At 40.6% G+C, this 144,179-nt stretch overlaps 3 protein-coding genes across 5 annotated transcripts; 1 reads left to right on the top strand and 2 right to left on the bottom strand.

Moving 5' to 3' along the window:
• Nucleotides 1-63,501: 63,501 nt before the first annotated feature.
• Nucleotides 63,502-104,904, bottom strand: SH3YL1 (SH3 and SYLF domain containing 1). The gene is made up of 10 exons (XM_080914992.1): nucleotides 104,407-104,904; nucleotides 97,559-97,669; nucleotides 95,453-95,566; nucleotides 93,443-93,507; nucleotides 82,737-82,849; nucleotides 82,004-82,132; nucleotides 80,447-80,609; nucleotides 79,561-79,639; nucleotides 64,712-64,768; nucleotides 63,502-63,827 (listed from the first exon to the last, which is right to left on the bottom strand). Coding segments are annotated over exons 1-10 (1,023 nt in total). The 5' UTR covers nucleotides 104,408-104,904; the 3' UTR covers nucleotides 63,502-63,636.
• A 121-nt stretch (nucleotides 104,905-105,025) lies between these two features.
• On the top strand, nucleotides 105,026-121,003 carry ACP1 (acid phosphatase 1). Of its 2 annotated transcripts, none has more exons than XM_080917609.1 (6): nucleotides 105,026-105,096; nucleotides 111,324-111,397; nucleotides 111,635-111,748; nucleotides 118,642-118,703; nucleotides 119,822-119,927; nucleotides 120,063-121,003. In XM_080917609.1, the coding sequence occupies exons 1-6, from the start codon at nucleotides 105,054-105,056 to the stop codon at nucleotides 120,138-120,140; spliced, it is 477 nt and encodes a 158-aa protein (XP_080773735.1). In that variant the 5' UTR covers nucleotides 105,026-105,053; the 3' UTR covers nucleotides 120,141-121,003. The 2 variants fall into 2 exon arrangements, with proteins under 2 accessions (XP_080773735.1, XP_080773734.1); XM_080917608.1 differs by lacking the exon at nucleotides 111,635-111,748 and adding an exon at nucleotides 111,483-111,596.
• Nucleotides 121,004-125,816: 4,813 nt separating this feature from the next.
• Nucleotides 125,817-131,175, bottom strand: ALKAL2 (ALK and LTK ligand 2; the record flags this gene model as incomplete). 2 transcript variants are annotated; one of them, XM_080916010.1, is made up of 4 exons in its annotated part: nucleotides 125,817-125,881; nucleotides 128,684-128,764; nucleotides 128,846-128,899; nucleotides 130,920-131,175. In XM_080916010.1, the coding sequence occupies 4 exons, from the start codon at nucleotides 131,173-131,175 to the stop codon at nucleotides 125,817-125,819; spliced, it is 456 nt and encodes a 151-aa protein (XP_080772136.1). The 2 variants fall into 2 exon arrangements, with proteins under 2 accessions (XP_080772136.1, XP_080772137.1); XM_080916011.1 differs by lacking the exon at nucleotides 128,846-128,899.
• Between the last annotated feature and the right edge of the window lie 13,004 nt (nucleotides 131,176-144,179).

Genomic DNA, 144,179 nt, shown 5'->3' with positions numbered 1-144,179 from the left:
TCCATCCAAAGTTTCTGGGCTATTCAGCCACTAGTTCATGGACCTTCAGCTAGTTTCAGGCATAGGCTCCATCTCTTGGCATGGGTCTTAAGCTGGACCAGTCATTGGTTGGCTACCCCCACAAATTTTACTCCAGCAAATTTTATAGGCATGGCAAATTGTAGGTGAAGGGTTTTGGTTGCTGGGTTGGTGTGCCAACGCTTCTACTGGGAGCCTTACAGGTTCAGTCCCCATATCCACACTGGGAAGAATCTTGATTTAACATCACCTTCATAGATTGCTGGGAGTTTCCACTAGGATTCTAGCTCACCTCAGAGATGTCCTCCAATTCCAGCTGTCTCTCCCAGTACTCTCCCTCTATCCTCCCCAACCTGATTCCATCTGTTCCCATTCCCATCCCCCATCTAGAACACATCCTTCCCCAACCATCCACAATATCAATTCTATTTCCCTTTTTTTAAAAATTAGGTATTTTCTTCACTTACATTTTAAATGTTATTCATTTTCCCGGTTTCCCCTCTGGAATCTTCCTATCCAATTCCCCCTTCCCCTGCCTTTATGAGAGTGTCCCCCCACCCACCCACTCCCTGCCATTTCCTTTTCACAGTGAGATTCATGTACCAACTGCTCCCCCATAAGCCCTCCTTGTTACTTAATATATTAGTCACAAACTTGTGGAACGAATCTCCCCCCTCTCCCCTCCCCTCTTTCCTTCACACACTCTGCTTACCACAACATCCTGGGCCTCTTGGATCTCCCCACACTTGTTTTCCACCCACACCCACTCCTGTTCCCCTTCCCATCCTCTTTCCTACCCAGTTTCCTTCCTCTATCCACTTCTGATGACAATTTTATTTTCTCTTTTGAGTGAGATTAAAGCATCCTCTCATGGGTGCTCCTTGTTATCTCACTTCCGTGGGTCTTCGGATTAAAGCATGGATATCCTGTACTTTTTGGCTAATATCAACTTATAAGTGAGTACATGCCATGCGTGTCCTTTGGGATCTGGGTTACCTCACTAAGGATGATCTTTTCTAGTTCCATCCATTTACCTGGAAATTTCATAATGTTATTGTCTTGAGGTAGATTAATTTTCAATTTTCTGAGAAACCACCATATTGATTTCCAAAGTGACTTTACAAGTTTGCATTCCCATCAGCAATAGAGGAGTGTTCCCCTTGATCCATATCCTTACCAGCATGAGATGTCGTATGTGTTTTTTAATCTTAGCCCTTCTGAATCTCAGAGTCATTTTGATTTTCATTTCCTAGATGGCTAAGGATGTTGAACATTTCTTTACCAATTGAGATTTCTCTGTTGATAATTCTGTTTAGATCTGTATCCCATTTTAAAAATTGAATTATTAGGTTTATGTCTAGTTTCTTGGATTCTTTACATATTTTGAATATTGGTGAAGTCGTTTTCCTATTCTGCAGGCTATCATTTTGTCCTTTTAATGCTGTTCTTTGTTTTACAGAAAAAAATTCAGTTTCGTGATGTCTCATTTATTAATCGTCAATCTTAGTGCCTCTGCTATTGGTGTTCTCTTCAGGAAGTTGTCTCCTGTCCAACATGTTCAAGGTTATTCCCCATTTTCTCTTCTATCAGACTTAGTGTATCTGGTTTTATGCTGAGGTCTTTGATCCACTTGGGCTTGAGATTTGTACAAGACAATAGATTTAAAAATATTTGTATTCATGCATGCTATCAAACCTCTAAAAAAATTAAGTACTGACAAAAATATCCATATAATGTTATGCCAAAATGCCTTTAAAAATCTGTATATGCATCCTTCTTTTTTTAAGATAAAGCAGTAAGAAAAAAATTGCATTCTTCTGAAGGCTGACATTCATTTGAACCAGAACCATTTGTTGAAGACACTTTCTTTTTTTATTGTATAACTTTGACCTCTGTGTCAAAATCAAGGGTCAAAAATCATGGTGTGTGAATTTACTTCTGGGACTTTGATTTGATTCCATCAATCAACCTGTTTATTTTTTATGCCAATATCACATGGTTTTAATTACTACAGCTATGTAGTACAGCTTGAAATCAGGGCTGTTGACACCTTCAGAAGTCCTTTTCTTGAACAGGATGGTTTTACCTTCCTGTTTTTGTTTTTTGTTTGTTTGTTTTTATATATGAATTTGAGTATAGTCCTTTTAAGGTCTGTAAAGAATTGTGTTGGAATTCTGATGTAATTTTTTTGAATCTGTTGATTGTTTTCTGTAAGATGGCTACCTTTACTATGCTAATTCTACCAATCTATGAGTGATCTCTCAAACAAAACAAGCCCAGGGCCAGATAGTTTTAGTATAGAATTCTACTAGACTTTTAAAGAAGAGGTAATATCAATACTTCTCAAATTGTTCCTCAAACTAGAAGAAGGCACACTGCCATATTTATTTTATGAGACCACAGTCACCTGGATACCCAAACCACACAAAGAATAAACAAAGAGAATTACAGACCAATTTATCTCATGAACACTGATGCAAAAATACTCAATAAAATACTTGCAAACTGAATTAAAAAATCCATCAAAAAGATCACCTACCATCACCAGGTAGGTTTCATCTCAAAGATGCAGGTATGGTTTAACACACTAAACTTTGTCAATGTAATACACCATATAAACAGACTGGAAGGAAAAAGCCCACAGGATCATCTCATTAGATAGTGGAAGATCTATGGGAGATCCATGGGAAAGATGGAGATCTTTCCATTTTGTGATATTTTCTCAAATTTTGTTCTTTAAACACTTGTCACACAGGTCTTTCACTTGCTTGGTTAGAGTTACACCGAGACATTTTATATTGTTTTTGACCATTGTGAAGGGTGTAGTTTTTCCCTAATTTCTTTTTCTGCTCATCAGTTGTATATAGAATTTGTATGCACATTTTGCTTTGAGCTAATTTTTTAAAAGATTTATTTATTATATATAAGCACACTGTAGCTGTCTTCAGACACACCAGAAGAGGGCATCAGATCTCATTACAGATGATGTGAGCCACCATGTAGTTGCTGGGATTTGAACTCAGGACCTCTGGAAGAGCAGTCAGTGCTCTTAAGCACTGAACCATCTCTCCAGCCCTTGAGTTAATTTTTTATCCTGCTATGCTGTTGAAGGTGTCTATCAGCTGCAGGAGTTCCACAGTAGATTTTTAGGGATTGTTTAAGTATACTATTATATCATCCATAAATAGAGATACTTTGACTTCTTCCTTTCCAAGTTGTATCCACTTTGTCTCATTTAGTTATCTTATTGCTTTAGCGAAAACTTCAAGAACTATATTGAATAAGGAGAAAGTGGATTGTATTGAGTAGATAAGAAAAAAGAGAGTAGACAGCCATGTCTTGTCCCTAGTCTTAGCTAAATTTCCTTACATTTCTCTGCATTTAATCTGATGTTGGCTACCAGTATATTGCCTTTATTATATTTCAGTATGCGCCTTATATTCCTGATCTGTTCTAAACGTTTATCATGAAGGATAGTTGGATTTTGTGAAAGGCTGCTTCAGCTTCTAAAATTGTTTTCATCCAGTTTCAAACCAGGGATGTGTTGCATGTGAGGCAAATATGACCTCTACAATTCAGAAACCATGCTCGGTTTCAGCATCTGATGAGATGATCATGCGCATTTATTGTTTTTTCTTTTAATTTGTTTATATGGTATATTACATTGACTTTTTTGTATATTAAACTAGCATACTTGTATCCCTGGGATGAAGCCTACTTGGTAATGGCAGTGTGCCTTCTGTTTGTATTTTGTGGAATAATCTGAGGAGTATTAGCTCTTCTTTGAAAGTCTAGTAGATTCTGTACTAAAATCATCTGGTCCTGAACTTTTTTCTTTTTTGGCTGAGGGACTTTTAATGACTGCTTCTAGTTCATTAGGGGTTATAGACCTATTTCAATTGTTTGTCTGATCTTGATTTAACCTCAGTAAGTGGTTTCTATCAAGAAGTTTTCCATTTCTTTTAGATTTTCCAAGTTTTTGGAGTACAAGTTTTTGAAGTATGAGCTTTGATTCTTTAGTTTCCTTGGTGTTTGTTGTTACGCCCCCCACTTTATTTCTGATTTTGTTCATTTGGATGTTCTCTGTGTTTTTTTAGTTCTCTTTTTGAATAAGGGTTTTTCTATCTTGTTGATTGTCTCAAGAATCAGTTCTTTGCCTTAGGGATTCACTGTATTGTTTCTTTGTTTCTATTTTGTTGATTTCAGCTCAGTATTTCCTGCCATATACTCCTCTCAATGTTTTCTTGTATAATTTTTTTTTGCTCTAGAGCTTTCAGCTGTGCTGCTAAGTCACTAGCATGAGACCTGTCTAATTTCTTCATAAAGGCACTTACTACTGTGAACTTTCCTCTTAGCACCACTTTCACTGCGTCCCATAGATTTGAGCATGTTGTGCATTCATTGTCATTAAATTCTAGGGAGTCTTCAATTGCTTTCTTTACTTCTTCCCTGACCCAGTGACAAGTCAGTGTAGAGTTGTTCGGTTTCCATGGGTTTGTAGGCTTTCTGTTGCTTTTGTTGTTGAAGTCTAGCTTTACCCCATGGTGGTCTATAAGATACAGGGGGTTATTTTAATTTTTTTCTATCTGTTGAAACTTGCTTTGTGACCAAGTATATTGCCAATTTTGGAGATAGTTATGTGAGGTGCTGAGAAAATGGGATATTCCTTTGTGTTTGGGTGAAATGGTCTCTGTAAGTATTTGTTAGATCCAATTGAATCAAAACATCTGTTAGTTTCATTATTTCTCGTTTAGTTTTTGTCTGAATGACCTGTTTATTGGTGAGAGTGAGGTGTTGAAGCCTCCATTTATTAATGTGTGGGGTTTAATGTGTGATTAAGTTTTAGTAATGTTACTTGAACAGTTTTCTTCATTTCCTCCACTGGTTTGTTTCTATTGTCCTAGACTTCCTTAAGGGATTTACTCATTTCCTCTTTAAGGGCCTCTATCTTCTTGTTAAGATTGGACTTAAGGTAACTTAGCTGTGTTGGAATATCTAGGGCTTGCTGTGGTAGACTAGTTGGCCTCTGGACATACCATATTACCCTGGCTGTTATTGACTGTGTTCCTGTACTGGGCTCTAGTCATTTGGGCTTGGAATTATTATAGACTTTGGTGCTGATTTGTGAGTGTATCATTTTTAGATATATATTTTTCCTCTTAGTTTTTGTTTCCTCTCTCATCTTGTGGCCTGAGTGGTCTAGGGGTAGGAGGGAGGCTTTAGGTCCAGTAGGGTATCTCTGCTAGGGTTTTTGTGGCCTCTGTGACCTATGAGATTTTGGATGCTAAACACTACCTCTTGGATTCCAAGTGCTTGTGTGGCCTTTGGTATTCTGGATACCTGCTTAGCCCCTGAGTTCTTAGTGTTGAGTATCAGAGTGCGGTCTTTGGTAAAGTAGAAGTCTTCCTCTGCCAAAGTTGTGGGCCAGAATATGGGTAGAAAATGTCTTTATATCTTTTTTGGTTTCTTTTTTGACCTACTCATTATTTAATAATGGGTGGTTTTATCCCCATGAGTTTATGTACTTAATAGAGACTTGTTTGTTGTTGCTGTTAAGCTTCTCTGCATCAAGGCCAGATGAGATGCAGAGTTATCTCGTTCTTTATGAATTTGTTAAGATTTGTTTTGTATCATCAGGATATAGCCTATTTTAGAGCAACCTCTGTATGCTACTGAATAGAATGTGTATATTCTTTGATGTTTGAGTTCAATAATCTATATCTGTCTACATATCTATATCTGCATCTGAATTTATATCTAACTGTAAAGTCCATTTGATGTATGATGTCATTTAATTCTGATCTTTCTCTGCTTATGGTTTTTTTTTTTTTTTTGTATTGGACAGAGTTCACTGGGACACCAAGTTTCCATTAAGAAATAAGGTGTTTTTTTTCTCTCTTACAGCTTCATTTTTTAAAAAAGAAGGATACATATACAGATTTTTAAAGGCATTTTGGCATAACACTATATGAATATGGATTTTCCTTTATATGTGGCTTATGTTTGTTTTCTTCTAGTTTTTAATACTCTTTCTTTGTTCTCTATACTTAGCGCTTTAACTATTATGTGTCTAGCCTATTTGGTGGTCTGTGTGCTTATTGTATGGCCATGAATATGTCTTTCCCTAGTTTGGGGACGCTTTCTTCTATAATCTTGTTGAAGACCTAACCTGTGCTGTTGACCTTGGACTCCTCTCCCTAGTTCTGCTACAGTTAGAAGATTTGGTCTTTAATGGTGTCCCACATTTTCCTTATGTTCCTTTCCCGGGCTTTAAATGCTTTTCACATTGTTTTCTTATTTCACCGGTATTTCACTTTACGGTCTTGATAGGTGTCCTCTGTACGATTTGCTCTACCTCTAGGCTTTCCCTCCAGTTTTCTAGTTGTGTGATTGGGTTTTTCAGTTCCATGCAGTCCTTTAATGAATTCCATTCTGAAATACTGAATTGCTGTGCTCATTTCCACCAGCCTTACGTTGTTTTCTTGGGCATCACTAAGGCATTCATTTTCTTTCAGTTCACTCTCTTTTGAATTCTTTTTGTGTCTTCTTCAAATTATTTGAGTTCCTTGGTGAAGGAGGTTTATGGTTGCTCTTTTAAATTCTGTGTGCTGTGCTTCTTCTACGTCAGAGGTTCTCAACCTGTGGGTCTTGATCATTTTCATAGGGGTCACCTAAGATTACTATGAAACAGATATTTACATTATAATTCATAACAGTAGCAAAATTTTAGTTATGAATTTAGTCATGAGGAGCTGTATTAAAGAGTCACAGCACTAGGAAGGTTGAGGACCACTGCTCTAGGTAATTCTCATTGATGAACATTTCTATAGTACTTATGGATTTGGGAATTACTAAGTATCCTACTATCTTTCCTGTAATTTCTAATGAGAAGGCTTATTTGTCCTGTCATTACTTATTAGCATTTGGAGAAATCTTAGGTAAAAAAATCATTGTATAATAATCAAAACAAAATAAAGTGTCAGAAGATTTTAGTCCTAGTCCTTTGAAAGTATCCATACATTTTAAGGAAGCTCTGGGCACAAACAAAGCAGTGTGACTCCTCCTTTCTTCCTGCTTTAGCAAAAGTGAACATTGACAGGTAGCTTCAAAGTAGGAGCAAGAGGAGATATAAGATTTGTGACACCACCATTTGTAAACAAGGTCCAAGACAAAGGTGACAGGATCTATTGACTATTGGATAAACACAGGATGTCACATGTATTGCAATCAAAGAACGAAGTTGGTCAGACCCAACACTCAATGCTCAGTTCTCCTCTATGCTCCAGGGTTGTAACAGGGTCAGTATGAGGTTTTCTTTACCAGTTCTTTTCGTCCCCCCCCCCTTTTTTATTGGACATTCTCTGTATTTACATTTCGAAGTTATTTCCTTTCTGCCAATCCCATCCCTCCTCCCACTCCCATTTCATCCATGAAGGTGCTCCTTCTCCCAACCTTCCTCTCCTCCATCAGCGCCTTGGCATTCTCCTACAATGGGAAAATGAGCCTTTGTTGGACCAAAGGCCTCTCTTCTCCCACTGATGCCAGAGAATGACATACTCTGTTGCGTATGCACCTGGAGACATTGGTCTCTCTATGCAAACTCATTGGTTGGTGTTTTAGTCCCTGGGAACTGTGGTGGGTTTGATTAGTTGATCATTTTGTTCTTCCCATGGAGTTGCAGACCCTTTCAGCTCCTTCAGTCCTTTCTCTAGTTCCTGCATTGGGGTCCCTATGTTGTGTCTGATGGTTAGCTGCAAGCATCCTCATCTGTATCAGTATGGTTTTGGCAGAGCCTCTGAGGAGGCATTCATAACAGATTGCTGCCAGTAAGCACTACCTGGCATCAGCAATAGTGCATGGGTTTAGTGGATGCATATGGGATGCATCCCCAGGTGAGGCAGTATCTGGATGATCTTTTCTCTAATCCCTGCTCCTCTATTTGTCCCTTTATTTCCTCCCATGAACGTTTTGTTCTCCCTTCTAAGAAGGACTGAGGCATCTACCTTCTGGCCTTCCTTCTCTTTGAGCTTCATAAGTTCCATGAATTGTTTCTTGGGTATTCCAAGCTTTTGGGCTAGTATCCACTTATCAGTGACTACATACCATGAGTGTTCTTTTGTGGTTGGGTTACTTCAAGTTTCATCCATTTGAGTAGAAATTTCATGAAGTCATTGTTTCTAATAGCTGAGTAGTACTCCATTGTGTAAATGTTCCATAATTTCTGTATCAATTTTAACTGTTATCAACTTATTTGGCCAAGACTCCTTTAATTATATATACACATGTGCGCGCACGTACGCGTGTGTGTGTTTCTTAGTATATTAGAAATAAACTTTATCTGCAACATAAAGGGCTTATTTGATTTCTTCCAAGGATTTTTACAATTAAGTATGCCTTTTTGTCTCTCCCGTTCTCTGAGTATCTAGACTATGCCATAGGCACAGCATCAACAAGACCAGTGTGGTATTTCTAGTCTGGGTCAGGACTTCCTCACACATTGCTTTCTGTACTTTACTTTGTTCCCAATTAATGTCCCAGCTCCAATGCAGGGGCATTTTGTGGAAAGCTAAAATTATAAGTTGTAAAATCCCCATCAGTCTTTTGTATGTGTGGAATAATATGTGTATTCCACATCCATAAATGAGCAAACAGACTGAGCAGCATGGGATCAGAGATAGCTACTTCCCTTGGTTAAAACAGATTTCTCTTTTCCAGGTTGTCTGGCCTTTCACTGCTTTCTCTCTACTTTTCTGGGACTCTGTGTGAGAAGGGAGTTTCATTTTTTCAAAGTCTTTGTTCATTGTAAGCAACAACAACAACAACAACAACCAACAGCTGAGCAGAACACCAAGTATCAATGTAGTCTGTTTATGAGAACTATTATCTGAATAGGTTCACTACTGGACAATGTCAGTAAGCAAACCCTGTTCTGCCCTATGACATGGAGGTAGCTTGCTGTCCTCGCCATTAGTTTACTAAGCAAAGCTATGACCTCACACCTGGATTTTACTGGAAAAAACAAAGCTTGAAGTGAAACAGAAGGGGCCAGACTTTGCACGTGTGTGTATAATTTATTACATATTTATATATTATATATTGGTCATATATGATATGATATATAAATAAAATACATTATTTTTATAGAAATAATGCATATGCAAATATTTATACTTTGGATAAACATAAACAAACACATATTAAACAACTCCTAGTTCTTTTGATGTGTCTCTATACTTGAATAGTCCCTTACTCTCTGTCTTAACATAGCTCAAGCTCTCGCAGGTTCTTCTTGGTATCAGTCTTCAACCTGGACATTTCTTCAAAGAGACCTGATAATGTTAGGTGTGACCATTTTTAAAAGGTAAGAAGCTAAATGTGAGCTGTGTCAAATGAAGCTCCAACGTTGTTGTTCCTAGAACATTATCGACAGAGCGACGGAAAAAATTGGTATACACATTGTTTATGGACAGAGCTAGGAAAATAATGTCTATATTTATTTCCATCTCTATCTCTATCTCCATCCCTATTTTTATCTCTATCTATCTCTGTATATAAATACACACACAGTCATCTTTTGCTACATAAATCACAAATTCATGCAAATAATGCTATATATCCTGATGTATAGAACCCTTGCCCAAATCCCAACCTTTTAAAAAGGAGTTTTCTTAGGAGCCAGATTCTACGTAAAAGCTACCCTAATTCTCCTGATCATCAATTTGTTCCAATTTCACCTTTTAAATTAATGATTTTAGTTTCATTTACATTTTTAACATTTTTTTGTTTGGAAGTCTTTGAGACTTTTAAAAATATTCCTCACGAAGGCACATGGGAGTTGAGCGGGTGAGGGACCAATGATGTATCTGTTCAGTGTTTGTTTTCTCTCTTTGTAAAAATAGACAGCAAAGAATAAGCTGTCATAATGCATAAGTAGTGAAAGCTGTGGTGTTGTCCTGGGAGCCTGCCTGCTCCTACAGGACTAGTGGAGAGAAGCTGGGTATTATCACTAATTAGGCTAGCACATACCAAAACTTATGTATATAAACATGAAACCATCCTAAAACTCATAGGAGTCTCAAAGGGGGGGGGGGCAGGAACAACAAAGTTTCAAGTTTCAGGATTTTTGATTTTAAGATTTACAACAAAGCCACACAACTATAACACACTGATATGAACAGAAAAGAACACAGGTCTAAGAAATAATTCCTCCTCTATAGGCCACATGATTTTTAAGAAATTAGGTTATTCAGTGAGAACATTTTTTTCAAGAAATAATGCTTGGAAAACACATACACATACACGAGAGATTTAAGTTGGACCCTTATCTAGTAGCATCTACAAAAATAACTCAAAAATAGAAGACTTAAATTTAAAATTTGAACTTAGTGAATTCCAGAAGTGAACACAGAGCAACATTTCATGACTCTGATCTCAGCAAAAGATTTTTTGATGCAACACCAAGGGCAAAGAAAACAAAGGGAAAAAGGCAACAAGGTGAATTTTAAGAAATTTCTTTTAAATTTAGTGGATCAAAAGCCGGTATCAATATACACAAATGACTATCAAGCACATAAAAAACACTTAGAACAGCTACTCATCAGGAAAATGCGATTCAAATTACAGTGTGAATTCATCTCAACCCACGTTGGTTAAAAGCATAAAATAACAAGTGTTGTCAAAGATGTGGAGACCCCTCCTATGGTGGGGAGGCAAAACTGTGCAACTCTCTTGGGAAACAGGATGGTTTTTTAAAAAACATTAAATTCATAATGATCATAGCATCCAGCCATTCCAGTTTTGGTTGTAAGTATCCAAGAGAATTGAAAGCAGGGCTTTGAAAAGATGTTTGTAGATCCATGTTCATCACAGCAATGGTTAAAATGTAGAGACAACTCAAATATTCTAGATAGAAGATAAATAAATGGACACAAAAATATGGTCTCTCCATATAATGGGATGTTACTCAATGAACCTTGAGTGCATTTTACTAACTGAAATAAACTAATCACAAGAGTACAAATATGTATTGAGATAATTAGGTTGTCCATTCATAAAGACAGATGTAGAATGGCTGCCAGGACAGCAGAGGCAGAAAGGGGAGTCACTAGCATTATGGGTAAAGTGTTTCAGTTTTATAAGATACAGAGTTTTACAGATCCATGGTGGCCAAGGCTGTTCAAGTGTGAGTGTACTTAATATCACTGAGGAATAAACACTTCAGAACTGTAAGTTTCATCATGTGTATTATAATAATAGCATAAAAATGGAAAGATCTAACTCACATGTGCACAGAGCCAGGGAATCTTGTTTTAGTGCAGACTTCTCAGCAATTCTGATGTGGTGGTGACCAAAGATCACTCTTAAGCAGCAAATACAGAGTGGTCAGGAAAATAGTAGCAATGGCTTTACTACTCAGTCACATGTTAGCCATGGCTTCCACTGAGTTGGCTGCTCATGTTCACTTCTTAGATGACAGAGTTGTTTGGAATGTTCATTCATTTTCCTTGTTTGATTATTATGAAATTTCAGGAGAATGGACTGTACTTTTTATAGGCATTTCTAGAAGTAGTTAAAAATGAGTCACTTAACTTTACAATCTCATGATAGACACGTTTGGTCCAAAATTAATCCCACAACTGAAGGATTATTGTGGTGATGGAGACCCTAAGATTCCAATAAATAATATAATTTACTCAAAGTTTCACAGTTACTTTTTAAAATAACTAGATTTAAATCCCTACTGTCCTCGGAAAAGATTGAAGAAGAAAGTATCTTTTAGATCTTCAGTCTTTGTCCAAATTATTGGCTATATCTAAGCAACAATTGTGGTCTTATAGAAAACCCTTGTGCACAGGATTATTTTGGCAAGCATTTAAGAGACGCCTGGTATAGTTTTCATTGCAAAATGAATCCTGGCACCACAAGTCACTGCAGGCCTGGGTAAATCTTCCTTCACTGAAGCCAATCAATCAGGGGAGCAGGATCCACATGCAGGAAACAGTCAAGGCAAGCCCCATTCCAGTTGTTGGGGGACCTGTATGGAAACCATGCTGCACATCTGCTACATATGTGAGGGGAGCCTAGGTCCAGCCCATGCATGGTCTTTGGTTAGTGTGGTTCAGTCTCTGTGAGCTGCCCAAGATACAGGTTAGTTGACTCTGATTGTCAAGGACAAACAACTCAGAAAGATAAGTTGGAATGCAGATGTCTCTTGCCACCTCAAATATCACTGAAATAGATTACTGTCTACTTTGTGTATGAGAAGATGAAGGCCCTCAAAATAATACCAGGATGTTACCCAGTATTGTTAGGTCTTGCTTAGGCAGCCATATTTAATTGAATCTGGGGTGTAGCTTCCCTAATGTACATAGGAGGCACGATCTTGCAGCAGACTCTCTGGTCCTCTAGTTCTTACAATGTTCTTACCTTCTATTTCCTGATGTTCCCTAAACCTTAGGTGTGGAGATTGTATTGTAGATATAACAAGCAGAGCTTGGTGCTCAACTGTCGGTTGTTATCTGATTTGGACCAGTTACAATTTTTTTGTAATGGTCTCTTCTGCAAAGGGAAGATTCTTGGATAAAGAATAAGAGCTGCACTTGTCTTCAGTTATACAAATAGGTATTTAGAATCCAGTTAAAATTTATATTTGTTTAGAAAAGTGGTAGCAGTAGGTTCTTTTCTAAGATCCATGACTTTAGTAGCCATGGTGGTTGGCCATGTTTCCAATATCAGGCATGGCTTTTCTCTTGTTGAGCAGGCCTTGAGTCCAATTAGATGACTATTGGTCACCACCAAGAGATGGGTGCCACTATTGCACCTTCAGGTGTATCTTGCTATGTTGATCATTGTGGTTCATAGGTATCACATCTGGGTAGTGCTATTGGCTTTATCCATCCTTGGAAGTCTGCACACCTTCCAAAATTCTGACTAGTTCACAGAGAGGAGGCTTTAGGGTTAAGTCCAACTGGATTTTGCCAAGACCTGTGTGTGAAGTCTATGTGGTATCTTCAGCAATCAAGACTTACGTTCATCTTCTGGGAGGCAACTAAGGGATACAGCAATAACCTTCAAAGTTTTGGGAGGCCCTTGGACTCAACTGCCCTGATCAACCACCTACAGGAGAAGTTTTCATAGCTGGAACTGGAGTCTTTGTTAGATAATGCATGGATCTTAAAAGGAACATTGCTAGTGGGAGTTTTGGTTCCTTTTTGTTTTAATCTGAGGTGAGAGTTAAGAGCTGCTTCATAGCAGGTGATTATGATTTGTCTCATGCACTACTTGGGGTGTGATATTTGCTATCTTCAGATAGTTTAACTGAAATGCTAGATATTCTGATGACAAATATTTGAATTGCCAATGCCCCTTATCAGTAGAAAGTATTGAGGTCTATGCCTCCTTTATGCTCTGACTTTTTCTCCTACCTAGTGCTGGGGGTGTAGGAAAGGATTAGGATGGAATGAGGGTTGGAAGGGAGGTAGAGGCATAAGAACCCAACAAAATCTGTCAAACATTCTTAAGAATAAATAATATGAAGGGGTTAAGTCTTATCACAATTTCTAGTTGTGTGTACATTTGTGTGTGAACCATGTTCTAATGTGTGTATGTATGTGTGTGCATAAATTAAGGTTTGCCACTTGGAATGCTAATGTTTGTTGGCATAATTTTTATCTATTTTGTTGGTTTTTTTCCTTCCTTCCTTCTTTCCTTTGTTTCTTTCTGTCTTTCTGTTTTGAGACAGAGTCTCCCAAGCTAGTCTCAAATTCATTATGTAGGCAAAGATAAATGAATGGTTCTCCTGCCTCCACAGAGATTATGTGATTCCAGGGATGGAAACCAGATCTTTATGTATTCTAGGTAAGCATCCTACCAATGTTGATAGATCCCAGCCTCCTTTTTTTTCTTTACCTCAGATTTGTATTTGATATGCTGAAGTAATAATATCACCAAAGTAATAGGATTTACAAAAGTATGAGAGTTCCTGGTTCTGTGTGCATCAGATAAGCCTTAGCCATTGAAATGAGCTATGCCTTTGTGTTGATGTTAATCTTTTATCTAGTTAAATACCTCTATAATAAACAAAAGCAGACAAGTGAACACTATCTTACATAAAATGTAAGATTATATCTCACTTAGCATTGAAAGTAAAGTGCCTCAAAAAGTTAAAGTATTAAATCCATGTTTGCCATATAGGTTGTTTTTGGCCACTGTGGGACATTTTAATAAAAACTGTTCATCTTGTTTAATCTGTGTTTTGGGCTCTTGCTATTTCTCATCAGTTACTAATGATTCAAATAAATAATGGGCAATGAAACAAAAGAGAGACAAATTCGTGAAAGAATGAATGAAAGGAAGGAGAAAGAACAAGGGGGGAAGAAGAGAGTAAGGGGGTAAGAAATACTTAATTTGATTAATCTAACATCTTATTTCTGGAAACATTTCTGTCATAGTTGTCTGATGTTTTCTGTTAGCACAGTTTGTAGTACAAGCTGGAAATCTGTGTATTTGCACAAGCCACATATCGTTTAATTTTCTTTGCAAAGCCTTTGCACGGTGCTGACATTTTTATGGTCTTATAAAGTTAGTGATCTCAGTCATCTGGCTCTAATTTCTAGAACACCCCTGAGCTTTGTGCTTAGTTGCACAATAGGTCATATGACATTTAAGTTTTGTTTTCTTTACTTTTGATGAGTGCTCACAGAAAGATTGTATAAACTTATTGCAGTGAGGGTTACTTATGAGCTGACAAAACCCAAAGTCAGCTGTGCTGAGATCAAACACTGACAAGAGTTCTTATAATTCTGGTCCATGTTTGTTTGAAAGCTGCTTGTACTCACAGATGAGTGACACACACTTTGAGGTAATGATCTACTCTGACTTCTGACCTCCCTAAATATCAAAACTTTCCATTTTAATTTATCTTGACTTTAGGATTAGTTAGGAATTGTTAGGAAAGACATATAATTTATAATTTTTATTATTCATTGAAAGCAAGTCTAATATGCTACAAAACCCATCACTACCTAGTACACTGGGCCCAATCACTTTGTATTTTTATGTTAAAAAACCCAGCAGGTTAAATTAATTAAAAAACAATTCATCTAATTATAAGTATATTTTAAAATTGTTAACTTCTATAGTTTATAGGGATAAAACATCTGAATATATAATTTTAAAGTATTTTCAACTCATGTGTAATCAATAGTATTTTGTTAATCATAGAATTATAATTTATATTTATGAGATAGATATTGCTCAAAGAGATGCCGCTGCTGTATAGTGAAGGAATAAAGCATTTTTATTGGCTCTGCACATCTCTCCTTGGGCCCAATTTTAGTACGGAGTCCCATGAGCCTCTGTTGCTCGGTCTGAGTCACCACACAGGTATCACTCCATTTGCACAACTCCCTTCCCTTGGCAGTTTTCGTCCGCCTGTTTTCTGCCTCTGTCCCAGGGTGTTTCTCTAACCCCAAATCCCACACAAACACAACTCTATAGCCCGATAACTTTTTCTACAGGTTTATGTATTTAATTCTTAATCCACAAACCCCTTATATAACAAGATTACATTAAATAGACAAAGATACAAACTGCCCTTCTATATGAGATATTAGACCTATAAAATCCTTAATGTTTATAACTATTTAATACTAATTAATCCCACCTGGATGTAGTTGGTCTTTATAGAGGTTCATCATGGACCTGTCTTCCATCCTCCTCCCTCCTCTGACCTCTCCTCTCTGACCCTCTTTCTCCATCTCCCTTCCCCTGCCCTGTCACTGGCTTTCCTTTATTTTACTAATTAAAATGAGAAGGTTCAGATGAAGTCAACTCATGAGTACATAATTGGGCAGCCCTTCTTGGGGAAGTAGATTAACATCAATATATGAACAGCTTCAGGACAATCTATAAAAAACATCATATCATTTCATCTTCAGCTTTTCTAAAAAATTGCAGCAAATATTTTAGGAATGGGATTATATATATATATATATATATATATATATATATATATATATATATATATATACATATATACACACATATTGTGTGTATGTATAAAAATATACAAAGTTTTTTTTAATCTTTATTTTATTTTTAACACAGGAGAGTTAAATTCTTTCCAGTTTGGAAATCTTAAGTGTTAATTCCTTTTTTAATGAAGACCACTACATATCTGTTCTGTGTTCAACATGGATGTTCTTTGGAGACTCCAATGCCATGTTCAACCCATAATATTAATTCCTCTGAGTGAAATATCATTATTTTATTTAAATTACTCTAATTTGGCCCAATAAATATTTTTCTTTTAAGCTCATGTTTTCATCTTGACAAGGTGAAAATAATTGGAGTTTGTTGTGGATTTGTTTTATTGCTTGTATTATGTTAATTGGGTTCCTGAAATTACACGGGAATTTTCGTGCCAATATGTAGGATGCTGAGGGTTCCTGTCCGCAGCTGGTTTTATTGGTAAATAAGCTTCCAGAGGCAGAGACAGAGGGAGGACTTTTGGGATTCGGACAAGAAACATGGGAAGAAGCCGCCATGCTGAGAAAGGTCCAGGCCTGAGAAGTGTAGGAGGGAACCAGAGACTGCCAACAGGTAAGAGTCAGGAACAGTGACCCTGGGGCGGCCAAGATGGAATACAAGATGCAAGATATCATTTTAGATAAAGGAGATACTTGTACTAAACAGGATAACATAGCTAAAGAATACCAGCATCAGTGGCAATTGATACTCCTCTTAACTAAATTCTTACTGAATGCTGTTAGTTTAAAGTGATGTCAGAATAAAAATGTCTTACCTCTTGTCCTTAGCCTGTTTTCAGGAGATCTAGTTGGAAGAAAAGAACCATGGCCACTCAATCTAGTCCAGAGTTTGCTTAATAATATAAATAAATAATGACCAAATGCAAACAACATTATGGAACAAGAATAGCAGAGCCCTATCTGCTAAAATTTTTACAACATTAAAAAAATTACATTTGAAGCTGGCTGCCTGTCTTGCACAAACCCTTCCTTTCCAGGCTTTCAATTTTTATTCCTGGGCCTTAACAAGAATAGGCTAGTGTTATTCTTAGTGCTTGGCTTTGTCTAGAAAAAAAATGAATAACTCTTTTGCCATACTGGTGAAACTATTTTCTTCCCATGACTTTGGATGGTTTTCAACATTTTTGGCAGTCTATATCACTACCCCACCTCATCAGAGCCCATGGCCAGTGCCAGGTATTGATAAGGACAATGATAAGTTAAAATCAACTATAGCAACTGGGGGTCTCTGCTGGGGAAACAGAAAGCTCTTGGTCTCAGACCATTTCTGTTTAATTTTCCATTTGGCAACAATTCTAGAGCTAAATCTTTCTGTCTCCTCAATGGAACAAATTATGCTTTTCAAAACCTCCTTGTATTTAGAGTCCTTAAATTTTCTGTCCTTCCAGATTTACTAAGGAGAGTGGACAGACCTCTTTGGTCTTTTTGTACCACCCATAACTCAGGTATTTCTTTTGCATGCTAGAAAAATGTTCACTTCTTTAATTATTTCCTCATGGTCTTTTCTTTCCTCAGAATGTTCTCATTCTTATCAGTGGTATCTTGGGCAACATTCAATCTATTAGCACCTTCCAAGGGCTTGCTTCTGTGTCGTCTTCTCAACAACCTCAAGTTTGTCTTATTAGAGAGAGATGTTTGTTGCAAACACCTGATATTCTGTGGCAACATGGTCTAGTCCTTACATAAATTGGACAAATAGTTTGGGTTGTAAATGACTCTCTCATTCACAATAGATCATTCCAAACCTGATCTTTATCTTTAGGTCTTGGCAAAGGTTCTAAAGTGCCTTGTGTTTTCTTTCTTTTAAACTCCTTTGTCACTTAGACATGCCTCATGCACGCATTCCTTTTAACTTATCCCCTTCCCCCTTCAGCTGCACCTGGCCCCAACTCTGATAGTGCTGACCAAGAGGCTCCCCACCATTCCATGCTTGACCACCCTCTTCAGTCTCTTCTATATCCACTCTCCTCTCTATCTCCTCAGCCACTTGATTCAACCCCCTCCCACACCCATATCCACTCTGGAAGTCCTTTCCAATCAACTGGTTCTGTTAATCATCAGCCTATCTAATAAATGGCTGGAACAAAGAACATTGTTCACCTTGCCTTCCTTCCTCAAACTAAAACCAAATTGAACCTCTTATGCAAAGTTCACACATTACAAAAAAATTCATTTCTAATTTTTCTCAATAACTTGAATGCATATATATACATGACCTGTTTTCAATCTGATTTACTTTATATGAATGGCCGTTAAGGCAATAAAATATTGTTCCGCTTAAGGCAAGAGAATATTGATCTTGCAACAAACCCAAAAGAAGCAAAGCACACAAATATAATTCTACCTCTAACAACAAAAATAGCAGGAAACAATAATCACTGTTCCTTAATATCTGTTAACATCCATGGACTCAATTCCCTAATAAAAAGACATAGAATATCAGACTGGATACATAAACAGGATTCAGCATTTTGCTGTATACAGGAAACTCATCTCAGCAACAAAGACAGACACTACCTCAGAGTAAAAGGTTGCGAAAAAACTTTTCAAGCAAATGGCCCTAAGAAACAAGCTGGAATAGCCATCCTAATATCAAATAACATAGATTTTCAACCAAATGTCATCAAAAAAGATAAGGAAAGACACTTTTTACTCATCAAAGGAAAATCTATCAAGAGGAACTCTCAATCCTAAACATTAATGCTCCAAATACAAAAGCTCCCACATTCATAAAAGAAACTCTACTGAAGCTCAAAGCATATGTTACACCACACACAATAATAGTGGGAGACTTCAACACCCCACTCTCATCAGTGGGCAGATCATGGAAACAGAAACTGAACAGAGACACAGTGAAACTAACAGAAGTTATGAAGCAAATAGGTTTAACAGACATATATAGAGTATTTCATCATAAAACAATATATATACATATATATATACATAAAACTATATATATATATATATATATATATATATATATATATATATATACACCTTCTTCTCAGCACTTCATGGCACCTTCTCCAAAATGACCACACAGTTGGCACAAAACAGCCCTCAATAGATATAAGATCGAAATAATCCCACACATTCTATCAGATCACCATGGATTAAGGCTGGTCTTCTATAACAAAGACAACAAAAAGCCCACATAGACATGGAAACTAAATAATGCTCTAATTAATGATAGCTTTGTCAAAAAAGAGAAAGAAATCAAAGACTTTTTAGAATTTAATGAAAATTAAGGCACAACATACCCAAATTTATGGGATACAATGAAAGCAGTGCTAAGAGGAAAACTCATAGCTCTGAGCACCTTCAAAAGGAAACTGGAGAAAGCATACTTTAAAAGCTTGACAGCACAGTTGAAAGCTCTAGAACAAAAAGAAACAGATATACCCAAGAGAAGTAGATGACAGGAAATAATTTAACTCAGAGCTGAAATCAACCAAATAGAAACAAAAAGAACTATACAAAGAATCAACAAAACCAAGAGCTGGTTCTTTGAGAAAATCAAAAAGATTGATAAACTTTTAGCCAGACTAACTAGAGGGCACAGAGAGAGTATCCAAATTAACAAAATCAGGAACAAAAAGGGAGACATAACAACAGAAACTGAGGAAATTCAAAAAAATCATCAGAATCTACTACAAAAGCCTATATGCAACAAAACTGAAAATCTAGGATAAAAAGGCAATTTTCTAAACAGATACCAGGTGCCAAAGTTAAATCAGGATCATCTAAACAAACCCATAACCCACAACCCATAAAGAAATAGGAGCAGTCAATCAAAAAAAAAAAAAAAAAAAAAAAAAAAAAAAAAAAAAAAAAGCCCTGGACCTGATAGGGTTAATGTAGAATTCTACCAGACCTTCATAGAAGACCTAATACCAACACTCTTCAAGCTATTCCACAAAATATAAACAGAAGGAACACTATCCAACATGTTCTGCTCATTCCTAAACCACACAAAGACCCTACAAAGGAAGAGAACTTTAGACCATTTTCATCATGAATATTGATGCAAAAATACTCAATAAAATTCTTGTAAACTGAATCCAAGAACACATCAAAGCGATCATTCACCATGATCAAGTAGGCTTCATCTCTGGGATGCAGGGATGGTTCAATATATGGAAATCCATCAATGTAATCCACCATATAAACAAACTCAAAAAAAAAAAAAAAAAAAAAAAAAAAACAAAGCAAAACAAAACAAAATCCCCAGAAACCACATGATCATCTCTCTAGATGTTGAGAAAGCATTTGATATAATTCAACACCCCTTCCTGTTAAAAGTCTTGGAACGATCAGGAATTCAAGGTTCATATTTAAACATAGTAAAGGCAAACCAATAGCTAACATCAAACTAAATGGTGGGAAACTTAAAGCAATCCCACTAAAATCAGGGTCTCAACAAGGCTGCCCACTCTCCTCCTACCTATTCAACATAGTACTGGAAGTACTAGCCAGATCAATCAGATGGCAAAAAGAGGTCAAAGGGATACAAATTGGACAGGAAGAAATCAAAATATCACTATTTGCAGATGACATGATAGCATACTTAAGTGACCCCAAAAATTCCACCAGAGAACTTTTACAGCTGATAAACAACTTCAGCAAAGTGTCTGGATATAAAATTAATCCTAACAAATCAGTAGCCTTCCTCTACTCAAAGGATAAACAGGCTGAGAAAGAAATTAGAGAATTTACACCCTTCACAATAGTCACAAAGAATATGAAATACCTTGGTGTGTCTCTAAACAAGCAAGTGAAAAATCTGTATGACAAGAACTTTAAGTATCTGAAGAAGGAAATCAAAGAAGACCTCAGAAAGTAGAAAGATCTCCCATGCTCATGGATTGGAAGGATCAACATTGTAAAAATGGCCATCTTGCTTAAGGCAATCTACAGATTCAGTGCAATCCCCATCAAAATTCCAAATCAATTCTTCATAGAGTTTGAAAAAGCAATTTGCAAATTCATTTGGAATAATAAAAAATCCAGGATAGCAAAAACCATTGTCAACAATAAAAAATTTTCAGGGGAATCACCTTCCCTGACCTCAAGTTGGATTACAAATCAATTGTGATAAAAGCTGCATGGTACTGGTACAGAAACAGGCAGGTAGATCAATGGAGTAGAATCGACGACCCAGAAATGAACCCACACACTTGATCTTTGACAAAGGAGCTAAAAACATTCAATGGAAAAAGGACAGCCTCTTCAATAAATGGTGCTGGCTCAACCTGCAGTCAGCATGCAGAAGAATGCAAATCGATCTTTTCTTATCTCCTTGTACAAAGCTCAAGTGCAAGTGGATCGAAGACCTCCACATAAAACCAGGTACACTGAGACTAATAGAACAGAAAGCGGGGAACGCCTACAAATCTCTCTGTGGTAGATAAGAATATTACTTTTGCTATAAATACTATGGTCTCTTATTTTGCCTGGATTTTGAGGTTCTATTTTCTTCTAAAATCTCCACTGTTGTGACAGATGCCATTCTTTTACAAGCACTGACAGCTCTTTTACTGTCTGTTGGTCTAGAAGATCAAGTCTTTCTCCCCATCTGATTTTGCTCTTCTGTTCTTCTCAAGGGAGAGACTTGTCAGAATTAGGAATAGGTTACATCTTTTCCTGAAGCACTGCAACTTATTTATTGATTTTTAGCTGCTGCCCCTCCCAATGCTCTCTCTTAAGTCTCTAGTACTCCTTCCTCAATAACTATTCGGGTTTCCCTTTTGTGTAGAACACATCAACCCCATGCAAGTCCTCTCATATCACACCCATTTCCATGGGACCATATCCCATCAATATCCCAATACCTAAGCCTCTTAAGGGACTTTATAAATCCTTCTTTCCAAATTTCTAAAAGCTTCTATTCTTAAGCCCACTGAATATGTCTTATTTCCTCCTTTCAAGGGCCAGTTTGTTCTTACCATGTTTAAAAACTATAGGTTCATCAATGAAACTGTACTCTTACATCCTGATGTTACCAGTTCTTAGATTGTCCCTCATGACTTTCAGCACTTTATAGTATAGACCTTAAAGACTAGGTGTTTCCATTCCCTTATCCTCTGAGTCTTGGGATATTTTCATCATGTGCATGAAAATTTCTGAAAAAAAAAGTTGTATCTAAAAAGGCAGATTGACTGATGATAATTACAGTGATGGGGAAAGTTAGAATGTTGCAAGTCAAGAGCCTAATTATAATTTATTTTGGGCTACCTTTAGCCTGGTAGTCATTCCTTGCCCATCACTGTGTTAGAGACAGCATCCTGTGACTAACAGATTTTTAGATTGCATTAACTTAGCTGACCATTATCTTCAAAAAACGCAAAAGCTAAGAATGTCATCAGATAGCATCTGAGGTTTATAACTAAGATTTCCCCACTTCTCTGTAAACCAACTGTCCTAATTTGCCTTTTTTGTATTAGAAAAATTTGGAATTGTCCTTTTCTCTCCCCTCTCCCTCTATCTCATGTGTGTGATTGTGATTATGTGTGTGTGTATGTGTGTGTGTGTGTGCGTGCATGCTCACACACTTGGGTGTGTACATTTGGAGAAAGGGAGAGAGGGGAAGAGAGAGGGGAAGAGAGAGGGGGAGATGGAGAGGGTGGTAGGGAGGAAGGGAAAGAGAGAGAGAGACAGAGAGATAGACAGAGAGAGAGAGAGAGAGAGAGAGAGAGAGAGAGAGAGAGAGAGAGAGAGAGAGAGAGAGGGGGGGGGGGGTTCAATTTTAATCAAACAGAGAAAGAATCATGTTTGGATGAGTTCTAGGAATGAAGCTTCTGAGACCAGAAACACCCAAGACTTGTTGGTCACACCCTCAAATACAGTGTGCCATGAGCAACAACTTGGCATATAAGTTCCATATCTTAATATTTTTTCTTTAAAATTGTGTTACTTGACCAGTTTGAATTCTGACAGTTTCCTTTGGCATGTTTCCTTGGACTTTCTAAGCTATTTAGACCATTTAAAAAAGACATCACAGAATTAGAATATGGAAATGAGGCCTGTGCAGGGATAGTTGGTGGCCCAAATTCATGTAAGGAGTGAGAACTGTTTGCTGATTCAAAGGTAACACCTGCACTGACAAGCCATCAGAAGGAACAATATTCTTCCATAAGCACTTTAATCACTCACACTTCACGCATAGTTGTATGCTTTTAGAATCTGGGAATGGTGCTGCATTCTTTACCACAGTCTTCTGTTTCAATTATCTCATGATCCTAGTTGTATCACTGAATGCTTACTACACTGAGAGGTATTGTGCACTTGCCATAAATTATTTGATATAAATAACTCTACTTCATGACTGTCTTGGAGTTATTATTACTATGTTAAAACACAACGACCAAGAAAATGTTGTGGGAGAAAGAATTTATTTAATTTACACTTCCACACCACAGTCCATCATTGAAGCAAGTCAGGGCAGGAGCTTGAACTTGGCAAGAACTTGGTGGCAGGAGCTGATACAGAGGCCCTGGAAGAGCGTTGCTTATTGGCTTGCTCATCATGGTTTGCTCAGATAACTTTCTTATAGAACCCAGAACCCAAACCAGGAAATAACAAGGATGTCTACTCTCTCCACTTCTGTTCAGTATAATACTTGAAGTTGTAGCTAAGACAACTTTCGGTTCATCAAATGGAGGAGATAAAGGTGATACAAATAGGAAAGAAAGAAATTGAAGTGCCCTTATTTGCATCTGATACAATTTTATACACTAAAGAGAGCTCTTAATTTAAAGAAAAAATACATTTTGTTGCCTGTGATAATCCCTATCAACAAGAGATATTTTCCTTTTATTCTTCATTGTTTCACTACAAAGTTGCTTTTACCGACTTTTAGTTAATGGCACTAATCACTTAAAATAAACACTAAAAATAAAGGTATTTTTGTTCAACAGTTGCTCAACTGTGCAACCATTGGATGAGAAATCTCTGGCCATGAGTTTTGCACAAAGAGACTGGAATCAGGTTAATCCACAGTTTTTTAAAATCCTAAGCTATCTAAATTTTTTTGAGTTTTGGGTTTTAGGGAAATATTCACTAAAATATGTGAGACCAACTCAAAAGAATGTTGGGAGTATGTGGTTCTATATTGGGATGCTGACCTTGCTAATCATTAGCATCTCTGAATGGTACAGCACTTTTCATGCTGGTGAGAGTAAAGTTTATTCCTGTATGAGTTCCTGATACCACAGAGCTCTTCACCTAATTAATAAATTTTGGTGTTGTGTAGCTTTTTAGTTAGCATTTACATTCTTATGTTCTTTTTACCCTAAATATGTAATGTCAAGATTTTCATGACATTTCAAAGAGGGTTATTCCTGAAGACTTGCCTGTTAGAACTCACTACTCAGCAAAACTGACTTGGAACTACATCTTCCCCCACTTCAATTATAAATGGATGTTTTTTTATATACAGTACATTCCGATCATAGTTTCTCCTCCTCATATCCTTCTGGGTCCTCCCTACCTTTTCATCCCATCCAACTTCAAATATTCTTTTTATCCTCTTTAGAAAACAGACAAGATACTTAAAAATGAAGAGAAAGCACAATCAACTCCCCCCCTGTCACTCGCGTGTCACACACACACACACATACGCCTTAGAGACACAGAATTTGAAACCACAATATAGAACCAAAAGACCAGTAAGACAAAAATGCCAAAACAAAGCAATATGAGACCAAAAAGTTTACAAAGATAAAACTGTGCTTTGTTTTTGTGTTGTCCATCTGGGCATGGGACCTGCTCTTAGGTGCAGTTTATATATCCAGTTGGAGTCCATCGGAGAAAACTAATTTTTCTTTGCAAGCAGTTGTCAATTAGAGATAGCTTATTGGTTAGGAATGAAAGCTTCTGTCCACTCCCCTGACCTGACCCCCCAGCACTTGGATTCCATTTGACTTGGACCTATGCAGGCCCTGTGCCAGTTGCCATGTTCTTTGTGGATTCATTTGTATGTCAAGGCCGTTGTGTCTAGAAGATACCTCTTCGTCATCCATCTCTCCTTAGACTCTTACTGCCTCCTCTTCTGCATAGTTTCCTAAGCCCTGAGGAGAAGGATTTAATGAAGATATACTTAAGACATATTTAAGTGTTCCAAGTCTCTCACTCTCTGCACTTTGTCCAGTTGTGGGTCTCTGTATTAACAATGCCTGTGGTGCTTTGAATAAAATGGCCCCCATAAGGCTGTGGGGAATACCATTATGAGAAGTGGTGGACTTGTTGGAGTAGGTATGGCTTTGTTGGGGAAAGAACATCACTGGGGGTGGTCTTTGAACTCTTAGTTCAATGCCTACTGTCTCAGTTCTTTTCTTGGTGCCTATGGATCAAGATGTAAAAGTTTCAGCTCCTTCTCCAGCACTGTGATGATTAGACTAAACCTCCAAACTGTAAACCAGGCCCAATGAAATATTTTCCTTTACAATAGTTGCCATGTTCGTGGTGTCTCTTCACAGCAATAGAACAGTGATAAGGCTAGTTCCCTTTTACAGCAAGAGGAGGCCTTTCTGACGTTTGAGTGTGCCACTGATCTGAGGGTGAACAGAATGCCAATAGGAGTCATTTTATTGCTATGTTCCTTTAGCAGAACAATAGAATTTTGTTTTCCTCTAAGACTATGGCCTACATAATCTTAGATTAGGCCTAAGTTCCATCTCACGGAATAAAGACTGTAGATTGCCGGGTATGTAGCTAGGTTGGTGGCTACCTCTAGTAACATGCAGAGTGTCTTCCAGCTGTGTAAACACTAGTCAGTAAGCATCAAGGCTCTCTACTTAGGCACCAGTGTTGGGAGCCATTTTGCCTTCTTCTGTAAACGTTTGCCTGCTAGGCAGGGTCAAAACAGGTCAGGGTTTGCTGGCCTGGCAGGATGTTATTCGAGCAGATAGATTTCCTGGCCTGCTGACATATGGAACGATAGGAGATACACCTGAGGCTCAGGGCTGAACATTCTACTAACCAGTTCAACTCCTCCATGTTTTATGTTATGTAGATGTTGTCTTCGGCAATAGATTAACTGTCAGTTTTCAAAGAGCAGTGAACACGGTAACTTGATTACTTCTTTTCTAATTTGTATCCCCTTGATCTCTTTTTGTGGTCTTATTGCTCTAATTAAAACTTCAACTACCATATTGAATAGATATGGGGAGTGTTGGGCAGCCTTGTCTTCATTTTAGTGGGCTTGCTTCAAGTTTCTCTCCATTTAATTGGATGTTGGTTATGTTTAGGTATGTGCCTTGGTTTCCTGATCTCTCCAAGACTTTTAACATGAAGGGGTGTTGAATTTTGTTGAAGGTTTTTCAGCATCTAATGAGATGATCATGTGATTTTTTTTCTTTGAGTTTGTTTATATAGGGGATTGATTACATTGGTTGATTTTTATATAGAAAACCATCCCTACATCTCTGGGATGAAGCCTACTTGATTTTGATGAATTATGGTTTTGATCTGTTCTTGGATTGGTTTGCAAGAATTTTATTGAGTATTTTTTTGTCAATATTCATAAGCAAAGTTGGTCTGAAGTTCTTTCTCTGGTATGTCTTTGTGTGGTTTGGGTAGCCAGAAATATAAAACTCATTCACTGTGTGGTATCAGGATAACTGAGGCCTCATAGAAAAAAATAGGTAGTCTTCCTTCTAATTTTATTTTGTAGACTAGTTTGAGGAGTATTGATATTAGGTCTTCTTTTAAGGACTGGTAGAACTCTGCACTAAAACCATCTGGCTTTTTGTGGGAGGGTGGTTGGTAAACTTTTAATGCTTCTATTTCCTTAGGGGTTATGGGACTGTTTAGATCCTTTACCTGATCTTGATTTAACTTTGGTAAGTGGTATCTGATATGGTATTCATTTCATTTAGATTTTTCAGTCTTGTAGAGTATAGGCTTTTGAAGTGAGATCTGATTTTTAATTACAATATATGAGTTTACAGTTATTTTTTGAGAAAATGAATAGAGTATTACATTGAAATCTCTGTGTTAATTCCAGGCCTCTGACCCTCAGTGAATGTTTTTGAATGATTGATAAGCGAATGAGTTCATGGATGAAAATAAGTGGCAATTTAGAAAGATGTGTGATCAGAGCTAAACTTGTTTTTGCACTAGGTGTTGAATTTAGGACCCTGTGTATGCAAGAGAACTGCTCAGCATTGAGCTGTATCTCCAGCCTTCTTTGCATTTTGTATTTTTGAGACAGTTCATCAAGTTTCTTGGTTGGCCTTGAATGTACTATTTGGCCTAGGCTAGTTTTGAACTTGTGATCTTTTTGCCTCAAGTTGCTAAGTATCTGAGATTGTAGGCCTTCTCTACTGGGCATGATGAAACTATACTTTTAAGATTGGTCCCGTTTATAGACAAGAAGCCAAAATGCATTTCCTGTTTTGACAAGATCTGGGAAGGCTGGTTCCAAGAGTAAAGAATACAAGGTTCCTGAGAAGGGACTTGGAGGCTCAGAGCCAGATTACAGCCAGATGGCTGGGGTTGGGCCACAGAATATTTATGAAAAGATTGCATTGACTGGAGAGGCATGGGAATTTTAAGGAACTGCAAGTGCATTCTAGATTTTTGAAAAATGCTGAAGATGGTTTAAATTATTCCAGTACAACAACAATGGTAAAATAAACTTCAGTGTGAAAGATAAAGAACAAGATAGCAAGAAAACAGTGTCAGGGATTTAGACAGTAGTTAGCAGGATCCTAGATTCGGGCCACGTGGAGACAGAGAGAGGGAAATTATCATGTACTACTTTAAGGATCTAAGTCTTGAAAGACAATGTCTTTATTTCTTACTGTGACATCATAATCTAGGAATCAAATTGCTGAGGCAGAAGATATTTTTGTACTCTTGGAGGATATAAATACTCTTGGAAGATATTAGAATCATAGATTACAGTACTATTTTTGGTGGATTGAGAAATCATTTTGAATTCACGGGATCCTTTATCTTCAGAAGGAAACTAGGGAGGACTTGTAGGGGGTCCTAGGGAGACATAGGTGCACTGTGGGTCTGGGAACGGGAGGGATCATCTGGACTGTGTCAGTTACTCTTCTTTAGCACCACAGTAATAAATCCTCCTGAATTCCTTGGCACAGCTGTTGGAGGGCTCTACAGAACAATCTGGATATTGAGCAAGATGATATGGAGTCCCCCCCCCCAGATCTGTCTACACACTATAAACTCCAATTCTGAAGTCTCGTTTTACTGTAACTGTTAGAACCAGGTTTCAGGTTATGGCTTATTTTGGGAGATCTTTTAAACACTAAAGTAACTTTGTCTGAGAAAGGACGCTTTTTTGAACTCTTAAAATGTTTCTAGTGACGACTTATTTGAGAACACTGGTCTATTTATCCCCAGTGTAATGAGTAGTGTGTCAGAATGTTGTTTGTCCACAACCTAAAGTATTTGCTTGAATCATCCAAGTCTCTACTTATGCTTGCTCTGTAAGAGCAACCTGAGTCAAGAGTTCGTAATCTTTTCCCAGCTGAGTTCACGCGGGCTTCTTGTCAGGGCCCAATTTCTGAACTTACCAAATAGCACTAATGGACAAAGACCAAGAACAAATGACCAGAGCTTGTGGGAGATGCTTCAGACTCTAGTCATAACAGGTGCTAGGAGCAAGCAGGCAGGATTCAGCTGGGCAGCGTGGGAGGCAGTGGTCAGACATAATGCTTTAGATACTACATATGGTGTAGTTACTGTTTTCTATTTCTGAATCTTAAAATTCATATGAACTAAAAATAAGTTATGAACCTTTCGAAAGAAGTAATATTAGCCTTATCTCTGGAAATGAATCAAATAATGGCACGTACTTGTATTAAAGAAGAATGTTGTAAGCTCCCTTGTAGCCCGCCCTCGGTTCATTGAAAAACTAAGACTAAGTTAAGCACCAGGACAATCTACTACCTACTCAGTTTGCTTGAGATCTAAAGTGTCTGGTTTTAAAAGAAAAAAAACATAGCTCACTTGCATAACTTTCTATTTCTAAACCCTTGAAATTATAAATATCATGAAATCAATTATGGACAGAAGAAATGGTAGAAAACATATAAAGACATGATAAATTGAGACAAAGAGAAATGTTAACAGAAAGATGTGTCAAAGAATCTCTGAAAGATACAAATCAAATGACATCTGAATTTAAAGAAGTGTGGTACAGGAGAGGAATGATTACACAGAGCAGTCACATCCTCTGATCAAGGATGTCCACCCCTACTGACGAGTCTCATCGTATTGTACATATGATTAAGGCAACATCCTTAAAAGAAGAAATCTAAAATCTAAATACCCAGTTACAATGGGTTGACATCTACAGTACACCCGCAGAATAAATACAATCAATACGGCGAACCAGTTGCTGTCATAAGTAACAACAGAAGTCTGTGACAGGATGCATCATGGCTCAGGAAATTGCATCCTTGGAGTCCCCAGGGATTGAATAACAAGTAGGCAGCCCCACAAACGCACAGGTAAGGTCCCCAAGCTCCCAAGTCTAATGAGCATCCTTCCCCACTCCAGGCAGGAATGCTTCAATTCAGAGGAAAGTACTATGCAACACTCCTCCTGTGCTGTGGGTACCCAGCAGATGCCTTAGGGAAAACGGAAGCTGTACACTGGAGATGCCTGCACTGGGCTCCTTGCTCACTCCATTATAGTTAATCCTCGCTCTGTGGTTCTGGGGACTCCAGACTGTACGAAGACTTTGCAGCAGCCGCACTGCCCGTGCGATCTCCCACGTGTGTTATGGTAAAGAATGGAGTTCATTTCTGCAGATGGGGGATGTGTTCTTGTCTCCTCTTAAGAGAGTTAATTCAGCTGAGCAAGCCAAAGACCTGGCTAAGGAACCAAACCTGAGGAAGGCAGGACCTCCCAGAGGAGGAAGGCAGGTTCACATTAAGATAGTGTAGCTTTCCCAGATTTCCCCTCTTTGGCACAGTCTCTAAGCAGTGCCCTGAGGGTTTTTGGCTTGATCTGCCCAGTTCCCTGGACTACTTTCTCCTCTCTCTGTCTCCTTTTTAAAAGATGGTGACCACAGTCTAAATATGCTTCCTTTAGAATTTATTCTTTCTCTATAGATGACCTCCCCAACATGTGGCTGAACTCCGTGCTCCCATATTCAAATGGTTCTCCATTTCCTCCTCCCACCAGCTGATAGGTTTAGAACTTGTCTGTCCTGGGATTCATTTTCTCCTTTAAAGTCTAAGAAAAGTCTCCAAGCTTGTGTTTAAATTTATTTGTTCTTAAATTTTTTTTTATTAATAAAACTAAAAACCCCCAGAGCGACTCCCGAATTGCCCGGTATCACCCGTACTCTGTGGTACTAGCTTACATACATCATTAGTGGCTGCTAGGGCTTGTTGGTCAGCTTCAGGTGTGTTACATGTAAGTTTGACCATTGGATCCCAATGCTGTTCCAGGCAGCAGACATTTTGGAAGCCCTGTTTTCCATTGTGAGATACCAGACTCCTTCATCCATGGGTAGACCTTTCAGCGACCGCTCAAGACCTCCACCTTATCCCTCTTACTGATGGCTCCTGTCAGTAAGAGACCTAGAAAGGCACCTGAGCTCCTAGACACCTGGGAGGAGAGTCTCGGTGAGGGATTTTCTGCATGGGGTTTGCCCATGGGCATGTTTGCAAGGGGGTGTATTGATGAAGGTAGTGGGTGTGGAACGCTATACAGAGGTGGAGAAGCTAAGCTGAGCAAGGGCAAGCAAGCAGGTGAGTGTGAGTGCCTCTCCTCCAGGTGAGTGTGAGTGCCTTCCCTCCAGGTGAGTGTGAGTGCCTCCCCTCCAGGTGTGTGTGAGTGCCTCCCCTCCAGGTGAGTGTGAGTGCCTCCCCTTCCAGGTGAGTGTGAGTTCCTCCCCTCCAGGTGAGTGTGAGTGCCTCCCCTCCAGGTGAGTGTGAGTTCCTCCCCTCCAGGTGAGTGTGAGTTCCTCCCCTCCAGGTGAGTGTGAGTGCCTTTCCTCCAGGTGAGTGTGAGTTCCTCCCCTCCAGGTGAGTGTGAGTGCCTCCCCTTCCAGGTGAGTGTGAGTGCCTTCCCTTCCAGGTGAGTGTGAGTGCCTCCCCTCCAGGTGTGTGTGAGTGCCTCCCCTCCATGTGTGTGTGAGTGCCTCCCCTCCAGGTGTGTGTGAGTGCCTCCCCTCCATGTGTGTGTGAGTGCCTCCCCTCCAGGTGTGTGTGAGTGCCTCCCCTCCAGGTGAGTGTGAGTTCCTCCCCTCCAGGTGAGTGTGAGTTCCTCCCCTCCAGGTGAGTGTGAGTTCCTCCCCTCCAGGTGAGTGTGAGTGCCTCCCCTTCCAGGTGAGTGTGAGTGCCTTCCCTTCCAGGTGAGTGTGAGTGCCTCCCCTCCAGGTGTGTGTGAGTGCTTCCCCTCCATGTGTGTGTGAGTGCCTCCCCTCCAGGTGTGTGTGAGTGCCTCCCCTCCATGTGTGTGTGAGTGCCTCCCCTCCAGGTGTGTGTGAGTGCCTCCCCTCCAGGTATGTGTGAGTGCCTCCCCTCCATGTGTCTGTGAGTGCCTCCCCTCCAGGTGTGTGTGAGTGCCTCCCCTCCAGGTGTGTGTGAGTGCCTCCCCTCCAGGTGTGTGTGAGTGCCTCCCCTTCCAGGTGAGTGTGAGTGCCTCCCCTCCAGGTGTGTGTGAGTGCCTCTCCTCCAGGTGAGTGTGAGTGCCTCCCCTCCAGGTGTGTGTGAGTGCCTCCCCTCCAGGTGTGTGTGAGTGCCTCCCCTCCAGGTGTATGTGAGTGCCTCCCCTCCAGGTGAGTGTGAGTGCCTCCCCTCCAGGTGTGTGTGAGTGCCTCCCCTTCTCTCTGCTCTTGACAGTGGATGTGATGTGACCAGCTATGCTAAGGTCTTGCTGCCTTGACTTCCCTGCTACAACAGACCTAAAGCTGGAATTACGGGATAAAAATAATTCCTTTTTTTCCCCTTTTTGTTGATTTTGTGATTTTATTGCAGTAACAGAAATGAATGACTATCTACAGTTTGACTCCTGAACCCTAATATGACTGCAGCCTTGTCAACAGATCTTTGGCTTGGTTGTTGTTAACGAGATGAAAGTATGCAGAAGAAGAACAGAAGTCGGATAAGATGTGACCTGTGGAAGCCAAGGCTCTACTGCTTCCAGAGCACGCACCTCGAGAGTGACAAGGACCATGGTACAGTGACAGCATTATGACTATCCCAGTTGTTTCTGGAACGGCTTCCTCATGCTACCAATAAATGCACACGCGTAAAGTAATACACAGAAAATACTTTTTAATTTTCTATTACATTTTATAGCATTTGTGTGCACTAGCACACATGGGTGTTTATGTGCCTATACCACAGAATATGTGTGGTTGTCAAGAACAGCCTTTTGGAATTGGTTCTCTCCTTCTAGCTGGCAGAGCCTGGAGATCAATATCAGGCTCTACTCACTGAGCAATCTTGCCAGTTCTGCATCGAGAATCGTATGACAAATTATGCGTGATATTACGTTTGTAAACGGTTAAATAATTATAGAAGTAGCACAAAAGTACTTATGCACTTTGTTTTTCATTTTATTATTTTATTATTTTTTTAATTCTAATAAATTTAATAAACTTATTTATTATTGTTTATTGTTGCTGTTGTTAATCATTATTATTATTTACATGGAACACCTGAGCTAACTCTAGGACCATGGGGCCACAATCATGTGAGACACAAGGACACTGCCATAATATTGTTTGACAACAGCGTGCGACTTCCGGGTGGCCAGAAATACTTCTGGTGGCTACAGCAATGCTGCGCTGTTCTAAATCTTAATATCCTAATTTTAGGAATTCCTGAGCATTTAGAATGTAGTAAACAATGAGGTTTTTCTTCCCTGGTAATATAAGGGCTTTGAAAACCTCCAAAGGTACCTGGTCCTTCCATTCTTGGCCCTCTGCCCAGGTCTAAATAGGTAGTAAGATTACGACATGACAAATGGCAATTTTTATGAAGTCACACTGGGGTGATGGCTCTCAGTGGTCCAGAGTGTTGCCATTTAGAACAGGAAAAACAAAATTACTGGTGAAGTGAGATTAGTAACTTTACCCTTTGGGTTCAGTGCAGGCAGATAAACTTAGGGTTGTCTGGACGGCTTCTTGGCCCTATTCTGCCATCATGTGGCCAGATGTGGAATGCTCTCTGAGGAACTACAATTTTTAACAAGAGTAGTATTACAGGACCAAAGACTACCCCTGCTCCAAGAAGATGTGGCTGTGTGCAGCCGGTACCAGACATCACTATCATCGTCGAGAAAGAATCACAGCTTCCAATAAGTATACCTGTAAGATGCATCTGAATATTTCAAAAATACTTGCTCAATCAGACAGATATAAAGTGGAAAGGGCATCTTTTTTGACCCACCCTGAGCACGTCCATAGAAAGAAGACGAAAACATGGGATCGCAGAGCTATGGCTTTATTTAGGGGTCTTCCCATGGGAACATTTGGGAAGACCTTCCCCGCTGCTGTGAAGAAGGCTGTGGCCTACACACCAGTCCCCTACTTGTCCCTCACATCACTCCATCCTGGACTTGACCTCTGTCATGTAGCCGACTTGGGAGACTCGGTGAGTGTCTCTCACCAGTACCAAGCCCTCCTGTGTCTGTTGACCAGACGCCATCACTTAAGGGGAACACTTCACCCTTCCTCCTACCATGCTTCTTGGAGTTTCTGTTGACTGTCCTCTTCCTGGAGAGTCAGTGAGGCATATGGGCACTGGTCCAGTTTACTTCGGTTTCACTGATTGGTATCCTAAGTTATTTACTTGTGTCTGGACTCTGACTGGCAGCTGTTCACTCGCTTTTGTATTTTGTGAGTTTGTGTGTGTGTGGGAGGGCCACTGTAGACATCGTTGATGACCGGGAGCCTCCACACCTTTCTCGTCCTGTGCTGCCCTCTACTTCAGCTCAGGAGGATTTGCACATGCCCCACCCTCCCTATTCCTTTCTCCTTCACTTTTCTCACCCCTTCTTGGGCCCACAACTGTGGTCATAAACCCCCATTCTAAAGACAAAATCTACAGTAGAAAGAAAAAGCAGTAAGCAATATGTTTTAAATAAAAATACTAACTGCATAATTTTCATATATATATATACATATTTTTCTTGGTATATATGTGAGTATTCTGATAAAATAAAATCCCTGTGGTATATAAATCTGCCACTGTCTGGAGTACTACTCAGCTATTAAAAACAATGATTTCATAAAATTTCTTAGAGAAATGAATGGAGCTAGAAAATATCATCCTCAGTGAGGTAACTCAATCACAAAAAAAAAAAAAAAAAAAAAAACCCAAAAAACTCTACCACACATGGTATGCACTCACTGATAACTGGATATTAGCCCAAAAGCTCGGATTACCTAAGCTACAATTCACAAACCACATGAAGCTCAAGAAGAAGGAAGACCAAAGTGCAGATGCTTCAGTCCTTCTTAGAAGGGGGAACAAAAATACTCACAGGAGGAAATACAAAGACAAAGTTTGAAGCAGAGACTGAAGGAAAGGCCATCCAGAGACTGCTCCACCTGGAGAACCAGCCCATATACAGCCACCAAACCCAGACAATACTGCCAATGCCAAGAAGTACATGCTGACAGGAGCCTGATACAGCAGTCTCCTGAGAGGCTCTGTCAGAGTCTGACAAATACAGAGGCAGATGCTCACAGACAACCACTGAACTGAGAACAGGGTCCCCAATGGAGGAGTTAGAGAAAGGACTGAAGGAGCTGAAGGGGTTTACAAGCCCATAAGGAAAACAATACCAGCCAACCAGAGCTCCCCGGGACTAAACCACTATCCAAAGAGTACACATGGACAGACCCATGGCTCCAGCTGCACATGTAGCAGAGGATGGCCTTGTTGGGCATCAATGAGAGGAGAAGCCCTTGGTCCTGCCAAGGCTCGATGCCCCAGTGTAGGAGAATGTCTGGGCAGGGAGGCAGGAAGGATTGAGTGGGTGGGTGGGGGGAGCACCCTCATAGAAGCAGGAGGAGGGGCATAGGATAAGGTGTTTATGGAGGGGAAAATAGGAAAGGGCATAACATTTGAAATGTAAGTAAAATATACCCAATAATAATTTTGCTGTTGCCCTCAGTATTTTGGCTTCTAAAAACCTTTAACAGAGAGGACTGGGGAACTGGAGAACATCCTTCATTAGAGAGAACATCTCTAATGAAATTTACTAGTCAGACTCTGTAGGTAGCAAAGAAAGCAAGTCCAATTTTGACTCATTCAAGGACACTAAACTGATTTTTCTTGTGCTATATGCATAGAAAGCTTTTGGAATTGACTGTGTTTCCTTTGCAGCCCTGGAAATTCTCATCTTACCAGCACATGCAAAAGGAATTACAAAATTATCACACATTTAAAATGGTGTTTAAAATAATTTAACATGCTGTCCCAATAAATATGGCCGATAATGTTGAACAGCACAGTAAACAGTTGGAAAGAATGACATGCAATAGAGCTAAACTTCCAAGCCAACACTTTCAATCTGCTGTTAGTGAGTACGTTCCATGTTTTATGACATAAAATTCACACACCATCTCTCTACTCCTTCCTTGCCTATGACACTGTCATAAGTTAGATATCCCAAGAGGAGTTTCCTAATGGTCTCAGTACCAGAAAAACCCCTAAAGAGTAATACCTCAACATCTCAGAATTAAAAAGTTTGCTGTTCAGAGACCAAACAATGGAATGTTTTCCATTTGTAACATTTTAGAAGATGCAATTGCACCATGCCTACCTAGGCCTCCCGGGGTACTTTTCTGATGCTAACAAGGAATATGACACATTATCATGAAATTCTGAGTGCACCACGCAAGAGAAACCCCCTCTATCACCCACTAACTAGGAAAATTCCCCAGAGGCTTGCCTACAGCTCAGCTATGGAGGCGTGACTTTAGCTTGTGTCAAGTTGACATAAAATTAGCCATCACAGATGCATGTAGAATAAAGCAAAAAGGCGATGTATGAAAGAATTAAAATATTTTAAACAGTGAAAGGAAGGGACCCCACTTACCACACTGTGTTCTGCACTAAATGTGAGGGGAGCTTCTGTGACTTTCTGGGTTTTATCAGATCCAAAAATGCCTACAGGAAGAACTAAATATAACATTCTTTTCTATCACACCAAGTTACAACTAATGATGTTAGAGACTATTAAATAAACTCACCACTAACAAGCCAATACCTTTCCAGAACTAAGAGAAAGTTTCAGCACAGAAATCTATTCAAAATAGGGAAAAGACCACAGCTATCCATACATAACAAATTTCCCCCAAATCATTTTGTAAACTCCGGGCTCAGTAACCTCAGAGGTATGCAGTATCGCTAATTCATTGATTTTCTGTCTCGTTTGCCTAAGACGCATCTTGAGATTCTGCCACCAGAGGGCGCCAGGAGACTGTTACAGAAATGCGAATAGAGAGGTCTGTGGGCCCTTGTGGATGGTTCCTATTTCTACAAATAACATAATAAAACACAACCTTACACTTTTTAGTGCGAAAGGTAACATAGAAACAACATAACAAGGTATAAAAATACGTTTGAAATAAGCAAAAGCTAGTTTTTCTCTCACCACTGCAGAAAACCTGGGGTTCTGGTGCCTTAAGGAGCTTAGATGGGACTGTCTTGGCCCAATCTTTAGTGTTTACTTAGCATGAACAAGTCCCCAATTCTATTCCAAGACCGTGAAATAATAATGATCATTATTGTGGTAATGATAACAGTATCATAATAGTTAAATGATTCCCAAAGTTTGGGTTACTATTTATTTAACCATAACAAAAAGAAACAAATTCTTCAAGTCAAAGTGAAAAGCCCAAAGTCTCCCTTAGGTATCTCTTTCCTTTTCCAATAGCCTGTCTAGTTTGAGGGACTTCCTGCAACCTAAAACACTGCAGCCCAACACTGTGCACCTAGGACTCTGCCTGCCATTCAAAAGCCTTGAGACAGGCATCCAAAACAAAGGGATTCATCAAAATCTTCCGACTGAATATTCAGTCCTCATGTCCTATGTTTGCTCTGTAACATGCTCCACCCATCAAATAAGTAAATAGGAGAACCGTAGCTGTGAGGTAGTAGACCATCCCAGGAAATGTGGTAAGGTTGAGCAAGTTGAAAGCCACGTAACCCAGAGGGGATGGTAGGAACTTCACCGGTTTCTGACACGGCCTCTTTCATGTGACCACATTCGTGACAAGTTTTTTTACATAAAAACTTGACCTGTGTTCATGTTTATAAGAACAGAGTTCTCCATGATCATTAGATATCTAGAGGTCCCTAGTGTTAATCAATAAGCTTCCCTTTCAGGACATTCCTTCCAGCAAAAGGTATTTAATCTCTGGTCAACCCCGAGGAGGTGGTATACACCCATTTTTCATGATGAACAATCAATAAACAGTTTGGAACCAAGGACTGTCTCTCTCATCGAGAATCGCCCTGGGGAGCTTGAGGAAGTTTTCGCCTACAGAGCTGTGCCATCTAAATCTCCTACAGAAGGTCTGTCTCTCTGTGCTCTGGACTCACAACCCCTGAGCTAAGCCGGAGTTTCCTATCCCCCACCCCATCCCCAAGGCTCTAGGCCCGTCACAGGCCCGAGGGCCCAACTCTGTTCCTAACTCCCTCAACCCAGTGGTGTCTGAATGTCCAGGAGTTTGGGAGCCCCTGGCCTGGGCTCGTCATCCCAGGTTTGTGGACTTCTGACCCTCTGTTTCTGACTCCTCAGCATGGTTTCCAGTGGTGACTGGACACCTGGGAGTCAGGGGACCCCAGCTTCAGCCTTCCACATCTTATACTGCCTTTTCCCACCCCCTGAGTGCTGTGTCCGCAGGCACTTCCCTTGAGCCCAGCACCCAACAGCAGCACAGGATAAATGCAGCCCGGCACACCTGCATATCACCTGCCCAGAGGTGTTCCCACACCCCAGAGGGAGATGGAACACAGAACCACACACAGCCAGAATTGCCTCTGAATAAATGAAATGGTCTAGAGCAAGGTATTATTTATTAGTGTCTGAGAAACTCTCAATGCAAGACTCTTACTATGATGTCATAGTAAGAGGAGCCTTACTGTGACATCACATCACTCTCATTAAACCATTCAACGAACACCAAGGATGACAAACATAGGTGGGAGCTACAACCAAATGAAAGGCCAAAGTTGAGAAACAAGTGAGCCTTATATCATTGTTCACTTAGTGGTGCTGTCTCAGGTCTCAGCCTTCCAAATACATCACTTTGATATGTTCTTAACTATTAGAATAGACCACTGGATACTTACACACTCAAATATCAGCTATTTTACGTGTTCAACACATTATTTTGGTGAAAATACAACACAGTTGGTTCAAAACTGGCCAGCAAACGGGGAAGAATCAAGAAGCGATAAGTTTTATAAGTACATAATAATCAAAAATTATTATGAGCATTTTACTAAAGTCTGATGTTTTCCAAGCACAGTCTCCTAAGAGAATCTGGAGATGGAACTTTGGGAGAGACTCAAGGCAGAAGCAATGGAAAGGGGGCAGAGCCAACGATGATCTATAAACAGCAGTAAAAGGAGGATCAAGCTAAATACAAAGCCACATGTCTGAAAGGTTAGACGTTGCAAGAAGGATAAACCTGAAATTTTATGAATGTGAGCAATCCAACCCTGTCTAGAAAGTAGCAACCCAGAAATCGACACCAATGTCCATGCTTAGAGCCTGAGATGGATTTATACCCACATGAAGACACAGGTAGGAAAGAGTTTACGTTTGTCAGATGTATCTGGGGACTAAATCAGTAATTTTATTACCTGCATATCCATGTGGACACACACACATGAACACACACATACATTTCACACATGCACATGTGTACACATGCACACAGCCACACATTCACACATGCACACATGGACACAACCACACATTCACACATGCACACATGGACACAGCCACACATTCACACATGCACACATTCACACATGCACACATGGACTCATGCACACATGGACACATGGACACATTCACACATGCACACATTCACACATGCACACATGGACTCATGCACACATTTGCACATGCACAATTTGCACATGTACACATGGACACATGCACCCATTCACACATGCACACATGAACTCATGCACACATTCACACATGCACACATTCACACATGCACACATTCACACATGCACACATTCACACATGCACACATTCACACATGCACACATTCACAAAGACACACATTCACACATGCACACATTCACACATACACACATTCACACATGCACACATTCACACATACACACATTCACACACGCACATTGTTATACACTTATTCATACCCATAAAAGAAGGACAAACAAGCAGCCCGCTGGCTGGAGGATTGTGGGTCACAGGATGACCATGTGCTTTGACACCTCTTCTCACCTAAGACGGATTCCATTCACATACTATTGAGCACACGCTGTTGTTGAATCTACTCAGTTACCTCAGGATAAGAGGATACTGTGGACACACATGCAAATGACTTTTTCTAATTTGTTCTATACAGCTTCCTGGGGATGAGAGAACAGTCATGTGACAGAAAAGATGTGCATGCTGTGCACTGACAGGGCAGGTGCTCCAGGGCAGCCCCCATGTGTTCTGATCCCTACAATAAATGCACGTGAAGAGTCAGACTACTGCGAACCAGAAAATGCACCCGAGGCATAGCTACTCCTAATACGCATTCACTGCACCTGAGAAAGCCTAACACCAAGTATCCTTTAAAAAAAATGGATGAAACACACCTGATTCAGCTTGATTGAAATTTCCATGAAGCACTTCCTCCCTCCCCCTTCCATGTCTTCTGTTCAGAAGGCAGTTACTCCTATAGAGAGATGGCATGGTCCTCTTGCAGTCCCATCTTGCTAACTCTGAGTTGGTTGTAGGTTGTAGAAGGATGTTCTCTTCTACCTCTCAAATATGTTGATTCCCCCTTCTCATGGCTGACTCTGAAGCACCAAGAGGCCAGGCTCTGGCCCAGATGTGATAGAGTAAAGCTGCCATTTTTGTGGGCCCCAGTGATTGCCCAGTATGGTGGTCATTCTAACTGTGATCTGACTTTCAGTTAGATCACTTCAAACTTATCATTCAAAGGGCTAGGAGCCGCTAGTATTTAATTAACAAACATATGTGTTTTGTTATATGTTATTAACATATTATTTATTAACAAAAAAATAGGTTTTGGAAATGTAAAGAGGAAGTGGAAGTAAAAGAAGAGAAAGAAGAGGAGGAGGAAGGGGAGGAGGAAGCTGTTGTTGAAACACCTGGCACCTGCTGAGAATGAATTTCACAGAATCCTTGTACATTGGGGTCGCTAATGCTGACTGAACATGAACGCTGTAGCTGATGCTTCCACAAGAGCGGATGGTAGCAATCCTGCCTGGAAACCTTGTGTCCGCAGTTGTGTCTGTCTGGTTTTAGAGAAAGTGTAAGTCATATGAGGAGAAGGTCCACGCCTTTCTGCACGGTCTTTCTGCATGGGGTGGGGGAGGGGAGACAGTTCCAAGAACAGACAAGAGAACACACCAGCCAGCCGCTGAAAGCTGTAGGAAAGCTGGTGCCAGGGATGAGGGTTGCTACTGTGAGATACCATGACCGTAGCTTTGTCAACACTTCACATTAAGCAGACTTCGGTCAATGCCTCACGGCTAATGCAGTTCCTAAATTCCTGTTTCTGAAGTTCTTTGAGAAAACAGGACAAGGAACTTGCACACAGGCATGACCACCCAGAAGTTCAGGCCTGCAAATCTCTGCACCACCACTCTCTTAAAACTGTGCTTAGATTTTATAGATCTCTGCTACACTTTGTTACGTGAGCACCATATACCGAAAGGTTTTAATTAAGGATTTTTAAAAGTTGAGTGAAGTGTTCGCTAGCCTGATTTGTAACATACACACATACGCAATTAAACTTGTCATGTAATTTATTTTCTCTAAAAACAAGCCTCTCACACAAACTGCACATGTAACTTCTATTTAGAATTTAAGGTCATTTGTAGCTTAATGTCATGTAAATAAAGTTCTCCAAAATGCTAAGGTCATTGTTTGGAGTTGTGCACTCTGACAAGCTAAATCTTGTCAGCTAGATATTGAACAAACAAAGTCGCTGGCCTGAGCATTTGGGGCCAGCTGGGGTACACCTCGCTGAGCCATAAGCTCCCAACAGCACAGCTGGGGACACAGACACCCCCTTTACCTAGGCCTTTAGGTCTGAGAAAAGTATAGATTTCTGTTATAAGGAAAGCTGCAGAAATCTCTGAAACAGGGAGGAAACCTTTACAGAAACTGTATTCTCAACAGTGGCTTGCTGGAAGTTTCAAATGAAGATGTATGCCAGGCTTGCTCTAGACATCAATCTCCAGGTTCTTTTGCCTCAGTTTCCTGGAACCAGAGATATTGATACCACACACCCAGTTGTAAAAGAAAGTATCCTGAGTGTGGTTTGCATATGATTTTCCAAAGAGCATGGGTGGGAGCTATTCTGGAGGAGATAAATGAACGTGAGAGTTACGGCAGTAGCCAATAGAAATGTGGCTTGAGGGGGTTGAAAGATTCCTCACTGGTTAAGAACAGATTCTGCTCTTGCAGAGGACCCACGTTCAGTTCCCAGCACCACTTTGGGTGATTCACAACCATCTGTAACTCCAGTTCCAGGAGATCTAATGCCCTCTTCTACATTGCTTGGGTAGTTATCGGCTCTCACAAGTATGCATGTGTGTATGCGTGCACACACACACACAATTAAAAAACTTAAAAATAAAAATTAAGTGTAAAAATGTTTCTTAATTAAAAATACATAAAATATTATGTGTTTTTGTCTTGTTTTATGACATAAAACTCACATAATCCAATTTAAGAGGATGGACTATGGCCATAAAATGGTTCCTCACCACCTTCTAAAGAGGGGGGCTGACCCCACTGAGTCTAAACGCACCAGCCAGTGAACTCCCATTCCTGAAAGGTTTTCTTTCTAAGAAAGGAAGCTGCACTCAGGTTTACCGATAGCAAATGTAACATGGTGAGAGTGGTTGCCTTTCAGAATGAGGTCGCAAACTGCCCATGCTTGTTCCTGCAAGCTTATTTCACAGAAGCAGATGTCTTGTTGCCCACAGAGGAGCCCTTAAGGTGCTGTTCTTCAGAGACTGTGTCCTGCCTCCAGCCAGGCTATGGTGCTTTGAAAGAATCTTCAGAAAACAGCCCTGGAAAGAATTCAATGGCAGCTTTGTCTTGAGGTCAAAGCTCACAGCTGAGCTCTACCTGGGTTCCCAAAGTCAGAGCCTTTGTTCCAACTGATTAAGCCTCAGGGTAATTCTCTGTGTTTCATTAGGGAAAAAACGCACACTTCTGCCCTGGGTTCTTATTTTTAAAGACTGTCTCCTTAGTGCCAAGGAGATGACCTGTGTTTTCAATAGATTTTTAATGACTCAGGAGGAATCATACATATCCACAAAAATGTATGGAGACAAAAAATGATGATTGAGGGTTATAAAGTCAAGGGAAGGGACAAATTTAAAGGGGAATGATTAAAACTGGTAAAATTGAGATCAATAAGTATATATAAACAAACAAGCAAAAAAATGTGTACAAAAACAAAGGAACTCAACTCCACAAGTTTCATTTGCTCAGTAAACACCAGGAAACATTACAGAGTTTTGTATGTATTACCAAAATTTTAAAAATTGCATAAAGTTTATTTTTAAAGAATATTTATTAGTGGTCTAGGGAGATATTTTGTTTTTATATTCTTGAGTACAGTACACATGTCAAACATTATTGGAATAATACTGTTTGTTGTTTGCAAACAAATTGAACCTGCATGTGACCTTCTAACCACTTGATGTTAAGATTTAAAGTATAGATGACGTTTCCGTCTTTCTAATGGGTAGAAAGGTTTTGTTGGTTGATTGCTTCTACTTTTTTTTTCTTTTGAGAAATGCTTGTCAGAACCAAGAAACGATGCCCCTTTAAAGGCATTAGAGTGGCCAGTTTCAAAGGGATAGAAAACAAGTATAAAAATGTAGGAAAACTTGAACCATCTCCACCATAGGTGGAAATTTCAATGGTACAGCTGCTACATAAAACTAGGAATCCAACCAATTAAGCTAACACTATCACAAGATCCTGTAATTCCAGATCTTAAGGAGGTATTTGCATATCATTCACAAAAGCCCCCAGATGTAAGCGATTCAAGTGTACAGACATGGGAGACGCCAAAAGACTAGACTATGGGGTAATCTTAGAAAGGGGGTGTTAGGAGAATAATCTGCAACTTGGGGGATGCCATGCCTCCTGTAGGACGGAAGTGAGGTGAGCTAGTCACAAATGACAGACACCACAAGGGACTCAATGTGAAGAATCCTAAGTAGTGAAAAGCATGAAAATGAGTAATGGAAAAGTTGAAAAGGACTGGAAATAAGGAGAAAAATAACAGTGTTGAATGAAGCTAACATTTTAGGGCTAAACGATGAAGATCTAGTCAAAATGGGGAGCTTTAGAAATCTGGGTATAATAATGAAATGTAGTTAAAATTGCTTCACTGTGGGCGGAAAGCAAGGCCTAAGAAGATACATGCCATGTTACGGGATTATAAATGCAGTTTAAAAAAAAAAAACACACAGAACCCTAAAACTGCTTACATAATGATACCACGTACCACGACTAGTAAAAGCTCGAGAGCGTCAACTTGTAAAAACTGTAGTGTAACTGATGGTCTGTCATCTCAGTTCTGGACAGTGAGTCCCATCATCCCATTCCTGTCCACCACAGGGAGAACAGCAGCAGGCTATTTCCGGAAAAGGGTTTAGGAGCTAGGTTTTGTCTAGCAGCAGACAACACACCCGTGGTTAGCGGGGAAGCCAGAGAACTGAGCTGAGGACCTAAGTTTGGCTGTAGCTGTAATGGTGTGGCGAGGAGGAAGAATACGGCCTTCTTTGACACCATAGCAACACTGCCCTAGAAGGAAGGAGAATTGACTCAGTGCCTGCTTTGTGGATTTTCCCATGTGTCTCTTTATTGAGTCTTCTGAGTTTCACCCTCTGCTATGGAACCTAGGCATTTGCTACATCAGAGATCTAATGTGACACCTTTGGGCTCCCCCTGGTCACAGCAGGACTTTTAGCTGTTTGCATACTTTCAGCTTCTCCACTGTTGTACCAAATAGCTGAAGTCATTGTATACAAGGATAGCAGGAGACTTTGGGTGGGGGGCACATTTTCTAACAGTCAGTCATTGTGACGTCGGCTGATTCGGTGGGTTCTTCGTGTGCTCTAGTGAAGTTTGGGGGTCTTTTCTTGGTTCCTGGGAAGGTAGTTATAAAAATTTTGATTTTCTGGGGAGTGAGCATGAACCCTGCTACTGAGATCTGCTTATGTGTTTCTTTTTGTTCCAGTGTGTCCTGTGTGTCCCCTTTGTGTGTCTTGTTCTCTGCTACTTTGAGAACTGTGCTGAGGCACCCATCCCCCTGGTGCTCTGTGCCTGGTGTCCTGATTCCACAGAGCCCTGTGAAGAATGTGGAGCCATGATGAGTGCACTGGTGCTCGAGACCCGAAGCCACTCCTTCAGCCTTTCTCACCCCTCCCCCCAGGCTCAGCACAACTATAAATAGAACGTGTAACCAAAGTTCTGTTATTCAGATTTATAATTCCTCTTGGGGACTGCCCCCCCCCCCCCAGAACATCTGACAACCAATGTTTTTTAGGGGATGCAGAAAAAGAGAAATGTTTATTTTATATTAAAAATTTAAAAAAACTTCCAATTTTACATGGTCTTGGCCCTTCTCCTGTCTGCACAGACATTTTTCCCATAACCAATAATATTCATGAGCTTCAGGGGAAGTTGATTTAAAAAAAATCTGGATGATACTTTATTTCCTTCTAGGTGATAGCTAGAAAACAGGAGAGAAATGGCTTCTGCCGACCCAGTGCATATCTGCATAGGCTGTACTGGTGTTGGGGAGAAGGAAGGACCTAGTGGATGGCACACGTCAGCATCTGTTCCTGTCATGTCAGATCATCAGCAGGTTACTAGTGGATGAGGGAAGAAACTCAGGAGGAGCTGGAAAGAGACAGCAAGTCCTCTGGAGAGGTACATGGTCAATGTGTGAACAGCATCCATAGCCTGTTTCCACTACATGTATGTCTGACACATGCAACTGCGCTGCATCTACAGATATTGTATAGAGCCTTAGAGATAATCTAATGTAAAGGTGTTATTATAGAATAACTCAGAATAATTTTATTTATTTTGCTATTCTCTGCCTTCTGAAAACATTTCTGTTTTCCCACTTATCCCTTTATTATGCATTCATATATATTCACGTATATGTATATGTATATGCACATATTTTATGTTTTACCTTATGTAATAAATAGTTAAAATATATTGAGATATTCATTTCACTTCAATTACATGCATTTTAGTGCATTGCTCTAGAGTTAGGCAAAAGTGCAGGATTTTAATCTTTCTGTTTCTAGTGTCAAATGATTGTATATGTATAAATGTAGTGTCAGTCTCCATTAACTAAATGTTTGTAAATGTATACATTACAGAGTCCTCTCAAGTACTATTAAAAATTAAAAACCCTTATCAACCTTACAAACACATGACCTAGAAGACCTTGGTTAGGTTGGTCAGTCAGTGCTGATTTCAAAGGTAGAAAGGACCAAATTTTTGATGCCCATATTTACATCTGTTGAGTAAAAGACATTTGATAGTTTAAGATTTTTTTTAAAGGTGTGCATATTTCTGCAGAGATACCATATTGAGACATATATAGTGTGCTCTCTGGTACCAAGGCTCTTGGGTACAACCTCCTGGCACTGTTTTTTTTTTTTTTTTTAATGTTGTTTTTCGGGCTCTCCGCTGTAATTATAACTTGCCTGGAGGCACTGAGGAGAGATCTCCGATACTCTGGGAAACATAACAAATAAAGCAGAGCAGATAAAAATGCTGCTTCTAAGTACCTTTACACTCTAAAAATACTTTTACTGACAAAATGGCGCCGGGAGATGAGATGATGGAATTCACGCTTCTTTCGATCTTGCCCTGACCTCAGCAAGTTTACACATTCCATCCGGCGACAGACATTTTGACTCATGTGGGTCGGGATCATCTTGAACCTGAGGAGAAGCAGGCATTGAAGTAGCTGGCAGAGAAGAGCTGCTGAAGATGCAAGTGGATGCTAGTACCAGGAAGGAAAAGCTAGACTTTAGCAAAGCGAGGGGGTCTCCTGCTCCCGTGACCCAGAGACGAAAAGATTCTGCTTTAGTTCAGCATCCCGCTCTACACCACGTGGTCCAGACTGCTCAGGACCCCCAACAGAGAACAGCACAACAGAGAAGGCAGTCCAAGGAGAGCCTTTAGGAACGCAGTTGAGAGCGCAGATGAGCAGCTAATAGACCTGGTTGCAAAGGTGGGGCTGGAGGAGAGCTGTAAGAAGGAAGCAGAGAGCTCTGTCAGCTCAGGTGAGGACTGGAAGGCAAGGACACTGAGGAAGGTGGTGACATTAAAAAAAGAACAGAAGGGCGAGGCTCGAAAGGAAGCTGGGGCCAAGGACAAGGAGCATCACACAAGGAAGATAGGAGGCAGGCAGGCTAGGGAAGAGAGTGGACTCACCGAGGAAGAGGAGTAGAGCAAAGATGGAGGGAACCACAGGTACTAAACGCCAGGAAGAAAGTGAGACAGAGAAGTGGAGAAGAAAAAAGCACAGGGAGCCCAGATCAAGATGCAACAAAGCCGGTGAGCAGAAACTCAGGGCTGGGAGGCTAACAGAAGGTTTGGGGGTGGGGGTGGGGCGGTAAGGAGTGAAGACTGCAGTGGGAGGAAGAAGAGCACTCAGCGAAGAGAAAGAGCAAGGACACAGGCACAAGCGGCCGCTCAAGGCACTCTGAAGAGCATCTTGGGCAGCAGCAATGATGAGAGTGGCACAGGGAAGGGAAGTGACTCCTAGGCAGGACAGAACACCAAAGTGGAGAGGAAGAGCCTCTCTTTCAAGAAGAGCTCCAAGAACGGCAAAGCACACTGTTCCCCTTTCCTCATCAGATGTAAAGTCCAGAACCCACAGGCCAGAGGCTGGCTCTGGTTGCGGTGGAGAGGACCACACAGCTGTGGTTAGGCTAAATCGTTATGTTCCAGCTTGTGGTGCCCACCAGAACTACAGGAAGCTGCTGGGCTCCTGTCACTCCCACAAGGAGCGCGGGAGTGTCCTCAGGGCTAAAGGGCAATCCTTCCTTGGAGAAGTGTCAGGCCCTGAAGGAACAGCAGGAAGAGGCCGCTGAAGTGACTTCCTTGGACAAAAAGAATTCTCCCCAGAAGAGCTTTCTCACCGACCCCTGGGCTCAGAAGAGGAGCGGCCATGCCAAGCACCTCCGGACTGACCCCATATGCGTGGTATCATCAGCAGTGATGGTGAGATTATCTGAACTCCATGCCCAGGATGGGCCTTACCATGTTACACAAAGGCCTGTAGCACTAAAACAGCTTTCAAAGACAGACTATAGCTGCAGGGATCTAATTGGGCACATGACTCAATTTCATGTTCTCTACAAACACACCTACCACCCCCACCACTCCCACAACCACCACCAACACCACAACCACCAACACCACCACCACCACCAATTACCCCCATCACAAACACTACCACCACCACCACCATCACCACCAACACCACCATCACCAACAACCCCCCAACACCACCAACACCACCACCAACAGCAACACCATTGCCAACAACAACAACAAAATAAAAGGAAGTAGCATTACATCAACGGACTCAATTCCCCCAATAAAAAGACATAGGCTAGCAGAATGAATGGGAAATCAGGATCCATCATTCTGCTGCATACAAGAAACACGCTACAGCAATAAAGATAGGCATTACCTCAGAGTAAAGGGCTGCAAAAAAGTTTTCCAAGCAAACAGACCCAAGAAGCAAGCTGGAGTAGCCATTCTTCATTTTATTTAATAAAATAGACTTTCAACCAAAAGCAACCAAAAGAGAGAATGAAGGATACTTCATCTGCATCAAAGGGAAAACGTCTGCCAAGATGATATCTCAACTTTGAACATCCATGCCCCAAACACAACAGCACCTACATTTGCAAAAGAAGCATTGCTAAAGCTTAGATCACATGTCAAACCCCACACATTAATAATGGGAGACTTCAACACCCACTCTCAGCAATTAACAGGCTACCAAGAAAAAAAAACCAAAACAGAAATAATGAGACTTACAGACATTATTAATCAAATGGACCTAACAGACATTTGTAGACCATTTCACCCAGACCCAAAAGAATATATCTTCTCCTCAGCACCTCATAAATCTGTCTCCAGAAATGACCATACAGTCGGTCACAGAGCAAGCCTTAACAGATATAAGAAAACTGAAATAATAACACCTTGAATCTTATCAAGCCACCACGGTCTAAAGCTGGACTTCAACAACAACAGAAACACCAGAAACACTACACACTCATGGGAACCAAACAACTCTCTAACAAAACTGCATGGCATTGGTATAGGAACAGATGCTTAATCAGTGGAATTGAATCAAAGACCCAGAAATAAACCCACACACTTATGGACACTTGATTTTTAACAAAGATGCCAAAACCATACAATGGATAAAAGAAAGCATCTTCAACAAATGGTGCTGGTCCAACTAGATGTCTGCATGTAGAAGGATGCAAATAGATCCATATCTATCACCCTGAGCAAAACTCAAGTCCAAGTAGATCAAAGACCTTAACATAAACCGGATACACTAAATCTAATAGAACAGAAAGTGGGGAATAGCTTTGAATTGGTACAGGAGACAACATCCTGAACAGAACACCAATGGCTAAGGTTCTAATATCAACAACTGACAAATGGGACCTCATGAAACTGAAAAGCTTCTGTAAGGCAAGAACACTGTAAATTGCAGATTGGGAAAGGATTGTCACCAACCCTACTTCTGACAGAGAGCTAATATTCAAAATATATAAAGAATTCAAGAAGCTAGACTCCAACAACCTAAATAACTCAATTAAAAATGGAGCACAGAACTAAATAGAGAATTCTCAACAGAGGAATCTTGAATGGCCAAGAAACACTTAAAGAAATGTTCAAAGTCCTTAGTCATCAGGGAAATGCAAATAAAAATGACTCTGAAATGAATGGCTAAGATCAAAAACTCAAGGGATAGCACATGATAGTGAGGATGTGGAACAAGAGGAACACTCCCCCATTGCTGGTAGTGGTGAGAGTGCAAACTTGTACAACCACTTCAGATATCAAGTTGGCGGTCTCTCAGAAAACTGGGAATAGTCTCACCTTAAGACCCAGCTATACCTCTCTTGGACATATACCCAAAAGATGTCCCACTATACCACAGGGACATTTGCTCAACTATGCTCATAGCAGCTGCATGCATAAGAGCCAGAAACTGGAAACAACCTAGATGTCCCTCAACTGAAGAACTGATATGGAAAATGTGGCTCATTTACACAATGGAATGCTATTCAGCTATTAAAAACAAAAACATAATTAACTTTGCAAGAAAATGAATGGAGCTTAGAATATCATCCTGAGTAAGGTAACCTAGACCCAAAAGGACAAGCATGGTACATCCTCACTTATAAATGGATATTAGCCATAAAATACAGGATACTCACTACACACACTACAGACCCAAAGAAGCTAAACAAGAAGGAAAGCCCAAGGGAGGATGCTTGAATCTCACTTAGAAGGGGGAATAAAATAGTCATGATAGAGAAATGGGGTGGGGTGGGGAATTGGGAAGAAGGAGGATGGGGATGGAGCTGGGGGATTCAGGATCAGGTGTGGGGAGATTTGAGATGATGACCAGATGGCCATGAGAATGAATGAGAATCTGCTGCTGACAGGGGTGGGGGGCTTAAGTACATGCCAGAGGTCTGGGATAGGGGGGCTCCCAAGAATCACTGGGGACCTTAGCTGAGACACACAGCAGTGGGGATATGAAACCTGAAGAAGTCACCCTCTGTAGTCAGGCAGAGATGCCAATCTACTCACAAAACTTTTTACCTCAAATTTATCCTGCCTACAGGAAGTGCAGGAATTGGGGATGGAACAGAACTGAGGGGATGACCAAACAATAACTGGACCAACTAGAGACCCATCCCATGGGCAAGCACCATGACACTATTAATGATACTCTGTTGTGCTTGTAGACAGGAGCCTGTCCTCTGAGAGGCTCCATCTAGCAGCTGACTCACACAGATGCAGAGACCCACAGCCAAACATCGGATGGAGGTTGGGAACTCTTATGGAGGAGTTGGGGGGGGCGATGAGGGCCCCAAAGAGAACAGGAACTATCCATGAAGACCAGCAGTCCACTAACCTGGACCCTTGGGAGTTCTCAGAGACTGAACCAGCAACCAAAGTGCATACATGGTCTGGACCTAAGGCCCGCTCCGCACATATGTAGCAGATATTCGACTTGATCTTCGTGTGGGTTCTGAACAACGGGAGCGGGAGATGTCTCTAAAGCTGTTGCCTTTCTGTGGATCCATTCCCCTAATTCGGTTGTCATGTCTGGCTTCAGTGGGAGAAAAGCACCTAACCCTACAGAGACTTGATGTGTCAGGGTGAGGATATTTCTCTTCTGTCAGAGGAGAAGGGGAGGGACTGTGGGGAGAACAGGGAGGAGGGACAGCAATGGAGATGTCAAGTGAATAAAATAATAATAATAATTTAAAAACCTACACTAAACCAAAGTAGACAACAAAAAAATAACAAAAATATTTCTACTTCTGTTTTTTTTTTTTTTTTTTTTTTTTTTTGCTTTTCTGTTGCTGTGACAGAAGACAAGAACAACTTGACTTGAGGAGAGAAGGTGTTAATTAACTCTTACAGGTTGTGGTCCATCACCAAGGAAAGCCAAAAAGGAGCCTGGAGGCAGGCACCAAAGCAGCAGCCACAGAGAAGTGTTGTATACTGACTTCTTTTCCATGGCTCACACAGTCTACTATCTTCCGTTTCTTTTCTAAGACAGGGTTTCTCTGTGTAGCTCTGGGGGCCCTGGAATGTGCTCTGTAGAGCAGGCTGGCCTTGAACTGAGAGACCCACCTACGTCTGCCTCCCAAGTGCTGAGATTAAAGTCATGTGTGTTTGTGCCTGGCTCAGTTTACGATCTTAAACAACTCAGCACTATCTGTCCAAGGATGACGCTGGCCCCTCACTTCAAGGACTCATTAAGAAAATGCTGCACAGACAGGCCAATCTGATAGAGGCAAATCCTCAGCTGAGGTTCCCCCGTGACTCCCCGGTGACTCCACTTTGTGTCAAGTTGACAAAGCTTAGTCACAATACGGTATCAGTATCAATAAAGTAAAATATGATGTTGAATTTTACATTAAAAAAACTTTTGCCATACAAAATAGTGACATGTCAGACATTTTAGAAAATACATTTTCACATATATTTTCTCTGCTGGTCTCTGCACACACAGTTTCACTCGGTTTCTATCAGGTCCTGTGGTGCACTGCGAGTTTTCTAAATGTCTGTCGTAAGTAGTTTTCTATGCTGCTGTCCCACTGTGACAGACATAGTTTCTGACATACTTCATGCTAACATGTTAATATGTGAATAAAACACATTCTACTTTGATGGGGGGCAGAAACCCTGTGTTGTTAAAAGAGGCCCATAGTTGCTAATTTTTTCCTTCCATCTTCTTATTCTTTTATTTTTTACTTATCATATGCTTTAAAATTAATTAAGCATATTAAAATCTATTCATTTTATCCAGAATGTGTGGAGCTTCTGCTGTGGCCACACATTCCTGATGTCCAGGGGTAAAAGAACATGTGTGTGCTTGTAATCCCCAGGAAGCAGTGTTTCTGGAATTGTGAAGTCCCTCAGTCCCTGTATTTCCGTATGCAAAGCTAACTTTGAACTTATCCTTTCCCAGATAACACATGTAATTTAGAGCATACATTAGGGAGAAAGGCATTATGCACCAGGGCAAATTTGCAATGCCAGTCAAGTAACTATGTCTGAGTTCCTCAAACAGGCACCCAGATAATTATATTTTTGTTATTTTGATGCATTAATTTGACTCTCAACTTCTTTGCAAGATGCAAGCTAGAGACTTGCTTCCTTTGGGTTGAGCAGTGTGGACTTACCTAGTGAGTTGTATGGGACCCCTAGGGGAGCAAATTACACTAGATACTGCTTTTAATTACTAGAATGTTACATTCTTGGGGAGATAGAAAGGATGAAAGAATGTCTTTCTGAAAGATTGGTGTTGACCGAGGCACATTGAATGCCCCAACCATGAGCAGACATAGACCTGGACGGATGTCAAGGAGTCCTGAGGACCAACAGAAACCGGATGAAGCCTGGTCATATTTCTTAGCAAGATCACCAAATGATGCAACTCACACCATCCTTTAAGCTCAGAAGAGGGACAAACATGTGGATAGCTTGTTTCACATTAACACTCCCTCAGATACAGTTCCACCAGTTGCTCAGTGATTCTCACTCCTGCACAAGAACATGACATCAGCCTTTGTAATTCTCTGCAGTTTTTACAGAGCCTTGATTGACATCTAGCACATAGTAGCTGGGCAACAGACACTTGTTGATTGGATGCATAGATAACAGAGTAGTCATTTAATCCAATAAATTCTTGAATCAAACTCTTAAACTCTAGTGGTTTTGCTAAATATATGGATATAGGATTGTAGCTTGGATATTTCTGAGACACTTTCCTTTGTTGGGTTGGCATTGGTTTAGTAAAAGGGCATTTTTGTGGTTATGACCTTTCAAGTTAGCATGCCAGTTAGCTCTGAGAATACAAGGAAGGACACAGCTTGCCTCTCTGGTAGCTCTTTGCTGCTGCTGCTGCTGCTGCTGCTGCTGATAGTAAAACACACAGACAGGACTAGGAACAGAAGATAGAGTATGCCTTAGATGTAGGTCTGCTGGAGCAGAGCAGCTCTAAAGGGAAAAGTTTATGGCCAGAGAGACATAAGAACTAAAGGTGTCCAGAGATCACTGAGATGTCAAAGTTTCAAACCAAGAGCCCTGTGTCCCCTACAGGATGTTCTCTGTCCCTTGCAGGATGTTCTGTGTCCCCTGCAGAATCCTCTGTGATTCCTGCAGGCTGCTGTGTGTTCCATGAGGAAGATGTCTAGGGTTTTAATTCTAGAAAGTTGTAAAGACACAAATAGTGTTGGTTTTGCTCCCAGTTGAAGCCTTAGCTTTGGTGAGTTGTTCACATGTCCACAGTCCAAGTCTGAAATGCTTTGCAACAGTGCAACAATAGCATGCCCATTAAATCATGAGTCCAGTGCTTGGTAAGAACACTATCCTGTTTTATACCTGTTTTCTAGTGAAAAAGGCCCAAATGCAAGAATGGTAGGTCCCTCCTGAAAGACACAGAACTAGCAGGCAGCCGAGCACCACCAGTGATATTTGAGTCCTCAGCACGCCAGCCCATTAATGCCATATACCCTGATACGAACGTTATGAAACAGTGTATAACTTATCTCAAAATCAGAGATGTGTTATAAAATTCTTAGTGAATAGTGACTAAGAACCATCTTGGGCCAAGTGGAACTCCTTGTGTGTTTGGACCCAGGTCACAGGCTTGCTCCATCCCTTCCTAGAGCTGTAATATTGTAGTCATGTTTCCTCACTACTCACATTTGCATATCTGTCTTATACCTGGTCAGCTGGAAAGAGTTAATGTGAGAATGGCTGGATGGAAAGTACTTAGAAAATATGGAATGCTGAAATGAATGGGTGATATGTTCTGATTTGAATAAAATAACATTTCATTTCTTACATATCAAAAATTCCCACCATTTAAAATTATAAAACAATTCTGTAAAATTTAAACTGTTTCGTTGTTGGCTTTCATTGAATTCTTTCTTTCTTAATATGATATGTGCAGCTTTGTAAATCATGCCAATTTACTCCGTAACGAGTACCCACACCTAAGGTCAGTCTGTTAGATATTGATCTAGGTCAGGAATTATCTGAATAAAGATAAATGTTTTTTTGTACATTAATCCATATTGTCCTAGTTTCTTTGCTGTTATAAAAGACTCTGAAGGAAGCGCCTTTGGGGGAAAGGGTTTGTTCTGGCTCACAGTTCCATCTGTACTGAGTCCATCATGGAGGGAGAGGCAGGGTAACAGGCAGAAAAGGCTGGAAGATGCTTCTTCTCCACCTCCACAAAGGCCGATAATTTTCCAAGAGAGAACACTGGGGACAAAGTGTTCAGATGCAAAAGCCTTTGCGGTAGGGCATTTCCTGTTCAAATTAGAATGCAGATAAAAATCTGGGATAGAGGCTGGCAGACATTCTGATGCACACGATGGCTTTGGCGACCCAGAGTGGAAGGGCACTTAAGGTGGGTTTCCTTTTGTTTACCGTGTGTATCAAAGGCTGGGAGGCCTTTCCAGGGAGAAACATTCAACACCAAAGCATACAAGTGTAAAGACTGCAAAGATCCCTCCAAGACCAGCCGTGCACACCTCCTTACAGCCTCCTTCCCTCTTTCCCCCTTCTGTCCTCTGCTGAGCTGTGAGTCTCAGTTTACATTGAAGACAGCCTGCTTTTGCTGCTGGGGTATGTGGAACATTGGTATAGAATAATGTAAGCATACAGATAAAAATATGTGAAAGAGCCAATCATCACAGTGGCCGTGCTCTAGCCAAAGATTACCCTGGTATTGCAATGAAACAGAAACCTTAAGGTGCGAAGTGTAACAAGTCAGGCTGGATTCCTCTCACTGGCTCTAGCTGAGTATCTTGAGAGGGTACTCAAGGAGAATCTCAAGGGGAACGAGTGGAAATCCTGAGGAAGGTACTGGCTAGGAAACTGAGGAAGATATACTTGGCTACCTTGCAAGGTATTATGGGTAGCTTGGGAGAGCACTGGTCAAGGACCTTTGGAAGGTAATGGTCAGAAATCTTAGACAAGTGTGGCCAGATGTCTTGGGAGAGTATTATCGGGTATTCTTAAGAGTACTGCTCAGTAGCTCAGATAGGATGTTAGGTAATTTTTGACTGCTTATCAATGGCAACTTGTTGAAGAAATTGACTCTGATAAGAAACTACGTTAGCATTCGGACTCTGTGGTACTTTGAATTAGAATGGTCCACACAGGGTCACATGTTTGAATGCTGGGTCTCCAGTTAGTGGAACAGTTCAAGAAAAATTAGAAAGGGGGCCCTTGTTGGAGCAGACATGATCTTGTGGGTGGAGGAGTGTCACTAGGCTTTGAGGTCCAGGCCCAGAGTTTCTCTTTTTCTGCCTGCCTGCAGTTGAGATGGAAAGCTCTCGGCTACTTCCCCAGCACCAGGCCTACCTGCCTGCCATCATGCTCCTGGATCTGTAAGCAAGCCCACAGTTAAGTGCTTTCTTTCATAAGCATTGTCTTGGTCAGGATCTCTCTTCACAGCAATAGAACGGTACTAAGCATCTATTTTTTTCTTACAATTATATATATGATGAGGGAGAACTTTTTTTTTTAATGAAAATATAACTAGATTATTTCCTTCCTCCAACTCCTCACATTCCACCCCTCATCACAACTCCTTCTCAAATTTCTGGCCTCCTATTATTTGCTATATAGGTGTATATAAATATCCAAATACAACCCAGTGAATCCATTCGGTTTTGCTTGCATGTTCATAGTTTCAGGGATGGACACGTTGTTTAGACAATTACAGATCACCTCTTTGGGAGTCTGCTCTTGCCCTTGGCATCTGAAGGGGGACATTCTTAAATCTGTGTAAGTAAGCCATTTTCAGTTAAACATTTCCAGTTCTGAACACTTAGAGAATTTTACATACAATGCTCACTGACTATTGTGATAGTTTGGTGGGCTAATTATGTTTCATTTGCCTCATTCTTTTTATACTGAACCAATGCCAACCCTCTCTCAGGAGGAGCTACTGTTCAATCTGCTCTTTATACGTCAGTGTGCACTAGTGAGGATCGCTTTCCTGTAACAAGAGGATATTTTCATTGTTTATTTTCTCATTCTGTCCTTAAATATCTTTTATGATTATCATGTTTACTTGTACAAAGTAACTTCCTCAGATCTAAGTTTGACATAAAATTAAGGCAGGCACCAAGTCGGAATACTAATTATTACAGTATTCACTTATAAATGTCACACTTAGAAACGATCCATTTTCTTTTTAGAGGCTTATAGAATTTTCACCATAATTTAATCCTTTTGCAAGTCATTTCAGTTCAAATTATTCCAATTCAACTCAACTAGGAGCAAGAAGAAAATTGAAAAAAAAATTAAATGTAGACAGAAGTAAGAAAGGGAGCTTGGAGGGAGGATAGAAGGGAGGAGTGGGAATTTGCTGTCAGGAATGCTTTACATAGATACTTTTCATCATTTCAGATTGATTTTCCACCAAGAGTGTGCCAGTGAAGGTGAATAATAACCCAGTGGTAAAAAGGCAATAGTATCAAAACTAGGCGGTACCTTCCTTAGACTTCTTAACGAAAAAGCCCGTGAGCAACAGAGTTCACCTTATCTTTCCCTCACAAGCCCAGCAATGTTCAATGTGGCATTTTACATGAGACCGCTGAATAAAAAAGAATGCTCCTGTGTTGTGGGACTCAGTTCAGTCCCACACAACCTGTCTGAGGGAGTGCAGCTTCAGGCCTGAGTACAGGAACTCAAGCTGGGATGCGTGGGAACAAACCCCAGTGGGGCGCTTGGAGTCCAAGCCTGTGAACTCTGGCAGGTTAAAGCTCAGCGCTCAGCGAGGCTGGTCCTGTTAACCCTGGCTGTCTCCCGATCAGTGCCAAGCCAACAAAAAGCACTTAGGCAGAGTTCCCCTAAGCCCCCATGAGAACAAAGGAACCCAGAAGATGGAGGAAAAGATTTCAACATGTGTGTTTTATTTTTTCGTGGGAAAACCAGCTCGGGATCCAACCACCCGCTTCCCATTGGTTTGCCTCTGAGATTGGCGAGAGAGCTTTTTGTCTAGGGCTTACACGTGCAGTTCTGTCTGGGTGTAGGGGAGGGACTTAGGGAGTGGTTGATCTGGCTAAAGTCTAGTCACCTCCTTCTGTGGAGGCAGGACTTGGGGCGTGGCTAGAGCTTTGTAAGGCTGCCACTGTGGTAGAATTAAGGCAGAGTGGTTTCCCAAATCAGGGAGTTCAGAAAGCACCATCCGTTTTGTGTTTGCTTTAGCAATCACTTTCTGGGCTTCAACTGAACTCAACCGGTTTGTTCTCCCAGCACCGCCTGTCTGCCCCATAGTGTGTCTTAGTTTCTTTTCTATCACTGTGATAAAATACCACAACGAAAAGCAATTTGGGGAGAAAGGGTTTATTTTAGTTTATAGCTTACATTATGAAGGGAAATCAGGACAGGAACTCTAGGCAGGAAACTGGAAGCAGGAACAGAAGCAGAGATCATGCAAGGAGCTACCTATTGGCTTGTTCTCGATTGCTGGCTCAGCCTAATCTTTATACTGAGACCACCTGCCCAGTGGTGGCACCGCATACAGTGGTAGGCCAGGCCCACCCACACCAATCATTAATCAAGAAAACATCCCAGAGTCTTGTATACAGGCCAATCTGGTTGGACTCTTTCCGAGTGACTCTAGCTTGTGTCAAATGATCAAGCAACGAATCAAAACGCAAACTAAAACTAAAATCATGAAACAAAACGAACCAGCACACAGTCTTCAATTTACCTTCCATCTTGTTCTATTTCCCCCACAAACAGTTCTGTTTCTGTGTGCCCCTTTGAGCAGTACAGATAAAAATATGACCTCTTCTGAAGTAGAAATTACAAGAAGTTTCCTACACTACTAGGCTTTAGGGTCTGAAGCCAGAACTTTTCCCTGAGAAACCCAAAGCTTTCAGAATTCTAATCTTGTAGTCCAAGCTTCATTTCGGTGACAGCTGTCCCCCCCGCCTGTCACTTTTACATGAGACCACCAGCATGTGTTTGTGTTCTGCACTGACAAGCAGCCATTTAGATAGGCCTCCACAGCAGGGCTGGCTCTGCACAGACCAAGAGGAATGCCTGAAGGACATATGGTTGGTGACACCCAGGTGACCTGGGTCTTGATCCTGGCCTCTGTTTCCACATGGGCCTCTGGGAGAAGCAGCAGCACGTTAGAGGTTGAGGTATCACTATTTCTAAGGAGCAACACTCTTCTAAACAGCAACAACTTAGGGCCTGCAGAGCTAGGAAAGAACTTATGTACCTCCTCGGTGTGGTAGAGCCGGAGCCTGCAGATGACAGAATTATATTCAGCTGGATGCTGCTTGTTACTCTCTGGTGATCTGGCCTTTGCCATCATATATGCCTCTAGTAACAAAGCAATGGGCACCAGACTGTCCACAACTCTTGGCTATCGATGTAGCTGGTGAGGTTGGTGTAACCATGGGCTTTTCCACCTACACCACAGTCCCTGGAATAAAGACTCTGAGATGTAATTATGTATGAGTAAATGTCTAGGCCATAAGCTTGGGCGTACTCTCTGACTAGCTCTTAATTAACCCATCTATTCTCTTCCGAGTGCCACATGCCTGGTTACCTCTGCTCAGTTTTGTGCATCTGTCTCCGCAGGGTTCAGGGCGAATCTCAGGGTCCTCTCTCTCTACTGTAACCCCCACCTCCTATTTCCTCCCTCGGCTCATTGGCCAATCATCTTTTTATTGACAGCTGATGCTTCCATACAGTACACAAGAAGAGTCTCCCTACAAATGTATACTTTAAAAGTGCAATTAAATGACACGATTTTATATTCTGATTTTTTTATTTTCAGTAATATAAAATATCTTTGAAAATTCTTAATAAATCCCCAAATTTAACAATTATGCTTTGATGTGGTTGTCACCAAGCCAATGACTGTACCAACCTCACTGAACTCATTTAATGACCAGGTTCCTAAGGCAGCTTCCAGAACTACTGATCTGAGCTTTGGAAAGTTTGTCTGGACTGCATTCATCTACTAATCCTTGGAAGAAACAGTTTTATTTCTAGACTGTCTAACATAAAGTCAACAGTTTTCAAATGTAATATAAGCTATTTTAAAATTTATTGTTGTATACAGTTGGATAATGAATACCTTTGGCACTAAGATGAATAGTCTATAGAATTCCTGAAGTTTTAGACCAATTAGAGTTTGTTCATGCTTTTCAAATACCAAGCATAAGAACCAAACAAGCTTTCATGAGATTACAGCAAAAGCTTTCAAAGTTACATAGCTATACTTACTGATTTTGCCAGCAGGATTTATTCTGAGAATTTATTCATTCCTTCCTATGAGTGTAAGCATGCAAGTTGGCCCCAGACTCTGTACCTGCCTCAGAGCCTCTGCCAGTGCCAACACTCCAATGCTGGTGCTTCCCCACTGGGGCTCTACTTGTGATGCCCATGGTGAGTCAAGGAGCTTCTGTGGCACCCAAGTGAAGGTATTGCTCATTTCTGTGTGAGTTCAGAACTCTGAGCCTTTATGGATATCCTTTTCCCCACGTAAGAAATTTCTTCTTCTAGTTTTGTTTCTGACCAGAGTTGTGCACCAATGTAGCTCTGCTCCCTCAAGATGAATCCTCTCTTGCTTTTAATCACAAACTACACAGCATCTGTTTTCAGATTTTAATACTAACTTCAGGTCTTTCTCTTTTATTACAAACCCACCTGGATGTGTCTGGCGGGATCCCTAAAATTAACATGGTGAAAAGGATAGCCACATCTTTTTATGTCTTTACCAAGTCTATCCGACTTCTCCATGGTTTATTCTATGGAGCACAAACCTTATTTGCTGGGAAGATTCTGCTTTCTCGACATCCATCTGCTTGTGCTCACAGCCAACTTATTGATAGCCTTTCTTTATCCTGAAACCGTTTTATTAACAGTATGAACCTCTAAGCCCTCTAACTCGGTCACATTCACAGCCTTTGTTTTTCAGTGCCCATATATGGTTTTTGCAAGGCCAGTTGCAGCCCTGAGAATACAGATACACTGAATGGAAACCTCCTCCAAGGCTCTCTGCAATCCTAGGTGCCACAAGTCACCTTCTGCCTTCATGACCTCTCTAGGTTCAATATTCATTGTTTCTTCTACTTATAAAATCTTTCCATAGATCCAGTGGATTCTTATTTTATGCAAAGATTCTTTCTAAATATCTATTTTAATTGAAAGGTAAAATTGATGTCTTTATCATGTATGAGAAAATTATCAATTGTCTTAGGGTTTTACTGCTGTAAACAGACACCATGACCAAAGCAACTCTTTTAAGGACAACATTTAATTGGGGCTATCTTACAGGTTGAGAGGTTCAGTCCATTATTATCAAGGCAGAAATTTGGCAGCATCCAGGCAGGCATGGTGCAGGAGGAGCTGAGAGTTCTATGTCTTTATCTGAAGGAGGTTAACAGAAGACTGACTTCCAGGCAGCTAGAACAAGGGTCTTAAAACCCACACTCACAGTGACACACCTGCCACTCCCTAGGCTGAGCATATTCTACTCCCTGACGCCCATAGGCTTGTTCAAACATATAAGTCTATAGGGGCCACACCTAAACTTAGCATAGTGCAAAATACATTTAATTCAACTTCAAGAGTCCCCATAGTCTATAGCAGCCTCAACAATATTAAAAGTCCAAAATTTAAGGTCTCGTCTGAGATTTATCAAATCATTTAATTATAATCCCGAAAGCAAGACAGGATATCAGCTGGACAAACTCCAAATTCTTCATCTCCCTGTCTGATGTCAAAGCAGTCTTCAGATCTCCAACTCCTTTTTCATCTTTGTTGACTGCAACAAACTTCTTTCTGCTGGGCTAGTTCCACGCCCTGTTAGCCGCTTTCCTCAGCAGGATAGCCCATGGCTCTGGCATCTCAAACATCTTGGGGTCTCCAAGGCAACTTCAATGTTACAGATTCTTGCTTCAATGTCTGGGAGCCACATGTGATCTTCTGGGCTCCTCCAAAGGGCTGGTGTCACATCTCCAGCTCTGCCCTCTGTAGCACTCTAAGCTCAGGGAGATTCACTTCACAGCAGCTGTTGTTCTTGGTGATCATCCATAGTACTGGCATCTCCAGTACACTGGGGTCTTTTGCTGCAACTAGGCTTCACCAATAGCAACTCACAGGGTCTCTTCATGGTACCAAACCTCAACTCTTGCATGACCCCTTCAGCCCTAAGTTGTCAATTGCAGCTGAGGCTGCACTTTCACCAATGGCCTTTCATGGCCTCTATTAGTGCCAAGCCTTAGTTGCTCTTCATGACCCCTTCATGCCTTCAAAACCAGTACCACCTGGATGTGTCTTACACATTACCAAGTCCAGCTACAGCACGAGGTAAAACCGTGACTGTCTTCGGAACACAGCTTCTTTGTGCTTTCAGAAAACACTTCCCAGAAGTTGTCACTTCAGTGATGTTGGTCTCTTCTTAATCACCACTAATTTCTTAGCTCCAGCTGACCAGCATCGATTATCCCAGTGGTCTCCTTTGCCTCTTGACTATAAAACCAGAGACACATAGCCAAAGCTGCTGAGTTCTGCAGCTTGCAGGAGCTGGAAGATGATGTCCTATGACATTAACACTAGTTTTCTATTTTCCACACCTTATAATAGTGCCACTCCCTGGGATGAGCACATAACGCCAACATTGTGGAGTAATTAAATCTACTTCGAGTATATCTTACTTCACCTCCCCATCATAAGGATGAAATATTTAAAATCTATGCCTTAGTAATTTGCAAGAACTGAACATGTCATCACCAAGTATAGTCATCACAAAATCTGAGGTTCTCTAAGGAGTTCTCTTAGTTTGTGTGTCTTTATACCATATGCCCTATGGAAGGGTCTCCTGGGCCATCTTTGATGGAGCCATATCCCACTCCCATGTGCTAGCAATAAAATAGTCTTCATTGTATTTATCAGTACCTAAACCTACTACAGTTTCTTACTTTTGTTTTAGTTTTTATTGTTCTCCCTCTCCGTTAGGTGAATCTCATTCAGATTTTTGTTCTAACCAACATATGGACCAACCCACAAGCTCTTCGGTCCGTATCTTCACTTGACTTGTTAGGGAGAGAACAAACACCCTGTAGCTCTCAGACACTTCCTTCGGACAACACAAGGCCAGTGGGATTGGAGATTTCAAGACCGGGCTCAGCATGGGAAACAGTGCTCTAACACCAGGCACCTCGAGGGACTAGGCAGGTATCTGAGAAGGTGTCGGGGAATGAACTCTAGGAGGACAGGTCTGGCAGAATTAGCATCAGAAGGTATCCTGAACATTGTGCTGCCTGTGTCAGTGAGCTACCTCAGCACCTAACAAACAAGGCCGCTTCCCTTTTACTGGGTCTTACCTACATGGACAGACCAAGTGGTCACTTGGAAAGGCAGGGTTCTCTGTCATGTGAGGAAATGTAACACGAGTTTCTAATGTTTAATGATTTATGTGCTCAGCACTGTTCTAAGCATTTCATGCAATCATCAGTGATGGGAAAACTGAGGCATAAGGGTTGGGTCGATTGTTCAAGACCAGTCATGGAGGCTGGTCTGAGACTTACAAATCAACCAAACTATGTACATTCTTGTACAGGGCAACATTCACCACGCTGTGTAAGATGAAGTGATCCCGCTTACTTCAGAGGAGAGGAGGTAACCCACTTTCTGCCGGCTCCATAATCTCATGGTGATATCCATTTCCAAATGACAAGTTAACAGGGGAGAAGTAAAAGAAATGTATTTGATCATTATTTTACGGGGCATCTTTTATGGGAGCCTCCAGACTGATTTATACTGAAGTTGCATGATGAACGGACAGATACGCTTAACTGCGACTGGCAGACGGCCACTACCTGATATCCCCTGCCTGTGCCTGGCTCTTAGGATTTATCAGAGAATTTCTTTATGGTTAGTTCCAAGAGGGAAAGGTGGGGGCCTGGGGAAGACTGCTATTTCTAGGCACGAAGATTTGCTTTGAGAAAAATAGGTTCTAGTTTCTGTGATAACTGCCGGGGGAAGGGAAACTCTAGGTCCTGTGGCTTGTCATGGGAGAATGGATAGAAAAGCACAGCAGGGTGGGAAGGTCTGACACAGGCCTCCCTGTCTTCTGTGTGAGCCTCCTATGCTTTCTGTTCACAGGCTCATTTAATCACCTAAACCTTGCTAAGTGACAAGAACAAGCCACACCCAGATGTTCAGAAGTCCATATAAAAGCGGTACTCCTCCCCAGAACATAGGGAGAAAGCAGTCAGATTCAACAGTCAGTGGGGGGAGTCTGATGAACACCAAAGAATCATGCCCATAAAAACTGTTGATGGGAACTACGGAACAGTTTATCTGATTAAGTTAACACAAACTGCTTAGCCACATGTTAATTTAACCATTTATTTATATGCAGAGAAAATATTTTACAACTGGATAGAAACATTTGCAGAGCAAGGGTGTGTTTAAACAGTTTGAAGTAAATAGTGAATCCTGTCTGTGTAGAAATATTTTTGTGCAATTATCGAATAACAAAATAGCACGGACTTTAATTCATAGCTACATAGTTGGCTGGGAAAATTCCGGTTTGACCTCGAAGTTTTCCTTCCCACCAATCAAAATTTGAGTCAGTCTTTGATATAACTAGGATTCTGTCTCCTGCTTGAAACTTCAAGTCCCCTGGCTGTTGCCCTTCAAAAGAGTATAATGCTGTCACTTCTATTGGCTGATTCAAACTGCCTAAAACAAGAAAATATAATTAAATTATAAATATTTTAGGAAGGAAGTTGGAGTATAAAAGATATAAATTGATCAGTTAGGGTTTCATTTCTTGGCTCCAATGAAGGGCGCCAGAACCTACACTGTACCATCTCTCAATGTTCACAAATATTAACCTTAGAATTCTCTCCCTTTGAAAGATGAGGCTCTCAGACAGATCCCTAAGATCCACATGGTAGAAGTTGTTTTGGGGCCTCCACATATGCTACATGTTGTGTACACTGTCTTACAATGGGACCAGAGCCATGGGGTCACAGTAGGAAACATGAAAACCGAGAAGAGCAGGGCCCAATTGAGCCAGGAAAAGTCAAAAGCACCAGGTTCATCAAGAAAGGCATTTGAAATATTTTTTTTATCTACATGATAATATCTACATTTTGATTACCTGGTTTCTTGACAGTATTATTTGTATTTATATAGAATGACTAATCCCTCAATAGTTTATAAATTCAGTAGCATATAATTTGATGACCTCAGTGGCAAATTTAGAAAATTAAATTAACAGCTGTTTAATCCTTGGCCTCAGTGTGTGTTCAACTCACTTTTTAAAAAGTGCCTAATTCTTTTAGGATAAATTTCTAAGAAATAGGTAAGTAAGACAAGTGGAGACATGATTTTACTAGAAATGGTGCCACATAGACTCTACTGGCCTTCCAAACTCTATCATAGATCAAAAGCATGTCATTTGTCACTAAATAATATTTACAATTAAACTTACTTCTTAAAAAAATCTCATAGAGTTATGAATACTTCCCCAGAGATTTTCATAACCCATTAAATTACTTGGAAATCATGTGATTGTAGGGTGGTTGTATGTAATTTTTAAGTAATAGCCTTTTACTTACCACTTTTTTCATGATAGCTGGAAAGCTCAGGATATAGCTTATATTCATTTCTATTTCCTGTCAAAATAAAAATAAAATGGGGAGATATTTAAAAGCTTCTTATAGTATATAAGACAGAGAAAACCATCAATCCTAACCTTGTTAAAGGTTTACACTACTGGGCCAGGCTGTAAACTGAGAGATGCTTAAATACTGTACAAAAGACCATGTAGAAAAAGGCATAAGGAGCTAACATGCCTGATACTAGTCCATGGTCTCTGCACATCTCTTCCAGAAGCAACCAAAGAATACCTTAGTGAGAAAGCTAGCCACCCCACACAGGGATCTCTGAATATTCAGACTTCACATAGATGAGCCCCTGTTTAAATAGTCATAAGGCGTATGATAGCAACATACTATGGATACCATTGTTTAAATTAAGCAATCGTATTTCTCCTTCTGAATTAGAGGCTACAAGCCACATTGAGCTGAATCCCACTGCCGCTGATGCACAGCGCCCACTCCCAGCCTTCAAGCCGCATTCTCATGTTCTCAACTGCGCTGGCTCTGAGGAACTCCTCTCTGCACCGGAGGTCTGCACATCGCCTCCTCTCCAAATTCCACAGAAAAGGTTATCAGCACATAAGGGAAGCACCTTAAAGGAGCCTACTTGAAGAAACTGGATAGAAATAACTTTGGGTAGATTGCCAGATATTAGACAGACAAAAGCAAACTAAGATTTCCTCAAATCTGAAATATAAAATATAAAAACAGACAAAACAAACAAACAAACAAAAAACCCAACCAGACAAAAGAAACTAACATTTTTACTGAAAGACATAAAATGACATCTCTACAAATAGAAAACACAGCAAGAGCAGAATATAGTATAATGAAAATTAATATACAAACAAAATAGATGGAAATTCAAATTTTATAGAGTGAATAAAGGTATTTAACAATGTTTTAACTTATATATTGGGAGAGGAAGAGAAAATTTTGATAAAATGATCTCAAAGTATTTGAAAAACATCCCTGAATCAGATGTGAACACTCTCACAAGAATCTCCAAGGTACTGAATGCAATATTTCAACAGAAGGTAGAAAGACCTTAGTCATGATTTTAAAAACTATATGAATTTATAAAAACAAGAAGACAGACTTATTTCATTTAACAATTAAAACTTTTGCTGGGCAGATAGTTAGTCTTACTTAGCGCTCAGAAGGGCAGAGGCAGGTGGACTTCTGTTCAAGGCCACAGTGGGCTGTACCACATTGATAATCAACCAAGAAAATACCTCTTACTCATGCCACAGGCCAATTAATATTCTCCTTTCTCAGATATGTTCAGGTTTGTTTCAAGTTGATCAAACCTGACGAGAACACAAACTCTTCCTTGCCTGCTAACAACCATTCCTAGGCCCATTCTGAGGCTTGCTCACAAAGCTCCTGCACACCCTGTTTTGATCGATTTCCCCAGTTCTAAGCTCTACCACACCATTTGTATATTTGCAGGCTTAGCTCTCCCAGTTCCTGCACCAGTCCAGCCTGGGGTAGGCTAGCATGGCACATCAAAAAACAAAAGAGGTCCATGGTACAAAAACTTCACATAACAACAGGTAAAAACAGTATGATCTGTGTCCATAAACTCACCAGTCCCATAGAAATGTTCTCTGAGTTACTGAGATGAAGTCTAGGACACAGAAATTTGAAAGAAGAATCATAAACTTCATCAAAGACTTCAGTAACTATAAAGAAAATATGAACAAATAGCTCAAAGAAGCTAAAAATATCACAACAAACACCTGAATATCCAAAGAAATAGAAATATGTGAATAGATGAAATGACAAAAACAATTCAAAATTTGAAAATTAAATTCAGTAATGTGATAGAAATCCTGAAGAGAACTCAAGCTGAAATAAAGATGGAACTGAAAAATCTCAACAACACAATTGGAAAGTAAAGGCTTACAAATAGAATGGATCAAGGAGAAGGCAGAATATAAACAGGAGAAGATAAAGTAAATGAACTGGACCACTCAGGCAAAGAATAAGAAATATAAAAAAAAATAGGAAAGGAACATGCAGAAACTTTGGGATACCACCACAAGACCAATTTTTAAAATTATAGGCCTAAAAGAAGAAGAATGCCAGGTCAGTGACATATACCAGATCCTCAACAGGATCATAGAAGCTGCAAATTAAGGGAAGACATACTCATATAGATAATAAGTAGCACAGGGAATACCAAGTAGGTGGGGCCAGAAAAGAAATGCCCTATAGCTTATTATAGCTGAACACTAAGTATACAGAACAAAAGAGGGCACTGAATGCAAGACACAAACCACAAGTTACATATACAGGAAAACCCATCAGAGTAACAGCTGATTTTTCAATGGAATCTTTAAAAGCCAGAAGTAACTGGAGCAATATACTTCACATTCTAACAGATCATGGATGCCAACCTAGACTACTATACCCAGCAAAACTATCTACCATAGTAAAAAGGAGAAGGAAAAGCATTATAAGACATGAACAAACTAAAAGAATTAGTATGCATAAAACTAGCCTGACAGAGAATACTGGAAGTAATAATTTGGACTGAAGAGAATTACTGAGTATAGCCAAGACACTACAGAAAGAAAACAAAGCTAAAATGACTGAAACAAAATATATGACTAAGAACACAAACAGGAAAAACCACCACCAACAAAATTACAGCAAGCAATGCGCTCCTTTCAACAGTAACTGTAAACACTAATGACTTCAATTTCCTAATTAAAAGACACAGGTTAGTGGAAGAGATTAAGAAAGGAAATCCATTTATCTATTGTGTACAAGAAACTCATCTTACCTTCAAAGATAGGCACTACCTTAAAGGGACAGGAGTGAAAAAATATGCCAGAGAAATGGGACTAGAAAGCAATTTGAGGGGTCACTACTTTAATACCTGACAAAATAGGTTTTAAACAAGTTAATCTGAAGAGAAAAAGAAGAACACTTCATTTTTATCATGGGCATAATTAACTCAGAAGATATTACTAGTAGGTGATTTTAGTACCTAACTTTCTAAAAAACAGGCCACCTGGACAAAGAATAAACAAAGAAACATCAGAACTAAATGACATCATATATCAAATGGACTTAATAGAGACCTACAGAATATTCGATCCAAACACCAAGGAATATACTTTCTACTTAGCAGCACATGAAAGCTTCCCTTTAGTAGATCACATACTGGGAAATAAAACAAATCCCCCCAAAAATCATAAAGTTGGAATAACTCCCTGTATCTGATCTAACCACAACAAAATAAATCTTTAAAAACAACAGCAAACAAACCTCTAGTACTTTCATACACTCATGGAAATTAAACTACACATTATTTTAATGACAAATGGGGTCAAAAAAATTTAAATCCTAGAACTAAATAAAAATGAACACAAAACACAACAAAGGCCCCTGGGACACACTAAAAGCAGTCCCAAGCCTATGAAATTCAACAATGATCAGCATAGCAAGATACAAGTCTTGGTGGAACCAAAAAAGCTGCTTACAGGGACTTAAGACCTACTCATTAAGAGGGAATTCATGACTAGGATTGCAAACCTGATGGCTTGACTACCTGTGGTTTGTGAGGTCACAGCTCTCAGAGGAGAACCTACTACTATTATTTTAATAAACTTCATTCTAAATACTTATTATTATAATCACAGGGAAGTGTAGCTCTTTCTGGTGTAGAAAAAATGACAGGGATCCGCAATATGTTAAAATTCAGAGAAAAAGTAACTATGAGATGCGTAGCATATATTGGTATAAATACAACATATCTCCTAAGGACATTGAGGAAGAGGGAGTGGAAAGATTATGAAAGCCAGTAATCAAGATATGTGGTGTAATATTGTGTCTTCTACATAGGCTGGGGAAGGCATACCTACAGAATCTCACTAATGTGTCTACTTAAAAAGACCAGAGAAATGATAACAAGACCAGAAAAATGGTAACACCAATAGAAATGCCAATGTAGAAAAGGGAAATCACACAGGAGTCCTCCTCTATCTGAAAACAATTAGTGGTTGCTGAGGGAGAATTTGTCTTCCACAGAGATGAGCAGCGTAAGTCAGAACAGCAGGCTGCATTTCCATATTTATTTGTGTATATAAAAATAATGATAAAAGATTAAGAGCCCATACATTTGAAAAGGAGTGGAGGGCAAGGAGGAAATGGAGCAGATGGGTAATATGATTATATTTTACTTAATTTGAAAGACAATAAAAAGAAAGGCAGTCCTAAGGGGGAATTTATAGCTCTATGTGCCTACATTAAAGTATCAGGAAAAATACAAATAGCCGACGTATTCCAACTCAAAATTTGGAAAAAGCAAGGATAAATTAACTCAAATCTAATAGATGACAAGAAATACTAAAAACTGGAGCATAAGCTGGGAAGTGGTGGCCTATTCCTTTAAACCTAGCACTTGGCAGGCAGAGGCAGGTTGATCTTTGAGTTGAAGGCTAGCTTAGTCTACAAAGTGAGGTCCTACATAGCCAAGGCTATACATAGAAACTATGTCTTGAAAATCCAAAGCCAAACAAAACCAACAAACCAAATAAATAAAAACCCCAAACCAGAATATAAATTAATCGAACAGAAACAAATAAAATAATACAAAGAATCAACAAATCTAACAGCTGGTTTTTGAGAAGACAAATACCATTGACAAACCCAAGTGACCAAAAGAAACAGATAACCCAAATCAGTAAATCAGAGATGAACAGGGAAACATGACAACAGATGTGAAAGAATTTCAGATTATATGGAAATACTTTAAAAATCCATAGTCTATTATGTTAGAAAAATCTAAAAATGGGCAGATCTAAATTAAACCAAGAAGAGACCAACAGCCTAAACAAACACATAATCAAAAAGGAGATTAAAATAGAAATAAAAAAACCTGGATTAAACTAAAAAAACCAGGCCAGATGGATTCACCACAGAAGTCTACCAGACCTTCAAAGGAGATCTACAACTAATATTTCTTTAAATTATTCAAAACAATAGACAGAAGGAGCACTTTTAAATTACTTCTACAAAGCACATATTACTATCATACCCAAACTAAACACACACACAAAAGAAGATAGGCCAATATTTCCGATGAATATAGACACAAAAATACTAAACAAAACATTTGCAAAACAACTACAGGATTATATAAAAAAGGATCATCCAGAAAAATCTAGTTGGCCTTACCCCTGAGATGCGGGAAGAGCTCAATGTATTTAAGTCAATGAATGTAATAAATCATACAAATGAATGTAAAGACAGTCAGTCACACAATCATCTCAAAAATAAAACCCTGAGAAAACCCAACATGCCTTCATAATAAAAGTCCTAAGAATAGTAGAGCAGGAGGATGACACATACCTGAACCTAACCAAGGTTCTGTATGACTACCTTACAGCCAACACCATCCAAATGGAGAAAACTTGAAGCAACCTCATGAGAATTAGGACTGAACCAGGTTTGTTCACTATCCCCATTTCTTTTCAGTATATCACTTGAACCTAGCTAGAGCAATAAAACAAGAGAAGGAAATTAAAGGGATACAAATAGAAAAATAAGTCATATTATCCCTACTGATAGGTGATTTAATATTATACATTAAGAAATCTCCAAAATTCCACCAGAAAACTTCTAGAAATGACCAACACTTTTAATGAAATGTTAAGATATAAAATCACCTAACAAAAATTAGTAGCCTCCCTAGATACTAGTAACAAAATTCCCGACAGATATCATAGAAACACTCCCATTCACACTAGCCTCAGGGAGCGGGTGGGGGAGTGGGGGAGTGGGGAAGCAAAATCAAATAAAAAACAAAAACAACTAAAGAAACCCATAACCCAGTTCACTCCCCATTCCTAATATGCCCCACCCTGAAAAAAAAAAAAAAAAACAAAGAAAGAAAAGAGGATGGAGAGATGGTTGAGAGGTTAAAAGTGCCAGCCACTCCAGAAGACCTGAGTTTGAATCCTAATTTGTACATGGTAGCTCACAACTGCCTGTTCACTTTATTCCCAGGAGTCTTAACACCCTCTTCTGGTATCCTTGGGCACTATCCACAAGGAGTCACACATACACAGACGCAGATAAAACACCAATACGCATAAGGCATAAGATAGGGTAAAACAATTAAAACAAAATACCTAGGAATAAAAAAATAATCAAGAAGGAAAAAGACCTCCTACAATGAAAACTTTAGATCTCTAGAGAAAGAGCTGGATGAACACATCAGAAGCTGGAAAGACTTCCACATTCATGCACTAGTAGAATTAATATTGGAAAAAAAAAAAAGACCATCCTACCAAAAGCAATTTACAGATTGCTTTTGATTCAATGCAATCAAAATCCATATTACATTCTTCATAAAAATTAGAAAAAAGAGGTCCTAAATCCAACATAGCCACAAAGACCCTAGAAAGCCAAAGCAATCCTGGTCAGAAAGACTAAATAATCATACCAGATTTCAAGCTATAGTTGAGAAATATAGAAATAAACACCCCATGGTACCAGCACAAGAACTGACATGTAAATCAGCTCAACTGAATAGAAGACCTAAATATGTGTGCGTATGATCACGGTTATCTCATATTTGACAAAGATACCAAAAAGATGGCTTCTTCAACAAATATTGTGGTAAAAACTGGATGCCCACACTTGGAAGTATGTGATTAGACTTGTATCTACCACACTGCACAAAAAGAAACTTCAAATGCATCAGAGACCTTAGTGTGAAACTTGAAAAGCTGAGGCTGCTAGAGTCAGACACAGGCAGAGACTACAAAATATATGTGCAAAAAAGAACTTCTTGGCTAGGAGTACATTTGCCCTGAAATTAAGTCATCAGTTGACACCGATGATCTCAAGAAACTAAAAGAGTATATATTTGTACAACAAAGTAAGTATCAAGAGAAAGTCTGTAGAGTGGAAAGAATATTAGCTAAACATCCTACAGACAATATCTAGAATAAACAAAGAACTCAAAAAAAAAAAAAAAAAAAGAATAAAGATAACAAACTACCCAATTAAAAATGGGCTAAGGATCAGAACAAAAGGTTCTTAAAAGAAGAAATTAAAAAAATGGTCAAGAAATATCTTTAGGTGTACAACATTCTTAATTAGAAAAATACAAATTAAAACTACTTTGTTATTTCATCTAACCGCAGGAAAAATGGCCAAGATCAAGAAAACAACCAGTAACAAATGCTAGAGAGGATTTGGAGAAAGGGAACCCTTGTTCTCTGTTGGGAACTGTAAACTGGTGCAGCCACTATGCAACTCAGTAGGAGACTTTTCAATGCTAAATGCAGATTTACTACATGACTCAGCAATGCTACTCTTTGGCATATGCCCAGAAATAAGAAAACTCACAAAATTTTCAATGAAACGTATGGAATGAAAACATATTATGCGGCATGAGGTAGCCAATACCCAGAAAGACAAATGCCACATAGTTTCCCTCATTTGTGAATCCTAAGAGGAGAGTAAAGAACCTGGAGAGACCTTCTCTTAAACTAGAAAGATAGAAAAAAAGGGACTATGGGGAGCAGGAGAAAGAGCTCTAGAGAGTGAGATAGGAGGACATGGGTACTATGAAGGGGGCATGGGAAAATGAGGTTGGGAAGAGGAATGGAAGAAGGTTAAATAACACTAAGGATGTTGGAGCCAGAGGGAAACATAATATTTTGTGCACGCGCGCGCGCGCGCGCGCGCACACACACACACACACACATTTATAGTTTAAATGAAGTTATGCCACTTGGGGGTTATAATGATCCCTCCAAGAGTCATAGACTCACTAACAAAACCCTAAGCATGAGGATCCAGGGGAATCCAAGAGTGTCCAAAACATCTAGGGGCCCTTTGTTGCCCCCTAGAACTATTGCTGAAGACACCACACTTTGGACACAAGACTTGGAGGAATGGAGCTGGAGTAAACCCCGAGGAATACCTCTGCAGTACTGGAAGGTTCTATGTAAGCTACCAAAGGGAGAAAAGTAATCAAGGTAGAAAAGCAAGCCCTGGCTAGGTTAACTGTAATGTCTATGAATTACAACAATGACCATCTTGGTAAGATGTCCCCAGTGGTGCAACAGTGGTTCTTATAGCTAGTGAACTTAAGCCTTGCTGGTACTGGAACCACTTAACTACCCATAGTAAGTTAGGTCATAGACCTTACAGAAGAACCTACTCCTACTTTTCTAAACCAATATAATTTTAACTGCGTTTTAAGTACTTATTTTTTAAAAAAGATTTTTATTTGTTTTATGTATGTGAGTACACTGTTGCTGTCTTTAGGCACACCAGAAGAGGGCATCAGATCCCATTACAGACGGCTGTGAGACACCATGTGGTTGCTGGGAACTGAACTCAGGACCTCTGGAAGAACAGTCAGTGGTCTTAATGGCTGTTCCGTCTCTACAGCCCTGTACTTATGTCCAAAGGTAAGTATTGTTCTCCTTAGTCATCAAAGCTGCTCTTTGTAGCAGATGGAAATCATTATAGAGATGGCCACTGATGATCAGAATGTAGACAAGAACTGACTGTGGGGCACTCAATCGTAGGTGACATATCTACAATACAATACAATGCAATGCAATGCAACACAACACAACACAATATAACACACCACAACACAGTCCTAGTGCTCTGCAAACAAGGTACTGACATCATGGAAGAAGGGATGGAAATTATATATACACAATGGGAAAGAATGGAAGGGATATAAAGATTATACATATACAAAATACATATATATCCATATATACATATACACACACTTATGTGTGTGTGTGTATATATATGGATATATGTCTATATACATATATATAATCTCCTTTGAAAAAAATAAAGAGGAGGGGGTTACAAATTTTAAAAGGAACTAGAAAAACAAGAGGAATTAGAGCGGAGAGAAAGAGGTGGAAATGATGCAAAGACAGTGCTCATGCATGAAGCCTTAATTTGATAATTCTAACTCTATAAGAAATGAGTTGGGATTTTGATGGGGATTGCACTGAATCTGTAGATTGCTTTGGGAAGATGGCCATTTTTACTAGGCTGATCCATGAGCATGGGAGATCTTTCCGTCTGCTTAAGTCTTCTTAGATTTCTTTCTTTGGGAACTTGAAGATCCTACAGAGCTCCCACTTGCTTGGTTAGAATCACAAGATATTTTATATTATTTGTGACTATAGTGAAGGGTGCTGTTTCTCTCATTTCTTTCTCAGCCCATTTTATCCTCTGTATAGAGGAAGGTTACTGATTTGTTTGAGTTAGTTTTACATCCATCCACTTTGCTGAAGTTGTTTATCAGCTGTAGGAGTTCTCTGGTAGAATTTCTGGGGTAGCTTATGCATACTATCATATCATCTGCAAACAGTGATACCATGTACCATGACTTCTTCCTTTCAATCTGTGTCCCTTTGATCTCCTTTTGTTGTCTAATTGCTCTAGCAATAACTTTGAGTACCATATTGAATAAATATGGAATAACAAAAAACCCAGGATAGCGAAAACTATTCTTGACAATAAAAGAACTTCTGGGGGAATCACCATCCCTGAGTTCAAGCTGTACTACAGAGCAATAGCAATAAAAAAACCGAATGGTATTTGAACAGAGACAGACAGGTTGATCAATGGAATAGACCCAGAAATAAAACCATATACCTATTGTAGTGTCTATACCTAATTGTCAACTTGACTATACCTAGAATGAACTACAATCCAGAATTGGAAGGCTCACCTATGATCCTGATCTTGAGGCTGGGAGATAAAAGTTTCTGACCTGGATCTTGGCATGGAGATCTTGAGGCATAGTGGCTATGAATCCCAGAAGACTGAGACAAGATCTCAGAGTTCAAGGTCATCTGGAACAAAGCAAGTCCTAGATGTAGACATGGTGACACACACCTTTAATCTGGGACACACCTTCTTTTGGAGACCTACATAAGGACATTAGAAGAAGGAAGGCTCTTTCTCTTCACCTGCTTGCCTTATGGGACTGAGCAACTGCTAGACCCTTGGATTTCCATTCACAGCTGCTGCTGACCTTTGTTGGGGAGTTAGGACTACAGACCATAAGTCATCAACAAATTCCCTTACTGTATAGTTACTATTCACAAGTTCTGTGACTCTAGAGAACCCTGACTTATATACCTACGGACACTTGATCTTTGACAAAGAAGCCAAAATTATACAGTGGAAAAAGAAAAGCATTTTCTATAAATAGTGCTGGTCTAACTGGCAGTTAGTATATAAAAATGCAAATTAATCCATATTTATCTCTTTGTACAAAACTCAAGTCCAAATGGATCAAGGACCTCTAAATAAAACCAGATACACTGAAACTAATAGAAGAGAAAGTGGGGAAGCACCTCGAACATAGGAGCACAATTGACAAATGGAACCTCATGAAATTGAAAAGCTTATGTAAGGCAAAGAACACTGTTAATAGGACAAAATGGAAGCCTACAGACTGGAAAAAGAGATCTTTACTAACCCTACATCCGATAGAGTGCTAATATCCAAAATATATAAAGAACTCAAAAAGTTAGACTCCAGATAACCAAATAACCCAATTAAGAAATGGGGTACAGAGCTAAACAGAAAATTCTCAACTGAAGAATCTCGAATGGCCAAGAAGCACCTAAAGAAATGTTCAATATCCTTAGGCATCAGGGAAATGTAAATCAAAACAACCCTGAGATTTCACTTGACTCTAGTCAGGATAGCTAAGATCAAAAACTCAGGTGACAGCAGATTCTGGCTAGGATGTGAAGAAAGAAGAACACTCCTCCATTGCTGGTAGGATTGTAAGCTAGTAACAACCACTCTGGAAATCAATCCGGAGGTTTTTCAGAAAATTAGAAACAGTACTACCTGAGGACCCAGCTATACCACTCCTGGCATATACCCCAAAGATGCTCCAACATATAACAAGGGCACATGCTCCACCATGTTCATAGCAGCCTTATTTATAATAGCCAGAAGCTGGAAAGAACCCAGATGTTCTCCAACAGAAGAATGGATACAGAAATTGTGGTACATTTACACAATGGAGTGCTACTCAGCTATTAAAAATGTGGACATCCTGAATTCTGCAGGCAAATGGACGTAACTAGAAAATATTCTGAGTGAGGTAACCAGACCCCAAAGAATATAAATACTATGTACTCACTGATAAGTGGACATTAGCCAAAAAGTTCAGAATACTCATGATACAACTTATAGATGACATTAAGCTTAAGAAAAAAGGCTAAAGCGTGGATGCTTCAATCCCACTTAGAGGTGGGTACAAAATAATCGCGGGAGTCAGAGGGAGGGAAGGACCTGGGTGGGAGGAGGGGAAAATAGGGATAGGACTATGGGAGGGGGGCAGGAGAGAAGCCAAGAGGGCCAGAGGAATGAACAGAAGTATATAGTAGTGTGGGGCAGGAGATGGGGGAACTCCTAGAGAATAGGGGACTCCAGGGATGAGAGCGGCTCCCAGAACTTAATGAGGATGACCTTAGCCAAAAAGCTCAACAACAGGGAGATGGAACTAGAAGAAACCACCTCCAGTAAATAGACATAGCCTCCAGTTTTGGGACACGGCCACCCACCCATCTCAACATTTTTGACCCAGAATTGTTCTTGTCTAAAGGAAATACATGGACAAAAAGTGGAGTAGAGACTCAAGGTTAAGGCTATTCAGAGACTGGCCCAACTTGGGATCCATCCCATTCGTAGACTCTTGCTGATGCCAAGATGTGCTTGCAGAAAGGAGTCTGGCATGGCTGTCTTTGGAGGCTCCCAGCACCTGACTGAGACATGTGAAGATACTAACAGCCAGCCATTGGATTGAGGTCCAGGACTGTGATGGTTTGTAAAAGGTGCCCAGGGAGCGGCACTTTATAGAAGGTGTAGCCTTGTTGTAGTAGGCGTGGCCTTGTTGGAGTAGATGTGTCACTGTGGGTGTGGCCTTTAAGACCTTCATCCTAGCTAGAGAAAAGACTGAAGATGAAAGGGTCTGCAACCCAATGGGAAGAACAACATCATCCATCAATCAACCAAAGCCACTACAGCTCCCAGAAACTAAAACACCAACCAATGAGTTCCCATGGAGAGACCCATGGCTCCAGGTGCATATGCAGAAGAGGATGGCATTTTCTGGCATCAATAGGAGGAGAGGACTTTGGTCCAGTGAAGGCTCATTTTCCCAGTGTAGGGGAATGTCAAGAGACTGAGGTGGGAGAGGGATCACCTTCATGGGAGGGGAAAGGGAATGGCAGAAAGGGGATAACATCTGAAATGTAAATGCAGAGACTATCCAAAAAAAAAAAAAAAAAAAAAAAAAAAAAAAAAAAAAAGACATATCCTAGCTGCCTGGAAGTCAGTTTTCCACTAGCAGCCTTCAGATGAAAATGTAGAATTCTCAGCCCTTCAGCTCTGCCTGCACCATGCCTGCCTATATGCTGCCCTGCTCCCTCCTTGATGATGATAGACTGAACCTCTGAACCTGTAAGCCACCCCAATTAAATGTCATTTATAAGACATGTCTTGGTCATGATGTCTGTTCACAGAAGTATAAAGCCTTAACTAAGACAAGAACCCCTATAGAAGAGTTAGGGGACAGACTGAAGGAGCTGAAGGGGGTTGCATAGGAAGAAAAACAGTATCAACTAACAGGACTCCTCAGAACTCCCAGCCACCAACCAAAGAGCATATACGGGCTGGTCCATGACCCCAACTATATGTAGCAGAGGACTACCTTATCTGGCCTCAGTGGGAGGTGATGTGCTTGGTTCTGAGGAGTCTTGATACCTTAGAGAAGGGGGATGCTAGAGGAGTGACGTGGGAGTGGGTGGATGGGTGGGGGAGCACCTTCTTAGAGGTAAAGGGAAGGGGGGATGCTGGTGGAGGGGGGACCAAAAAGGGGGGGCAACATCTGAAATGTAAATAAATAAAAAGGCTTATTTTTTTTTATTATTAAAACAGGTATGATGGCAAGAAGAAACCTGAGTGTTTATAAAACCTAGTTATGTCAGGTGCAACATGGCTGCCAATTCGGCTGCATGACAGTTTCGGCTGCAGGAGCACCATCAACCTGCATAATGCATCGCTGGCTTTCTAGTGCACAAATGACATTGCTCTTTCATGTGTGCGTGCCTGTCTTGTTGCTTTTTATATCATATTTGTCTTCAAATGCAACTTCGGTAAAATTTTCTGGGAAAGGTAAAATTTCTGGGAAAGGGATTGAGAGCGTTATCAGAGAAGGAAATGGTTCTGATGTCTACTGTAACAAACTGCCCTGGCCCTGGCCATTCAAGCAGTTAACCCAGGCATAACGGGACAAGGGGTTCTGGATGTGAAAGCCAACTGCCTTAATTGTTCTCTGGGAAATCTTAGCCGACCCAGGATGATTGAGTTGTACCAGCAGATATTTGAAGCAGGAAATGGTTTTTGAAAATACTGAAGTTTTAGAAAGAAAACTGAAGACGCCAAGGAAAAGGAACACTGGGCCTGGGTCACCGAGGACAGGGATGGCCACTGAAAATACAAAGGACAAGACAGAGGAAGAAATAGCTGGATCTACGGGATTAGTGAACTGACCTTCCTGGAAAGATTGGAACATACTGAGGTGATCCCCCCAGCACTCTCTACCCAAGGACATTAGGGTACAAGTTTTAAGAGATAGAATTTGGACTTGTGAAGTATCCCTGGAAGAAGCCGCAAGAGGAATTAATATTGCATATAAAAATATCGCCTATTTGAAAAGTACAGCAGAAATAAGTATTTGGGTGAGCTTAATCAAGAGATTTTGCAAATATAGACAAGTTAAAAATACTAACACCACCCCGACTTGTTTAGCATCTTTGTCTTCTCAGGCTAATGCTGCAACCACCAGTTGATGGCCAGATGCCCTGTGATGTGGAAGCTTTTCTGAGAGTTAACAGTTAATGTATAACCTGCTTTTGCAGACACTGAACTATGACTTTGTGTGCACATTGTACTTCTGGTGGCATAGTTACATGGGGTTTCTCAGGAAAACTAATGAATGGGTTTAAGAAACACAATGAAAAGTGTTTTCATTATGTATTATTTATAACAAGGAAGTGTGTCACTAATAATAGACTGAGGTGAACTCAGAGAGAGAGGAAAAAAACATGAGAGGGGGAAAGAGACTGCAAGCTGTCTCCAAGCGCAGCTTCAGAACAGCAATGAGTCACCTGCCAGCTTGCACCTGCGTCATTGCCTGACCCAATCCTCCCGCCGCTGAGAACCCCAAAACCACTGAGGGTGGTCCTCAGCATACTATACCTATTCACTTCACGGAGACCGTGTACTTCTAAGAACATACAGCAAAATAAATTGAATTTTTAAAGATTCCTTTATTTTTATTTTATCATATATGAACCACACATGTGCAATGCCCAGAGACTTGAAGAGGGTGCCCAGTCTCCTGGAAATAGTTACAGAAGGTTTTGAGCTGCCACGTGGATGCTAGGAATGGAGACAGCTTTCCCTGCAAGAGCACTGAGTGTTATTAAATGCCGAGCCATTTCTCAAGCCCCATATGATAAAAATATATATAAATCTCATTGTAGATTTCAAAAAATACCTTATAGTGAGAGACGTCTTCACAAATTACAACAGCAAAGACTCGTGTATGGAGGAAGCCTGAGTCATGGTTAGAAAATGCTGAACCTTTATTTTTCTCTTAAATGTTTTTCTATTTGATATAGAAGTATAACAAAGGGTACCTGTTTTCTTAATACTTAACATTTACTAAAATACTGTTGTATCTAAACGACAGCAGAAGCACTTACCCTGGGAGCCAGCATTCAGCTGCACGGGTGGGCGGGATGGCTGAGGCCTTGACGATGGTTTTGGAGGCAATTCTTTGGCCTGGGAGGCACAAGAATAAATACACAGCATTTAAAAATCGACTCATAAGGATAGGATGGTTCTGCCTCTAATCTGATTATTAGGTTTCCGCCTTTCTATTTATCATCTGGGCTCTCAGAGACTTGTGTGTCTCTCAGAGACAAGGTGCAGGGCTGAATGAGACATTCCAATATGGACTGAACTAGTCCACTTTGGCACTGAGCTGCTCCTCTCTGATGTGTGTGGATGTGTGTGTGTGTGTGTGTGTGTGTATGTGTGTGTGGTTGTGAGTGTGTGTGTGTGTATATGTGTATGTATGTGTGTGTGTGTATATGTGTGTGTGTGTGTGTGTATGTGTGTGTGTGTGTATGTGTATGTGTGTGTGTGTGTGTGTGTGTGTGTGTGTGTGTGTGTGTGTGTGTGGTCTAGTACACTCTGGCATGAGCCGCTCCCCTCTGACAACTGTATGTGGCCTATAGGGCTGAAAGTCCAGTGATAGAGTCACAGGAGCAGTCAGCAGAGAAAGGTAGTGGAAACTTCAGTTTCACTCTCACAACAGGCACAAAGTAGGGGCCAACGAAAGAAAGCCACAGCTAGAATTGGTTCTCTGACACTACCAGATTTCATCCTAAGAGACATACGACTATAGAAGACAAGCTATTCTTAAAATCTCCACAATGTCCAAACTCTAGGACACTTGTGAAGACTTCACATAAATGAATCATCAAGGAAGCTCAGTGAATCACTGGGAAGTTGACAGCAGAGAGCGATGTCCTCAGACAGAGTCCCTGTGCTCACTGAGGCGAACAAGAAGCCTGGCCACAGCACCTTTCTCTGCTCCCGTGCGACTTTTCTCAAATTGATGCGCTGTCCTTCAGTTTCATACTTTTCAGTGAAGGAATTAAGAATTTCATAAAGGTCTTCTGCTTGAGCAGGCTGAGGAACGTCTCCAAATAAAATGTCATAAGCTCGAATGTCCTGACAGTAAAATCTAGTAAATACAAAATTAAGAACTTCTTTTTGTAGCATACAGAGCTGCTTTGGAAGTAAATATGCACATTCACATACATGTATAATTGTTCTTATGAAATACATATCACACACCTTTCCCCATATCCAGTTCTTAGACTCTCTCTAGGCTCACTTTCTAAGTTACTGTACATAAATACTGACACGCACTTTCCTTCATACATAAATCATGTCACATACACACACAAACACAGTTATACAGAAATACATAAACATACAGAGCATACATATTTCATGACCTTTATTTTATGCTTTTCTACAAAAGAAATCCTATACGTAGCTTTGCAACTTCTTCAAAATGTTAATTTTAACTGGAGGACCTGCAGCTCATTAAGGAATTACTTGTTATAGTTTACCTAAGACTTAGCTGGGCTTTAGGAAGAGGACCGCTAAAGACCTAGAATTAGGAGTTTCTAAAATCATTCTCAACTTCATGAAGCCAGAAGTAGACAGACACACCACTCTTGCTTCTACAGGATGAAGACTTTCACAAACCTTAATTTCCCTCATTCAGACTAGTTCTGGTTTACATGCAAGGTGGCTGTGTGGTATGTACTCTGGGGCAAGTTGGTGTGAGCCTGGTAGGAGCATTCACTCGGTGGACAGTCTGTCCATATTGGCAGGGCCCTATATGTCACTCAGACTGGTCCCCTTGACTTGTGATTTTGTAGTGATGGGTTTGATCTCTAAGACTCTCTTGAGGAAAAACTGTCCAGATACAAGATTAAGGAAGCTCTGAGATAGCAACAAATGTTTTAAAAATCAAATTAGGTTTTGAATCAAAATTGGTCTCTATTTATAATGCTAAGCAGAAAGAAAAGCATCTGCAATTGAATATATGCCATGATTGTCATCTTATTTGGCAAAAGAAGACTGAGGAGGCAGAGGAGGTAGCTGAAAAGTATTAGTAAGAAAAAATGTAACACGCTTTGTTTATTTTGTCTTTTATTTTCATAAGCATATACTACTTTTCAAATTTTTTAATTACTTTATTATAATTATTTGTGTTTTGCCTAGGTATATCCATGTGAACTCCATGCTTGTCTGGTATCCTCAAAGGTAAAAAGAAAGTGTCTCATCCCTTGGGACTGGAATTACGGCTGGTGGTTGTGAGCCATCATGTGGATGCTGGGAAATAAACCTAGGTTCTCTGTAAGAGCAACAAGTGCTCTTCACTGCTGAGACATCTCCCCAGCCTCAGGCAACACTAATTTCATCTTAAGGACTGTAAATATAGAACTTGTATTTAAATGAGAATATAAGAATGCTTGTAAACTCTTGACTATGACAACCTTTGAAGTATCACCTTCTCATCTCATACTTCAGTAAAATCTAAGTCGCTGTGTATGAACTTACTTCCGATTAGTTTCTTTCCTTTCTATCAAACAGCTTCCTTCAAGGGAAATGCCAGCAAAGAGGCCCCGGGATTTGCAGTATGTGAAGACGGCTGCAGAACTCCTCAGGGACACGTTGCCTTCCAGGTTCCTGCAAAAGATGGAAGAACCAAAATGACCGCTCACCACTGGCACTTAGCCTGTCTTCCTAGGCCTCGGCTTTCTTTGGCCAAGCTATAGTTTTAATGTGGCTTGAAGAGAAGGCAGCTGTGAGAATACATTTCACATGAAAGCGCTGTAGAAGGGTCTGGTGGGGTTACACTGCACAGGGAGGTCTGGGAGCTGGTCCTCTGAACCAGAGTGGAGTGCTGGGTATAGATTCTTCTTCATAGAACATTTCAGATGGCCCACTGTTAAACTTCTATAAGCAGGTGCGATTGTAACTCCCTGCCATGATTACTAAGGCAAGAATACTGTTTCATTAAGAGAAGGAAAATAAATTCAGTGAAAGAGTCAACCATCTCTCAAATGATTTACTTAAAAAAAAAAAAACCCTTTTATTCTAGAACATGCATGCCCTTTATCAGTTAATAAAACCTGACTATACTTACAGAAAATTTTATGTCAGTTTAGCAGAAAGCATGGCCTGTGCTTATGAAAAACTTTAGAAATCATATGTCCATTTTAACTTAGTTTCTTTTTAATGTGAAAAACTATGACTATTTTGTCTTTATAGCTCAGAATACTTTACTCACCTGCCTAGGGGCCCAACTGCTACAGTAAAATTCCCTCCAAGGGTCAGGTTTCCTCCCTTCGCAAAGGCTTCTACTGCTCTGTCATAATTCAGAATTATCACCAAGTCTGATACCTGAAATGTAGAAACCAACTCATTTATAAATAGCCATACTCCTGTACGTGTTTAAGCCTAGCACTGGGCAGCACAGGCTAGACTATCTCTGTGTGTTCAAAGATACCCTGGTCTACATACCAAATTCCAAGCTACTAGCTACTCTACTGACTCAACAAACAGCATCCCCCTCCCCAAGAGAAAAACCACAAAAACAAAACAGCCATACCCAAATATTGCATAAAACGCACGGTGAGAAACTCAGCTATACTATATATAATGTAAACTTTAAATGTAGACAGGGAGCCAGATATGAAAGGGATGCCAGTATTTTGAGTAGATAAGATCAGAAGCCAGCCTTGTACAGGTAATTATGTGAGCCACCCAGCCTTCCGTACTCTCCATCTCTCCCAACAACTGGCAGTGCAGCTAACAATGTACCAATGAGCCTGCAAATCGTCACACCAATAGCCAGAACAAAAAGGTGAAGACCAAAATGGCCTCTGCTCTCAAAATAAATGGCAAAATTTAGTCTCATGAAATGCAGAGCTGAGACTTCACACCAGGCTTCATGTTTGAGGTGACTTCTACCCTAACTCTGTAAGTGGTTGTATACTTAGTACCCTCACACTGCATATTAAATATTTAAATGGTGTTAGTTGGCTTTTGTTAGTAATGCCTAAGGAGACTCAAGTGAATGCTTAGATTAATAAAACATTAAGAGTTTGTTTTTCAGATTCATAATGGTTATAGCCGGCCCAAAATGAGAGAAAAGGAGTATCACCTATCATATGGGAGGCGTCACTGGAGACGGCAGTACTAACCTCCACTTCCTGTCCCCTTAAGTTGTGATACTTAGGTGGCATACTGTTCTTGGTACCCCAAGGCCTTAACACAGAACCTACCTCACCCAACTGTCACGAGGATCAGACACACATCTGTATCTGTAAAATTGAAGGCAGATGGCAGGAACTAAGAAGCTGGGCTTAAATTAGAAGCTGTTTGGGTGTGAATGCCACTAATTCTCAATTGCTTTGTCATCTTGGGGGAAATCATGTTGATAAACTTTCAAAGCCTGGCTTCCTTCTTTGTAATGGTGGTGGTGGCATGCTCACATAGACACCCCCCCACCGTGTAAGGGAAAGAAATTAATGAAGCCTATGTGGCCACATAACAGGCCAAGCAGATCCTAAAAGATGCCTTAATGTGTACAGTTCTTTAAAATTTTCTAAATGTTTTCTAATCAGTGTTTCATTTGATGTACAGAAAATTCTTGTCATCAAAAACATCCTGATATAAGTGGTTCTTGATAAGTGTAGAAGTTTTCTCATCTTTTGCCAACTGTTCAGTGTAAGCTCCCCTCCCCCATGGCAGTAAGAGTGACACTGTCTTAATCAGAACTTTGGCCAGGTAAACAGAATGACTAACGCCAAAAGGCAGAAAGGCAGGGTTTCTGTTTACTAGAAAAGCAAATCTCCTAAGGCCCATTAGTTTTTGCCAGAAACCACCCTCAACCCTCTAGGAACATCCCTTAATCTCCCCCAAAGGTCAGCTACCTTGGGCAAAGGCATCTAGTCAATCCAGACAGCCTTTATCAGGCTAGGTCTCCACCCTGCTGGCTGCCATATAAAAGCTGTGTGCTTTCTACCATCTTCTTAATTGCCTTCCTTCTGACTCCATCCCCTGCTCCAAGATAGCCTGGGCTGTCTGATACCCAATAGCTCTGCCCAGGGACTGGCCTATTTTCTCTGTATCATCACTCATGTCAATGGACAGAAAGACAACTTCTGAGAATGGCAGTGCTACATGACAGGATAGTTTAGCATCTCTTCCTTGTTGGTTGTTTGCTTTCTACAGTCTCTCATTCTGCAGCCAATGCTGGCCTTGGATTTAAAATGTTTTTGTCTTGGTCTGCTGAATGCTGGGATTACAGGCCTGTTCCACTGCACCCGCGAGAATTCCTTCTGCCCATGTAAGCACTTCATGCTGTGATTATATAACCACGTCTCATAGGCACCTGGAGGTAACAAAACAACCTTGTATTGTTTGGTACATTCACACTCAAAAGATGGAAATTTCTCTCCAGCAATGCTAGACTATCAGTAGAAAAGTATTCTGGCAGTCTGGAGCCAAGGCACACCACAAACTCACACTGCACAACAAATCTCACACAAGAGATTTACTGGGAAATACACAAGAAGTGGCTGCCTCTGCTAGGGAGAAAAGTTGTAGGGAACTGAGCAGGACACAGGATTTCTTGTGGGAGGAGTTTTCTAGGATGAAGGGTAGGGTTGGTGGGATTTCAAATCCTAAATTTGGGGCAAGCCCAGCAATTGGTGGGATTTTTAGCTCAGGGATTGGTAGGTTTTCGAGCTCAGGAACTGGTAGGTTTTGGTGGGCTTTCAAACTTGGAAGTAAGCTCAGACTTTCTACCCTACACTTACAACCATTCAGAACAGTTACATAAGAAAAAGAAACTCTATATCCATCCATTTGCCTGTGAATTTCATTAAGTCACTGTTTTTAATAGCTGAGTAGGAAGCATTCCATTGTGTAAATGCACCAAAATATCATCCTGAGTGAGGTAACTCAGTCACAAAAGAGCACACATGGTATGTACTCACTGATATGTAGATTTTAGGCAGAGGTTGGAACACCCAGGATACAACTCATGGACCACATGAAGCTCCAGAGGAAGGAGACTAAAGAGTGGATGCTTCAGTCCTACTTAGAAGGGGGAACAGAATAACCAAGATATATAGAGGGTGGAAGGGACTTGGGAGGAAGAGAGGAGAGGGAGGGGGAAAAGAGGGGCTGAATCAGGTGTGGGAGGAGATGGAAGAGATGTGCAGAGGGTCAGGAAATTGAACAGAGATGTGTATGTAGTAATGGAGGATGGGGAACTGAGGATAGCAACCAGAAAGTCCCAGATGCCAGGAAAGCAAGAGTCTCCTAGGACCCCACAGGGATGACATTAGCTGGAATACCCCATAAAAGGGAGGGAGAGCCTGTTGAGACCATATCCAGAGGTTAGGCATGTCCTCCCCACCTCCCAGATGAGGGTTGGGGTTACCCATCCATCAAAATTTTAGCCCAGAATTGTTCCTGTCTTAAGGAAATACAAGAACAAAAAGTAGAGCAGAGACTGAAGGAAAGGTCATCCAGAGACTGCCTCACCTAGGGATCCATCCCACATGCAGACACCAAACCCAGACACTATTGCTGATGCCAAGAAGTGCTTGCTGACAGGAGCCTCAAACAGCCGTCTCCTGAGAGGCTCTGCAAGATCCTGACCAATACAGATGCAGATGCTCAAAGCCAACCATCAGAATGATCCCACTGGAGGAGTTAGGGGAAGGACTGAAGGAGTAGAAGGGGCCTTATCTGGCACCACTGGGAGGGGAGGCCCTTAGTCCTGTGAAGGCTTGATGCCCCCATGTAGAGGAATGCTAGGGTGGTGAGACAGGAGTTGGGGGACACTCTTATAGAAGTAGGGTAAGGGTAGTTCGGGGATGAGGGTTTGCAGTGCAGAAACCGGGAAAGGGGATTTGAACATTTGAAATGCAAATAAATAAAATATCCAATTTAAGAAAAGAAAAAGAAACTCTGAGAGGCCACTTAGAAAAAGTCAGTCTTCTAATTTTCTATTTGTTCTGTATTTGGTTTCTCTGAAGTAAGAGTAAGATGATCCCCGCCCCCCTTTTTTATTGTGATGCTACTAGTGAAAAGGATAACAGCCAAGGAGAAATATTTATATAGCTGAACATGAAAAGCCGAAAAGTCTTCCTGATGAAGGCTGGGCAGTGGAGCAACACTGAGACGGTATAAAAATGGAGAATCTGATAAAAGCTTGAATGTTTTGTATTAAAATTTAACTTAAAATGTGCAAGTTTTCAATTAAATAAACCCTTAAACATGAGAGCTAAAAATGCCAGCTCCAAAACATCTGAGGGAAATCTTCTCAGGAGTGCTTTCTCTGAGATCCTGTCTAGAAGCCACTTGAGATTTGTGTCTCTTTCCTGGGTCACTAACTAGGTCACCACATAAACTTAAATATGGCTCAGAGGTAACACTGACAATTGGCTGCTAGCCATCAGCCTGCCTCTGAGCACTGATAAGAAGCCTGGAGTACTGTTCTTTTGCATTCTGATGTATAACATTGAAACATTCCTTCCAGTGGAAGCTTCTGAAGCAGGGAGGTAAACAAGTAAAAATAGCTTCAGGAAGTCCCTGAAACTGAGGAGATTCCTTAGCTCCTCCCTGCTGTAGGCATACTCCTGGAGGAAGCAATAAAAGTTGAAAGTTCTCCTTAGGTGGAGGGAAGCTGAGCTGCAAAGAGGACTCTCAGAGTTTGTGAGAGGGCTAAAGTTATATTTTAAGTTTTAATTACTGTGCTTAAGAGATCTACAAAACAAAAATGCCTCTAACATTTATGCTCCTCTTGCCCATAAACAGGTAACTTCTTGGAACATGGGGGCCATTCATGTAAAATAACAGGTTATGTGTTTTGACTTTAGTAAACAAGGTTGGCTGTCCCAACTGCATAGGATGTGCTGAATCACATGTAGGTGGGAGGTATGTAGACAGGAAGTATGTCAGGATGTGTGCTTGTCCCTGATTGGATAAAGGCAGAAAGTATATAAACTTGTAGGTATTGCCTTTATAAGCCTCTGTCTAGTGAAAGTGCAGCCTTAGTTTTGGTTGATGGCCCAGGACTGACAGGATCATGTAAAGGATTTGAGGCTTCCACCATGAAGTGAGCCCATGAGAGGCTATGGGTGAAGCCTAGTTGCAGCAAAAGACTCCAGTGCATTGGAGATGCCAGTACTATGGGATGACCACCAAGAATAGCAGCAGTGGAGTAGATCACCCTGAGCTTAGAGTACTACAGAGGGCAGAGCTGGAGAAGTGACATGAGCCTTTTGAAGGAGGCCAGCACATCATGTATGGATCCCAGACATTGGAACAAGAAACTGTGAAGCTGAAGTTGATTTGGAAACTCTAAGATGTTATAGATGCCAGTGCTATGGAATATCTGTGGAGGAAAGCTGCTAACAGGGAGTGGAACTTGCCCAGGAGAAAGAAGTTTGTTGTAGTCAATAAAGGTGAAAAAGGAGTTGAAGATCTGAAGACAGCTTTGACATCAGACAGGGAGATGAAGAGTTTAGAGTTTGCCCAGCTGGTTTCCTATCTTGTTTTTGGAATTACAAATCAGTGATTGGATGAATCTCAGAAGAGACTTTGAACTTTGGACTTTTAACTCTGTTGCAACTGTTACAGGATATGGCACTTTTTAAGTTGGACTAAATGCATTTTGTATTATGCTATGTTTAAATATGGCATCCGAAGACTCATGTGTTTGATCAAACCTATGAGGGTTAAGGAGTGGAATGCGGTGGTTTGAATGCTTGGCCCAAGGAGTGGCACTATTAGGAGGTGTAGCCTTGTTGGAGTAGGTGTGGCCATGTTAAAGGAAATGTGTCACTGTGGGGGTGGGTTTTGAGACCTTTCTCCTAGCTGCCTGAAGCACTTGGCTTCCTATGGATGAAGTTATATAACTCTCAGCTCTTCCTACACCATGCCTGCCTGGATGCTGCCATGTTCCGGCCTTGACAATAATGGACTGAACCTGTGAACCTATAAGCCAGCTCCAATTGAATGCTGAAATGCTGTTTTTATAAGAGTTGCCAAAAAAAAAAAAAAAAAAAAAAAAAAAAAAAAAAAGCCTCTGTCTAATGTAATTCAGTGGCATTCTCTGGGAATCCTAGGGGAGGTCCTGGTCAGAGTCCATCTTCCTAAGTATTTAATAAAACTTGCTTCAGATTTGGCTTAAATATTGTGGGGGTCATGTTACTCTCATCCCGTGGGATTAACAATGCAAAGACAACTCTGAGATCAGCTGCCTGGAAGCAGAAACTAGAAGAACTGCCTGGAACTGAGTAAGCCTTTATTGGTGCAGCTGTCTTTGAGTCACTTCTGCTCTTATAACAACCCCTCACCCAACCCATATTACTATAAGTAAGCCCAATAAAACTCATTGGTTCACTCTGTTGGGACTTTGGTCTGTCATGGTTCTCTAGATGCAGTGAGTAGATGAGTATTGCATTTTCCCAGGAAGTTTTGTCACACAACACCTCCTTAAGCATACTCCAGAGGCCAGACATGTCATCTCTCCATTCTCCCAACCCCTGTTGACTCTGCCTGGAAGCTAAGCAACTTCCCCGTTGATCTTGTGACAGGGGCTCACATCCCTAACTCTGAGGCAGTGGCTAGTTTTACCACACAAACCAGATATAGGGATTGTCTCCCAACACTTCCCAGTCCTCACTCAGCCTGGTCCTTGGAGGGTTAAAGACTAAACTCTCATCTCTGACAAAGGATCACTAATCTTCTCTCTGTAAAAGGCTGAGGTTGGTTGGTGCTCCAACCCCTACCAAATTCCAGTGACAGAGAAATTCAGTGTCTGTTGTGAACTCTGTCAGTCAGATTATTCTAGGATAGGCTGGAAGCATTGTTGTTTTCTGTGCCTTGGACTTTGCTGCCATTTTCCTATAAAGAAGCTGGTGAATGTATTCAAGACATATCCTGTCATGATTACATTCTTATTCTGGCTTTCGAAGCTGCACTTCTCAGAAACAACGGGAATGAATGTTGTAATATTTGAATAGATGTATAGAAGAATGTGCTGCCTGTTGTGGGTTTTGTTTGCTCATTTGTTTGTTTTGCCTGCAGAACTCTCTTTTTGTCTACAGTGTTCTGGAAGAACTTTCTTTGAGGACATAAGCCTGCCTGTTCAGCTGGACACAGAAGGATAAAATAGATGTAAACTTACTTTCACCATTGAGGCCTGCCTAATCTGTGCTTTGGTGGTGGGGAGGGTGGGGGGTTGCTCCACAGATCTCTTTCCTTGACACAAAAGGTTCAATTAAGATCAGGGATAGTTTTTCCATACAGAAGTAGTAGTTTTGAATCTTACTCAGAACAAAATACAGTCAGGTATCTCTGAAAGAAGGAAAGAAAGGGTTCCTCTGGCCTGCTGTAGCAGAGACATATAACTTGCTGGCTAGATTAGTTCCAATAACTCCAGGCCTGTGAAGGAAGGTCTTTGGTGCAGGGCAGGAGCACAGTGACCCCGGTCTTAGTCACCACTATAGGAACTACAGTGTGTGTAGGAGTAGAAAGCCTTCCTTCTTTAGGCCCTGCCCCCAAGCCCCAGGAGACCCCTTCCTGGGTCTTGACAGCTGGTGAGGTTGGGAGGGTCACACATCAGAGTGGCCACAAGATAGTCCCTTAGCTGCAGGGCTAGACAGAAGACTAGAGATAAAAGCTATGCTGGGTCCTAATGCCTGCTCTTTTTTATGGGCATTTCTAAGACTGTTTCTTCTAAGATAAGATATTTTTCTTACCTGGGACTCCTTTGCCATATTACTGTGGTCTGCCTTTGTTTTTGCCCCACCAAACATAGATGATTTTGCCACTGTTCTTATTTTTTAATTATAAAGACCCATCAAACTAAGGAAAAAACACCAACTTTCCTAAATTCCTTTAGATGCCTAAGATTTATTATTTAATGTTTTAGCAGATACTATAAGTTTTAAAAGGGCCAAAAGGAAAACATAAATTAGAGGTTTTGCTGGCAAAAGAACCAAGATCTCCATGCCTCATAGAATCATTCTATTATCCTGATACTTGATATCTTTGTAGGAGGAAAAATACACATACTAAAGTTCCAGGCTGTCTGTCTCCATCTGCAGACAAATGCAAACTCGTTACAAATATAGAGATCAGGAGCTTCAGGCTTAGAGGGAAATGAGTGTCTTTGGGAATGGATAACACTGGAAAGCTATCATACGTTGTTTTAGCTCACTGAAAAGTTGGCTCTGGAGATAGGATTGACTTGCCCAATTCAGACCCAAGCATGTTTCTATCAAAATTTCCTACAAAGCCTCTGGTCTGGGCCAGTGGCCCACCGACTTTATGATAGGGAAGAGAACAGAACAGCCTAAGGAAAAGGCACTGTGTGCTTATGGACATCTAAGAGATTAGAACTGCAGATTGTGGTTACAACTATTGATCTCAAGGCATGATGGTGCTTATAGTAATGGGATGCTCATACATGGAAAGGACCAAAGGGACTCTGTCTAAAATATTTCAAACATAATTCCAGCATCATAGTCAGCTAAATTCTCTTGGATGCTACAAACATTAATTTACCCTACGTGCTGTATAAATCATAAAAACTATCTTGTATTTTCTTCAAAGTTTATTACCTGGAAACTTACAAGGCCAAATGGTTTATAAGTATGTACATGGGTAACATAAACGTACTAGATTACTCCATGTGTATAATTTGTATTCAACTTCTTTTTCTCACTAATATGATGTCGCGCAATGTCTTTTGAACTGGATAACTACTAGTTTGAAATAATCACAGCTAGGCTTGTTAAGGTACTCATATTCCTCCAGGGAAGGAGACAGACAAGGCCCCTGGACCCTCCAGTTGGTATCCAGTCCCTCCTCTCAGTAGTTGTAGGCAATCAGGCCCTAATCCCATAAGGCCCCAGGGATTTTTAGTGTTGAGGGGGGCATGTCAACTTGTGCAGCTATGGGAAAGCTGTTATACATATGAGGTGAAGACTCCAAAGAGACTAGATCCTAGGAAAAAAATTCTCACAGCAAATGGTAAATTTGTGTGTTATTGTCATGGCTCCTAGTATTTAATTTTTAAATTGTCTAATCAAGGATATTTATAGGTAAAGATTAAGATAAAGGTTAAGATGGCTTGATGCTTTTAGAACTCAGAAGAAAAATATGACTTATCATTTAAATCTGTAACATAAAATGTTTGGCATGCTGAGAAGTTTTACCCTATTTGGTCTTTATTTTTTTTTTAAACAAATAATGTTCGCCCATTCAAGGTCATTGATAGCTCTAAAGCTTTTACTGAGATGTAAATTCACTTTATCAGGATCTGGGAGACAAACAAACAAACAAACAAACAAAAAAAAAAAACCCCAAAATGACAAAAGATACAAATTTGAGGTTATATCTCTAAAAATAGAACAAATTATAATAATAAAGATGGAGATACATCCATCAAAGGTCAAAGCTCAGGCACAGCAGATCTGAATATATTGCATAGGGATTCTGGAGGAGCAATGGAAAAGAAAATGACAATTACCTTATACTCAGCATCTCCCAAACTCATGAGTGAGGATGCTGTAAACAGAGTGACTGTCTTTAAGCCTGCTAGCGGAATGATGTGGTGTCGGCATCCCAGTTCACCTGGTCATGCATGGCCTTGATGTTGGACTTCAATTCTCCTCTTGAAAAAGCTAATCCCAGGGATTTCCCACCCACAGCAATGGGAACAGGCTTTCCCTCACTCTGCATGGAATTCCTGGAGAAATGTTAATTATTTAATGTCTACATTTTAGGGCATCTGTTTCAGAAGCACTTTTTAAGGCATTTTTAGTAGCACTGAAAATACTAAAGACAGTATTTAAGATGCAATAAGTAACTCTAGATAATAATTCAAAACCACATGTAAAAATTAATAATTATCTTTCTTGCATGTTAATGAAACAAATTCCAGAACTAATTTTATACTACCATAAATATCAGCTTTGTGATCCAAGTGTTGTAAATGGCAAACATGTAAAAAATTATAACATCATTCCAAGAGCTTTTAATGCATTTCAGTCTATTTGATCATTACTGTAAGCTAAGGGGAGGCCATTTTCATCTCTACGTTGTAGATGAAGAGAACAGAACCCAGAAAGGAAAAGTGACTTTCAATGTCACACAGCATTCGGGGTGGCTCTGGCTAGAATTTGAGCCAGTGCCACCCTCCCCCACAGCACGGTTCACCCAGTAACCCATGTTGCTTTGAAAACAATAAAGCATAGCATTTAATATGATGTCTGTCTACCGTCCTCAGGTTTCATTACATTTCTTTTTCAAGTCTATTAAGCTGGAAAAAAAATCCTCAATTTCTAAAGAATGATCTTGGAGGTCCTTTTGGTCTCTAGATTTCCTGAAATTTAAGATACCTATTACTACTTAATCTCTCAACGTGTTCGAAAAACAAACGCCGCTTTACCTAATGCTCAAAGCAGGCTCACATGGAGTTGGAGCAGTGAGAGGCATAGGGGCTACATATGTTAGGGTGTAAAACCACAACTGGGAGTTGTGGAAGAGGAGATGGAGACTGGAAATAAGGGTTGGGGACATCAGAACTGGAAGTCTGGGTATCTTATCTGTGGAAAGGAAACTACCCTGCTAAGGCATTGGAGGCCAAGGCTGCTGGGAGTAATACTGGACGTTCCGAAGTGGATTCTACTGTATACAATGCTGATGAAACTTGGAGAAGCAGAACTGAACGTTTTTTGTTTATGTTGTCCTGAATATACACAACAGTTAGTATGGAAGGCGAAAGACAGACAAGTTCACAGAAAGGGAAAGGAGGGAAGAGGCGAGGAGAGAAGAGATGAGGAAGCCGGAGGAGACCCATCTGAACGGTGCAAGAAGCAATAAGGGCCCTAAGGAACCCCCGTTCCATCATGCTGAGCCTCGGGTACGTTTAGGGACTGTGACAACAGCACAGACACTTACCTCGATTCCTATTTCAAATCCTCCACCAAGCCCAGCTATCCCAATGGCTGAAGGTGCAGACCATTCTGACAAAAATAAGAACATTTTAATATGTTTAATGTGTCATATGATTATTAAGTAAAAGAATATTTATTTTTTGAAAGACTCATGAATCTTATACCTTAAAATCTTTTCAAGGTTAAATGTTTTAAAAAAGATATTAAGTGTTCACTAAGAGGGTCACCATAGTCACAAACTGATGTGATTCATGGTTTCCCTAATGGCCCACACTTAACCTAAACTGTGACCTCATTATCCACTTAACATATACAATAGTAAGAATTTTAATTATCAATATTTTTAAAACTTATCTGCCCAGGTTTTGGTCACAATGATGTCATTAGAGATCAAGAATGTTGCAATGACTCCTGGGAGTTAGGGGCGGGAGGGGTGCGTAACATAATTCTAAATTGTTGTGTCATATATTATTTTGACACCTCTTGTGCAAAAGAAGTTTTCTTTGTATTTGTAATTTAAACACAATATTTTAATTTGGAGTTTTTAAATTGATGTGTAGTTATTTTTTTCTGTATACAAACAAATAAAAATTATTTTTAGCTTGGTACTCTCTAAATGACACTTGTACGCTGATCTCCCTTTGCTGGGGAACTCATCCTAGACAAGTATTACTGATGGACACATTAGAATTAACCTGCCTGTCTTGGAAGAGCTTGTATTACAGGAACCAGTGCCTAATGCTCCCAAAGCTGCTTTTCATCCCTGTGCTTGGAGATGCCTACCTAACAGGCCTGCTCTCTGGGATCAGAAACTTGTCTTGACTTATTTGGGCAGCCTTTCTGTTAGTTTTAGCTGGCTGGATAGCTGCTTTTACTGGATGAGGAAAAGAAACTCAGCATTTGCAAACAACAGGAAAATGCAGTGTGGTTGAGAGCAGGGACGGAGAGGTTGGTGGAGACAGACCCTTCCGTTAAAGCAAGTGCCTGTCAGTGGGTAGCAGATGGATCTGTAGAGTCTTTTGGCAGAGCCCAGCCATCCACTGTGTTTGGTGTCACTGCTGAGACTTCTGCCCTTGAGTATTTGGGCAATATGTCATGTCACAAAAAGAGCTTCATATCTTCTTTTAAAGATTTAGGATTTTCATTATTTTAAAATGTGAAAAACTTAAAAAATTAACTGAGAAGACTACATGGCAAGAGTTTTTAGGAAAGGGACTATAGAAAGAACGTGACGGGTGGACATAGCAGCAGAGTTATGGTGAACTCCGATACCAAAGGCAACCCTAACTATGAAAAGCAGACCCACAGCTGTGGGAAGAGAACCTTATTGGCTATGGGGACACATGCAGGAAACAACGAATCCAACCCAGAAATAGAGGATGTGTTTGTCAACACCTGTGCTTGTGATCTGAAAATGTAAATGATTTCCATTAAAATAGTTATTAACAGAACAAGGCGTCTCCTTACTTAAAGAACAACACAAGTCAAGCTGAAAAGGCACTTTAGTTGGTTCTGACATGTGACTAGTTTTAAATACTAGTATAAGGCTCTTAAGATTCATAACAAATGCTCTTTGAATTTGTCTCAGAAAAATAAAACTACAGTTTTTAGTCCAGAAAAAAAAAGTTACAATGCTCTCAACATGATTCTGTTGGGAGGAGGCAGGAGGTCTTCAAATGTTTTATAGAGAAAGAAACTGAGACACTTACAGATAACATTCATAAACAGAAGAAACGTGCTTTTCCATGGAACTGGAGAGTAAGAACTCATATTTAATAAAAGTATGTAGTATGTTCAAGAAAGTGTATGAAGGCCTACAAAATGTAATAGAACAGTCAGATACACCTTGAGTAATAACCTAGTAATAATCTAAGGCCAGCTTTCCTGCTTTTTCCTGACACATACTACCTATTTTAGAAGAAGCACATATGGCATTTTCAATGGTTATATTCCAAATAAGACCACAACCGATGCAGAGCCCAGAGATGTAAGGCCTCTATAAGAATCAACTTACTTCCATCTGGAAGACGTGCCAGGACAATCCCGCTGCCTCCCCTGGCTGTGACCAGAAACCCGGCTTTAATCACAGACAAGATTGCAAGACCTTTTGCTTTTGCAATCACATGGGCTGAAAAAAAAAACAAAAAAACAAAACAAAAAAAAAACAAAAAAACAAAAAAAATAGCAATGACTAAAAGACAGCTTGTGACAGAGCTTTGATTCAAAGATACATTATTTATTATTAAGAAAATTAAGTGATTTCACATTTCAAAAGGTTTTTAAAACTCATAATGTTTGAACTACCATTTTATACTGAAATTCTAATTCTATTTATAAAATTAGCTCATTCAGATTTCAGAGTTAATGACATAAAATGAGGGTTATAAGTGAATGTGTCCATGAAAGGTATAACATCACCACAACATGAATTTGCTTACATAATTACAGCTTATTTTTCAAACTTATGTTTCAATATTTCAAAGACATCACTGGAAGGCAGTTTAAGCCCAGGGATAGTAGTACACACATTTAATTCTAGTACTTGGAAGGTAGAAGCAAGAGGAAATTTGAGAAGTCAAGGCTAACCTGATCTACACAGTGAACTCCAAGCTAACCAGGGTTAGTGGAACCCTGTCTCCAAAACAAAACAGCCAACCAACTAACAAACCAAAAAAAAAAAAAAAAAAAAAAAAAAAAAAGAAAAAAGAAAAAAAAAACACACACACACATATACACAAATTTCTCTACAAATTGTGAAATTTCTAATTTTATAACAATAAAAGACTTCTGGAAACCATGTAAATCATGTCTCCAGAGCACAGCAATGTCAGCACACATATCTTGCAGAACCTTCCTCTGTGGGAGGTAGAGGACAAGGGTACCTTCCTGTGCACCAGAAGTTAAGGACACCTCTCCTTTGAAGATTTGTTTTTATGTTATGTGTATTGTGAATGTATGCATGTTATATATGTGTATCATATATCTAAAAAAGTCAGAAGAATGTTGGATCCCCTAAAACTGGAGTTAGATGGGTGTAAGCTGCCATGTGGATTCCAAGATCCAAACCTGTAGAAGCAGCCAGTGCTCTTAACTGCTGAGTCAGCTCTCTAGTCAAATACCTTACCTTTGTGATAATGGTTCCCAAGGTTCACCTCTGAGTCAGTTTGCAAGCGATCAGTCTGACCACTCAAAAGTTATACGAGGAACATATTTGAACAAGCACTTATCTATTGCAATGAGTGTAATTCACTACAGAAAGATGGGATTCAGGACTGAAATTTTGGTAAGCAAGGGGATACCAACGCAAAACTGTATTGGCAATTACTGACCAGTATCTTCTTAAAAAAAAAAAAACAGACATTGAATATTTTTAATAGAAAAAAGTCACAAATTAAAATTTATGTCAATACTCATGTTTGACTCTGCTTTGGTACCAAAAAAAAACTTGCTTTGGGAAAGATAATATGATATATTCACTCTGCTTAACTGCAAATGAAGACTTGGGTTTGATGAACTCCATTAGCCTATGTGTGAACACAGAATTAAAACCACAGTGTTAGCACTTGATATATATCATTTCAGGGGCTACTAGATTTGATATCATTGACAAAAGCTTTGGGTGTAAAATAACAGTGCCATTTGGAATAACCGGAAGCCAGGTATGGTGTTCATCAATTCCTCTTTGGTACCTTTTGCTTACATGAAATATGTTACTTCTAAATACAAGTTCCTTATTTTCTAGAAACACCATGAAAGTGCTTGAGAAATCTTACATCATGAAAACTTTTCTGAGAGATGAGCAAGGAAGTTTTGAAAGCTCTGTTTGCAAATTCCCCCATAATTGATTAAAAAAAAAAAAAAAAAACAAAACAGAGTTTAAAAAGCTAAATGGAGCATGGACTTTAAGGTTTAGGCAGGAGGAAATCAAAGTGAGTTGGCTGGAGGTCGATTCCTCTGCTGATTGGCTGGAGGACTGCCTACCAAGTGCAGCTGCCCCCCCACGCCCCCAGGTCTGAGACTAGGGTAGTAAGTGCTTACTTATATCTATAGGGTACCCATGAAAAAACGCTAAGCAATGTAGAAAGCAGCACAGAAAGCAACCATTGAGAAATTTACCTACCAGGAATGATCTTATCAGGTCCATTTCTAGAAGTTATTTCTGTGAATTCTCTTAATATTTTGGCAGCCTTCTTTGCTTCTGATTTCAGATTAGAAGGTATCGGGTTATTCACTGAAAGAGTTAAAAAAAAACATACTGCAGTGGGAAAAAGAATCTAGTTTCAGAAGATATTTTGGTTTCATGCCTCTCTCACACAACTAAGCATTTAAAGTCAAATGCTACCAAAGTGAATGGCGTCTGGTTCTCACTGACTTCTCTTGTCTGTGTCCTTAAGCTGTGAAATCTTGTGGATAGCTACCACTAAACACTCAAACTCTCACCAATTATGAAAACATGGGGTCTTGGGATCCTAGGTAAAAGCTGGCTGGCTAATTTCATGGTATTATAGTGATAAGTGTGTACTGCCACCCGCAGTAACTGAGTACTCCTCTTACCCCACATAGTCACCAGCATGAACTGTTGGTTGTTTTTATTGATCTTAGCCATTTTGGTGGGTTAAAATGAAATCTCTGGGTAGTTTTGATGTGCATTTCCCAGATAGCTAAGCATATTGAACATTTCTTTAAGTGTTTCTTAGTCATTTGAGTTTCCTCTATTGAGAATTCTGTTTAGATCTGTACTCCATCTTAAACTGGATTATTTGTTTTCCTGGTATTTACTTCTTGAGTTATTTATGCATTTTGGATATTAGTCCTCTATAGGATATAAAGCTGGCAATCTGCAGGCTTCTGTTTTATACAGATGGCAGTGTTTTTTGCTGTATGGAAGTGTTTCAGTTTTATGAGGTCCCACTTACTAATTGTTGATAATAGGGCCTGCAGTAAGACATCTGTTCAGAAAGTCATTTCCTGTGCCAACAAGATAATGGCTCTCTCCCACTTTCTCTTCCATCAGGTACAGTGTGTCTGGTTTTCTGTTGAGGTCTTAAATCCATGTAGAGTTAAGTTTAGTGCAATGTAAGTATAAATTTGTTTGCATTCTTCTACATTTAGACATCCAGTTTGGCCCTCATACTTTGTAGAATATGCTGTCCTCTTTCCAGTGTGTATTTCTGGTGTCATTATACCATGAGCATGGAAGATCTTTCCATCTTCTAATAAAGTCTTCAATTTATTTCTTCAAAGACTTTTTATTGTACAAGTCTTTCACTTGCTTTGTTAGAGTTAATCCACAATATTTTATATTATTTGGGGCTATTGTGAAAACTGCTGCTTTACTGATTTCTTTTTCAGTCTGTCACTTGTATATAGGAGGGTTGCTGATTTTTGTGAGTTAGTTTGCTAACCAGCTACTTTGCGGAAGTGTTTATCAACTATAGGAACATCATGGTAAATAAATATACTTTGACTTCTTTTCCAATTTGTATCCCCTTGATCTCCATCAGTTAGTTCTCTTACTGTTCTAGCTAAGACCTCAAATACTATACTAAATAGGTATGTAGAGAGTGGGAAATCTTGTCTTATACCTGAATTTCTCCCCATTTAAATTAATGTTTGCTATGGCTCCTTTTAATAGATTGAGGTACATTCTCTGTATCTCCCTAGGACTTTTATCATGAAGGTGTTGGATTTACCAAAACCATTTTCTGCTCCTAAGGAGAAGAACATGTGGTTTTTGTTTTTCAGTTTGTGAAATTACATTTAAATGGTCAATTATTTTATCAATTTATGCATGTTGAACCATTCCTGCATATCTGGGATGAAGCCCACTTGATCATGGTTAATGACTGTTTTGATGTGTTTCTGGATTAGTTTTGCAAATATTTGAGAATTTGTACATCTATTTTATATGGAAAATTGGTCTGTAAATGTCTTTCTCTGTTGGGTCTTTATATGGTTTGGTTAATTGTGGACTCATTAAAATGAATTGGCCAATGTTCCATCTATTTCTATTTTGTAGAATAATTTGAGTACTGGGATTAATTCTTCTTTGAATGTCTAGTAGAATTGTGTTCTAAAACAAGGTCCTAGGCCTTTTTGTTTGTTTGGTTTGTGGTTGTTTGGTTGGGTTACTTCTGATGACTACTTCTATTAATATCACTGTAGGTTATAGGTTTGTTTAAACTGCTTATTTGATCATGATTTAACTTTGTTAAGTGATATGTATCAAAAATTATATTCAGTTTTTTTAGGTTTTCAAATTCATTGTAGGACAGGTTTTTTTTGTTTGTTTGTTTGTTTGTTTTTAAGCATGTCCTTATGATATTCTGAATTTACTTGGTACCTGTTGTGGCCCACTTTTCATTTCTAATTTTGTTAATTTGGACATTTATTTTCCAACCTTTAATTAATTTAAATAAGGGTTTGCAATCCTTTGATTTTCTCAAAGAACTCTTCACTTCATTGATTCTTTGTATTGTCTTCTTTGTTTCTATTTTATTGATTTCACCCTGAATATGATTATTTCTTGCTGTCTGTTCCCTTCAGGTACAATTGCTTCTCTTTGTTCTAGAGCTTTCAGGTATTCTACTAAGTTGCTAGTATGAGACTACTCCAATTATTTCATATAGGCACTCAGTGCTAGGAACTGTCCTCTTAGAATAGCCTTGTGTTCCATGAATTTAGGTATGTTATATATTTATTCATTCATATATATTTCACTCAGTTCTAAAAAGTCTTTCTTTTCTGTCTTGACCCACATTTTAGTCAGTAGTGAGCTGTTCAGTTTCCATGAGTTTGTAAACTTTCTTTTGTTTCTGTGGTGGTCTGATAGGATACAGGGTGTTATTTAAATTTTCTTGCATCCATTGAGTCTTGCTTTGTATCTCAGTACATGGTCAGTTTTGGAGAGAGTTTGATGAGGTGCTGAGAAGGTATATTCTTTTGTGTTTGGGTGAAATGCTCTGTAAATGTCTGTTAGGTCCATTTGTTTATAAAGTCTGTTAGCTCTAGTATTTTTGTCTAGTTTTTGTCTGAGCAACCTGTCTGTTGGTAAGATTGAAGTCTCCCACTATCAGTGTGTGAGAGTTAATATGTGATTTAAGGTATATTAGTATTTCTTTCACAAAAGTGGGTGTCATCGTGTTAAGAACTGAAATGTCATCTTGGTAGATTTTTCCTTTGATGAGTATATAGTATCCTCTCTCTTTGCTTAGTTTTGGTTTGAACTTTATTTTATCAATATTAAAATGTCTACACCAGCTTATTTCTTAGCAATTTGGTTCTTAGTTTTTGGAATAATTTTTAACATCCTTTCACCTGAGGTGATGCCTATCCTTGATATTGAGGTGTGTTTCTTGGATGCAACAGAGGAATGGATCCTGTTTTATCATCCATTCTGTTGGCTTGTATCTTTTTTTGTGGAAACTGATGCTGAGATATCAATGACCAGAGCTTACTGATTCCGATTATTTTGTGGTGTGCTTTTCTCTTTTGACTTTGCTGTTCTGAGAGTAAATATTTCTTCTGTTTTCTTCAATATAGTTAACCTTTTAGGTTGGAGCTTTCCTTCTAGAACTGTCTGTAGGGCTAGATTTGTAGATAAATAGTGCTTATTTTTTTTATCATGGAATATAAATCATCTATGGTGATTGAAAGATATTCTGGGTATAGTAGTTTGGGCTGGCAGCTGAGATCTCTTAGCGTCTACAACATATCTGCCCATGCCCTTCTGGCTTCTATAGTTTCCATTGTAAAGTCAGATATAAATCTAACAGGTTTACCTTTATGTTTCTTTGTTATTTTTCTTTGTAGCTTGTAATATTCTATGTTCTGTACATTTAGTGTTTTGAATATAGGTGACTTATTGGTCCAAGCTATTTAGTGTTCTGTATGCTTCTTATAGCTTGATAGGCATCACCTTCTTTAGGTCAGGGCATTTAAAAAAAATAATTTTGGTACAGTGAATCTCAAAAATCTTACACTCTTAACCATACCCTACCCACTCATGGCTTCCAAGTCCAGAGATACTTCCTGGAAACCCATAAACCACTCTAGGGTTCCTTGCCAGGGCAGAAGCTCTTCAGTTCTTCCCCTGCTCCTCCAGATCCAGTCTCTCAGTCTCATCCCCATCTCTGAAGCAGAATACCTACTGCAGCCTCCCTCTCCCACTGCTGCCATCTCTAGTGGCTCAGACAGATCCTTCCAAACTTCCTCCCCACAATAACCCATTGCTATGATCCAGCCCCCAACCTCAGAAGGCCTTCTCTGGAAATTTACAGGCTGTTATGAGCAGGGAAGCAGGTAGACTAACAGCAGACCTTCACCTTTCCCTCCATTCCTCCAAATCCAATCTGCAGCCTCATCCTTAGCCCTATAGCATACCTTCAGCTGCAGTCTCTCCTCATTCTGCCCCCAATCCCAACTGACTAAAAAGATCCTAGTGAAACACCCTGCTTCCCTCCTTCCCGTGGACCCCTCAACCACCTTACCCCCAATTCATCCCATTCCAAAGCATCAGGTCCCAATACCCAGAAACACATTTTATCATGGTCACACCTATTAGTATCTCATGAAATTTTCATACTAGGCAATACACAGCCACCACACTCTGCTATGAACCAGAGAACAAACACAAACCAAGGAACTAAACACCCACCTAACCAAGAAAAAGACCAGATATCAGCTTCAAGTATTGTTTACTTCTCCCCTTTCCATTTCTGTCCTGGTGACATTCAGTCATTTCTTAAGTCCTAGAACACTTTTGACATCGTCATCTGCAGCCAAATCCATCTACTTATCATCTGACTACTTGGTAGACACACAAAAGGAAAGACAGGCAAAAAGAGTTGATAAAAACCTTATCCCCCACCCCAACCCCCCACAAGGAAGGTTAAGTCTCTCAAGAGGCTCTGCCATGCTGCCTTTTGTGAGAAGCACAATGTTAAACATTCCTGGTGACACCTTCTCCCTTTGTTTCTAGATCAGTGTGGTCTTTCTGGGGCTTGAGTTTTGACTACTTATTTTATCTTAAGGAGAGCAAGTTTGTCAAATCCCTAAGTCAGAGTCCATGTTCCTAGCTAGACCATTAACCTCTTTAAACAAAACTTACAACCAAATTATTCATGTGAACCCCACTGCTCCCCCATTTCACTGCTTCCATAGCTTTGAAGGGGGACAAAGAACTAGAATCAAAGGGCAGAAACATTTTTGCTTTGTACCTGTTTTCCAGAGAAATTCAGGGAAATGTTGGATTAGGACAAGATCACAGATGCATGCTTTGTGCATGTCATTTAAAAAAGAAAAAAAAAAAAAAAAAAAAAAGAGTGAATATGCTTAAGCCTTAAATGGTAAATGTTGGGATTCTGTAAACCCCACCCCTCTACTCCTCTCTCTCTCTCTCTTTCTCTCTCTCTCTGTCTGTCTCTACCACCCTCTTGACTCTCTCATGACTTGAATAAACTCTATTCTGTACTATACTATTGTGTGGCTGGTCCCTCAGGGGGAAGGGATTCCCAACATGGACACCCCAGAGGCATCTCCCTTCCCCCAGGCCTTGCCACACCTCCATGGCCCATATGCCCCTTCACTCTCTTCATCCTTCCCCTAACATTGGTGCTGAAACCCGGGACACTGTCTTTTTACAACATTGGTGCCCCGTGATTTTTCCTTTCAGTGACTTTTCCTTTCATTGGTGCCCGTAGTCTTTTCCTTTCAGTAAAGAATCCTATCCTTCCACAACATCACTTGCAAATGAGGGAAGAGACAAGGATTCTTTGTAGTCACAATGTATTAATAATAATAATAATAATAATAATAATAATAATAATAATAATAAATAGGGTAAATGTACCAGAGTTAAAAACTTATTTTTAAAGGTAAAAAAGAGAAAAGGTAATATTGACTCATTTCACAGACATTGAACACGTGAGCCAATAACCAATTCTCTTTAATTAAGATGCAATGAACAGGATAAATGTTATCACTTAGTCTATTTTAACTTCCAACATAGCAATTTGCAAACAACCAGATGCTGCTATGGTATTTCAATAACAGGCCACAGAGCAGAATAAAACAGCACCTTGAACCCAGCCCTGTTATTCTCTAAATTTCGTGTACAGGTTTACTAACTCACAGGTAGTCAAAACATTTCCTCCTATCTCAGGGAAGTACCTGGGCCAGCAGGAATACAGAACTTGTTCACTTCGTAAACAAGGAATAGGGCAAGGCTTCTGCCCCAGGGAAGGGCATTCCTCCAGGTGGAGGAGGTTCCTTCAAGTCTTTCTTAACTGGTCTCCTTGGCAGGGCAGTGGTAACATCTGTTGAATGAAGATGGCCCATTTTGCCAGGGGAGAACCCTGCTTCCTATAGTTACCTAGTCCTTTTGTTCAGAGCACTATATCCCAGAGACAATCAAATCACCCCCCCCCCTTTGTAAGATATACTGCAGAACTACAGTGTGTCAAAGACCTGACACCTCTTCTTCTGGAAGCCCCAACTCCATGTGAACCCTTCCCCTAGGGGAATATCCTTCTCAGAGATCACATTCCCCACAAAGGCCCTACACAAACCCCATCTCTTCATCTCCCACATCAGTGTCAAGTACACAGGATGCCAATTCTCAAAACAATTTGAAACCAGAAGATAGTAAAATATCAGATATTAGAGAAACGAACAAAATGAAAGTCAGTCTTCAAAACTAAAAGGCAGGAGGAATTCTTTTTTCTACACTGAACTGGACCAACTGTGGTTAACAATCAACCAAAACCTTTAGGACCAGGAGTGTAGAAACTAATCTTGAGTTCTGAGGATTTGCAAAAAGAGGGTCCGTGCAGTATGATCTTGGTGGATGTGCCCAAACAAACCCAGGGACTTGACTATTTCTCTCTCTCTCTCTTTCACGACGCCCATCGCAAAAGGAAGAGTTGGCATGGTTACCGACACGCCCCAGCCGCTCAGACCCTTACTCACTGGTGCCCGCCGCTCCGCTCCGTGACCGAGCTCCTCTGGTCCAGGAAGAGGAAGGCGCTCTCCTCGGTCCGCCTCCCAGAGGGGACCCGCCCAGCGGGCGCACACCTGACCCAGGTAAGGGAATGGGTGTATGCCCTGTTTTTGCCAATGCGATCACCTGTCCTATACCCTTGCTCAGAACATAGCTCAACTGCGTTCACCCGCCTCATTCCTTTGAAGCCTTGTGAATCACCCCTCTTCTTAATCGGGAAATCCACTGCTAGCACCGTAGCACGACCTAGAGTCGGTGGTCCAGCGGGATAACTTAGCTTGGAAGGGCGGGTAGCTCCGATCGGAGGAGCCACCCTAGGAGGCGAGCCGCTCTCCTTGAGCTCATTGGCTGCCCTGGCACGTCTTAGTCGGCCTGACCTGCTCTGGGGGTCGCCCCGCCCTCGCTCCTGAGGCGCCCGAGCCGAGCCGAACCCAGCGGGAACGCCAGAGCCAGTGGCCAAGCCCTCAGCCCAGCCCTCCAGGCGACTTCTGGCCCCGCCTCTGGCGGCGTGCGAACGTGGGGCGGCGGACTGCGCAGGTCCACCGGCCGAACCCTGGGCAGTGCGCATGCGCCACGTTCCTACGCGGTTTCTGGGCGCCAGGATCAGCACAGAAACATGGCAGAGGTTGGGTCTAAGTCAGTGCTGTTCGTGTGTCTCGGTAAGGACTCGCCGACTTCAGGGTCTTTTTCTCTGGGACCCCGAAGTGCCCTTCGTGTTCAGCTTCTGAACAAGAGCACTGGGCGGAGGGAAGCAGATCAGAGAAGGCGTTCGCAGGGCTCGCGCCTCAGAACATTCTCAGTTGCCTGCCTCCCCCCCATCTCCTGTACTCCCCTGAACCTGTGTAGTTTTGTGTCAGATCATGCCCCTATCCCCTCCCTGCCCTTCCCAAGCACTTGTCACCCTCCCAAGTGCCCTTCCACCACAAATCACTGTCCTATTCCTGTCTCTTCTCCCAAGCCTGTAGGCCCCGCTCACTTCTTCTCCTCTTTCCTCTTTTAAGTCTGAGAGTCGCCCATCACCTGCTGTGGCAGTCACTTCCAAATCTCTGCTAAAAATACCCATCTAAAACAACTTTAGGGAGAACAGATTTGTTTTGATTAGGTTTCAGAGGGTCCAGGCCCCTTTTGAATGTTTGCTGATTCTGGGCTTATGGTGAGGCATCTGGGCGGCCCGAGCTTGAGTCAGAGACTACTTGCTCCATGGAATCACAGAAGGAGAGAGACTTGGAGGCCGAGAGCAAGACAAGCGTTAGCTCTAAGAGTACACATCGTGATTTTTTTTTTCTTGCGCTCAGCCCCACATGTATTTTTCATCACCTTCCAGTAATTTCAGTATTTTTCCTAGTCTAATGGATTAAACCATTGTTAGGTAAGAGCCCTTATGATCAAATCCTCTCAGGATATGCCATTACCAATGTCCTGAAAGTTGGGTTTCTAATCAGTGAAGGTCACAGTGAAGATAAATCATCATCCCTGTCATTCCTTCAAGCTCCTGTCCTCCACCAACTTGTTTTTCTTTCTCTGAACTCTCTCACCTGCTAACTGGCCCAGGTAGATTCATATCTGTAATGTGTCTCTAAGCTGGCCCCTTCCATTAGAACAGCTGGAGTTCCTGCCTCCCCCGAGTCCTCTTCCACACCTCCCCTCATTGTGCCACGGTGAGGTGAGCGTAGGTTGCAGGAAGACCATTCTGTGACAGCAGTGTCCCAGACAGGTTTGTTTGATGTTGTCTTTAGGTCACAGTTGCTGTGGTTCTCAGTCAGTCTATTTAGGTCTCTCTGAAATCTTTGTTTTCAATCCCTAGGGCAATTTCTCGGTTTTGCTATATGAAAAATAATAATTTTTTAATAAGATGAATAATCTTTCAAGTTTTTCATTCTCAGAATTTCTACATTGATCCTCTTTTACATAATTTGTGTAATTCTTTTTTCAGAGTTCTTGCTTCATTGCCTCCGTCCTGAGGGCAAGGCTTAAGTTGTCAACAGTCCAGTTGGTCTTTTGCCCTCTGCCTCTCCTACAGAGTATTGCTCCTTCTCTTTAGGCTAGAAAGTCTGCCAAGACTTACTGTCCACCTTCTCCTCCCACCTGTGGGGACGGCACTCAAGAAACTGTTGCTGTCCTATGCCTTGATTGTATGGTTAACTTTACTGGGTACCGTGTTAGCTTTTGCTTGAAAATGAAAAAAGAGAGTCACAGATCTTCATCCCTAGACTGTTAGTCACTTCATTTTATCCCCCTGTAAAGATATTTCATTCCATAAGTTGCATTTTTATTTGGCAGCCTCTTGAGTTCTTAGAGCTATCATTCTTGTGGGTAATAGCTTTTTTTCTTTTACTTTTCCACTTTCAGTACAATGTAGTGTGTAATATTTGCAAGATAGCTGTACTAGGTAATTTCTATGACAAGAAAAGTCAAGCTTTGGCCTTGTTTCCTGTTGCTTATTATAGTTATCTGTGCTAGCATATTGCACCAGCAAGACTTAAAGGGAGGTACATGCTTGCCTGTGTTTGACTTCAGTATGACCCAGTATTTTGTTTTTGCCACTGGAGATGTGTGTAGTTTTGCCAGCGCAGATGAAGTCTAGCTGTTCTGAAGCTGGTCCTCTGCTGTTCACCATCAGTCTAGGAAAGTCAGTGGTCTCAGTTGGTGAAGTGCTTAGTACCATCTGAAGCAGAGTGAGAACAGGGTGTAGTCTGTAGTCAGGACTCACCTGAAGGTGAGCAGTGAAGAGAGGCATGAAGGTGGCAGGAGACCTGTCCGTCTGGGCTCGGAAGACAAGAGCATGAGGTTTTCAGGTAAAAGCTATAACCAGAGAAGTCATGGTTTTGGAGACCAGGCACCCTTTCTCAGCCATGATATCTTTGCCTGTGGGTACCAAGCTTGTATCATTCTAAATACACGAGGAGAAATTGGGTTCTTATATATAGCAGATACTTTAGGGAAGGGATCTGCTAACTCTGTATAGAGCTGGAGTGAATCCATAAACTTGATGTGGTGAGAACTTAGTGTAGCCATAGCTTGGTTCAGTTCAGTAGAACTTGTTCCTGGATACCAGCATTGGGACTTGATGCAGTTTTCACAAGATTTTTTGCATTTGCATTATTTTAATGACCTAAAACTAAGTGTGTGAATGCAGTAGGCCCAGAGTGGTCATTTCTCACTTCCTATTTGTAGTATAGATACTATAGGAGGCTATATGAGGACTTGGGTTCACTCTGAGAGAGATAAGCCCTGGGAGGCTCTGAGCAGAAGTGGGAGGGACATAGTTTTTCCATCTGCAGTGTGGAGATTAGGTTGCAGGAGGCTCTGAGAGAAGCAGGGATATCTTGTGAAGTAAGATGTGTTGTAGTCAGTTGCTAGTCCAAGAAAATTTGAGGATGGTGCAGATGCATTCTACCAAGAGCCCCTTTGGAGTATAGTAAATGCCATTGTGTTTGAGATGCAAGTTTACTGTATTCCTCCTGAACCTTTCTTCAAATTATTTAAGGTTGAAGTTGTTTTAGCAGGATGAAGAGAGGAGTGTTTTGCTTTGTGAAGCTGGAAGGGACTCCACAGAGGCAGGAGTGATCTTAGCTTTAGTCATAGTGGTTGCAAGAGAGACAAGGCCATGTTCCTGAGGCTCCGTGTTTTTCTCATGGTCAGTGTACTCATTCTTAATGTATATTTGTATGTTTTTATTTATTCATTTTTTGATGGGGTTGGAGGTCTAACCTCAGCTGTGTATCTTTAATAACATTAATTTTAATAAGATAAATTGGTAAGCTAGATAGGCAAGTTATTAGCATTGAGAGTTCCCTTCTATTGATTTTGTAGGTTGCATGATTTGTAGTCTCTGTCAAGAAAGGGTACTTACAATCTGTGCTTATATACCTTACTTTACATACAGCTATCTGGGGGTGGGGCATTCGTGAATATGCTACAACTATGAAATGGCCCATGTTTTTACATCATAAAAGAATCAAGACTGTTAATTCATAGTTAATGATAATTTTTCATGCTAAGACATTTTATTTTTTACATGCTAAGACATTACACTTTGGTTACTTCTAACTTGCAGAATATGGTACTTATCCTAACCTGCCCACCACTATTGGGTCTTTTGTGGTGATGTGCAGAAAGCCTTGTAGTTAGTGAAACAGTGCCGATGGCCATCTTTATGAAAAACATCAGGACTAGGGAGATCTTAACCCATAAAGTTCTTGCCTTGTAAACATGTTTTGTTCCAATAACCTATGTTTAAATAAAAGAAAAACAACAAAAAATTGTACATGGTAACATACTTTTATAATCCTCAATTAGGTTTTTGGGTCCCTGAGTCTCCTGGCCAGCCAGCCTATCCTACAAACCCTCTCTATAAAAAAAATGTGGGCAACTTCTGAGGAAAGCCAGCCAACATTGTCCCCTACTCTTCATATGCACCTGCATGCTTGGATTCTTGTGCCCACATGTATACGTAGAGAAACCAAACAAACATTAGAGTATAGAAAAGAAAACCTTCATAACCAGGACTAGCAAATGGAAGACATTTATTGATAAGAATATTATTGCTATTAATATCTTTCTCTCCCCCCCCCCCACACACACACTCTCACTCTCTCAAGTAGGAAGAAGCCAACCAAGTACTTAGTTTTGTAGATATGGAAGGATGCACAGTCATGGCAGGAACTGGTCCAGAGACCAGAATATTCATGTTTCATTATATCTTAGAATATCTGGTTGTGCATCAGAAGCCAGGAGATTTTGACATCCCACATGCAGTTTCTTGTTTGTTTAATTTTTTTCTTACTGTTGGGGCCTTTGTGATACACCCAAATATGGTGTTTTGTCTTTCTGTGCACGTCAAACAAAGTCTTTCTTACCCCATGCCTTCCCACCTCTTGCCCCTTAGGCCAAGCATAACTCCTCTAAGATAGGACATAGAACCTATAATTTCTCTAGTTTTCTGTAAGAAACCTGAAGCCTAGAAATATTATCCCTCTTTTCCCTTAAAAGCCTGTGTGCCAGAGTCAGTCCCATACAAGGAGGAACGCATGAGGCACAGACAAACCTTGCCAGGCTCCTCCTGGTCTTCTTGCATTTGTTTCATTAGGACAAGCTGCTTTGTTCAGTTACAGTTCTTATCAGACATAGTCATAAAATTATATATGCCAGCTTTCATTTAACAAGTGGGAAATGGGACAATTTTTTCCAGCTCTTTGCCTCTTCAATCTGAAAGTTTTCATGTCAGATAAACTAATTAAATCTTCTGTGTTTTTCTCTTATAAAGCTGCTTATCAGAGTTGTCTGGGGTGATTTAAGCGTGGGTGAGGATAGGAATCAGACTATTTGCTATTGGCTTTTTCATGTAACTTCCCAGACAGAGTCTCACTGTCTTCCACCCTGAGCTCTTTTGAACTTCCCACCTTGTAAGAGAAAGTTGTATCTTAAACAGCTTTCTGTCTGCTTGGCTCAAAAGTAACAGACATATAAATAAATGTGTTTGGTAAGCCACATTGCCAGAACCTTCAGGTTGTTCTTCCTGGATGCACCAGGTACAGACTTGGCGTGGGATTAGGGCTCCGTGCCCCAGGCCCTGCCTTCGGTGTCTAGACTAGTACAGGTTCTGCCTTCAAATCCTCCCACAATGCTATTTAAACTTCTTATCCTGTGAACATCAGCTCAGCTTAGGCTTCCCGGCATCTCTTTTAGCTTTGTGGAATCTTTGTGTTTCTCTGGTTGCCTACCATCACAGCATTCATCATCATCATCATCAAATATTGTGTCTTGTGTCTTCTCAGTGTATGAGCCTGCCTTTGTTTATCTGCTTGCTGAACTTTTGTCCTTCTGGGTGTAGTAAGAATTTGGTTCTTGTTCATATGGGCTCTTAGAAAGTCCTCCTTGATATCCCCGGTATTTTCTTGGAGTGATGGAGTATCTGTTTACACCTGGAGGCTCCATAGTTGTGGAATTTTGGAGGACTCATTTGGGTTCTGGGTCATTATTCCCTCACATTTAACTAGGAACTCTGAATATCAGTACTGTGCTGAGCTTCCTGGTTTGGCAGTAGTGCTCTCAGCATATTGTCAGTCAGTGACAGGAGGGTTAGGTGTCCCCAAGAACAGGAAGACTTACTGTTTGGTTCCCCCAGAATACGTTTTCTTCCATCTTTCTCCAATCTATATCTTTTTATGAGTTACAAATATATTACTTATCATGGTCAGTCTAAGGAATCACTAAAACTGACAGTCATGGGGAGGGAAGGCAGATTTGTAGCCAACTAGTATGGGGCTCCTTACCTATCTATTGACATCAGAAGTTGGGTCAGGGTCAGTCAAGACAAACCTCTTCCTGCTCCTCCAGCTGGCTAACTCTTGGGGACCTTAGGACAGGACTTTACATATGATTACTCAGTAAAGCCTGTGTTGAATTGCCTTGTGTTTTGTTTTGAAGTATTACTAATCTTTATTATAATTATAATGGTATACTTTAAAGTGCCTATTTCTGTTCTATTATACTTTATTTTAAATGAAGCTGATTGTAGCTCACTTCTTTGATTTAAAGATTTGGACTTGCCCTTTTCTTTTCCCTCTTTGTTTCCGTTGCCCTCCCCCCACTTTGTCCCCGTTCCTCACAATAAACCTCTCTCACATGGAACTACAAAAAAAAAAAAAAAAAAAAAAAATTGGTCTGTGTTTTATTTACGTTCTTGAGCTTTAGTTACCTCAGCCATTCTGTCAGGATCATGACTCTCGTATGATTAACTGTTCTGTCAGGGAATTCTGGACTATCTCGCCAACCTTAGATGCAGGCACTGGGCATCCACTTTGGGAGTGGTCCACCCAATCTTTGTACCTAGCTTTCTGCCATAACTAACGACCTCGGTATCTCTTCTCCCTCTCCTTTTAAGGTAACATTTGCCGGTCACCCATTGCAGAAGCAGTGTTCAGGAAACTGGTCACTGATGAAAAGGTTTCGGATAACGTGAGTACCATTTGATAGTGTGAAGAGTCCAGGCTGAATACCTTTGGGCAGCAAGGTGCCAGAACACTTCTTTTCTCTCCTGCAGTGGAGGATAGACAGTGCGGCTACATCCACCTATGAAGTGGGGAACCCCCCTGACTATCGAGGGCAGAGCTGCATGAAAAAACATGGCATCCACATGCATCACATTGCACGGCAGGTACTGTACTGGAGCTTGACATATGTTTTGTATTACAGTGGGCCATTGACAGCAGTGCCGTTTCTGACTGGAACGTGGGCCGGCCCCCAGACCCAAGAGCTGTCAGCTGCCTAAGAAATCATGGCATTAGCACAGCCCATAAGGCAAGACAGGTAGAAAAGATCTTGTTTAATTTCTACTCCATAGAATTCCATAACTTGAGAGTCTGACCACACTGTGTGTTGCGGAATGCATTTGTTGAGGTCCACTAACTTGCTGCCTGTGTAGTTGTGGAAGATTTGGATGGCCTTGGATAACTTGTTAAAGTACAGATAAAAGGCATAAACCACAGTGAGACAGTGTTTACTGGGAGCCAGACCTGGCTGTGGTCTTCATTGTGTTACCATGTACAGACTTTTTGGTTAGACATAGTTCTGCTCAGGCTCCTAGTTTGTTAGTACGTATAAATGTCTCTCCTATTTTGAAGTACCTTAAACATATAGAAGAGCTTTGGTGGTGTCGTTAACACTTGTACCACTTGAAGGCTATGGAATTGAAAACAGAAACTCTTTAGTCACAGAAAAGGTAGTTTTGTATCCATATTATCAGAAGATGGCAGCTGTTGTATTTCTTTGAGTTCTTTATTGCTGATTTTATTAGGCAGAAGATGAAAGATTTTATATCATTGTTCATTTAAGTCATTTCAGGCTTTTGCATACATGGTCAATCTGCCACTGTCCAAGGAACGTGGACTTAACTTTTGAGTGGTCAATCAAATCTGTAAGACGTGTGGTTCTTTTTCCTTTGCTCAGTGTGTAACAAAAGCAAATGGAATATTTTAAATTCCTGGGCCTTGAAAAGCAATGCCAGAAACTTCCTCCAGAGTGTTTTCAATGATTAGCTTTAGGAGTAGGATTTCCATAGAATCTTTGTTTCTTTTATGTTGTTTTTAAGAAAAAGTACTCAATGTTGTTTTTTTATTGTCTTTGGTTTTTCAGTTCCAAAGCACTAGTGAAGAATACTTTGTATATCAGTATCACATTTTCTTAGGTTTACAGGTTCTTTCTCTTTATTAATTGCCACTTTATGTAAATAACTATTTTAGTATAGTTGTTAAAATTTTATTTTTTTAATCTGTCAACTTAGGTTAAGTAAATGGCATATGGTTCAGGTGCTAGTTCTTGAATTCACATAACAATTTCTTAGGATAGGAACTTTTAGCATGGCAGATAGGAGAACTGTCCTTGCTGCTCAAGTGTCCCCTTTTCAGTATCCTTTCTTCAGCTTCTCCATGGACTGAGTCCAATGCTGAGGTTACTTGGCCTCTTCTCCCCTCTCATGCAGAGGTCACCCCAAAGTTTAGAATCATTTGCATTCTGTTTTGTGGAGTCAGGGTCATACTCTGATATGAGGCAGTTCTCATGGGTCAGCCTCCCCAGTGCTGGGATTGCAGGTGTGCACCAGGTCCCTGGCGAAGCTGTGGGGTCCATGCAGATGTGGTATCTTTTCCATGTCTCTAATAAGTCAGGGCCAAGTGCTGTATTGTTCTACCTGTTGTGAGAGTCTGTGGGCAGTGGCGCTGCAGATGGAGCCATCTAACGGGTTCATAGCCAGTGTCTCTACTCACACCTCACCAAATGCACGGGGCGTGTCTTCTTGTCTTTAAGAAGTGTGCTAAAAATTGATAGTATCTCTACTTTGTTTGGAAAATTGGTCTGGTTGTTTTTGTTGGTTTTTTGATTTGAAATGACCTATCTCTTTTTTTCTGGCTGTTTGTCTCTCTTCTGGTCTGCAGTTGAGTAGCTTTGCTGTGGTTGACCAGAGCATGCTTTTTGAACTGTGACTTGATGCTTCCTTAGCCAGTTTTTGGGAAATTAGGCTTTACTTTTTTTTCTTGAGAGGCAGCTTTTATGTGTATTGAACATAAAATCTTTATGTTCTTTTCTCCTGTTTGCACCCTGTCTGTCCTTATTGCTAGATTTCCTGCTGACCAGATCTCTGTTCTTCAAAGTTCTTAGTGCCTGTCATTTTACTGACATCTTTTTGTAATTGTAGTTTTCTGGTGACACTTAGCCTCTTACAGTGTTTTGGACATCATACAGTTAACTATTATTTATGAGTGAATCTCGGACAGTTTCACACGTGTGAAATGTATTTGCTCCTATTCACTTCTGTTCTCTTTTATCTTCCTACTCCCCGGATCCCTCCTTCCCGGCGTACCTTTCTCACTTCCATTCATCCCACTGAGTTCAGTTAGGATCGTTTGCATGCCTATGATGTGGGGCTGTTTACTGGACAACCATTGGCTATACCAGTGAGAAAAATTATCCCCTCAACTAAGGGTAAGACCTCATGCATGCCTCCCTCATTCTTGCCAGAATATTGATGGGCTCCATGTTGCTTAGGTAACTAAAGCTGTTGAGAATTCACAAGGGAACATATTCTTAGTATTTTAAATAAGGTCTGCTAATGCATTTCTGGTCATTGCTGAGCCTGCTCTCTTTCCCTGTTTTTTGGAGAACTGGAAATTATACTTTAGGTAGAGCCTGGTATATGCTTATGTGCAAATGATCTGCTACTAAGCTGTGTCCCCAGCATTATTTAGTTTTTTGTTTTGTTTTGTTTTGTTTTTGACAGTTTCACTCTGTAGCTTAGGCTAGCCTTGAACATGATTTTTCTGCTTCTCTTTCACAAGGAGCTGAAATTACAGGCCTGTACCACTAGACCTGGCAAGTCTGCTTTCTTCTTGCTTCGTGGGCTGTGTGGTGCACTTTTGGTGCTGTGTAAATAATCATAGGGCCTTGAAAGATCACATTTTTACCACCGTTGCAGTAAGGATGCTAGTAGTTGTCAGATACAGGATCTCAGTAGCATTGCAAACTTGTAATACTTCTGAGTGCCCTTCTGCTGCTGGGCCTGAGGATGGCATGGACTGCTCACCTGTAGGGCAGGAGCAGCTCAGAGCATGGATGTTGGTTTTCCTTTACCAAGTGCAGATAACTTCTCATTGGTCTCTTGAGCTTTTTGCTCTGGTAAGAGAGGACTTGGTCAGGTCGAGTGGAATGGCATATACTAACTCATTTTCTGGGCCTGTGCTCTTCCAAGGTTCACTGTCCTGCTAGGTCTGGCTCCAGTTTCTTCTCCATTGTCCCAGGATTCAGGGCAGGTTGGGCCATGCTTTTCCATCATGGCCTTTGTCTGGCTTTCTTTGCTCTTGAGGAGGCTTCTAGGCCTTTGAGACCATTGGAATCTCTGTCCTGGTGGCTCTTTGTGCAGGACTCAGTCTGTGTTACAGCTAACTTCTAACCATTGTCTACTTGGTTGTGGTTTAGTATCAAGTACTCAGGAGTGAACCACAGGTCCTTTGGAAGCATTCCTCAATTGAACTAGCTTCACCTTACACCTGTGGGCTAGAGTAGTGTCTCAGTAGCTAAGAGTACTTCCTCCTCTTCCATAGGACCAGAGTTTGTAGCACCACACACACATGCATACCTCTCTCTCTCTCTCTCTCTCTCTCTCTCTCTCTCTCTCTCTCTCTCTCTCTCTCTCTCTCTCACACACACACACACACACACACACACACACACACACACACACACACAGAGAGAGAGAGAGAGAGAGAGAGAGAAATAGACTCTTAACAATCCCATAGCTATAGTGGATTTTAAAATATTTTTTATATTTTTTTTGATATTTCTTTTATTTACATTTCAAATGTTATCCCCTTTCCCAGCTTCCCCTCTGGAATCCCCCCCCCCCGCCTCTATAAGAGTGCTCCCCCACCCCCCTATTTCTATATCCTCCTGCCTCCCCACCCTGGTATTTCCCTACCCTGGGTCATCAAGCCTTCACTGGACCAAGGGTCTCTCTTCCCACTGATGCCTGACATGGCCATCCTCTGCTACATATGTGGCTAGAGCCATGAGTCCCTTCATGTGTACTCTTTGGATAGTGGTTTAGTCCCTGGGGGCTATGGTTAGTTGGTATTGTTCTTATGGGGTTGCAAACCCCTTCAGCTCCTTCAGTCCTTTCTCTAACTCCTCCAATGGGGACCCTGTTCTCAGTCCAATGGTTGGCTGTGAATATCCTCCTCTGTATTTGTCAGGCTCTGGCAGAGCCTCTCAGGAGACAGCTATATCAGGCTCCTGTCAGCATGCACTAATTGGCATCTGCAATATTGTCTGGGTTTGGTGACTGTATATGAGATGGATCTCCAGGTGGGGCAGTCTCTGGGTGGCCTTTCCTTCGGTCTCTGCTCCAAACTTTGTCTCTGTATTTTCTCCTGTAAATACTTTGTTCCTCCTTTTAAGAAGAATTAAAGCATCCACACTTTGGTCTTCCTTCTTCTTGAGTTTCATGTGGTCTTTGACTTGTATCTTGGGCATTCCGAGCTTTTGGGCTAATATCCGCTTATCAGTGAGTGCACACCATGTGTGTTCTTTTGTGATTGAATTACCTCAGTTTTATCCCTTGGCCTAAGAATTTATTTTTTTTAAATATTCATTTATTTTTATTTTATGTGTATGACTATTTTACTTGAAAGTATGCAAAACACATTTTTATAGTGCATACACAAGAAGAGGGTGTCACAGTCCCTGAATTACAGACAGTTGGGAGACATCATGTGGGTACTGGGAACTGAACCTAGATTTTTTGCAATAGCAACATATACCTTTATCCACTGAGCCATTTCTCTAGTCTTGGATTTGCATTTTTTTAATTAAAAAAAAATAATTTTGTTTTAGTTTTAGCAATGATAAAACCCCTAAATGGGCTGTTTGGAAATGGACTTGAATGCCCTGGGGTTAAAGAGCTCTTGGCTGTAATGACTTGAGAGAGAACTCTGGGAGGGTCCAGGCAGTGTTCACTGGGATCAGCAGGTAAGGTGACAGGAGGTGATCTGTTGTCTGTGCTGTATTCCTGTCACGCTATTGTAGTGAGCCAGGTATTTTTAGGAGCATGCTCATAATCTTCAAGAAAAATCTTGGTTTCTGTGGAAGTTTTCTTTTTCTTTTTTCTCTTTTTTATAATTAAACAAGTTTATTTTAAAAAGAGAGATAACTGTACAAATTTTAAAAGAATTTTTATATAAAACTACATGAATTTTTTTTTAGTATTTTATCATTCAGATGGATAATTTTCTAAACTAATGTCATAAAATGAAGAATAAACAAAGCTGTGGGAATATAACATAGTACAGTGGTAGACTGTTGCCAAGCCCTGGTACTACTTTTAAACTATTGATCTTTTTTTTTTTCTCTTTCAACTTTATTTTAAAAAAGAGAGAGAGAGATGTACAGATTTTTAAAGGCATTTTGGCATAACACTATATGAATATATTTTTGTCAGTACTTAATTCTTTTAGAAGTTTGATAGTATGCATTGAAATCTACTAGTTACCATAAGCATAAAGTAGGTAGAACAGAACGTAACATGGAAGCAGTCAGAGTTTTCTTGGTGTGTATAGATTAAACATAATGATTTTTGAATACCAAAAATTGACGCAGGCTATAGATTCTTAGCTTTTGGATTATTAATGATTTAAGGTCCAGGAGTACCACACTCTGAGAGGGTGCTATACACTTATTTTTTTTTTCCTCAGAAGGACTGAGGCTTTAGCTTTTTGGCTTTTGTTTTTTGGCTTTTGTTTTTTTTTTTTTGAGCTTCATATGGCCTGTGAGTTGTTTCTTTGGTATTCAGAGCTTTCTGGGGTTAGTATCCAATTATCAGTAACTGCATATTATGTCTGTTTTTCTGTGACTGGGTTACCTCACTCAGGATGATATTCTCTAGATGCATTCATTTTCCTAGGAATTTCATAAAAAGTGATTGTTTCTGATAGCTGAGTAGTACTCCATTGTGTAAATATACCACAGTTTTTGTATCCATTCCTCTACTGAAGGACATATGGGTTCTTTCCAGCTTCTGGCTATTATAAAGAGGGCTGCTATGAATGTTGTGGTGCATGTGTCTTTGTTGTATGTTGGAGCAGGAAGTTTTCTAATAATGAGATTAATTTGTCCTGTGCTTCACTCTGCATTTTTCATGACATAAGTTCTAGCTGCTATTCTTAATCAATTATTTTAAAATCCAAAATCCTGTATGGTTTGACTCTGTAAGTCATTAAGTAGTGCATTTTTAAAGGACAAGTTAATTATAATAAGTTCAAAATTAATGTTAAGATATATTTCAAACTTGAAAAAAATAACATTTTATATAATAGTATTTGTTTAATGTTTTTGAAATAAGTTATGAGTCTTGGGGATATTAAAACAATACAGTCCTTTGTGATTATTTAAATGCTATGCTAATAGTAATTGGAAGTGCATACTAAAAGCTAAAATTTCCCATTTTTAATAGAGTAAGAACCAAGTGATCACTATTTGGTTATAGTCATTGTTCTTTAACCCAGGTGTTTCCTGGGTCATCAATATCTAGAAGGTAAATTTCTTCAATTACATTTAAGGGAGTTTACCTGTCTTAAACCATGTGGTGCCAGAAACAACTGCATCTGATGAGATCTTCCATGTTAGCTTAAGACAGATTTGTATTCTTGGATACTTGTCCCCAGTAGGATACTCCTACCCTTTGAACATCAGTTCATCTCCCTTTTCTGAGGCCCCTTTCTCTCTGCCTTGTTTCTCTTGAGAGTATTTATTCTCCTTCATAGGATGGCCTCACAGGAACAAAGATCTGTTCCTTAATTAATCTTGAGTGTGTCCCCAAGGCCTAAGGCAGTCATGGAATGACAGATACAGTTGAGATGACTGTATGAAGTCATTTCAGATTATATCTTACTGAGGGACAAAACTAGCAACAAGCTTTAGGTCCATGCTTTATATTTCTGATTATTTTAAAGAACCTTTACAAAATTATTTGCATAAAGTTTTGGAAATACAATGATTGTATTTTAACTTAAAATATACACTAAATTATATATTTTGTTAAAATTCTAGTTGGTAAGTGAACATAGAATTTAGTTAATGAGTTAACATGTAATTAAATTTTTTTTTCAACTACAGTTTTGTATGGATATAATCACTGTTTTTTGACTTTTTAATTGTAGATTACAAGAGAAGACTTTGCTACATTCGATTATATACTGTGTATGGATGAAAGCAATCTGAGGTAATCATATATATTTGGTCTTTTTTTGTTGTTGTTGTTGTTTTGTTTGTTTGTTTTGTTTTTTGGATAAAGGGTTTCTCTGTGAAGCCCTGTCTGCCCTGAAACTCACTGTCTAGACCTGGCCTCGAACTCAGGTATACCTACTCTGCCTGCTGTGCTAGGATTAAAGGTGAGCACCACCACGCCCAGTTTACACAGTATTCATATCTTACACAGTGCTTCAGGAGGCAGGAAGAACAAGGTCTGGTCATCTCAGCTGTTCACAGAGGTGTGTCTTCTGAAAGAGACAGCCAGGGCATGAGTGGACATGGGGACAGCTGGTTTGGGGCTCTAGGTGTGGAGGTGACGCATCGGTCACTGATTCTTGTACTGCTGTGACAGAAGAGGGCATCTTGTCTCCCATTTCCATATGATGGCTGCACCCTAAAGTGAGCCTGACAAGACGCCTCACTGGGTTTGTGGGTTCTGGCCAATCGGCACTGATGGGCTGGGGGTTGAGTAGCAGTGACTGAGTCTATAAAACTGATGTGTCTGCAGGTCCACACCCCTCATCAATAAATTTACTTTATTACCAAAGAGGAAATTGAGGAACAGTGGACTTAAATTATGTCCCTAGGTTATGGAACAGATGGGTGGGGTATAGCAGGGCTGCTGCCACCTTGTCCTGCATGCTTTCCACTCAACTTCCTTCCCGACCACACTTCGTCCTCGCCTCCTTCAGCTCTCCTGTTCTCAGTCCATCCTCCTCCTGTCTTCACTGGCCCCAAACATTGTCCACACTGTCCCTTTGTCTTGGGATGTGGTACACATGGCCTTTTGAGTTCTTTTCTGGCATTTTATGTATCTGAAATAGTGTCATTTTTATTGTATCAAAATACATTTCACAGAAGAAAACTTAATTATTATGGGAGTTAAAGATAACACGTTTTGAGTGTCAGAATCAGTGCACGGTGGCATACAGCTGCAGGAGTGCCATAGGTCTGTAGAGTGTTCTGTTTCATTTCAAATCAGGTTGCACTGTTGTATTTTGATAGGATATTTCATAAACCCTGAGCAGATGTCCCTGTTTAACTTAAAACCATAGATCAGAAATCTAAGTTCATGTTTCAATTTTACAGAGATTTGAATAGAAAAAGTAATCAAGTTAAAAACTGCAAAGCTAAAATTGAGCTACTTGGGAGCTATGATCCACAGAAACAGCTCATTATTGAAGATCCCTATTATGTAAGTACATTTCAGGTTTGGAGCCTCTGTTAAGATGGGCAGGATGTATTCTGTGGTATTAAATGACAGGTTTGGGTCTTCTGAGGACACTGTCATCATAAACCATTGCTGGCTTTTCTTTTTATGTCCTTGCAGGGCAATGACTCTGACTTCGAGGTGGTATACCAGCAATGCCTTAGGTGCTGCAAGGCCTTCCTGGAAAAGACTCAGTAGCTGGTCCTACCCACCACCATTGAGCAACTGCCTACTCACCTCTGCTATGCCCAAGGGTGGTAGCAGTCCCATCCCCCACCTCTCTTTTCAGCTGACTTACTGTATATCTTTAAAATAATTGTAGGTAGAAATTAGGCATATGTTCAGAAAGATAAAAGCATTTGAATCAGACAGTTTGAGGTGTGGCTAAGCATTCTTAGACTAACTAAATCTTGCCATAATTACAAAATAGTGGAACAGCAAATATGAAACAAAAGAAAACCCAGTAAAGTAACAATGACCTACAATGTCCAGGTCAGCTTCTGAGCCCAGCAAACCTGGGTAGCCTGGTCTACCTGGAGCGCATGGGCAGCACCCAGTGGTGCTGTCTGCTTGCCTTGTACCTCTCTATTACAGACTCTTATTGTGACAATATCTCCACCCAGGGCAGCCTTTCATTGAACCTTAGAATTGTTTAAACTCTGAGGGTATCAGTGTTTGAGAGGGAGAAGCTGAATGTGGTGATGGGCCGGGAACTTCAGCAGGCCATCCTGGGCTATATAGTGACACCCTGTCTGAAAAAGAAATAGAAATAATAGAAGATGGGACCCACAGATTGGTAAAATTAACAACTTTAATCTTACTTGGTTTTTGTGTAGTTTTTTTGAGCTTTGTTTCTATTTGAGTCACTTTGTTTTAAAAAAAAAAGTGTGCTTAAATAGTGGTATGAGTGTTCTCTATCAACATTTTACAAAGTGACAGGCAAGCATAAATAATTTTAGTGTATTTTCAGAAAAGGGACCTCAAATTTATAAGGATGTATGTCAGTAAGGATTGTGAATTAAACTGGGACGTTATCAAATACAAGTAAAATACAAATCTGGTGCCTGCCTGCTTTCTTATTGACAAACTAACAAAATATCTTAAGCTTTGCCTTCATATGCCTTTTTGTTTGCTATGGTGTGAGGTCTGGGGAGTTAGCCTCTATTTTAGAACGTAAAGTGACTAGAAATGCAAGCGCACTGCTGTTATGTACAGGGGTGGGCTGTCCTTACCCTTGGGCTTTCTTTGGCTAGTGCTCCCTACACACTTTGTAGCTGCAAAGTTGATAACTCTTTTAGCTTGTCTTAGCTCTCTGGTCACAACCGGTGAGCTCTAGTCATGTGGAACTTCTACTTAAAAGGCATTTTGGTGTCTGACAGGAAGCACAGAGACCTGGGAATATGCAGGTATCTGCTTGGCCAGGGCCCCTTCTCAAAGGAGGAAAGCAGCTACTGCAACACCCACCCTCTTACAGAAAGGTCATGGTGTCCCAGCCAAGGCAGACACTTCAGCTGCCTGTTTTTGGCTTCTGTGGAGTTTTGGTCAGAGTTTAACTAAGTTAAGAACTAGGAAGGGAAAGGGCAAGTAGCCACAAGGAGGAAAAAGCTCTTCGTCCTGCTTTTGAAGTTACTCAGAATCTCAGATTTTTTCCATAAGATCCTATTGTTTTCCTGAAATTTTACATGTATATATCTTACATGCAGATCCTTGGAATGTGGGGTTTGGTGGCTGCTTTGTTCTATGGCTGTCCCACACAGCACCGTGTGTTAATAAGGGTTCCTGAATTATAACTTTACATCAATCAAACATATTATAACATAACATATCATAACATAACATATGATCATAACATAATCAATCAAATTACATTTCTTTAAAATGCAGCCATTAACATTTAAAATTGCTTTTAAGGTGCTTTTTGGTTTAACATTCTCTTACAATCAGATAGAAATGGTAGATGGGGAAGATTTGGAGTATTTAACACACACAAAACGTGTGTGTGTGTGTGTGTGTGTGTGTGTGTGTGTGTGTGTGTATTCTGAGCCATGGCATTGCTGTAGAAGAATCATTTTGAAGACTGTTCATTATTCCAAACACTTCATTTATTTCCTTCTAGTTATTCACAGTATTTACATATTATACAATATCTGGAATGTACTTTTACATTTACAGAGGACAAATGGGACTGGCCTGGGCATATCCACAGATACATGTGCCACTGTCTTCAAAACAACTGAGGTTTTTTTGGTTTTCATTAAAATTTTTCATGCAGTTCCAAACTATACTTTGGGATTTTAATTGTAGAATACAAAATGTCAAATCATACTATATACTCTATGAAAATACAGTTTAATGTTCTGCCTATGTTTCTAAAGAAATATTCCTTGTGGTTCCACCTAATCTTAAAGGGGAAATACCTCATTTTACAGAACAATACATCAAACGTGGAGTGTTGTCTGTTCTTATAATCTAAGTGGCAAATCTCACTGACAGATACACCGATTTGCTGAATGTATATTTGTAAACTGTCAGCAACATAGAAAATGCAAAGGAATTATGGAAGAGTGCAAAAATAAATCTCTGTCCACAGGAAGTGGGCACGAAGATGGTTCTGTTCTGTTGGTTTCCAAGGCACTTTTCAAGGTTCCTGGTGTGTCGCTCCTTTGCAGCTGAAAACAATTACATATGATTTCATATAGCTACTCACTTCTTATTACCAATTCTAGAGGACGTGGTGCAAGTTTAGCAATATAACAACACATTTATAAGCAAGGAGTCTATATTTCTCTTAGGTTCAAAGTCTAGGTCCTTTCCCAACTCCCACCTGGAAAATAACCCAATTCTGTAGTTTCCTTGTGCTAACTGTGCCTAAGGATGACAGGCTCCGTGCACTGTAAATTAGTAACTTGCTCAGGTTTAGTGCTTGGTCTTACATGTGTGCTGGGGGCTGGGTTATTCTGTCAAGAGATTTGCAGTTCCTGTCACTGCTGGGTAAGTTTGCTTGCCTTCCACTGCTGTGTTCACAAAGCCAAAATTTAATCGAAAAACCTTTTTAGTCCTCGTTAGAGTACCTGTCATCAGTCATCAAGGTTACTAGGCTATATTCAGATTAAACCTCATGTTTGTATACGCACTACTCAAAATACTTTACAAATAGCTCAGAGCTTGGGCTTTTCATGGAACTGAAATGAGTTATATGTTCCACTCAGAATCTGCTTTTTCTCATGAGGAGGGTTACTGAGTTTCTCCAAAGAAACCTCGTGAATTTGCTCATTACGTTTCTTATAGGACTTGTAAAACCTGCCCCCTCGGCTCTGGTCTAGAGCTAGGACTAGTCTAGTGGTCTGGAAGATAGAACCTGCCCCCTCGGCTCTGGTCTAGAGCTAGGACTAGTCTAGTAGTCTGGAAGATAGAAGACAAGCCCTGGATCCAGCAGAAAGCTGGTGTGGCTGCTGTGAGCCAGCAGAACGTGTCCTCAGGGTTTTCTCCACTGTCGTGAGACAGGATGCTTATTCTGGCCCTAAGGGTCTGACTAGTGCCTGGAACCAGTCTGTGAAGTACAGAGATGCCTACCTAAGTCTTAAATAAATAAAAGTTTTAAACTAACAGTGGACAGAGATACTAGTGTTTTAAACTGATAAACACACCCACATTTTGGCCAAACCTGTTCCATTTCGGACACCTGACTATTGAAGCAGGTGGCCTTTGGTGCCCAAGTTTGTGAACACAGATCTTTTACCCTTGTAACCATGCTACAGTATCCCTGGCAGATCCACACTTCATAATGCAGGCGGTGTAACAGAGGCCACGGTGAAGCTTACTGTGGCTGCTCCATGCCATATTTATTCAACATACTTTGCCTTTTTCTTCATGTTTTTTCCCTAATCTACTGGGCAAGCACAGGTCTGTTGCTGATGTTTGTCAGACAGACTGATTAGAGCAGGCACGTGAGTTCCGCATGCTGCTGGTGGTTTGTCTCTGGGAAACTAAATTCTGCAGGAGCAGCCAACCCTCAAGTGGCTAGATGGTACCAGAGGCATGAAAGTTCTCACGGGATAAAGGTTTGATATTCTTTTCTGATTTACAAGTAAATGGAAATACTTCCCTCCACAAAGATATAGTGGAAGTGAGGTTTTTTTTTTAATCCCCCAGCATATCACCAGTGTGTGTGTGTGTGTGTGTGTGTGTGTGTGTGTGTGTGTGTGTAAGAAAAGACACTTCTTTGTGCTATAAATGCAGTGTTTGAGAAAATGGAAAGTTGGAAAGAAGGGAATGAAATGACTTTCCGGCTTTGGCATGAGAGCCCGCACTTCCTCCAGAGAGAGCCCAGTGCGTGCCCAGCCCTCACTGCTCTTTCACCTTGTCCCTAGTAGAGAGCCTCTTACTTCTAGTGGCTCTTGCTCCTGATAAATCAGTCTACATGGTGAGGATGTGGCCAGCACCGTGAGGCTTCTGTGTACAGCCGGTACAAGTTGCCTCTGCACAGTGCTGCCTTTGTTCTGAGCATGCCTGTGTGTGAAAGACTGCTGTTCTCATCCATTTTTTATGAGACAAGCAACTACTAAAAAAAATGTTTGACATTCACCTTTTTCTTCTTTTTGGTTGTGTTTTCTGGACCGCAGGCATGCGTTCCGGGGAGTGCTATTTGCATTCAGGAAGTAGATCTTATTTGTGGTATGAATTCTCGCCTAACAATGCCTGGCACACTTACGGCGTTAAAAATACAGAACTGATTAACTTAACATCCTGTCAGTTTGTCGGAAATGATTGAGTACTGTGGAACTTGGGAAGTAATGCTGTCTTTCCCCAACAAACTGAGCTGAGAGCCTCGGGAGTCCAGTGTACAGTTACAACCTCATAGTACACTTACATTACTGCTACCAAATATTAGCATTAACACTTAGGAACATCTGTGTTATTAAGGTTTTATTATGGTGATAAGACCTTTACAAGATATGTCAAATTTGAGTGGCTGTGGTTAGTAACATAGTATAACCTGACTTAAAGGAAGCAAAACAAATCAAGCAGCATGCTTAGTTCAGTGGAACATAGAGAAGAATGAAAAAAATGCTTTTGTTTACTAAGGTGCAAGAGGAATGCACATTGGACAAGTATGTTTCAGGGCTTTGTGTGTGCATATCGTAGGTGCACGTGTATGTATGTAAATGTGCCTGCCCAGGTATGCATACAGAAGCTGGAGAAGGATGTTGAGCATTCAGGTATACAACTCCACCTAATTCCTTTAAGACAAGGTCTCTCACTGAAACCTGTTGAGGTAATCCTCCTGTGTAGCCACTGCAGCTCTGGGGTTACCTGTGTCTGTGGCCACGTCTGGCATTTTACATGACTAATAGGGATTTACACTCTGAGCCTCAAGCTTGCATAGCAAGTGCCCTTACCCTTTGAGCTATATGTGCCCACCCGGCCCCCATGCTTCAGTTTTTTAATTTGGTTTTATGGGCTGATATGCAGTGCATTGTTGGTTAGCAGGGAGCCATAATTCCTGGCCTACCACGCTCTCTATGTTATTTCTGAAATAAAGTTTGAAAGACATTTGTGTGTATTCATAAATGTCAGTAACAGTTGAACTTGGAAGTCAACAGCAATACTTAGAAACTTGTATTCTGATGTAAGCTGCCCACTCTGAAATCAGCTCAGAACTATGTGAACTTCCAGTAACAATGTCCACTACAGACAGCCAGCAGGGGGAGCCTTCTACTTGTGACCAATGTTTTGAGGTAAGTGGGCTGTCTTCTGTTCAAAGTGATGCCACTATGGAGAAAGAAAGCACGACTGAATTCCATGTGTGTTTTATGACCTAAATGGGTTGTGGACACCTGCTGTGTGGCCGACATGATTGTTTGGGAGCTTACCTTATCTCTCCGTGCACATGGGACTGACAGCCAGCCGAGTAAGTAACCTGGCACATCTTTTATAGTCTGCAGTGAAAACAAACCACGGACCCTTGTCAGTTGTCTGCTCAACACTAAAATCAAACATAGGCTGATTATTGTTCTTTTCTTTGTTTTGAAAGTATATAAAGCACTAACTCTTTGGATTTTTAGTATTCTGAAGTCCCTAGGAGCCAGACTCTGCAATCCTGAGTTCTAGGTTGCTAACTTTCTCGGCATTACAAGTACAGCTAAGATGAGGGCCATGGAGGGGACAGACCCAGCGTCCTCTGAACTGTGGCTGCCAGGTATACAGAAATGCCAGGAGCACTGCTTCCGTGAGACAGGCTTCTCACGTGCCCGGGATGCTCCTTCAGAGTCTGCAGACCAAGTCCCACCTGAGATGAGTCTTATACAAACTTGTGCAGTGATGTTTGAAAGAAAGTGGGTCAAGGGGCTTGCATGGGAGGCTATGCAGGAAGTGGAGGCAGGAGGATAAGTTCGATGCTAATTGGGCTACTGAATGAATTTGAGGCCATCCTGAACTTAACAAGAATATGTCCCAAAAAGTAGAAAAGAGGGGGTGGGTGTAGCTCACTGATAAAGTGCTTGTGGGAGGCCCTGGAACCAATAGTCAACAGAAAAGAAGGGGAAAAGATTAAAAACAATATTTCAAGTGTAAAAGAAAAAGCGTAACTGTAAAAGAAAAAGATAATATTTTTAATTTTGAGTGCAGCCCAATAGTCACTGTGGCTTCCTATGATTCTTTATTCTTCTCCATCAAAAAAAAAGTATGTAGGAAGGTCCAGTTACCGCAGGTCTAGGAGAATTTCCACAGGACAAAATTATGTGAAAAGCTTCCATAATTTATGATGTACTACAGTTTATTTCTCAGGAAGTATTCACCCTCAAAAGAGAATCTGAATGAGTGACGACTGGTTACACACTTCCAAAAAGTTACCTTCAAAGTGTTTATGGCAAATATACTTTTGGCTCAGAGAGGAAAGAGATCTTAACTTGTTTGGAATTGATCTCCTAGATTTTTACTTTATTGCTTTTCTTCCTCACTCTTTTGGAATACAGTTTTCCTAAATAGTGTCTATACCAAGGTAGAGTAGATTGTGGATCCAGAACTGACCTAGTTAACAATAGTGAATGATTGCATTTGTAACCTGTGGAGATACGAGGTGTTCCCATCTCCATCCAAGTCTCAGCAATGCCCTGCAACCACAAATGTGCATGTAGCTAGAATATATTCTGTTTATCAGGAAGAAGAGAGACTTGGTTTTCATTCCTCTAAGCTCCTATGGCTACCTAAGAGGGCTGGGCTCAGTAAATTTCTGAACCTCCTATAGGATCCTGGAAGAGCTACCCACCGCTCTGTTCTTTGTGGAAGAAGAGGTGGAAGGGGCTAATCTCAATGCACCTATGTGTCAACCTTCTACCTCTGGGGACTCGGTGACCAGAAGTCTGTGGTATTACAGAAGGATACAAGAGTATAGAGCATCGTATAACTGGGAGAAGCTTGCGACAGCAGGGTGGAGCGTGAGCCTTGAGCCTGGTTTTGTTGATGCCTCTGTGACAAGCTTTTTAAATCCTGTCCTCTGATCTCTAAATGATAGGTTTTAATGCTAGAAAGTCATGTTCAAATTTAGAATCTAGAATTGTGTTGTATGAGAATATTTATTGTAAAATATATAGATACACACACTTAAACAATTAAAAAAAAAAAGGTTCTATGGGCCCAAGAGACAAGTTAGTAATTCTCAAACAGTAGATGGTCTCAGTGCACAAGAGAGCAGAGGAGATGAAAGAAAGGGAAGTATGGCAAGTCCAAATGGAAAATCAGATCTACAGGCAGCATGTCTGCTCACCTCTGGCTCCAGGCCTCACTCTGTCTGACAAGTGCTACCAAGGCAGCCTTGCTGGGCAAGACCCACAGATGTGAGGGCATGAGCGGGCCCAGCAGTGCCTGTCACACAGAAGCAGTCCGTAAATGGCAGGCATCATTATTCAGAGAAGTGCTACTGCCTAAACAAAAAAATCACTACATGTAACCAGTGTATTTGTGGCAAGCAAAGAGGCAACTTCAGTCTGCTGACTGGGCCTCTGTCCTCTACCATCTCTGCCAGCAAGCTCCTGGTATGTCTGCAAGGCTTTACTCCTTTGAGTTTTAAATCAAGTGGAGGTTGTCATCCTATTTAAAAAACGGTTTCAGGAAGAGTGTAAGAAATTACTTTGGGGGAGTGAAATAGAGCACAGTGGATAAATAGATGAAGCTTGTTGAAAATGAAAAATTTAAAGGAAAGAAAGACACATGGGGATCGGGGACAACACACGAGCCCTGTGTCACTCACTGAGTTGGAGAAGAATGACCAGAAGAACAGCATTTGGAATAGCAAATAGAGCTCTTGGGTGCTGAAGGTTTTATGATTGATGGGGTGAAAACCACACTAGTCAGAGCCATAGAGATGGTCAAAAAAGTTTGAACAAAGAACCTCAGGCCAACCAAGCTGGTTATACCCCAACACTGACCACCAGCAGATACCAGGCCAACTTATGCCCGGCCAGTGTGATGTTCAGCTGAATAGAATATGGACTTTGTGCCAGAGTTCATAAACAAACGATGATGTGAGTGAAAGGGGTCCGCCCTCTGCCACAACTGATTGGATCCAATGGGTTATCATGAGTGGCACTGGTTACTGCAGATTCGAAGCCACCTGCTCCCATGTCTGGGCATCCTGCCCCAATCCAGCCAGGCGGGGACACTGAGACCCCCACACCTGTCACAGAGCAGACCCCAGTACACTGAAGGAGGAATGAAGTCTTATCTACTGGACGGTCACTTACATGCAGGGATGGTGCAGTCTCTCGTGTTGTGGTAAAGTCTGTGAAAGTGCTTGCTGCACTTCGGACTGAAATAAAGAGGACCTGGAACACAGAGGAAGAGCGTCACAAAGACTCAGGGCACAAGGGAGCAGGGAGGGCAGAGGACTGAATGGGGACACACACCTGTGAGATGTTTCAGAAACTTGTCCTTCATCCTTAGATCTCGAGGAACAATCTCTACGAGGGGTGAGAAATCGTATTACTTGAACAGAGCACCTATGAAGTGTGGTCGTTCAGTGAATGTGGAGGAAAAGCTGAGAACTGAATTATTCATACTACAGTGCACTGGATAAAATAGGAGAACACGTGGTAGTTGCACAAAATACAATGTGGACACTTAGGTTGGGACTTTTTTTTTTTTCCTCAAGCAGCATTAACTACTCCTAAAGCTTCAAACATTACCAGTCTATTCTCTCTGGATATAATGAGAGTCAGAGGCCATAAAATTACAGGATGAAAAGAAACCTTTTGTTTTGTCTTGTTTTGATTTTTTTTTTTTTTTTTTTTTTTTTTTTTTGTTTTTGGATATGTTCCAAAGAATGAATCACTTATATACACTTAATTTGAAGAACTTTGAAATCAAATTTCACCACATTTAAAAGTTCAAGAATTGCTTGCTTCAACAGCACATATACTAAAAGTTCGAGAAATAAACCTGAACTCCCAACGTGTGTCACTGAACAATATACATTGCAGGTCATTTTTTAAGGATCAAATTTCTTTACGGTTTTCAGGTAGCCTGGCTCGAACAGAGGGTAATGTACATCACCTTGGTTTATAAGGCGAAGGAGGGGACCTAAAGAAAGGTTTTCACACACCATTTTATAATCATGCTTTCGGTGGGCACCTGGTCTCCAGCAATGGTTCCCTGATTTTGTCCCTCTGAGTTTGGATTTTGTTTTTGCTTCATTTCTCAGCCTCTTCAATCATTTTCAATGTCTCTGTCCCACATGAGGCATGGAGTTTCTCTATGACTGTAATGTCACATTGTATTTTACCAGAAATACTGTTCTCCCCTTTCCCAATAGCCGAAGAGAGACCCTGGCATGGATTCTTCCACAAAGGAGCTGGAGACTACTCCCCAAGGCCTTTCTTTCTTCGTGTACTCCTAATTTGAGTCAGTTTACACAAAAGTGACCCTATCATATCTGACCTAATTGTGTCATGAAAGCATTAAAAGCTTGTATGCTTCCCTGAGAAATTCCCACGGGCCACTCTGGGAAAGGCTCCATCAGGGAAGCTCTGACCATTTCTGCCTCTGCTGGAAATGGTGGGCTGGGAACCCTCCCCTGTAAAGAGCGGAGTGTCCCGAACTGGGCACCAGCACATCTTGGAAGTGGATTAAGATTGATATCAAAGAGGCTCACACACAGTTTCTTGTTTCGGCCAGTTGTTTTTTTTTTCTTGAGAAACAAGCAGAAACAAAACAAAACACGTGTGTGCACACATGTACACATACACACAAACTCCTCTGTTGATTTTTAAAGTTAATTTATCTTTAAACCTATGTTTCTGAAAAACAGTTCTTAAAAATACTAATATAATGTGTCTTTCAGACATAGAAGGTAGCCCTTCTATCCATACTGTCAAGACCACTTTGGCTCCTCAGTGCATACTGTGGCTAGAACTATTTCGGGGCCCACAGTGACAGTACCCTACTCGCTCTTTGGTTCTGTATTGCGGAACAATCCCACATGTGCGGTTTCTCAGGTCCGTATGCCGACTCATTCCCACCTGCATTGTCAGGACCTCACCCCCTCCTGTCCTTGGGGTCCAAATACTTAGCATTCATTCCTCTCTACCTTGTAAGGTGGCACCTTCAGACACCCACCAATCATCTATTCTTTACCCTCTGGTCTACACTGCTGAGGTACTTTTTCTTCCTCATAGTCTACACTGTGGATCCTCATCCACTCTCCACCCCACTGGTCTATACTTGCAACAGCTCACTCTTAATAACTTTCTGTACGTGTGGTCTACACTGCTGCAGGGGACCCCCACAACTCTGTTGCTCGGATGCTCCCCCTTCCACACTCTGACCCCACAGGTCTACACTGCCACATACTTACCTCTTACTTTCTGCCTTTCAAATCTTCGCTGCCAGAACCCTCCCTTACTCTGTTTCTTATGGACTACCCTGCTGGATTCTCACCCACTCTAAGCTGTCCACTAGGTCTCTACACCGAGGAACACTCACCCACTCTCTGCTCCTCTTGGTATGCCCCATAATCCGTGGCCTCTCTGCGGCCCAGGGCAAAGTCAGACTCGCCAAGGAGCTGCAGCCTCTTGGAGTCTCCTATGTGGAATTTCTTCAGCTCCTGGACCAGCTCAACCAGCAGCCTCAGCAACGTTTGCCGGTCTGCAGGACCCCTGGGCTGCGCGCGTCCTCGGTCCCCCACCGTGCTCAGCAGCAGCAACAGCGCAAGGAGCCACGGGCGCCCGGACACTCGCATGGCCCTGGTGGCCTGTGTCGCGGGTCTCGGGACCCGCCGCCCCAGCAGCCGGCGCCCAAGTTTCCCGCACGCGGAGTCCAGGCGGAGCCCGCCGCACAACTTTCTTTCACCGCGGGGACGGCGCGCGGGGTCTTTGGACACCTCTTCGAGATGCGAGGCCACAGGTGACGCCCTGGCACTACTAAGATCCGAGCCGCGGAGCTGATGCGCAGCCCTGGACTTGAGAGGTCGGGGCACCTGCCAGCGGTGGGTCCCGCGTCGCCCTCGGGCACCTGAGGTCCCACGTCTGCCGCGCTTCTCGGTCTCTGAGTCCCGATACTACTTCGCGAGCTCCAGCCCCACTTGTCCAGCGCAGGGACACAGGACGCGCAGCTCCTACGGGGACGGAGCTCACCCTGCTGCTCCGAGTACCGCTGTCCTCGGGCGCTTCTTATCCCCGCGGCTGCCGACGTCAGGCGGGTCCCCCGGGTTCCAAGCGCCGCTTTAATTAGAACCACCGAGCGCCGCTCTGGGGCGCGGATATTCGTCAGGCCCCTCCGCCTCTCGCTCTCTCATCCCCTCCCCTGTCCCCTCCTGGCCCAGTCTTCAGTCTCCGCCCCTCCCTCACGTCTCCACCCGCGTCTGGTCTCCCCCTCTCTTGTCCTTCCTCTGCCTCTCTCGTCTCCCTCTCCCGCAGCCTGTTTCCCTCCGTTCCTGTCACAAGTGACAGGATGAGCAGAAACGCCTTTACCGGGAACTGGGATCTGTTTTTGTCTAAATGTAGATCTTGGGCTATTTAAAAGGAGCGGCTTGATTTCCTCAACAATGAGTGTCATCTACTAGAGTCCCGACCTTTCTGAAGAGGGATCTGCCGAACACAGGCAGGTTTCTGGTTCTGAAGAAGATGATGGGAGCAGGAGCGCCTTGCAGAAAGCCCCACACTTGGAGGGACCCAAGCAGCCTGAGAAGGTTCTCAGAGTTAGCGAGACACTGCTGTACCACGCTGGACCCTGGGCCAGGTTGGCTCCAGAGATCTTGCCACTCAGACTGCATCTTTAAGAAAGTTTGATCTTTTGGAAATAGCCAGGCACATTTGCAAGGGCTCAGCAATTTACTTGCTTCATTTTTTTTTTTTCTTGTGATAAGTATTACCAACTGCACAGTTTCCCATTTCATTGGTGCTTTCTGGGCAGGAGCTGGAAGTCCTCCAAGTCCGAGATCACATCAGGGAAAGGTGTTCTTAGTACAGCATCAGAAAGGGAGAAGGCAAGCATTAAAAGCCTTGTTCTTTAACCCGCAGCTGCTCAGGCTGCTGAGAAGATGGAGCGCCTTACAGGTGCGCACCTGCACTGGCCAAGGGTGAGCAAGGGATCGCTGTGCCAACCCCTTTGCTCTGCATGACTCTTGAGTTCTAACTCATCTCCTCTCTCCATCACCTTCTCCCCTCCCCCCTTTAATGGTTCTGTTTTCCTAGAAGATCAAGTACCTGGTAGAGAGTGAGACCAGTAGCTATGGGAGAACCTAAAATGTGACCCTTAAGTTTTAGTTCAGTTTGGTGTTTTTGTTTTTGTTTTTTGTTTTTTGTTTTTTAAATTTTCTAGCTTAGTTTTGTTGCATGCAATAAAGTTGAAAGGCATAGGTTCCTGATGAAATGCTTGCGAGATGAGGGAAGATTTCTCAAGAAACAGATCTTAAGCAGATATGATAGGGTCCTTCTCTTTTCCTACTTTTCTCTATCCATGTATAAAGGGACATAAAGTGCTTCTGGCAATAGGGAGTCTAACTGCCCGACTGACTGCTTTCCCCTTCAGCAGGTCCACCATACTCTGCTATTCATGCATGTACACATCACCAATCAAATGCAATGGAAACTTAGAGACTTTCTAGGTTATTGTGATTATATTTTGCACAATCTCAGATGTACCTAGACCCGTTTAAAACAGCGCACCACAGAATCAAAAGCTTCAATTTTAAAGATGAAATAAAACAAAGCAGCAGCAATGGAAGGGAATTCACCATCACCTCCCTCGAATTCTACCAGCACAACAAGCTTTGCTAGCGATGGAATTATCCTTCTGTGGTTTTTGTCTCTTTGCTTGCTTTGTTTTTGTTTTTATTTATCATTGAGACAAACAGAGTCCTAATGGGACTTTTCTCTATCACCCAATTGCATTGTGCTTAACTGGGCGCACTATATAGATAGTTCTGTCCACAAACAATAGAGAAAATGTGTTTGGTTGGTTTGAGGGCATGAAATCTGACAATCAAAGATCAGACAATTTATGTGTCTGTTTAATCTTGCAAAGTTAGATGGTAAAATGACTCCAAGCATTCCTTATTTCATGTAATATAAACATTTCCAGACTTTAAATACTTACTTGAAAGAATGCATTTACTATTAGTGTATATTCAGCTTTTATATGATACTGTCAAGATAAATTCTGTGGTGTTCTCTGCTTAATGGAATGGTGGGTCTTTTAAGCGAAAGCTAATTGCAGGAACCATACATGCAAGTTCACAAGGTCTTTGTAGATTGGAATATTACTTGGTCACTCCAATTCTCTTTACATAAAGTCAGCCTATATGGTTGGACATTGTTCCTAACATAAAACTATATAATTCTGTGATATCACAAACAACAACAAACAACTTTCTACAGAGAGCTGAAGATAATTCACCTGAAGTCATTGCTATTAGCTTAACACCTATTTGGAGGGAAAGAAAGTTGTTAAGTTTATGCAATCCCCCCCCCCCCCCTTTTAACTAAATGTCTACTGCATTTCATGAGCGAAAAAGAGAAAAATAGGAAGAAACTATATTTTGGCTTGTCCTGGTTTACTTTTCTATTGCTGTGATAAAGACCATGACCAAAAGCAATTTGGTAAGAAAAGAGTTTATTTGTCTTCTTTTTCCCTAGTCTCAGTCAATTGAGGGAAATCAAGGCAGGAACCCAGTGCAGGAACCGGGAGGCAGGATATGAGGCAGAGGCCATGGAAGAGCGCTGCTTACTATCTTGCTCCACATGACTTGTTCGGCCTAATTTCTTATAAAACTCAGGACCACCTGCTCGCGGGTGGCGCTCATGGGTGGCACTGTCCCCAGTGGACTGGACCCTCTCACATTAATCATCAGTCAAGGCGAAAATTACACACACTTGCCTACAGGTAATCTGATGGAGGCATTTTTCTCAAAGTTCTTTTTCTTAGCTCACTCTAGTTTGCATTAAGCTTACAAAAAGTTTAACCAACACATAGACCATTAGAAAACAGATATTTACATTATGATTAATAACAGTGGCAAAATTACAGTTATGAAGTATCAACAAAGATTATTTTATGGTTAGGGGGTCACCACAACAAGCTGTTAAAGGTCACAAGACTACAAGAGCTGAGAATCACCACTTTAAACTCTTTCTCCTCTCTTTCTTTATGGCATGGCACATAACACAGTTAAATATAAACAGCACGTCTTAGGATGAAAGTTACATTTGTTTACCAGTATATTAGCTACTTAACAATCATCTCATTCGAAAGATGAGCAGTCATCTTTCATAAACAATAGCTTTATGGACTACAAAAATATAGAAATTCTGTTGATTTTACTGTTAATATAAAGTAATATGCTAAGGATGTCCTAGAAGCTAAATATTTTAGGAGGTTCTTATTACTTCAAATTACTGGGCCAATCTTTCTAACAAAAAAAAAAAGGAGTGATATAACTCTCTAAGAACTCAGGAATGGTATCTACCCAGAGTTCTAAGTGTCTTTCTACCCCATGTGTAAAACTATGTAAGTCCTTGGCATCTTCCCATTCATTGTTGCCTTATTTCATATTATGGAAAGACATGAGACAAAGTTTTCTACCAAGATACTTGATACCATGACTGGTTTACCTTTGTTCAATATTTCCCCATACCCGAGGTGAAGAGACTGCTCCATGTTGGTCGGGCCTGAGAGAAGCGCATGCTTTCTTATTGGTGTTACACAACCAAGCTGGGGAGAAAGTTTCAAAACACCCAGTGTCTCGCCCTTTGTTTACTTCAACCCTCCATCTTTCGATGTCAACATTTGCATGTGCACATTAATCTTTAGCATAAAAAAGTTCGTCTGTGATATAAAAAAAAAAAAAAAAAAAAAAAACCATCTGAACAGCGGAACTGGTCTATAGGAATACCTGAGCCCAGTAGCACTTTATGTACTCAGGAGCAGCATCAAACTACTGACATTTCATGTATTTTCTGCAGAAGGTAAAATATCCTGGTTACGAGTAACACGTGGAATGATGCAGGATCAAGTAAGGATCTGAGAAGTTCTGTATCCCACACATCAAACTCTGAAGGTTTGGGCTTTGGTAATTTAACTGATCTGACAGATCAATACGTAGCCACAATCTCATACACACTTTGCTTCTTACCGACTCTTATGAAGAGTAGTATCTATTCAAGTCTCTCTGTTCTGGTACACTATGTCTGCCTTGGATCCATGCTATAGGCCTGAGTGGAAGTTTGTTGCTCATTAAGCGTATAGATCTTTTGGGATGCTATGCTACCACAGGTAGGATTAAATTCAGTATGAATGAAAGGAATTTGCTGTTAGCCCTTCCTTCCTGGAAATCTTAAGCAGCCCAGGAACAAACCATTACCAAGCCCTTGTCCAAATTTAGCAACAGTACACCTTGAAGACAACAGAGGGGAATGTTGTCAATCAATGCTCAGGTTAGAGAACATGGGATTTGCTTTTACTCCAGAGGCTGCTTCTCCCACTGGTGAAGTGATAGAGACCCGTACTAAGGACACAGCCGAAGTCCTTCGCACTGACAATAAGCTTCGCTCTGTACTCCAGCCAATCTGAGACTTCAGAAATCCACGCTCTTTTATCTGGCACCTTTTCTTTTCTTTTAGAAGACATTTCTAAAGATCCATTCATTTATTTGCATACATGAGTATTTTGCCTGTATGTACGCATACTATGTGCATTTTTAGACTCCTCTTCATTTTATTTTCTAGATTGGTGTTTTCACACTTTGCTTTTTTTATCAACTGGTCTCCTCGGCTCACCTTACCCCTGATCACCCAGGGACCTCTGCAGGCCACGTGGGGGCCCCCTTGCACTCTGTGGCTTTCCTAACACAGTGCTCATCTGCTTTGCTCTGTTTGGTTTTCCTGGCAAGCCCGTTGCGTTTCTCTTTTTTTCTCTTTGTGGTACATGCATCCAGGCATGTGCCAGAACATGTACCTGTGTGCGTGTGGAGGCTACAAAAGAGCTCCAGGTGTCTCCTTTATCACTTTCTACCACATCCCCCTTCGACAGTCTCTCTCACTGAACGTCTAGAGTCAGGCTGGCAGTCACCCAACCCCAGGGAAACTTCTGCTTTTGCCTCTGGCCATTTTGGAATTACAGGCATGTGTGACTGTGCCCAACTTTTTAGTATAGGTTCTGGGCATTGGAATTCAGGTTCCCGTGGGTGTGCAATAGTCTTTTTACCCACTGAGCTATTTCTCCAGTCCGACTAAGTTGCTTTTCTGTTTCTTCCATTCAACTACTATTCTTTCAACCAGAGAGTTGTCCTGGACTCATTATGTAACACTGGCGTTTGGTTTAGTTATATAAATTTTAAAAATGAGTAAGTGTATTGTTGCTATGTATCTTTACTGACAGCTACAAGGAATTACTAAAGAAAATATATCTTGTGCACTATTAGACAGTATTTCATTACTAAAACAATGGGCGTAATAAACTTCTAAAGAGAAAGCGTTAGAGTTCAGACCATGGCTTTTGGATAGATGGGAAAGAAGCACATCATGGTGGGCACACATAAGAGAAGCATGCAAGGGGGCAAAAAGCTCATCTCAGTGGTGGGATAGAGAGAATAAAATGCTGGTATCCCACTGTCCCTCTCAATGACACACTCAATGACCTTCCACCAGGCTTCATCTTTCAAAGAAACCACCACTTCCCAATAGTGCAAGCCAGGCACCCATTCTTCAACACTGACCTTTATGGAATGCTTAAGATTCATATTATAGCAAATTATGTGTGCCCCTGGTTTCCAAAGCTTCACAACCATCTCACAGATGCAGAAGTATACAGTCCCTGACACCTCAACAACTGTAGCCTCATTCAAAAGTAAAATATCTAATCCTCTTTTAAGATTCAAAACAAACTCAGCTAATTGCTTATGAAACAGTGAGAAAAGAAGCCATGCCCCCTCCCCCAGTGCACATAAGAGGCACAGAGTAATCACTCAACACTAAAAGGAAGGAATAAGGATCAGAATGGAATAAGCCCCAAACAAGACCAAAGCCCAGAAAGCCAAATAGTAAATCTCCAGACTCTGAGAACCCCAACCAATGGTCTCTGAAGTAGATGTGGGCTCCCAAGAGTGGTGGGGCCCTCCCTGCCCATGTGGCTGTGCTTCCAGACTTCACACAACCACAGATCCACAATTCGCCCTATGAGGAAGTTCTACCCCACCACACACTGCCTGACCTCAGGCTTTTCTTTAAAATCTCAGCAGGAATGATGACCCTGACTCTTGCATTCTGTATGCCTGCAAAATAGGTGTCGTGAAGATAACATCCAGGTTTGATGTCACATGAGCTGAACTCAGGTTCTCTTGAACCACAATTGTAATGGCTTCTGCTTCCTGGGTCCAAGTGTCCAGACACCATGGACATGTAGGATACCCTGATTCTCTTACCAAAAGGCTCTACCCTGGGAAGTCTCTCAAACAGTTTTGAATTTCTGCCTTTCTAAGCCTCTGGTGTTCGAGGTCTTGCTGATTCCTGAGATATACTTGACATCGTTCCTAGTAAACAGGTGGAAAACCTTTGACTTAATTTTCCTTCCTGTTAGAAAGAAAACTCTTCTAACAGTATTTCTTTTCGCATAAAACCGATGAGAGATCTGCTCTGTTCCTTGTTCCTTCTGATTATTAGTACAAATTTAGCTAAAAGTAGCATCGATATTAGAATCACAACGTCAGTGCTGAGATGGTTTGAAAAATTTTTTAACCAGATAATGTAGTTTATTACCATTAAACATTCTTTGACAGGCCTTTAAAATATGGACAAAAATCTTTGCCAAGATATTATATAGGTAACCTTCAGTAATTGTCATTGTCATGAGAGCCCTCACAAGCCTAACTCCTCCTGTCTGCCTTCCAAGTGTGATAATGGCCTTTTGAGTTCTCTTATGAATTTAGGATTTTGAGAATTTGTTTTATTTTTTCTTTAAAGAAAAACTGTCCTTATTATTTTATGGTGGCTTCTCGAAGTGTTTGTTGCAATGTTTCCCTTTTCGTCTCAAATTTATATTTTGGCTCTTCTCTTTCTTTTGATTACTTTTAGCCAAGGGCTTGTCAATCTTGTTCATTGTTTCAAAGAACCAAAATTCTTCATTGAGTCTTTGTAGTCACCAAAAGTTTTTGTTAAGTTTTATTTATAGCATTCAACAGCATCAGATAGAGCCAAATACCAATTATCTAGGCATCCTTCAATTAAATCACATGTACAACCAAGGTGGATAATTACAGACACCTGTGCTATGAGAACCTGTGTTACCAAAATATAAAGATAGTCTGAAATAGACCACATTGAAGGCATGCAATGACATATTAAAGATTGGCAACTATATTTTAATAAGAGTATTGATGCTTTATTTGAATTGTTTTGTAGCTCCTTGTAAGAAACTACAGAATAAAGCTTACATTCTAAGAATAATGTACAACTAAAGAATAATGACTTACATTAAACCAGCATATATTTTTGGTAATTTTTATGTGTAGTAAGTGAAAGCTCTTTACGTGTTTGACACGATTAGTATATTTGTGAAAGAATAGTTCCTTATATGGAGTGGGCAATTACAATTTCCTTCATCTTTTAAAATACACCATCAGTGAGAAACTGTTATATCAAATGTCAGTGTCAACTTTATCAAGTTTAGGGACATTCAGACACACAGGAAGGAGAAAATCAACCACCCAGATGCCCAGATGTTTGGCCTCCATGAAATTCCACTGAAATGAATTTTCACAAAGTCATTTTGCTGAGCTGGCTCAGAGGATATGCCTGCAATTATCCACCCATATCCCTGGGAATATGGTGAATTTTAAGCTGACATGATTCTTAAATGTGCTAAAGATGTTTGTTGTTTAAAGAGCCCATGAGTGAGTTATTCTTAAAGTAAATAAGCATTTCATTAGGGATGTTTCTATCCTCTCTTCCTTTTTTTTTTTTTTGAAAAAAAAAGCAAATCTATAAAAAATTTTTATGTCACTATGTATAAGTGGTTTTTAAAAACAAGTTGTGGATATTTTAGAATTTTTATTACATCTATTTTAAAATGTTATAAATATTAGTATTTAAGATTTTTTCTTGGCTCATAAGAAAGAGATACTCTGTTTAATGCTGTTGGATCTGCTTTTCTAAGTCTCCTTCAGGAAGAGAAAACTTTAGTTGAGCCATGAGTTTGGAAAGATATGAGCTTGCTGTGCCCATTACATGGGAAGAATGCATTCTTCAGATCCCGCCATCTCTTCTATTTCGTCTTTAGGGTCAAGAGCATACTTTAACTCTGCAAGTATTCTTTCACATAAATGCATTTTTAAAAAGTATTAAAATGCTGGAATGAACAAATAAATGGGTCTCAAACAGAGCTCTGTCAACATAGGTCTGAAATCGTCTTTCATATACAGGAGCTGTTAATTACCCGAGAATGCTCTTGAAGATCTGGGGTCTCCTGATGTTGGGGATGATAATGAGACTCTTGGCATCAGCAGGTTAGGAATGAAATCTTAGCCTTGCCTGGATTCTCTTGGATTCTCAAAGCTTAGCTTTAGTTTGAGTAAGATGTTTAGGTGATCATAAGTATGTTAAGGGCAGAAGACTCATTTAGGTCATTTAAAATAGGCTAAACTATTAAAAAAAAAACCCATTTGTCCTTGGTATCGGAAAGCTTTAGCTCTTTAACCACTCTTCCCTGCATTGTCATGGAATATTTCTTTATTCTTTGGTTTTTCTAACACCCTATTGAAAATTTCATATCATATATCTTTAATCTTACATTCAGTTGAGACAATATTAACTATAAGCACTTTTCTCTTTCCATCTGTATCTTGTTTTTATATTTTTATTTTTAAGGCTTAAAATGAATGCATTCTGTTCAAGCCACTGAATCTGTAGTTTAGGCTATAAATGATCCTAAAGTTGGAAATAAATGATATAGTAATGGCTTTTGTGATTCAAAAGTGGTTTATAATTACACATAAAACACATATGTGTGTGTGCACCATAGGCTTACTCATACATGCATGGTTTCAGGAGGCGAGGGCCTAAAAAAGCCACTGTTTCCACCCTGTGGATCATATCTGCTTTTTCTACCTTGATGTGGAGAGTTTTGATTCTTCTCCAACAGCCTTTGATAGGTGCCAAAGATAGAGTCAGCAGCACGGTTCCAATTCTCTTCATAATTGGAAATTTGTGTATCTGGTTTCATCTCTTGCATACCAATGTGTGTTAGTTATGTTGATGGGTATGCACATCTCAACCCTAAGCTTTGTGGTCAGTGCTCTGAAAGAACCACACATAATTCTTGTAGGGGGCATTTAAGGTGTTTTTGTTTGTTTGTTTGTTTGTTTTTTAAGTTCTGGACTTTGGGGATTCTTTCTTGTGATGGCAGCCTCAGTAATAGGTGCTGATTGAGCGGTAGATTAGTTCACTGACAGGTTAAAATAATTAGTTTTGTGTTTGCTAATAAGTTCCAGGAAACACAGCTTTCTTGGACTCAAACAAATAACCAGTTATCTCTGATGCAATTGTCTCTATACAGATGAAGCTCATCCTTAAACCTTGCTTGGGGCTGTAATTTTACAGGCAGCACTTTTGTGTTCGAAAGCCTTTGTGCAGAATTCTCCTTTGTTTCTTGATTTAATTGCTTGATGTGATTATGAGGCACTGAACAAAGCAGGATTCAAACTCAAGGAAGATTTTGTATGAGTGCTTACTTGATCAACAACGACTTGGCTTTTGTTTTATCATTTATTATTGTCATAATGATGATAAAGATAATGATGATGATGATGATGATGATGACAGTGTGTGTGTGTGTGTGTGTGTGTGTGTGTGTGTGTTACATGAGTGTGTTGTGAGTAGGTATGTTCATGCCACAGTGTCTATGTGGAGGTCAGAAGACAATTCTGTGAGGTTGGTTTTCTTCTTCAAACTTTATGCATGTTTCTGGGATCAAACTCAAGCAATGAGGCTTAGGCAAGTGCTTTTACTCAGCTCTCTATTTAAAAAAAAAGTGTTAGTGTTTAAGAGAGGTTGAAAGTTGTTTATGTGTGCCTGTCTCAGAAAAGTTAAAATCACATAGCAAAATCAGCCCAAATGGGAAATGGGAGCTCTTGAGCATCTTTCACTTCTAGTTTTTTTTTTTCAACAAATGAGACAGACTCTAGACTTCCTATATAGAAAGAACAATTCAGAGATAATGTGCCCATGGAGTTTATTGGTTAAAGATAGGTGAGGAGAGTAGGTAAAATTGAAAGTTTCTGTATCTGCCATGCTCCTAAGAACAGGGGTGTTGGAGATTGAGTGTCTAGGAATCAGTCATCTGAACCAGATTCCACCCTGATTCTACTACACAATGTGAGTTTGTGAATCTGTGGTCAACAAAATAAATGTCTTCTTAAATATATTTAATATTTTTCTTTCTCTTCTTTTTTTTGTCCTTTCTTATCTTTCTCCCATATACTTCCTAATACAAAGGAAAATAGGGTTCTCCTTTGAGTTCCAGCTTTGCTAATAAAAGAATTTATAAACATACTTGTAAGGAAGGAAACTCAATACTTTTATTCCAGTTTGAGAAAAAACAATAACAAAAGTAAACAAATGAAAAAGGCAGAGATGCTGTGTACCCAGGCATATGCCAGGAGGAGGGAGAAGGAGAGAGAGTCATGGCTTTGAAGTTTGGCACCTAGATCAGGAAAACCAAATCCCAGAAAAGGCTTGTTTAGGGTTTTGACTAGTATCTGAAAAGAGATGAACTTGTTTAGCCCTGGCTGCAGATATGGGTTCAGAGGGCACCAGTTCCAGATGCTGGTGTCTCAAGAATAAGGCCTTGTGGTTAGAAATAGAAATAAAGATGATGTTTATTAAAGGAAAATCACTTCTTTTGAAGTGAAGAGTAGAAGAGAACTAATGGGCTTCAGAAACCATAAAACCAGCATCAGGCCAGGTATGCATATTCTCTATAGGACCTTTACATAGCATCTCCCTGTCCTCTATTTCTTGGCCTTTTTCTCAGGAAGATTGTGGGAGAATTTTCCTACAATTGGATCAGAGGCAATGTTAGAAAAATCATAAAAAATCTTAACATTTAAAATCTCAGTGCAAATAATAATGTCATGAATACATCTGACTACACATTGAAAACTACTGTGCTTATATTCTAGGGTGACTTGCTTTATTGACCTCACAGAATTCTGGTAGCACACACATCTGTTTAACTTCATCTTAGATGGCTACATTTTAATACATTTTAATACACATCAGACACAAAATACTGGACAGAAGTGGAAAGCTGTATGGGATGGAGAACAGCCAGTGGCTGTAGGCAGAGCCTTTGTCAAGTCCTAAGGCCACAAAGGATCAGGGTTGAATGACATTATAAGAATTTGGGAGACAAAAGGAATGAATCAGAAGATACCAAATAAATTTTTAGGAAACATAGGCCTGGAGATGTATGTGACATAAGTGTCTTAACTATGTTCACTACTGTATAAGACATTGTAAAGTATACACAGCTTTCACACAAGATAGTCTTATGTTTTTTTTCTTTTTAAAAATTATTGTTTTACGTATTTTTATATCCTGCTCTCTGTCTTGTTCTTGCTCAACCCCCACAACCCTTCATCTATCCCTCTCCCCTTCTCCTCTGAGTGGGTAGCCTTCTGCCGCGTGTATTCCTTCTACCCTACACACCAAGTCTCTGCAAGGCTAGGGGCTTCCTCTTCCACTGAGGCCAGCAGACAGGGCAGACCCACCCGCTAGAAGAACAAATCTCTGATACAGGCAAGAGCATTTGGGGATAGCTCCCATTCTAGTTGTTTGGGACCCATATGAACACCAAGCTGTACATCTGCTACATATGTGTGAGGACACCTAGATACAGCCTGTGTATGTTCTTTGATTGATAGTTCACACATTAAGAGCTCCAAGGGTCCAGGTTAGTGAACTCTATTGGTCTTCCTGTGGAGTTCCTATCCCCTTTGGGGTCCGCCATACTTCATCCTATTGTTTCATAAGAGTCCCCAAGCACCATCCACTGTTTGGCTGTGGGTGTCTGTATCTGTCTGACTCAGCTCCTGAGTGGAGCCTCTAAGGGGTCAGCCATGCTAAACTCCCGTCTGCAAGGATAACAGAGTATCATTAATAGTGTCATAGATTAGTGCTTACTCATGGGATGGGTCTTAAGCCAGGCTGGTTACTGGTTGGCCATTTTCTCAGTTTCTGCTCTATCCCTCATGCTGGAATTACTGGTAGATAGAATAAAATTTGGGTTGAAAGTTTTGTGGGTGGGTTGGTGTCTCTATCACTCCACTGGGGATCCTGCCTGGCTTACATATAGGAGGTGGCCACTTCAGGCTCTATATCCCCAGTGTAGTGAGTCACAGAGAAGGTCACCCTCATTGATTCTTGGTCATCTCCCTTATCCCAGCTCTCTGTCTTCTCCTGGAGATGCCCTCCATCTCCTCATTCCAGTTAGTTGCAGATTTCCATTCTTGTTTCATAGTCTGGCTTGTGAACGTGTCCTAGTTCCCGTCTGGATTCTGCCATGGGCTATGTGATGTTCTGGTGGAGAGCAAAACACAAACTCTGTGCTTGTAAAACATCTGCAACTTGGCTCAGATAGGAAGTAAAGGGAATTGTGAAGAACAATATGAGTTCAGGTCTATGTCTATCTGGGAGATTTTGTGTCAGCTTAGGAGGCTCTGCATGTTCTCTTAACCCTGAAGGAGCTGCTAAC

The sequence above is a fragment of the Micromys minutus genome (assembly GCF_963924665.1).
Source record: "Micromys minutus genome assembly, chromosome: 1".
Taxonomy (NCBI): Eukaryota; Metazoa; Chordata; class Mammalia; order Rodentia; family Muridae; genus Micromys; species Micromys minutus.
Note: the sequence above shows the minus strand (reverse complement) of the source record. Positions and strands in the feature narration are given on the sequence as shown.

What these genes read in the sequence shown, in the direction of transcription:
- SH3YL1 (XM_080914992.1), bottom strand. An exon ending in AGGAAAGAAACTAATCGGAA is followed by an intron (nt 80,610 to 82,003) that starts GTAAGTTCATAC and finishes TGTATTTACTAG; the next exon opens with ATTTTACTGTCAGGACATTC. An exon ending in GCTGAATGCTGGCTCCCAGG is followed by an intron (nt 64,769 to 79,560) that starts GTAAGTGCTTCT and finishes TTATTTTGACAG; the next exon opens with GAAATAGAAATGAATATAAG.
- ACP1 (XM_080917609.1), top strand. Translation starts at nt 105,054, where the DNA reads ATGGCAGAGGTTGGGTCTAAGTCAGTGCTGTTCGTGTGTCTCG. An exon ending in AGTGCTGTTCGTGTGTCTCG is followed by an intron (nt 105,097 to 111,323) that starts GTAAGGACTCGC and finishes TCTCCTTTTAAG; the next exon opens with GTAACATTTGCCGGTCACCC. An exon ending in ATGGATGAAAGCAATCTGAG is followed by an intron (nt 118,704 to 119,821) that starts GTAATCATATAT and finishes TCAATTTTACAG; the next exon opens with AGATTTGAATAGAAAAAGTA.